The sequence below is a fragment of the Cyrtonyx montezumae genome, unplaced genomic scaffold (genome assembly GCF_038088225.1).
Source record: "Cyrtonyx montezumae isolate F1298 unplaced genomic scaffold, pur_monq_1.0 scaffold_26, whole genome shotgun sequence".
Classification (NCBI taxonomy): Eukaryota; Metazoa; Chordata; class Aves; order Galliformes; family Odontophoridae; genus Cyrtonyx; species Cyrtonyx montezumae.
In genome coordinates, this window is record NW_027072003.1 from 4,029,290 (window position 1) to 4,137,392 (window position 108,103).

Here is a 108,103-nt window from a genome sequence, read left to right on the forward strand (position 1 = left end):
GAGCTCTGCCCTTAAAATGCAGCTCCGCCCCCAAAACGTTGCTCTGTTTGGGGGGATGTGGGGCTGGGAGCACCCTCTCTGCTTGCACACACTGTGCTGTCTCCAGGGTACCGCATCCCTTGAGATGAGAACCGGAGGAGGATGGGAGGGAGCAGCCTCCCTTTCCAGAGCAAACCCTGCATCTCCCGGCACAGCAGATCTCTGTTTCAGCCGCCTCTGCACAGCTGAGAGCCACTTGCTGTCTATTAAGTCTCTTCCTTTGTCCTTAAGGAACCTTTCCCACACAGCCTGATGCTCCCTGCTTTCCCATCCCTGGTTGTTGCGGCGGGACCAGGCCCTGGGCTCTGTGCTGCCTTTGTTCAGCTGGAGCAAGGGGAGGAGGAGCCCGCTGCCTTTGTCTGCCTGCAGCAGCAGCTGGGGGCTGCTCCTTGGCCTTCTCCTTCCAGAGACGCTGCAGAGCGAGGCAGACAAAGCAGCTCCATGGGAATAAACCCACTGCAGGACTTAATGAAGAGATGTCAGGGAGCGGGGATGAGGCGGGGGGGGGGGGGGGGGGGGGAAAGGAGACGGTCAGTAATCAAAGCTGGAGATGTGCCGAGCATGTAGAGAGGGAGAGAAAGAGGAGCTTCAGAAGCAGCAGCACAGCAAGGAGCAGGTCCTGGGTCAGATGCTTTGTAGCAAAGCCCAGCTCTCATTACGGAGCCGACTCCAGAGCTGTGCTGCCTCCAGCTGCTCTGTGGGGCTCAGTGCTTGCCGTGGGGATGCTTTTCCCATGGCTGTGTTCAGGAAGGAGCTGCAGAGCCTTCAGACTCTTCCAGGTGCCTCTGTTGGGCTGTGCTCCCAGCTTGTGCTCGTTTGCAGACCTCTGTACCTGGAGGAACGGTGTTGTCCCCGTTAATAACGTTGTTTTGCTGTTTGTTGATAGACCATAAACGACTTTGCAAATACAGAGAGGTAATTAAGGAGTGGGAAGGGACGCACCCACAATTACCTAGTGGTGAGAGATAGGGTGAGCCATCCGTGTGCTGGGCTCTGCCCCAGTGCAGCATCACAGCTCTGTGTCCAAAGCACAGCATCTGCAGCCTCCTCTGAGAGCAGAGTCCCCTCCCCAGCTGCTCTCAGCTATGGGAAATCCCACATCCCATCCGTGGGCTGAGATTCCCTACAGGAGCAGAGGAAACCCTCCAGGTTTCTCCATCCCTCAGCAGCTCGCTGGTTCCAGCACGCTGCCAGACACGAGTGGGAGGACTCCCTCTCTCCCCGGATGGTTTCCACAGCTGCACCTCGCATCGTGCAGTTCTGCCTTGCTCCTGCTGCAGCAGGAAACAGGAGGCAATAAAACAAGAGGGCTGTGCCAGCCCTGCAGGTGGCAGCGAGCCTGGGCGGGGGAGAAGCGAGGCGACTCAGGTGCACCCTCCACCTTTGGGGTTGGTTTGTGTTTAAGGCGGTGCTGGGCTGCTCTCCTCCCACCTCTGGGTGCTCTCCGAACGGCAGATGGCATCCATGGGCCGAGCCAGCAGTAACCTGCTGCTTGGAGGGACCCTGTCCTGCTGCTGGGGGGCTCCAGTGGGCTGCCCGGGCTGTGCTAACGGCGTCCAGCAAATCTAAGGGAGTTTGCAAGCAACTCAGCCCGAAAAGCTCCAAAGGATCTTGCAAATCTCTTGATGTGAAAAGGACGTTGTGCATCTCCCCCAGCGCTCCCCGTGTCCCACGAGCAGGCGTTGCCTCTGGGTGCCTGCACCCCGCAGCTGCTGTGACAGCTGAACTCTGCTCCCGTGTCCTCTGAGCAGATTGCGATGCTGCTGCACGTGGTGTGTGTGGTTAGGTCCTACTCACACTGCTGAGCTGTGCCATGGATCGTTCTGCCTTGGATAGCTGCACGTTTTCTTTCCCTGGATGCACATTGCACCTTTGCAGGGGGTGATGCTTGTACTTCCACCTCTGGCACAAGTGGATCCCATTGTGCATGGAGGGAAAGGGCACAGCCTTTGAGCAAAGCCCAATGACCCAACTGGGGGTGTTGGATCTTGGGAAGCAGGATGAGCCCTCAGTCCTGCAGAGCAGCCCAGCAGAAGTGTCCCAGCTGCGTTTGTGAACCGCAGGTGTGACAGCAGGATGCTCGAATTCACACCTTGCCCAGCCCCACGAGCAGCAGGTATGCACCAGCCCTGACTGGCATGCTGGGCAGGGAGTCCCGAAGTGGCTTGACAGCAAATTACAGTCAGTGATCATTGTTCGGGGGCAGGGATTCAATGCCTCTCACCTCACCTCACATCGGGAGGAATGCTGCTGTCAGTCCGACACTGACAACCAATTAAGATGCCAGTTCAGTAGCGGGCACGCTCAGGCTTTGGCACAGAAGACCTGCTGATGACAAAGCACATTTGCTGAAGCTGGCCTGCACACTGCTGTGAACGCTGGTGCAAAGGGAATGCTTTAGGAATACCTGGGTTACGGGCCAGCTTCCTTCCTGAGATACACAGATAATTTCACCTGCTTTGGAGAGCCGTTGTCAGCACGGCCCTTGTGGTTTTCCAGCTCCTGACGGCGCTCAGCAGATCACACAGCCGGCTGCTGCCGTGTCCCCATCTGAACTCCCAGCACTTTGTGCTTGCTGAAATCCCAGCTCCTCCACGCCGGCCGAGGGCTGATGCAGCTGATTGCTGGACCGGTGTTGCTGGCAACGAGCATCGCCGCTATTGTCCTCAAGCAGGCTTCGTCTTCACAAACAGTGATGGGGACGGATGACTGGAGGGATGAGCTGGGCTTGGATGGCCTGAGCAGTGGGTGGGGGGATAAGCCCGGCGGCTGCGGTAGGTGCGGGTGCAGAGGTGGGATCCTATAGGTCATAAATTCCCTATTCCAAAAGCTCTCATTGCTGCTTAATGCGTTTCCCTTCCTTCTGATGACGGATGGGGCACCCAGCGGGGAAGATCAGAGCAAAACCCCTTTCTTGGGTGTTTTTGGAGGACGGATGAGTTCCACATCTGCCCGAGCAGGGATGTCGCTAACGAGAGGCGATCATTGCCCTTTTTGTCGCCCTCGGGGGCTTTTCCCTATCGGAATGCTGACTGCTGTACGGTTTTTCACGTCCTGACCACGACACGGGTGTATTTTAGCACAGAGGCAGTGCTGTAGCATCTATTTAGACTTAAGAAACAACAATCCAAACGATAATAATAATAATAACAATAAAAACTAGCAGGCTGGAAGGGAACCAGGCTCCCATCCTTACAGAGCATCGGGTCGATCAGGCTCGCTTTGAGGTTTACCTGACACAGGGCCAAATTCCTGGCTGGCTTTCATGTCTGTGCTGCTGCAGAGAGCGCAGTTGGGACGGGATGGGGTTAGGGATTTTCCGTGGGTTTCCCCACTAAACAGCGGTGATACCGACGGCCACAATAGGGGATCCTTATCGGAGGTTTCCAGCCGACTTAGATCTGTGTCCCTTGACATTTCCATTAAAAAGGGCTTCCTGAGGGAGCCTGGAACAAAAGCATACCTCAGCTGAGTGTCAGCGAGGAGAACCGCGGAGAGGAATTTATCTGCTAGGAACAGAAAGGAGCAACCCAAGTCATTTCCTTTCATCCCGGGGAAAGCCTCTGGAAGGCATCCTTGTAAATCAAGAGGACATTAAACGTGTGCTTAAGGCTAAATCGTGCTCGAGTGCTTCCTGGGCCGCTGGGCAAACCCTAAACGATCCTACAGCTGTCTCTGGGACCGCGGCTGTGTGGGCTGCCGTGTGCAGGAGCTCTCATCTCACAGAATCACAGGATGGCCTCGGTTGGAAGGGACCTCAAGGATCATGAATCTCCAACCCTCCTGCCACAGGCAGGGCCACCAACCTCCCCATTTCATGCTAGACCAGGCTGCCCAGGGCCGCATCCAATCTGGCCTTTAACACCTTCAGGGACGGGGCGTCCGCGACCTCTCTGTGCAGCCCATTCCAGCACCTCACCACTCTCATCGTAAAGAACTTCCCCCTGACATGCAACCTCAATCTTCCCTCTCTCAACTTAAAACAATTTCCCCTTGTCCCGCTGTTATCTACCCTTTCAAAGGGCTGACTCCCCTCCTCTTTGTAGGCTCCTTTAGGTACTGAAAGGCTTCAATGAGGTCACCCCGCAGCCTTCTGTTTTCCAGGCTGCACAAGCCCACCTTCCTCAGCCTGTCTTTGTACAGGAGGTGCTCCAGCCCCCTGATCATTTTTGTGCCCCTCCTCTGGACCCTCTCCCACAGCTTTCTTGGACTGGGAACTCCAGACCCGGACACACTACTCCAGATGAGGCAAGAGCAGAGCAGAGAGGGGATTGTCCCTGCTGACCACCCCTCTCCTGATGGAGCCCAGGATACCATTTGCTTTCCGAGCTGCAGGAGCACACTGCTGGCTCACATGAAGTTTTTCATCCACCAGGACCCTCAGGTCCTTCTCTGCAGTGCTGCTCTCAAGGACTGCTCCTTCCAGTCTGTATCAGTGCCTGGGATTCCTCCGGCCCAAGTGCAAAACCTTGCACTTTGCTGTGTCAAACCTCATTAAGTCTCCACCGGAGACATTCTCTGCTCTATTGCAACAGGGAGCTTTGCTTCTTCCCCTTCCACTCAGCAGCAATCTCTGGGCTGTGCCTGGACAGGATCCTATCTACTTTGACATCGAAATTACAGCAGTTTAGTTAATCTCATCTGTGCTTTGTGTCTCCCCTATGGGCCCCGATGGCTGCCCGCAGATCGAAAAGCAGCTCCTGTTACTGAGCACTAAATAATTCATTGGTGCAACTCAGCTTTGGTTCAGGACGTCCTCAGGACACCCACCCTGCTCCAGCACAGATGGGAGATGGCTGATGTTAAACTGGGGATTGGGGTTTGCCCACGGTGCTCAGCTTGGGGGAGGTTTGTGGTGGAGGGGAGGTGTGGGAATGTGCATAAACTCCTTCTCCCCAATGTCCCGTGATGTTCCACATGTGGAATACTTTGGGCACCGGGGCTGCAGGGACCACCACGGCTGTGTGTCACATCTCGACTTCAGCACCCACTTCTGTGGCTGTGCTATGGGGTGGATGCATTCAACAGCACCTTCGTAACCCAGCATTCTTGTACCCAGCCCAGGAGCCCTGCTTGGCTCTCATCCCAGGATGGCACAGCCAATATCTCCGTGCTCAGAGAGACAAAGCCTGCAGAGAGGGGCTCGAGTTGTGTGCTCATCCCTCACCCCGTCTGCCCCGAGCTGCTGGAAGCGGTGGGAAAACCCAGGTCTGATGAGTAATGCCGCAGCTATCTCTTTCTTCCATCGATACGGTGCGTCCTCACACATGCCAGAAGCGGGCAGGAGCTTTTGTTTGGGCTGCTCTGGGAAATCATCGCATTCTTTTAATATCTCAAAACAAAGGAGTTACCACAGGGGCAAATATATAAAAAAAAACAACAAGGACCACACGGGGAGGTGCTGCCGAGTTAACCAGAGGTGTCCACACAATGAACCCGTGCTGGGGCAGCCCGCAGACGTTTTGTTCCCCCCTCCGCACCCCCTGCACGCAGCACTGAGCACCGGCCTGTGGCTGCGCTCTCCTCTCGCTGATTTTGCCCTCGGGATGCGGCTGTTGGTCGGTTTTTTACTCTCAGAGGGGTCTGACGGCGTCGTGGTTCTGTGCGCGCGGCTGTGGCCGCATCCTTCCCGCACAGCCCTGCATCTCTCTCTCGGCCCGGTGCACCCGGGCGCTTTGTTACGCACCCCCCCACGCCCTGACCCCCTCCTTCCCCGTTCGGATGCAGCTATCTCCCCTTCTCCAAATCCTTCGGCGCACCCCCGCCGCGTGGGACCCCTCTTTTCTCCCTTCCCATCCCACCCATCTCTCTCCATTACACCGCTGCCCCGCGCATCCCCTCGCTCTCGCCCATCTCCACGCCCCCCCCACTTCAACCCCGCGGTTCCGGGGGTCCCCCTGCACCTGCCCAGCCCCATGCTTCCCCCCTCCCTGCACCGGCAGCCGGGCGGGGCGGGCTGTATGGCGGCCAATGGGCTCGGGGAGGCGCGGCCGTCGGGGCCGCCGCATTTAGGAACGGGGCGGGCGGCGGCAGAGACGGGAGGGAGAGCGGCATGGAGCGGGCGGTGGGGCCCGGGAGCATCTCGCTGGTCGAGGGGTTCATCAAATCTCCGCGGCCGCTGATGAAGAAGCAGGCGGTGAAAAGGCACCACCACAAACACAACCTCAAACATCGCTACGAGTTCCTGGAAACGCTGGGGAAAGGCACGTACGGGAAGGTGAAGAAAGCACGGGAGCGCTCCGGGAAGCTGGTAAGAGCGGGTCCTGCGCTTCCCCGGTGTTATTTCGGGGCATCTTTGCTTTCCCCCGGTCCCGTGGTACCCACTCTGACTCTGCCCCGCCGGTATAACCGGGACCGCAGCGGTGCTGTGAAGCCCCGGGTGCAGGGGGAGGGCGGCCCGAGAGGGGCAAGCCCTGGGGGGCTGGGGTGCCCCTCACCCACTTGACCCCATCGGGCTTCCTGGGGTGAGAGGGCTTCGCAGATATCCGATGTGGGAGAGCAAACATCGCGCTCCGGTCTCAAGGATCGCTCCCTTCCTCTCGCCCTGGTGTTGAGTTGGTTTTACATGTTGACTCTCGGCAAAGCTGAGCCCCTCAGAGTCTGAGTGCCTGCTTGAAATCGTGACTCACTGAATCACTGTCTCGGCCCCTTTGGAAGAAAGTGACTGTGTGCAATGCAGAGCTCAGCCCTGAGCAGAGAGATTTGGTGTGGTTCGGGCAGCTCAGCCTCAGGCACCCCGTGGTATATGGATGCATCACAAGCAGAGAGGCTCTGAGCACCAGAGGGGTGCAAGATTGGCTTGCTGGTGTGCTGCTGGAGCGTGTCAAGGGAAACAGCTGTAAATTGGAGAGGTTTCTCTTGTGTAACACCACAGCTCTTCATTAAGTCAGATCTGCCATTTCCATTACCCTACCTGAAGCTGCTGCATAACCAGGGCCTTGCAGTGCAGCTCCCACCCACCGACCCGGGAGGATCCCATCCCTGGGGTGGGTGAGGAGCCCCAGCTTTCCCTTTCTGCACCAAAGCTTGTGCAGGGGATCTTTGAGCTGCCGGGAAGGGCTCCTACCTGTGGAAGCCCCTTAGGACAGAGACTTGTTTGTCTGGTAGCATAAGTCCATTATAATGCAAATCAAATACACACACACCATTGGCTCATCCAGAAGTGCCAAAGATAGTCAAAGGCTGGACTAACTAGTACTGCAGCGAGCTGGCCCTGTGGGAACAGGAGGCTTAACCACAAATCTCTCCTCTTCCCACAAATTCTTTCTTGCACCACTCAGCGTTTCCGGACCTGTTTAATCTTTAGGCTTATCCCGAGCTGGGTCGTTATTTGCTCCTCCTCTCAGTGGCTTTCACTTCCCAAAGGCCAAAGTGTGAGTGGGCACTGCTGCTCCTGGGTTACCCCTCCTGGGCTGTGCAGATCCCACATTAGAGCATCACTGGAGCTGCTCCGTGCACAGCTTTGGCCTCTGGCTGATCAGACCACGCACTGAATATTGAATCATCCTGCTTAGCTGCCTGCCTGTCTTTCTTTTCTTTCCCTACCCCTCTTTTGCCTTTTGTTTTGAAGGTGCATGCTGTGGGGGTGCAGTGTCTCCTGCACCCGCTGGCAGGACAGCCCTGGGGCCTTTCCCTCCCAGTCTGGGTCCCCAGCCCAGGGTGAGTGGGAGCCAGGAGGGCCCTTGTAGGGTCACGAGTGGGTCTGTGGGTTTGTGCAGTGCTGGGGGAAGGCAGCACCTGCAGTGTTTGAAAGCAGCAGAGCCTCCTTTGATCTCCACTCGGAGGTGAACCCCGGTCCCTTCCGGAGTGCGTCGTAATCCATATTTCATGGAGCATGAAACGCTGCACTTGCAATCTGGAACAACTTCTGAAGTGCTGCCTGGGGTTGTAGCTTAATGCATCTTTCAGCAGCTGCTGAAAATACCTGTTCTGTCCCCAAAAAAACTGTTTAATTAAAAAGCCTTTTTGACTTGGAAAGTAGTCCAGAGCTCTCAGGGCTTTGGCAGTGGGGCTGTTTCCTGCAGGAGGCTTCTTCACGTAGCATTGATGGAGGAGGAGGTGTGTTGGGTGTGTTACTGTGTCCCTGAAGCTGCCACCCTTCACCCTTTCACCCCTGAAATGCCACCCTGAAGATGCCTTCCCCTCTCTGAGGAGAGCACCTTGAAGTTAGGTAGGGGATATTCTGGGTCAAAGCAGCTGCTCAGTACCCCTGGGGAAGAATGAGAAGCTCAAGAGGCTGAGGGATCAGGCACTCTGCCCCTGATGGTGGCTTTGGGCCCTGATGAGACCCAAGCAGTGGCTTCTTCTTGCTGTGTGCTGCCCCGTTAGGAGAGCCCTGGGGCTCTGCAAGCACTACATGTGCTAGTGGAGGTCACTAAGTGTGGGTGTTCCCCACTCAGGGCACTCACGGCCCGGGGCATCTCCTGGGGTGTCCCACCCTGTGGCTGCTTTGTCTTTTCTTGGCAGCATGCCTTCCTCTGGTGAGCATCTCCATCTGTGAGCCCCAAAACGCAGTGGGCTGGGTGCTGAGGTGTAGCAGATGAGAAGAGTGGGACAGCAGGGACGTGGGAAGCAGGGGATTCACTGCATAAAGGCTTTGCCCACATTGCACAGGGGTCACGTAATCAGGAGCTGGAACGAAAGTTGTTAAACTTTAACCTGTTAACCCAGCACGAAGGTCCTGGCAAGGAATACCTGGGTTTCGAGAAGCCACGAAGTGCCTTCGGTATTGCTTTCAGTATTGCTTTGCACAACACCTGGTGCCTGGGTTATTGAGTCTGCTCTGCTTGGCTGCTTGCTTTGAGCCCTGGGCTGCTGCAGACTCAGACCTACGCCATGAAGGCAGTGCTGTGGCAGCTGAGATCTCACTGCTATAGCACCTGGTGCCTTCTGAGGCTGCAATGGGCTCTGCTTCAGCTACTGGGGAAAATGTGCAGCAGCCTGGGTCTGGCAGTGGGGTTTCTGACTCTCCCAAACCAGAGGGACCGATGTCAGAGGCCCTGAAAACCACCTGCAGATGGGGCCCCTGCCTGCAGCCCCCCCCCCCCCCCCCCCCGTTGCTGTGAGACCAGGAGTGGGGGTCCCATGGTGGGATTAACTCTGTTCTGCATTCTTGTCTGGTACAAAAAAAGAGGTTCTGTTGGATTCAGTTGTAAATTCAACCCTAGGAGCGCATTGTTTCTCCGCAGCCCCTTTGAAAAAGGATTAGAAGGCATCTATTCTCCAGCACTCACTCTTCTTTCTCCTCCCCTTTCAATTTCCTCATAGAAGAGAACTTGAAAAGCCAATGGAAGCCGGAGCACAGCTCACGTCAGCAGCTGAGTCCTGTGCTCTCAGCCTCTGCAGATCTGCTCCCTTGCACCAAACTTTCTCCTCCTTCCACATAATCAGCTCCTTGAAATAAATACTTGCAAGGGGAACAAAACCTGTTTTTTCATTTCCGTGAGCCCGAGAAGACGTTATCTCTGCAGCCATGTGCAGGTTGCATTCCTCTGGCTGCAACCCAGCCTAGCTGGGACCCAGCTCCTGTAAGGGCTGCAGGTACAGGGAGTGATGCTGAGCCCCCTCCCAAGGGCAGGTGCTCCTTGCTCTGCTGCGGGGTGATACGATGCTCCCGGGTGACCTCAGTGCATCCTCCTTCACAGGTGGCCATCAAGTCCATCCGGAAGGACAGAATCAAAGATGAACAGGACCTTATCCATATCCGGAGGGAGATAGAGATCATGTCGTCCCTCAACCACCCCCACATCATCGCTGTCCATGAAGGTGAGCTTCCCTCCTCACCGCCCCTTTTCCTTTTGGCCAGTTTCCCTGATTTACCCCATAGGAGCTGTGGGGAACGCGTGGTGAGGAAACCAGCAAGCTACAAAGCAGTGGGGCTCTGCAGCTCTATTTCAGCCCGAGGCAGGAGCAGGACTTGCTCTTGCCATCCTTTTCCTTCCCTGGGGCGCAGGAAAACTAAACCACAGCTCAGGGAGAGCTCCTGCTGCTGGTTTCTGCTGTATGGCCAGGACTGGGCTCTGCTCCCAGGCTGTCAGGGCACTGTGGATGGCAGCCGAAGGGCGAATCCTCAGGATCAGATTTGGGTTGCTCCTGTTGGAGACTCGCTCCCTTGGCGACAAACCAGTGTGGCCGTGCCCTTCCTGGTGCCTGGGGTTTGTCGCTCCGTGCCAGGTGCATGTGTGTGTTGTCGCCACCTCTGTGGTGTACGTGAGGTATCCAAAGTCCCTTTGTCCTCCAAACAAAAGCACGCTGGCTGGTGGTTTATAGAAGGTGTTTGCAAGGGCTGAGTCACGCTGCCTGCTGGAATTCAAAAAATACTGAGGCAGCTTTCTGCAAATAGGAGGAGAGCACTCCAGCTGTGCTGCTGGAGCACAGTGGGAGCAATGGGCACGCACAAAGCCTGGCTGTGCCCGGACCTCTGACCCCTTCCCATGGAAGTGGGGTGTGTGAGGCGTGGAAGGTCCACATCTCAGCCTTCCCCTGGAGGATCAGAGCACACCCTTTGGCCAAAAGGAAAAAAAAAAATCCAGTTGTCCCCTTCTGACCTCCAGCTCACAAACCCAACACCTCCCATTCTGCAAACCGCACAGGTCGACAGGCCACGTGTGGGGCTCAGTCAGAACCTCCTCCACTCACAGAAGGTCACGTGTGGACGTCCCCAGCCCTCAGCATCCCTCCTAACACCCCGTGCCTTCCCATCTCCGTTCCCATTCAGTGTTTGAGAACAGCAGCAAGATTGTCATCGTGATGGAGTACGCCAGCAAGGGGGATCTGTACGACTACATCAGCGAGCGGCAGCGGCTGTCGGAGCAGGAGGCTCGCCACTTCTTCCGCCAGGTTGTGTCGGCCGTCTACTACTGCCACAAGGTGAGTGGGGCTCACGATGCTCAGCCCGGGCTGGGAGCTGTGGGTTGCTCAGGGCTGTGGGGTTTTCTTGGGGATCTGAGTTAATCTCGTTATCTGAAGGGTGTGATGCCCTCGGGTCTCTGCGGGGGAAGTGCCCCGACAGCTTTTGGGAAAGCGTTGCTGTGGTGTCAGGCTGACTAACCCTGTCCTGTCCCACCCGTGTCGGGGAAGACGCCCAGGGCTGTCTGTGAGGGTGGTGGCCTCTTCCACTCGGCTGTGGGATGGGCTCTGCCTGCTGGGCAGGCACTGGGGTGCCGTAAGGCTGTGCTGGGGTCATGCTTTGTGCTGGGAACCCCATGCCCGTGGCTAGGTGCCCATTGGGGATCACAGGGACCTCCTGAACCTGATGCAGACTGGGACGTGGTTTAGCAAATCCAGCAAAGCACCGAGCTGTGCTCGCCCTGGGGATGGGTATCAGCTGCTTTTGGGGTGGCTGCAGGAGCCTGGACGTGGCATGGGGTGCTGACTGCAGCACCCAGCTCAGGATGTGGTTTTACAGCCCATCCTCGTGCAAGCACCTGGAGTTATTTGCTGCTATCTCCTCGCTGTCACTGATGTGAACGCCCGTTCTGTCGCCACCGTGCCGGCGCAGTGAACGGCAGTGACCTCCCTGTGCTGCCTTTCCCTTCCTCAAACATCCTTTGAGCTCAACCTGCCTGTCTTTCCCTCTCGCAGAATGGGATCGTTCACAGGGACCTGAAGCTGGAGAACATCCTTCTCGATGCCAACGGGAACATCAAGGTGAGGGACCGATGGCCCGTGGCCATACGCTGGGGTTTGCTCAGCAAAGATCTCAGGGGAGGTGGGGAATGGGGGGTTGTGATGCCCCATTTTCCCCAGGGGACGTGGTCCTTGTGGCTCTGGGAAGGCTCTGTCAGCTTGAAGGCTGCTGCTGCTTGCCTCGGAATGAGAGCAAGGCTGAGAGATGGGGTCCAGAGAGCTGCCCCCATGAGCTGCAGCTGAAAGGGAGAGGCTGCAGAGGCAGAGTTAAAGCCATCGGTGTTTATCTCTCTGCTGATAAGAGGGCAAAGTCTGAAGCAGAGTTCAAAACAAAACACGCTGGGGGAGAAGTGGTTTCCCAGTGAAAGTCCCAGTTCCCATAAACACGGGGCAGTCAGGTGCTGCTTCCCATAGCAGTGCCTCTCTCCTGGGTCAGAGTGGCTGGAGATAAAAGGGATGGGGCTTTATCCGTGCAGAGAGTGATGGTGTCATTGGGACCATGCCTTCTGCTCACGGAGAGGTGGCTGTCCTGAGCATAATGACTGCCCATCCCCCACGGGGCTGATAGGGCAGGTATCAGCCCTGTGGCTACGGGTGAGCCTGAGCCCTGCAGTGCTGCTGCTGTCACCCCTGGACACAGCCCCACAGCTCTGCAGCTTCAGGTGGCAGTGCTGCTCCACCTGCAGACAGCAGCCTTGCTGCCTGCTGAGAGCTGTGAACTTGGAGGTGCTCAAGGCCAGGCTGGACGGGGGCCCTGGGCTGCTTAATGTAGTAACTGGAGATCTTTCCCACTGCATGAGGTTTGCAGCTCGGTGGCCTTCAAGGTCCTTTCCAACCGAAGTCATTCTGTGACTCTCTCCAGATTGCAGACTTTGGCCTGTCCAACGTTTACCAGCAGGACAAATTCCTGCAGACGTACTGCGGGAGTCCCCTCTATGCATCACCTGAAATCATCAACGGACGGCCCTACAAAGGCCCAGAGGTACGTGGTGCCCTGTGGGGTGGCCTCACTGCCTCTCAGCTTGGACATGGGGCAGCTCTGGGTGGGAGCTGGGACGGCAGAGACCTCTATGGGGTGGCAGAGAACTGCATGGCCTGTGTTAGCTGGGGGTTGTGGCTGGATGGAGGCAGCTGGGGGTGATCCTGCCCTGTGCCACATCCTGGGGTGGTGGCCTGATCCTGCTGCCCTCACCCCAGGGTCCCTGTCCCTCCTGCAGGTGGACAGCTGGTCCCTCGGTGTCCTCCTCTACATCCTGGTCCATGGCACAATGCCCTTTGACGGCCACGACTACAAGACCCTGGTCAAGCAGATCACCAGTGGGGACTACCGGGAGCCCACGAAGCTGTCAGGTAGGCAGACCCCCACCACCCCATGCATTCCACCCTCTTCTCCCCCCCCCAGCAACTTATGTCCTCCTGGTTCCTGACCTTCTTCTCCCCCAGATGCCTGCGGGCTGATCCGGTGGATGCTGATGGTGAACCCGGAGCGCCGTGCCACCATCGAGGACATCGCCACGCACTGGTGGGTCAACTGGGGCTACCGTGTGCCCGTCGGTGAGCAGGAGCTGCTGAGGGAGAGCAGTGAGTCCCCTCTGGCCACGGTGGCCGAGTGGCTGCGGCGTTCCTCCCGACCCCTCTTTGAGAACGGCTCCAAGGTGCGGTGCTTCTTCAAGCAGCACATCCCCGGTGTGGCCCTGGAGCGGCAGCGCTCCCTCAAGAAGTCCAAGAAGGAGAACGATGTCTCCCACGTGCTGCAGGAGGGGGGTGCAGCCCTGGAGAACCCCTCCAAGTCCATCCTCAAGAGGCCCAAGGGTATCCTGAAGAAGAGGAATTCCTGTGAGCAGAAGGTGCCCGTCCCTCCGCCGGCAGCTCCTGGGGGAGAGGCGAAGAGTGGGGATGGGGACGTGACTGCTGTGGGGCTGAGCCCAGTGCTGGGGGGCAGCAAGGGCAGCGATGTGGCGCCTATGGCTGTGCCCAAGAAGGGAATCCTAAAGAAGCCCCCGAAGAGAGAATCAGGGTATTACTCATCCCTGGAGTGCTGCGAGTCCGGGGATGTCCTGGATGCAGGGAGCTTGGACCTGGAGGGCAATGTGTTTGCTGACAGCCCCTCTGCCGAGCAGGGCCCCCCCATCCTCCCCAGCAGCCGCAAGGGCATCCTCAAGCACAGCAGTAAATACACCAGCAGTGCTGAGCCCCACAGCCCCCCCAGGCAGAGCTTTGGGTGCTTTGATGAGGTGTCCCTGCCCAAAGCCCCCCTTGCCCCCCGCCCTCGCCCACCCAGCGCTGTGAGCGAGGACAGCATCCTCTCCACGGAGTCCTTTGAGCAGCTCGACCTCCCCCCACGCGTCCCCCCCGGCAGCGGCGGGGCCATGAGGGGCTGTGTCTCTGCTGACAACCTCCTGTGCTTGGAGGAGGAGGAGGAGGTGGATGAAGGGCGCAGGCTGCGCCGTTGGACCGTGACGCGCTGCCCCAGCGCAGTGGGGGAGAGCCGCTTCTCCCTGGAGAGCTGTGACAATGTCACCGAGGTGTACAGGCACAGCGTGGCCGTCGGCATGAAGCTGAGCTGAGGGCACCCTGTGGCTGTAGGGATGGGGCCACTGAGCCCTGGGAGAGCCCCCACTGTGGGGAGAGGGCACAACCTCCCCCCATCGGGGCTCCCTTGTGTCCCCCTCCCCGTTTATTTTGCAGGGTGGGAGGAGGTTGGATGCGCACAGGGATGGGGTTGTGGGGTGGGGAGAGGGATGCCCTGAGGGCACATCTCGGAGGGTGGGGGTCATAGAAGGACCAAAGCCCTAAGCTGTCCCCCTTCCTCACCCCCCAGCTCCTGCTGAGGGGAAGGAGTGCTCTCTGTGGCACTGCACTGTCCCCCCCCTGCTGCCATCCCTCCATGCAAACGGGCTCATCTCATGGGGGGAGGAAGAAATGGGGTGGGTGGGTGGGATTTTCTTTTTCTTTGCACTGTTTTTTGGCTGCACGAGATAACGGATGGGGCAGGAAATATACCTCAAACAACTGGAGATGTAGCAAGGTGTGGGCTGGAGGCTGTCCTGGCTGCGGGCTGGGCTTTTCTGGCCATGGGGTGCAGCCCCGTCCTTCTGCTGCTCTAAGAAACCCAACTGGAATCAAGCACCAACTGGAGGAGCACGTGCACTGCGATGATGGTGGGCTTGGGGCTGCAGGAAACCCACAGCTGCCCCACTCTGCAGTGCAAAAATGTGCTCTGATGCCGATTTTTCATGGTGAAAGGAAAAAAATAAGTGCCTTTTGTAAGGCACTGCTTCTTTATTTATTGCCTCGTGTCTGAGATAATGTAAAACTTCATCAACACTGGATTTGCCTGGCTCAGTGTCAGCCCCCCCCACCCCTGTGGCTGGTTGTGGGGTGGCTGTGCTGCAGTCCCGTTGCACTGCTGTGTGGGCAGTGGCTCTGTTCCTTCAGTGTGGTCCAGAGAAAGACCATTAAATTAAAATTAAAAGGCAGGTGTCGGTTGTTTTCCTGACTGTTCTTTCACCACGGTGTCCAGGGCCCTGGGGGATGCTCTGGGCTGGGGTGTGCTGTCTCTGTTGGGGTCCCATGGCTCTGGTGGTGGTCCTGGGGCTGCTCATGGCTGTGAGGTTTGCTCCAGGATGGGTGAGTGTGGGACGGCTGTGGGTGTGTGTGCACTGCGTGCTCAGCCCTCGTTTGCAGGCTCTGATGTGCCCACCCCATTCCCCATCCGTAGGGACCTTGCAGCGTGCATCCTGCAGGGTCATTCCCCTGTGCCCCCACCCAGGAGGACACAGCTCCCATCTTTTGCTTTCCCAACACTGCTGCTGTGTGGGTTCAGGTCTGTGAGTGGTGTGCAGGCGATGGCAGCAGGAGCTGCGCCCTCGGGTACCTCCTACAGAGGAAAACCCCACTGGAGACACGCAGGAGCCCCCTCTCCACCCCTTCCCCCTCAGTTTCCTTTGTCTGCCCCTCCCGCTGAGGCATTGAAACGGCTTTTATTGCTCTCTAAAGCACCGTAACCATTTCCCGTTTCCACTCGAGTAAATCGGAGACATTTCAGGTCCCCGCCGTGGGAGAGGACCGACGCTGTGGGGCACGGAGCTCTCTGCCCCCCACTGCGCATTCCCTGCGTGCTTCAGCCCCGTGCAGTGATGCTTACAGCTGCTGCGTGGCAGTGTAGGGCAAAGCCTCCAGCTTGGCCAGGAACCCCAGCACAGCCGGGGCAGCAGTGGGGTCAGGTGCTGCTTCCCAGCCCCAAAGTGCATTCCCAGCACCGGGGCTCAGCCAGTGCCCCATAGGGCGCTTGGTGGTTGCGGGGTGTGGGAAGCTCCGGGTAGAGGTCAAGCTGCAGTGGGTTGGGGGGGGGGTTGTCATCCACATCTGGGGCTGATCTGGAAGCCCTGAGGCCTCAAGGGGATCTGTAGGGTCCGTGTGTCCTAAAAGAGGGGCGGAGAAGGGCGTTGGGTGTTGGGGATGGGGCAACTGGAGGGGAACCCAGCCCAGCACTGCTCCCCACGCAGCACACTGACTCAGCCCCCGGCCCCATCCTGCCCAGGCTTGTGCAGGGAGCCCGGATGCACTGAGCCCATATTTGGGGCTGGAGGTGTGGGACGGGGACACGTGTCCTTCGTGGACGTGGGGGCAGCACGCTCATCGCTTTCCCACTCACTTATGCACTGTCACCAGCGGCTGTGACAGAGCCACAGCGCTCGTCTTCCTCACGGAAATCTCCTCTTATTTGGTTTCCTCGCTATGTTTTCTGCTCCAGATCTCCCGTGTCAGTGTGACACGCCACGGGCTGAGGGCCAGCGCTATTTCTGAGACGTTCTGCACGGAATCCAGTGCCAGCCCAATTAACACAACAAAGCTGTGACGTTTTGCATGCGATCTTTTTCAAAGCGGCACTTCTTTTTCTTTGTTGTTGCTGTTGTTCATTATTACCTGTTTGATCGCTGGATTTCTTTGAAGATCTGAAAGGGAGAAATCCCCACATGAAAGCCTTCCCATTCCCAGCCTGGAGAGGCCGAATGAAACAGAAGAAAGGGAGAGAGGGGCAGCCGGAAACATCGCTCCCACTCCCAGGGTGCATGAGGAGTACAATTGTAGGACGAAGGTTGAGAAAGACCACCGAGATCCCCGAGTCCAACCCCAACCCATCCCACTGTGTCCCCACAGTGTCGCCGAGCTGAATCAGGTGGCCCCACCACCCCCTGCCCCACACCTGGAGTGTGGTGTGGGGCTTTTGGGACTGAAGCACAGCACCCGGTGTTGGGGTTTGTTGGATTTCACCCCAGCCCGTGGATCCAGCTGGTCCAGATCCCTCTGTAGGGCCTTCCTAGCTCAAGCAGACCACTTCCCCCCACCTCAGTGACAGAGTTGTGCAGCTCACATCAGCTGAATGCATGGGGGGTGGGGGTGGGAGGAGTGGAAGCATCGGCATCGCCCACGAGGTGCAGCACGGCAACAAAACCCCTCCAACCCTTGAGCAAAGCAGGCAGGGAGCTGGCAGCACTCGTGCAGGGCTGCAGGAAGCCGTGCCCGGTGGGAGTGGGGCTGCAGGGCCATCACAGCCCGCTCTGTCTCCCTGCCAGCTGCAGCCCTGCCCTGCCCGCCCCGTCCGGCTGAGCCGCCTGCTCGGGGCACGGGCTGGGCTCCACTCACGGGGGGGGGGGTGGGAGGCACGAGGCAGGAGCCCGTTTTTCTGGTGGTGCTGCCGGGCGTTGGGGATCACACGTGGAGAGGTTCCCACCCGGGATGCAAATCTAAAGCGATGCGACGTCCCAACCCATGCAAATAAGCCAAGAATGGGGCTCCCGGCAGCGGTGCGGTGAGCGGGAGGGTGGGGAGGGAGCTCTGCGTGGGCTCAGAGGACGTCGGATCCCTCCCAGTCTGGGACCCGCAGCTTCAGCCCCTGCAGAACCCCATCCGGGTGCTCCTTTGCATTCTCAAACGGACACATCGCGTGCAGAGGACACCTCCTCCCACCTCCATCCGACCTGCGGGTCCCAGCAGCCCCCGGGGGATCTGCACCATCAATTATTTCCTAATCTTATCTAAGCTGTCTCTTGCTTCCCCCCCCCCCCATCCAAACCTTTCCCTCCCACCTCCCCCTCCCCCCCGCTGTACTTTGTACCCTCTGACAGCACCGCTTCCCCCCCCTCCAGCCCTTCTCTTTGATCCGAGGAAGAAGCAATTGATCCTCCTTATCTTTATTGTGGTGGAGACATTCCCAGCGCTGCCCTTAATTAAATTCCTCTTCATTTTCATCCCTCGGCCTTTTCTTTCTACCAACCCCAGACACGTATTTCTTTTCAAACGTGCCATTAAATTATTAGATTGGCTGTGAGCAGGAGAGGAGCTCCGTGCAGTGGGGCTGTGCTCCATCCACACCATCCCCATCCCCACGGGGCTCACTGTGGGGCAGACCCATTGCTTTCCTTCTGCTCTCCACCCCTGGGCTGGGTTATGTGAGCTGTGAGATCCACTGGCACTGGGGGACACCCCACGTTGTGGCCAATGGATGCTGGTGTGAATTTGGGGTGGCTGTGGGCAGCAGCACTGGGTGAGAGAAACCTGCAGCCCATTGGGGTTGTGCTCATCCCTCGGAGGAGCAGGACCACCAGAGGACGGTGGGATTCAGTTCCCATTGACCACACAGGGCACCCGGGATGGCCCCAACTCCCTCTCCCAGCAGAGCTGCAGCTGATTTAACTGCAGGGACTCAGAGGAAATGGGGCTTTGCTGGGTGTTTTCAGCTCCCTTCCCTCTGCTGCCCCATTTCCCTCCCCATCTCTGCCCCCTCATCCCCTGTAACACATCCTCATTGCACGGGACTGGCACTGCAGCGCTCTGAAGGTGCTTGAAACAGAAAGCAAAAGGTGGGTGGTGGGAAGGGAACGTCCCACAGCCCCCAGCTTCATCCTTCCTCTGATGCTCCATCCCCTCGCAGGGATGGAAGAGAGGACGAAGCCCACAGACATCACAGGGATGGAGGCAGGAAAGGGACACGGGCGACAGGATGAGGTCGGAGGCTCCTGGTGCTGCCCATGCACTGTCACCAGACATGATGGCATTGTCACCAACCGTGGCAGCAGGTGAGAGCCCAGCTCGGCAGAGCCGCTGGCTGTGGCTCCTCTCTGTGCTGCCCCAAGCCTTTCCGCTCGGAAATTTTTCCTCCAGACACTTTGACCTCGGGGGTAGCGAGTATTTTTCATGTAGATCAGTCGAAATTCCCCTGGAGACAGCGCAGGAATGCAAAGCATGTTATCCTTGGTACCAGCTCTTTCTTTTTACAGCCTAAGCTTGGCCAAGCCGGCAGGCAGGGGGAGGGGATGTCTGGGGTCCCGTTGACTTTCCCATTGCTGGGGCCAGCCACTCCCCCTCCTCCTCCTCTTCAGGAGGAAGGCTGCTGAGCCAGGAGAGCCGAGGACAGGGACTGTGCTGGGCTCTGCAGCAGAACCCATGGCCACGACCCCCACAGTGGGACCATAGGTGGCACTGGCACCAGCACCCCAAAACAGGCACGGCCCCGTGGGTGCTCAGCAGGTCCCAGCATCCAGAGCTCCTCCTGTCCTCGGGCACAGAGGCACTCAGAGCAATGTGACACTGCGTGGACGTTTGGGAACTCCACCAGCTTACGTTTTTTTTTTTGTCCACGACTCGTGCAGCTGTGAACCTGACGGCACAATGAGAGAGAAATCACCGCCCCATCCATCTCCATTAAGTGCAATTACCCCCTTCCATACCAACCCAGCGTTATTGCGATCACTTCTCACTTCTCACTACGCTGACGAGCAGTCCCAGGAGGGGGGAGGCAGCAAACGGGCACCCTGTGCTGCAGGACTGCCCTGGGGCTGCACCCAAAGGAAAAGCTGCTCCCAGTGCTCCCAGTTCCCCGTGCCTGCTGCCTTATCCCGCTCCCAGTAGCGGACTGGCAGCCCAGCTGCGGCGATTACATAAAATGCAATTAGCAAAGAGGGCGAGGGAGGCCTGAATGGCATTAAGGAATTCCTCCTCAGCTGACGTCAAAGCTTCACCTCTCCTCCCTCTGGCACAAAGGGGGCTCTCATGAACCCGTCCGGCCCTGCGTGGCTGTAGGAATTGTCCCTGCAGCCGTTGTCACCGCAGTGCCTGGCTCGACACGCTGGGATTTCTGCCTCCTCCCTCCCCCTCTGCTGGGCACGGTGGTGGGCACCCAGACCTGGGGGCAGGAGGATGCCGGTGGGGCAGCGGGGCACCCAGCCCAGCTCCTCCTGTCCCCACGTTGGGGATGGGGATGGGGTGGTCCAGGAGGGCTCACGGCTTTGTTATGTGGCACGTTGGAAGGACACGAGGTGGTCTCTGGCTGTGAGAGGCGGGAAGGATGATGCCCCCAGCAAGTCCCTAGAGATGCTTTCTAGAGGCTCTGCACCTGCAGAGGGGTCCCTCGATCCGTTCCTAACCAGCACGGCAGCGTTTCGGGGGCTTCTCTCGGAGCTGTGCCCATCCCCGCATGCACCGCAGCTGCTCCGTTCCCCTCGGCCGCCAGGTACAGGGCTAATGGGGCTCCTACCCCAGAACCTCGTCCCCTGCAGCGGGGAGGAAGGGGTTAAGGCGTTAATTAGGGTAAGGGGGCCCCGCCCGGCACTGCGCGTCCCCTCCCCATCTCCGTCTCCGCTCTCTCCGCGGCTGTCGGGGGCCCTCCAGTGGCCATAACCCCAAAGCCTTCGCCGGGTGTGGGGCTCCGAGGGATATAGGGCATTTTTCCCCCCTCCGTATGGGGCTGCTGCTGCTTCCCTGGGCAGGATGAACGGTTAACGGGTCACGGGGTGGATGCAGGAGGGCAGCGGTGCTGGGCGAGCAGAGGTACCGCTGTCTGGGTGTGTGGTGGGGGGCAGCAGCCGGGAAGATGCAACGAGGGGGTGGGGTGAGGAAGGGGAGACCCCCAGTGTGGGGTGTGGAACCTTGGGGGGGCGGGGGGGAAGGTCTGGGGGGCTGCTGAGGTATGTGGGAGGCATAAAGAGGGGGTAAATGGTGACTGAGCCTGAAAGCAGCATCCTTGCCTGGGGGGGAAATGATACCAAGTTTGGGGGATGCATAGGAGTGGGGTCCAACCACCACTCCCACCCTCCTGCCGTGTTGGTTCAGCTGCTGGCTTTGATCAACCCACTGCCTTTGCAGGTCAAAGCGAGCAGCTGAAACCCAACCCCCCCCCCCCCAGCTGCTTTCTCCTCTGCCTCACCCTGATGCATTCGGACCAGTACCCAGAACACTCCCAGCTGTGCCCATGTCAGAAGTGATTCACCTCCCCATCCCAACGAGACCCCGTGCCCCACACCAGCCCTGCACATGGGGCTGGAGAGCAGGACAGATGCTAAAAAACAAATTCTCAGCTGAGGCAAACTGGTCCAGTGCCTCCAAAGTCGGTGGAGTTGCACCCATTTGCACCAGAGGAGGATCTGAGTGCGGACAGATCTTATATATTTATATATATATGTATGTGTGTGTGCGTGTGTAGATATAGTACATAAATCTATACGTATGAAATAATTTAAGAAACATCCAAGACTGCATGCTGTGCTCTTGTGTAGGGCTGGGGAGGCAGCTGCCCGCCTCCCCCGGCGCTACCAGCTTTGATTCACAAATGGAAACAGAGTCTTGAATTAAATTAAAAACCACACACACACACACACACACACACATACACGCACACGACACGTTGCAGAGGCTGGAAAACTTGGAGGCGTGATGCTGGAAAGTCTGGGTGTCCCTGAAGAGATCAGATCAACTGAAGCCAAAGGAGAAGGAAATAAATAAATGAGGGGAAACCAACAGAGGGGGGCTCAGCTGTGCCAGGGCTGATGCTGTCTCTGGAACTGGGGTCTCCCAGGGTCTGCGTGGGGACAGTGCTGCTGCCCTGCTCTGCCCTGGTCCTGGTGGTGGGGTTGACAGAAGCTGGTGAGATGTGTGTCCTGCTGTGAGCTCGCTGGGAGCAGCGACGTTTGCCTTGGACCTGCTTCTTCCTTTGCCACGTGCTTTGCTTCAGCTCCATCTCTTCGCCATCTTTCAGGTTGAAAGGGAAAAGCCAGCCCCGCTAACCCTTCTTCTTTCTGCACACAGAGTTCTCGAGCTGGTTTGCTCCAGCTCCATCCTCTCTCTACCCACAGCCCCAAGGTGGGCTCTGCAGAAGACCTTCCCACTGACATTCAGAACAGAACAACATTAAAAAAAAACCCAACAGCCAAAACCCCCCTAGAAAAACCCAATGCCACTTAAGTTACCCATTTCTTCCCCCTTCTTCCTCCCCCTCCACCCTGAGCATCCCAGAGGACCAACTTCACCGTGCTCCGAGCGACTGCAGCGGGCTGAGGGCCAGGAAAGCAACCGAAGAGTGAGCAAAGAAATAACCTGAAGGCTCCGGAGCACCGTCCCCTCCCGCCCTCTCCTCCATGGGAAATGCAAAGCCCCGGGGCCACGGATCAGCTGGGGAGCAGGACGTGCTCCAGAAAGTAGGTGATGGAGTCCCAGTGTTTCCAGAGGAAGAAGAGGAAGAGGACGAGCAGGGCAGTGCTGAGGATGCGCATGCGGGTCTTCATAAGCGGCGTGATGAAGTTGGCAATGGTGGAGACGAAGACGAGCAGCACGGCCATCAGGGCCAGGATGACATTGATGAATTTGCCCAGCAGTGCCCGGGCGTTGGCGTTCTCCACTCCTTCCAGCTGCACCACTTGCTGCTGCTGCTGCTGCAGCTCCAGCTTGGTCACCCGGGTCAGGCAGGACTCCACTGCTTCCTGCGGGGTGCAGCTGTGTTAGGGCAGTTTGGCTTTGGGGGGATTTGCTCTGTGCTCTGAGATCTTAATGCTGTAAGGTTTTGCTTGTGCAGCTCTGGGCACTGCCCCATTGTGACGGTGATAGGTGGTGGTTTCCCTCTGTGAATCTGTGCTGGGGGATGGCCTCTGTGCTGGGGGGACTTACTGTAGCAGGGGACGTGACTCAAACTGGGATAGCAGGGGTGATGTGTCAGCCCACGTGTAGACTATCCCACTCTGAGCCTTGTGTGGCTGTGAGCAACTGGGGATTTTAGGACAGCAGGGACTTCCTGGGGCACAGGCAGCATTCTGGGGACACAGCTTGCTGAGACAGCATCATAGCAAGGACCCAACCTGAATGGTGCTGACAGCTGGAAGAAGGGGCTCCCCTTTTCCCACCCTCCGTTGCCTCCAGGATCTCTCTCCAGCCCCACTGGTGGAGGGTGTGATGTGGGGCTGAGCCCCAGTGCTCCCCTACCTGGATGTCCCGTGCCCTCTCATAGGACTGGTAGGCCACCTTCTCCTCCATGCTCGCCAGTTCCTGCTTCAAGTTGGTCATTTCATTCTGGTGCAGCTCAGTGAGGTCATTCAGCTGCTCCTCCAGGCGCTCATACCTGTGTGTGTGGGGGCAGAGAGGCACTGGCGTTGGATGGACCCCCCCAGAACCACAACCCTTGGATCCACCTCCCTCCTGCCTGGGGCTGGTGATGGGAATGTCCCTCCTGATCCTCTGTGGTGCAGCTCCCACCAACCCCAGTGTGCAAGGCTTGGTCACAAGCCCAAAAAGATGCCCTCACGGTCCCCCTAGAGCCACCCTGGGTGACACACATTGTCCCCCCACCACTCTCAGCCCTATACCTGTAGCGTTCCTCTTGCAAACACTGCGTCATGTAGGTGTAATCCCGCTGCAGCTGCGCCTTGAGGTCCTCCATGGAGTCCTCCAGATGCGACTGGCTGTCCTTGATCTCCCGCAGCTCCTCCAGGATGGTGTCAAAATTGCTGTGGTGGCCTTCCAACGTGTTGGATCTGGGGCTCCCCAACCCACCAGGGCCAGCCCCGGAGTTACTGCCGCCAGCCGACCCCGAGGTGGCACTGGAGCACTCATCATCACTGCCATATTTGGGGCTGGAGACCAACGTGGCACTACCACTGAGCGCCCGCGAGGCCTCCTCGGGGTGCCCATCATCCAACGTGTCCTTCAGGTGGGCGATGTTGTCGGCGCTGCCGAATTTATTCCGGATCAAACTGGCAAATTCCCGAGGCTTGGACACCACGGCGGTGTGGGTGGCCTGGGACAAACCCGAGAGCCCTCCTTTGACACCTTCCACCACACCGCCTCCGAAACCGCTGATGCTGGAGCGGACGTTGGCCCCCACGTCCTTGAGACCTTGGTGCATGTCCCGGAAGACATCTTTGGGCTGTCGGGATGGGCCGTTCTGCTCGATCTCCTTCAGCTTCTTGTGGTAGTGCTCGAGCTTCTTGTGCAGCTGCGCGATGGTCTGCGCCGATTTCTGGTTCTTCTTCTCGAAGACCTGCTTGATGCGCGACGCCTGCTGCTTGTCCGCGTTGTTGGCCAGCTTCAGGTACTCGGCCACGTTGTCATCACGAGCTTCCTGCTCGATCTTGATCTGCTCGGTGATCTTGAGGATCTTCTGGTGCAGGTGCTCGATGGCCGCCTTGGTCCTGTGGGGGTCGGGAGTGCCATCGGGGACGTCCAAGCAGACGGGGCCGTCGGTGTCACCGTGGCCGGTGGCGGAGGGAAGGCCGAGCGTGGCCACGTCCCCTTTATCCAGCTGTGGGCAGAGGACATTAGGAAAGGCAGGTTGGATGTTAGGAAATGTTTCTACTCAGAAAGAGGTGCTCTGGGAGGTGGGGGAGTCACCGTCCCTGGAGGGGCTGGAGAAAAGGGTGGGTGAGTGATGTGGTGTGCAGGGGGTGGACCTGGGGATCTTAGCAGTCTTTCCAATCTTAGTGATTCTATGAGACATGAGGGCAGGGCTCAGAGGGGTGAAGCCTGGGAGGCCTTGGGTCTGGAGAGCCCCAGGTGATGGGCAGGGAGGAAAGAGCAGAATAGCTAACCAGAAGTTGGATTATTTTTCTGGCTGCTCAAGCATTTTGCAGCCAGAGTCACTCAGGTATGAGAAGACCACTAAGATCATCAAGTCCAGCCATCAATCCAGCTGGTTGGGAACTGGTGGAATCCCAGAGGACACAGGTATAACTGCACTCCGGGGTTGGTTTGGGATACCTGCAGAGCCCGGACCCCAGGCCAGCACTCCCCACCCCCCCATACGCTGCTTCACCACTCAAAAATCACCATTCTTCCCAGCTTCTACGTGCAGATTCCTATGCAAATCTCAGTGGTTGTATAAATGGCTCCTGGCTTCTAATTAAGAGCTGCTTGAAAGTTAAATACTGTTGGCAGACCTGAATAATTTCTCATTTCCATCACACTTTCCCCGAGTGACCCTTTAATAGGGATAACGCCGCAGGATCATTACTTAGGAGTGTTTTATCACTGGGAAATGCCTTGTGCAGGAGGGAGGAATGTTCTCATGGTGCTGCTTATCAATGTTCCTGACTGTGGCAAGTCCCGAGCTGGGCTGGAGGAGCAGGGAAATGCTCCCCTCTTGTTTTTGTGTCCTTCCCTTGCTGTGGGCACAGAGCTGGGGGCTGTGACTGTCTTAGTGCATGGGATTTGTAGGGTTTTATAGAAGGCATGGCTCGTGCTCCCTGGGGACCACCCAGGGGCACTGGTGCACAGTATAAGGGTCTTCTTGCAGTGCTTTCAGCCTTGTGGGAGGAAAACACAGATAACTACAAGCTCTGTGCAGTGCTCAGCCCCTAGGCTGGGCTTTTCTCATCTCTCTGTTACAGGGGAAAAGTGCTCGAGGATGCAAGCAAAGGGAAAAACAAACAGCCCCCTGCCTGCTTCCAGGGCAGAACAGTGTGGGGCTTCATCCCTGTTGGATCAGCATTTCCAGAACCCACCCACCCAACCTGCAGTTTGCAGGAGCTGTGCTCAGTGCTCCCCTTCACCCCATGATCCCAGTCCTGGAAATGGCCCCGATGGGGCCTGACCTCGTGCAGCACTGAGCTCCTGCAAATCCCATCTTTGGGATTTATTGGAGGGAGCCTCTTTGGGAGCACGGGGATGGTGGCACAGCCCTGATGCTGCCCATCATGCTGATGTGGTCAGGGCCAAATCCCTTCCCCAGAGCCACAGCAAGCTCTGCCCCATCTCGAACACAGGGCAGAACTGTATGAGAGCCACATCAGGTTATTGCTTTGAAAGCCACAACAACATCAAAAAGACAATACAGATCCCTGCAGCATTAACAGGCAGTGCCTGCTAAATCCCAGCCAGCCTAAATGACTGTGCAGCAGATTTAGCAGGGGGATTAGCAGCAGCCACACTTTCCCTACGTGCAGCAAAACCTGGTAAGCATGCTGGAATGAAACGGTCCATCTCCCGTGCTCGTTTTCCAGGCAGGCTGGAGGGAGGAGCTGATGTGGGATGCGGGAGGAATGCAGGATGCAGGGAGGAAAATTATTCTTATCAACAAAGTTCAGCCTGGGAGAGCTGAGATATGCAAAAGGCTCAAGCTAATAAGCTGAGCAAACAGTGCTTGGAGGGCCACGGCCGGGCACAATTATGCAACACCAGTTTGTTTGGTGGAGGAAAGCCCAGGTAGCAGGTGAGGAGCTTGGGGCCACAGCTGTGTCCCCAGCAAAGGGCTTTGGGTCACCTGGCACACGCCAGGGCTGGGAGGAATTCAAACCCATTGGAAGAAATTGCACAATGATCACAGAGTTCAGAAGACAGCTCTCGGGACAATTACTCATGCTCCAAACTATTCTGGTTTCCACACGCACTGCAGCCTACTGGGAAGCTCGGGGCGGGGGTGAGCTAATGCAGCGTGGCCGTGGAGAGGTCAATTTTTGGGTAGGCATGAATTAAGTGTAGCTGTCCCTGTGCCCCCTCTCACCCGGGGGGCTCAGAGCAAAGTGAAACTCAGCACACATCCTTCCCCTGAGCTGCTCACTGCCATCAGCCCAGCATTACCCGGGATGTCCCCAACCCCTTCCCGTCCCCATGTAGGTTCCCAGCCCCGTGCTGTGCAGAGCAGAGCTGCTATTCCCACCCCAGGCATTGCAAATAGAAACAGGAGCCCTGACTCACACCTCCCACCCTCCTCCCAAGCCTGCACCAGGTACCAGAGCAGGAGCCCCGTGCCCTCTGTGCCCCATACGGACTGAGGGGACAGCAGCAGCTGCCTCTATTCATTTCCCAGCCTGACAGTATTTTTTCTTACAGAAGCACATTAAGGGTTTCAGCTCCCAGTGGAGCTTCCCACCCTGTCTCTGCCTCTCCAGCACAGATCCCCATGGGCTCTGCACACCGAGGACGTGTGCCTGGATCCCACAGACAGCGCCAGAAATGAGATCTCTTTGCCCACCCCCCCCCCCCAACCCCGACGACCACATTACCTACCTCCATCGCCAGCAGGTTTGATTCCCCCAGGACTACTCGGTGTGGGCTGCCTGGCTGCATCCCCACCACGATGCCATGGCAGGGAGCTGCTCAGGGGGAGGCTCAGGGGCTGCCCGGGGGGAGCTCAGGTGTTGCCCTGGGGGGCTCAGGGGCAGCGTGACCCCCAGGAGTGCCCCCAGCCCGGGTGCAGAGCTGCAGCCCTCGGAGCAGAGCCGTCCCTGCAGCCCCGTGAGCTTCCCAAGCACGCAGGCAGCGAGCGCAGCATCGGGGCTGAGCTGAGCTGTGTGCTGCGGGATTGCCGACTCAGTAAATCCGCCCGAGCTGTTTACAGCTCTCTCTCCGACTGTAGCTTTCAGGGCTGTTAATGCAGAAACAGCCCTCACCCCTCCGACGGGATACACACACCGCCTCCAGCCCTGCACGCTGCCCGTGCCCCACTGCGGGGTGCTGCGACGGCCGTGCTGTCACACGCCAGGATGCTGAGCATGGGAAAAACCGAGCGGAGGCACAAAGTGGAGCTCTGGGTGGGAAACTATGCATGGGAAAATCCCAGCCAAGCCAGCGAGAGCTCTGCAGCCAGGCAGTGGCTCAGCGTGGCTGGGATGCTTTGATCCTCACTGCAACGGGAGCATCTGTGCGGGGTGTTCCTCGTGGGAGTGGTGGCAGTGATATCTCCGTGCTCTCACAGTGCTGGGGTCTCTGCCTGCCTTCAGCTCAGCACACAGCGTGCTCAGGGCTCGCTGTGCATGGCAGTGCAGGCAGTGCAGCTTGCTCCTTCAGGGGGCAAATGGTTCAAGGCAAAATTGCACGATCGCATCTCGGGATAATAAGCCTCAGAGCTGTGCTTTCAGCACGCTGGGAAGAAAGCTTGCAGCTACTCACACAGGGGAACTCATGCCCACGGTGTCACGCTGATGCTGGGGAGCTCTGCTCATGAGGATTTTGCATGGGGGGGGGATGCAATATCACTGCATGCCCCCCACAGATGCCACAACCTCTCACCGAGAAGGATACACAGGGGCAGAAGCTGGGGGGCAGCCACGTGTGCCAGGACCCATCTGGTGCCATGGAGAGCAATGGGGGAGCTTGCACTGAGCACTGCTGCCATGGCACGGAGCAGCCGAGCCGCCTACGTGCCAGCTACAAGTATCTGATACTTCTCTTTGTCTCTTCCCTGTGATTCCCTCATGTGCAATTAAAAAGCTATTAAGTGTCACGACTGCAGAGCGAGCTCAGGTACTGCAGCAGCTGGTGGCAGACTGGAGGCACCAGTCCCTGCATTTTGCTGGAGTCAGAGCTCAGCTTCTGGGAGAGGAACCCAACCTGGGGCTCCAATAAGCTGCTCCCAGTACTGGGCTCTGCTCTGTGCTGGCTGAGCATAAACGTGGCTGGCAGGCTGAAGGGCAGAGGTACGGCTGCAGCTTTCTGGTTTGCTTCTTTTTCAGAAAAGGCTTGAAGACAACAACAGCTTGGGAAGTCTCTCCTGCCACACATTTAATTGTACAGGCCGGAGCAATGAGCTGATCGTGACCTAGATACATGCTTAATGGGGAGGGCTGTGCTGTTCCCACAGCTGAGACACACAGACTGCCCTGAGCACTGCCCAGCATTGCCTCCCATCACCTCTCGGGCTGTCCCCACGTCTGTCCATGCCCTGCAAGCTCAACCCACCAGCTCAGAGCTGCTCTGGGTGCAGACATGAGCTCTGATAGGGCAGTGACAAGGGCGGCTGCAGATGGAGCAAGCAAGGGGACAGGGCATGGAGGCAGCAGCTGCTCTGAGCCAGGGATGCATTTCCTGCAGCCCTGGACCCAACACATCTGCCTACACGGGCACCTAACACCACAGGGCAGCAGATCTGTGATGTGCAGCAGCCAAAGCACAGTTCAACACCTCTAATTAAACCCCAAAGGTGTAAGCAGGATGAGGACCCCGCTGTGACAGCAACACAGTGCATGGCACAGTGCCCAGGGCATCCCCAGCCAGGCTGGAGGGCAAGAAGCAGATGGGCTGAACCCATCCCGACAGCTCTGGGGATGGGAGCAGTGCTGGAGGGGACTGCTCAGCCCCCACACCACAGCCCCACACTGCATGGCTCTGCAGGGTCCCTGTGTGCCATCAACCCCGACGGGTGCTTCCTCCACCAACAGTACACGTATTCCTCAGGTCTGCCCTCCCCAAACTCTGTTGGCAAACCCCTCCTGCCCGCATCGTGCTGTGAGCCTGCACACCAGCAGCAGGTTCCAACCCAACCCACACAGAAGGGCACAAAGCCCTCCAAAAAAGCACCAATCCTCCCATAAGTTAAACTCCCATGGGAACAGAAAGCAGCAGTGCTCATGGTGGCGTGCTGAGCTGCAGTGGGGCAGGGCGAGGAGGAACCTGCCCTCATCAGTACAGGTCCTGCAGCCCGGCCAAGGCACAGGCAGCAGATATCTCATGGCATGACACATCGGAGGCGTTCATCTTTGGCTTTATTATTTCATCACACCGTTTCTTGTTTTAGAGCAGTGGGCAGAGGTCACTTCCCATTGCTCTTCCGCAGCCTCAGAGGGACAGGAAAAGTCCCCCAGCTGCAGGAGGAACTCTGGAAAACACGCTCCCTGCTCTGCTATGCTCTGCATTTTCCATTTCCCCTGTTCAGAGGGATAGGCAGCACCAGGAGCAGAGGGGCTCTCGGGGCTGCCCCGTGCAGAAGTGCAGCATCTCCCCTCCCAAAGGCACAGCATGGATGAGAAGCCCACAGGACCCCACAGCCCTGGCAGCCGTGGCTGTGACCTCACAGGGGATTTTGGCACAGTGAGAGGCAGAGCAGCCCAGCCCTCTCCATGTCAGAAGCAAAGGGGTTTTGCAAGGAAATTGCCCAAGACACCACCAAGACTTGCCCTTCCTCCTTAGCACCAACTCCGTTTAGAAAGTGGGAGCTATGTTTTTCAGGCCTCCCTGCAAGAGGCAAATTTAAGAATAAATAAAACCCAGCTCCCGTGCAAAGGAAATCCCTGAATCACAATAAAACTGCAGCACATTCAGTGCCAGCAGTGCAGAATCCAGCCCTGACTGCCCACAACATCCCCATCCGAGCACCTAAATCAAGGGGCTGGCATCTAGCAGTGAGACACAGACACGTTATCAGGAGAAGACATTTGCAAACTCAACTGTTCCTAATCCTTGCTGTCCCCACTGCATTTGGAGATGCAGTTATGGACCTCAGGAGCCCAACAACCCCACGGGCATCCCAAGCCCTGCACTGGGTACCACCCCGCACCCCTGCACACCCCGAGGTCCTTGCCTGCAGGACAGGATGGGGGTTACTTACAAAGACACCCAGGAGAGAATTTAAGAGCAATATCCTCTTTCCAGGACAGGAGTCGGGAGGATGTGGATCTTGCATGAGGATGCCCTGCTCACTCCTGCTGAGCGTTGGATCCTCTCCCTCTGCCATGGCTGCAGTTAAGGAGTCCGAGGGGCAGAGGAAGGCGCAGTGAGTTTGCAGCAGAGGCACTGCGAGGCTGAGAAGCAGCCGAGAACAGGTGGCACAGGCTGGCAAGCAGGGAGGGAGCCTGGGGGAGAGGCAACAGCCTGGGAATGGGGTGCAGGGAAAAGCAAAGGAGCCACGTGGAAACGTCCCCAGGCTGGTGGCACTGGGGATGTGCTCCTGCCTTGCAGAGAGCTGGGATCCTGGGGTCGTGGGGATGCGTCCTCATCCTGCTCTGAGCATCCCTGTGTGTCCCAACAGTGCAGTCCTGCAGTCCCTGGGCACGTGTCACAGTCTCCCTGGACATCAATCACAGGTGAGGAACACGCTGCCAGGGCAGTTCAGCGACCAACCCCCATGGCTATGTCTATGCTTGGAGAATTTAGGGGAAAATTAGCTTATGGGAGAGAGGAATACTGGGAGCTCTGGAAATGGTGCTGCCAGTGCTAAAGCTGCCTGTACTGCAGGGTTTTGGTGCTGCTGGTGGGTGGGAGAGGTGGAGGCAGCAGGATTCCCAGGGCAGCACCCTGCTTTGCTCACCCTGACTCAGCCCCCAGGGGCCCCATCCTGCTCCCAACCCTCACCCACCACCCGCTGCCCTGGAGGGGGAGGGGGGGGGTCCCTGTGACAGCCAGACCCCACGCAGCATGTGGTTGTCAGCGAGCAGGAGCTGAGGGTGGGTTGGAAACAACAGCCATATGTCAGAGAAGGCTGAGTGAGGAACACGATGTTTTCTGCTAGGGGGTGAATCAGTGCGAGAGCCTGATCATCTTCTCCTGAATTAATTAAATAGCAATCCCGAGTATCTGCGCCTTCAGAGCTGCTCTTCCCAAACTGCTCCACAAAGCACTGACGAGATCCCAAACCCTCAGCAGCCTCCCCACACCCCCTCTACTTGCCCAGGACACCCAGCGCCCCGTGGCACCATGCCCCCCCCCCCCCCAGGAGCAGCAGGGAGAAGGATACTCAACCAGCACTGTGGAGCAAAACCTTCCTACCAGCAAGCTCCTGGCACTGGAGCATCTCCTGCTGGAGCCGGGCTCGAGCTGAGCTGTCCCTGTGTCCCTCTGTCCACCCCAGTTGTTGACTGACACAGGTTCTGGGTAACCAGAGCTGTAAGAGGAGCAAAACCCACCCCCTCCCCGCCCTGAAACCCAATGCGCGTGGATGCCAGCAGTGCTGGGGCAGCCAGGAACGGGCACTGAACTTTGCCTGAGTGCCCCACGGGGCGGGGGCTGAGCTGTCCCTGCTGCTCAAAGCCCCCCAACCCCTCCCCATGTCTCCAGCTCAGAGGTGGCCCTGGGCTGCATGCTCAGTGTCTTCTGATACAGCCACTGGCACGGCAGCAGCTATATTTAGTGGGATGAGCATTCAGTGCCTTTGGGGGACACCAGGGATCGGGCTACAACGACTGACCACCCCAAGGCTGGGGAGCACCTCCAGGACGTGGGGACACCAGCAGGGCTGGAAGCCTATAAATAAGCGAGGCTCACAGCCCTCCAGCAACCATCCCAAGGCTGAGATGCACGATCCCCCACCGCCTCCCATCCCACTGCTGTCTCATGGAAGAAGCATCCGGACTGGGGCAGCGGTGGCAGCTGCTGCTGTCATTTGCTGGGGGACAGCGAGGGCAGCGGGCACAGAGCCCGGCCGTGGGGTGCGGGGGGGGAGTCCGACGTATGCTGAAATGGGGCGAGTGGGGGCTGAGCCCTGCCACTCGTGTCCCTTGCGTCACACTGCCCGGCAGCACTCGCAGCGCTGCGCTTACGCTGCCCTCTAACGGCCGCATCCTGCCCCACGTCCCCTCCGGCTCCTCCCCCCCCACCCAAACTTTGCTTTTTGGGGGCTCACCTGGACGTGCACCATCCCACACGCCCCGCAGGCTTCCACGCAGCTCCCCGGCAGCACCGTGCACAGGGTCCCGCGGCTGCCCCGTCCCGACTCCGTCCGGCGTTGAGGGGATGGGGATGGGGACGGGGACGAGGGTCCCCCTGGGGTGCTCTGCCCCGCCAGTGCTGGCTCTCAGCTGATCCTGCTGCTGGGGGCTGGGGGGGGGGAATCGCGGCCCCAGGGACCTGCACCCACCAGCTCCGTGGCCGTAATCCTCCTGTCTGCCTCTGCCCCGTGCGCTGGCGGGTCACCAGGAGGGGATTAGGGAGATAAGGGGAAAGCTCTGCAGCACTCTCCCATTGCCATGCGCTACAGCCTGCCCGTGCCCACAGCCGTCCCCCTGCCACTGTCCCATGTGCCACCATGTCCACAGGCTGGCACGTCCTCACATTAAACATCGCCCAGCACAGTCAGCTCCGGCATGAGTGTACACCCCAAACTGCTTTGGCTAAGGCAGAGAGCCATGGGAGGCCTGGAAATCCAGCAGTGCTCTCAGATATTTGCACCTGCATCCCCAGGAAGGGGATCCTCCATCCCAAGGGCTCTTTGGTGAGTAAAAATCGCTTAGAGATCAGGCAGTTGGACTACATGATCTTTGATGGTCCCTTCCAACTGAATCCCTTCTTCTTCTCTTCTCTTCTCTTCTCTTCTCTTCTCTTCTCTTCTCTTCTCTTCTCTTCTCTTCTCTTCTCTTCTCTTCTCTTCTCTTCTCTTCTCTTCTCTTCTCTTCTCTTCTCTTCTCTTCTCTTCTCTTCTCTTCTCTTCTCTTCTCTTCTCTTCTCTTCTCTTCTCTTCTCTTTTCGTGTTCACTTTGCTTCACTTCACTTCATTCCCTTCTCCTCCCTCCCATTCCAAATTCCAGTCCATTCAATTTCATCCTGTCCTGTCCTGTCCTGTCCTGTCCTGTCCTATCCTATCCTATCCTATCCTATCCTATCCTATCCTATCCTATCCTATCCTATCCTATCCTATCCTATCCTATCCTATCCTATCCTATCCTATCCATCTCAGCCACAATCCCTGCAGGAGATGAGCTGTCTGTAGGCAGGAGGCTTCCTTTGGGCTATGGAAAAATAATACGATATGAGAATATCACGTAGCTCTTGTCTCTCTAAATAGTTTATTTTTTCCACTGCCCCACAATGGCTCTGGTATTGCCTCTCTTCTTATTACTCTTTGTGTCATATGCAGTTAATTATTCATCCCGTTGTTGCACTCTTTGTGCTGCTCTGCTCTCACCTCCTGGTGCAAATGGTTTTGGCTCCAATCCTTGGCTGCAACCAAAGAGGACTCAGCAGGAATGAGCTCCTTGCACAGCACAAGCCATGTGCCAGATGCAAGAAATTTGGGCTGTGGATGCTTAGATTAATGATCTGCACAGCTCCTGGCCCCAGTCCTGGTGTGGACACTGCTGGGGGGGGGGTCAGTGGCTCCCAGTGTGCACACAGCAGAGCTGCAGGCACAGTGCTGTGCTTCTGCTCTAGGGACAGAGCATCTCAGAGCTGCCCTATCTCTGTGCCACTGTCCCAGGGGAACAGTGCAGGATCTGCCACCGGCACAACTGCAGCTCATGGTGGTGGAGGAGAAAAAGCTGAGTGAAAACAAGAAGAAAAAGGATCTCCGTGATCCTCTTCCCATTACCTCATAGGGCACCACACGTCTGCAGGTCAGGTTTCCCTCTGACCACCTCTTGGTGGGGGGGCACACTGCTCCCATCCTCTGCTGGGTCCTCCTCTGCTCTCCCACCCCCTGGCGATGCCCAGCCACCTTCATCCTATTACAGAGCTATTCCTGGCCGTGCCAAGCACCTTAGCCCTGCGCTGCTGCCTCCCTCCCAGATCTGCCACCCTCTTTTAGAACATCAAAACCTCAAAACCTCAAAGCCCCGTGTCCCCAAGCTCTACAGCTTGGCTAAGGCACTGCTGTACCTTCAGGGAAATCACAGAAAGAGGATGGATGCTCTCACTCCTCATGGCTGCAGCGAGCTGACACTGCTGACCTTCACAAACTAAGAATCCCTGCATACCACTGCCTTTATTTCTGAACTCTTTGCTTGTTATTTTGTGGCCAGAGCCCACCCAGCACAGCTCTGCCACTCACCTCAACCTCGGTGTGCCGTGCCGTCACAGTAATCTCAGCTCTTTCATAATTAACAGGGCTAAACACTGGATGGAAATACCATCCTCCCTATTAGCTATGCACAGAGCAGTTCAAAAATCACTTTAGGGGGGAGAGGGGGTGGGTGATCTGCAACCTCACTGTGCTGTTTCCTTCCCACTGTGCCTCAACTGTGGGCACCAACATTACTCTTCCTTTCTTTCTGCTCGTGTCACTGCATCTTTCTTTTCACTGGGAACACATCAGCCAGTGTCCCTGCTGTATTTCCAAAGTTGGGTTCGTTTTGGCTGCATCCTGCTGCTGGCAGACACCACTTTGCTTCCACATCTGGTGGAGGGGAGTGAAGATCCCATGGAGGAATTGGGATTTTGTCCCCAAACCCAGGTGAGATGCATCCCATGGAGGAAAGGGGATTTCATCCCTAAGCCCAGGTGGGATGTGGCATCTGCAAGGGGCCAGGAGCTGGATGTCCTGCAGTGTACTGGAATGGTTATTGGAGGCGACCTGGTGCTGGGGTTGTTTCCCAGCTCTGGAAGCTCATTCTCTAAATACATCCATGGGCTGAGATGTGGGGCTGAGCATCAGCAACCCTCATCTGTCCTCAGTGCACCATGTTCACCCCACTCTGGGTTATCAGCAGTTCCAGCACCTGATGAGCAGCTAATAAGGTGGGCAAATACCTTCTGACTTGTCCCTTAGAGCAACAGATGATCAGCACAAATGGGAAACTTTCATTTACAGCACAATGAGAAAAATCAGTGTTGCTGCTCCTTACACCCTTCCTGTCACAGCTCTTCCAGGGGAAATCTTGAGCCCAAGAGAGAAAGAGGTGGTGCAGGTAATGTCGGGTGGCATTAAAGCGATCTCAACTCTGCCAGGTCCACTTCTGTGCTCCTCAGCTCAACTCCAAGCTTGGGCACATCCCCACTTCCTCTATCCCCACGAGGAGCACAACCCCCAGCAGCACCACGGAGGGATCTGTAGTCTGCAAACCCACCTCACCGAGGCCAGATCCACTCCCAGCTCCGTGCCCCCCACCGCCCCATAGCATCCCCTACCTTATCAGCCAGGCTCTCGCTGTCCTCAGTGAGCAGATAGACGGCGCCGCTCTCAGCCAGCAGGATGGCAGTGTCAGTGGTGGAGGACGACCTGGGCCGACCCTGGTGCTGATGCAGGATGGCAGTGAGGCTGCTGTCCTGCGGGGCTTTTCGGATGAGGTGGGGGCTGCCCTTCTGGGGGTCCAACGAGCCGCTCTTGGCCCTCCGGCTGCCGCTGTGCAGGCTGGTGCCACGCTTGATGGAGGGACGGGAGCGGATCTGCTGCAGCACCCGGTTGAAGGCGGTGGGACGTGCTGGGAGGTCGTGCAGGGAGACGGCGTAGGAGACGCGGTGCATCTCTGGGGAGCGCTCCTTCTCGTCGGGGGAGTCGTGGTCGGACAGCCCGTAGTGTGGTGGCAGCGAGTCCTGAGAGTTCTGGTGCTCACGCTCCCGAGATCGCCGGCGGCTGTGGAATAGGTGCTTCAATCCGTGGCCGAACATGGAGCCCTCAGACAGCTGCTGGATTTTCTGCGGGGAACGAGAGGAGAGAACGTCCTGTTGTTGGTCGGAAGGATGGCATCAGCTCGCCTCCACCGCCGTGCTTCAGCAGTTTGAGGTTACAGAGACAAGTGACAAACGTCCCTTGGGGATGTCCCCAGACAGTGCCCACGACGGTGCTGCACCAAAGTGTGATGTGTAAGGGCTACGAGCTTCTGGGGAGGGAGGGGGACAGACCCCCACGCTCCAAAGGGACCCGAACAGGGGACTCACCACAGCCACAGGCATCCTGAGTGAGTACTAAACATCAGTGGCATGCAGGGCTGGGGACACGCAGGGTGGCTCGGGATAGCTCAGGGCTGCAGCACCCATACAGGTCTCTGATGGAGCAGCAAAAGAATATAGAAAGCCACACAATCCTCCAAACAGCTCAACCCTAAGGGCAGCATGGTTTTAGTAAGAGAACCCACGGTCCCCCCCTTCAGCTGCACAGCATCAGCCCAAGCGTGCGGCCTCCAGGAGTCAGTGAGGACAGCCACCCCACCCCGGGCTGGGCATGATCTGGGCACTGGGACAGATCACTGATGACTGTGGCCACGTAACCCTGGAGCAGTTCCCCATAGTCACTATGGTGCCTGAACGGTGTCCCCAGGAGATGGGCACTGTGCTTGTCATTTTGCTGCTGATGTAGCACAGTAGGGATTTCTTCTCCCCAGGGATGCTGGTCCCCGTAACTGCAGCACTGTCATTTACTCATGCTTGAAAACAAGCATGCAGGGAGCTACTTACAGCCCCAGCAGCTACTTGGCAAAAGCACTGGTTTCTGAGATACAACCTTGGGGAGCTGTAGATGGCCACGGGGCTTCATGTCCCTACAGGAGGAACCTCATCTCCTAAACCTGCAGACATGAAAGCCTGGTGTCCATCAGGGGCTCGTTCTCATCACACCTGCAGCATGCACAGGGAACCACAGGATCATTAAGGCTGGAAAAGATCTCTTGGATCACCCAGTCCAACCCCAACCCATCCCACTGTGCCCACTGAGCACCGTACTGGAGCACCTCCAGGGCCAATGCACCACCTCCCTGGGTCAATGCTGCCCACTCTTGTTTCCTAATATCCAACCTGAAATGGGGCTGTTACTGACACAGAGCACATCCCGTGTCACTAAACACTGCAGGGAAAACCTTCAACCCTTCTGTTATCTGTTCATAGTGAAAATGCACGTCCTTCTGGTTCTCCCCCAAAAGTCTATAATGAATCCACGACGCCCGACTGCTACTTCAGGAGATTGTGATTTAAATTTTATTCTATTTATAGTGTCTCTATGGAAACAGAGGCAGCATTAAGTGGGTAATAACTACAAAGCCACGGATTTCTGTCACCAAGGGTACGATGTAGCCTCAGATGCAGTTTGCCCTTTAGGAGGTCCAGGTGAAAAGGAGTAAGCAAAGCCTTTCCATGAGGATCAAAGCAACAAAACAAAGGCGAGGGTGCAGTAAAGACATTCTATAGCAGCTGCATTGAGTGGGAGCCAAAAGAAAAAGGGGAAAAGAGGCCAAAAGAGGGGAGCAGGATCCTGGCACTGCTCAGCTGTGGATGTAGGGCTTGCTGAACTATGGACCTGTTGGCAATGAAGAGCAGTCCCCACGAGCACGCTGCTGCTCTGCAACAGTTATTGCAGAAAACGTGCTGATGTAAAATCTCTGTTTCCTTGTGTTGCTCTGGGATGTGAATGCACTTGTACAGCAGAGGCATTTTTCTGGCACAGAGCTGCTCGTGGCTCGGAACAGATTGTCTACACGGGCTATTTTGGAACTGCCATTGCTTAATAACTGATGCAATGGATGCGGAGGTTAATCTCGCTGTGCACACTGCTGTAAACCACCAAGATTATTACCAGCATACACATATACATGTATTTATTAACATGGGTAAGGTCGCCTAGTGGTGCCAGGAACTGGTCTCTGCGGACTGCAGAGGAGCAGCTCCTGCACTGCATCCCTCTGCCAGTGGATCAGACCTGGGGTATCACCAGTTTGAACCTCCTGGTCCTTCCTCAAAGGGTTTCCAGCTCTCGGATGGGCCCAACCCTGTCATCCAAACCCCACTGCTCAGGTTTCAGATGCTCAAGGCAGGGATCTTATCACCATGACTGGATAGCACAGCCACACACGCACCAGGTTCAATTATTACTATTATTACTATTAATTATGCATAACCCTGGAGTGCCCAGAGGCTACAGCCAACATTCTGCAGCCCGTTGGAGGTACTGCACTGAGAGAGTGGAAAACTATCCCACCGCACCCCTCTTCCACCCCATCCCACCCCACCCCATCCCATCCCACAACACTCAGCCCCTTAGTGCACCAGGGGAGGACAGATCCCCTCAGCCACAAATGTATAGATGTTCAAACATGGAAAATAAAGCACTCCTTCCTCTCCCCCCCCCCACGCTTCTCTTCTTGGGGACAGGAGGAGGGAACAAACATGTGACAGACGTTAGTCATGTTGTTCTGTGCACTACCAAAGCACTGCCGTGGCATGCTGAGTGCAAATCTGCACTGCTGGCTGTGGCTGCCAGGTGCTGCTGCAGCTGGGGGGCTCCGGATCCCAAATCTATAGGGCATGGAGTGGAGTAGCTGGGTGATAGCATGGAGAGTATCAGCCCGGAGCTGACGCCTCTGCATTGCTGTCACCAACTGCAGGATGCTGAAAGCATGCTGGGGTCCTCATTGCAGCATGTGAACATCTCCTGCATGGGAAGATGCTCTCCTTTGGGGGGGGGGAGGTAGGGGTTTAGCACACAGCCTCTGTGGGGCAGGGGGGGGCTGCTGTGGTCCTTGCCAGCACTCTGGGAGCTGTGGGTAAGTGATGCCCTGGGGAGGTGATGGATGGAGCTGCTCCTGTGACCAAGCTGCTGCCGGAGCTGCCTGACAGCAGCTCTGCTCTGAGAGCCACAGGGGATCTGGCTCACCTTGGCGGTGTCCTTTTAAGACCAAAATATGCTTGGAAAATTGTTCGTGCAAGGGATTAAATAGAAATGTAGCAGCGGGTTGACAATAGGGGCTGGCGACATTTATGGAGAGGAGCTGTCCTCCATGTCCTGCCTGAGATGTTCATGGCTCAGCCCACTGCAGTCCCACCCCACAGAGCCCCCAGGGGCCCCTCCTCAGATCCAAGGAGCCCCTGGAAGGCTGTTCCCCACTGCATGGGGTTGGATCAGGCCAAGGGAAGGGGAAAGGCTGAGGACAGCACTATGGGGTCACCACCGCTCTCAGCTTTCGGGTTCAAAGGAAGGAAAAGCTGGGGCCACGCAGACCGAGATGGTGAAACTGGAGATGGAAATGCTGTCAGGCTTCAGCTTTCAGCCTGCTGACAGATTGGACCATTTGGGAAAATAGAGAGAAACACACCCAGATTCGAGATGTCTGGGGACACAGGAGTGGGACCTGAGCACTAAGTGTCCCTGTGAAGGCACTGGTGACCCCAGAGTTGCAGCCAGGAGGCCTAGGTGCTCCAGGCTGCAGTGTTTGTTTGGCTCCAGCAGCCACTCTGCTGCAGAGAAAAAATCTCCACCACCCAACATATTTTTAAGCAAAATTATGTGTCATGCATCTGCTCTGCTCCTTGCCAGAACATTTTGATTTTTTTTCTTCTCTTTTTCCCTAATGGAGACTTTGCTCTCAGTGCAGGAGTTGGGGTTGGGGAATGAAAAGCTGTTGGGGATATGTTTGGGGACAGACACAACACAACACAGCCCTTTGTTTCCACGTTCCCAGCTGTCACAGCACGCACTTTACACCTGAGACTCCTTCGTTGCCCACTGGGAGCTGAGTGTGGGACTGACTCTGGGGAATGAGCACCAGCCTGGAGCAGCTCCAGAGAGATTGGAGCAGAAGAATGTCCAGATGATGCTCTGCTTTCTAAAGATGCCACTAATGGCAGCAATAGGAACTGGTGGTGTCAGTGGCAGGGCCAGCAGTGAGCTCCCTGTGGGAGCTGTGGCCAGCTCCACGGTGCAATTTTTCCTGCACAAAGCACATTTGAGGATTGACTCCATACAGGCAATTAATTACTGGGCTACAAACACGTTACAGGGAACATCAAGAGGTAAACCTGCATTTGGGCACTGTGCTTGCATCAATAAAATCAATGGCAGACTGGTCGCTGCCGTGAGCTGGACGTGGTTGAAGATGGGCTGAGCTCCAGCTCAGCACTGGATGAGCAACTGAGGGATGTGGGTGGATTCCTGCGGCTGTTTGGGCAGCGTGGGAAGCTGCTGGGACCACTTCACCCCAGGAGCATCATCACTGCAGCGACACACTCATCCCAGAGGCATCTCCATCCCAAGAGCATTCCCAAACTGAGAGCATTGCCATCGTGGGACCATCCTCAACCCTGGAAGCATCATCATCCCAAGAGCACCTTCACCCCAAGAGCATCCTCAACTCAAGAGTGCTGTCATCTCAAGACTATTCTCATCCCAAAAGCATCCCCATCACAGGACCATCCCCATCATGAGATCGTCCCCACGGTGGGACCATCCTCATCATGGGACCACCCCTATCGTGAGTCCATCCCCACCGTTGGACCGACCCCATCGCAGGGCCACCCCTCAAGGTGACACCTGTTAGCAGCACGGGGACCACGTACCAGTTAGCACCCACCCCACCCACACCCCCACACCCCAACAGCATGCACACCAGGCACTCCCCACCCCGACAACCCAACGGGAGCACCGCATCAACCCTAAGGGACCCTCACCCCAACGTCCCCCTCCCATTGCTCACCTTCAGGTCGGGGGGTTTGGAGCGTGGCAGGAGACCACCACCACCACCCGCCTCCGGGACCACCGCCGCCTCCCCGGCTTTGGCCTCCATAGCGGCAGCCCCGTGCTGCTCCCCCGCGGCCCCGTGCTCCTCCTCGGGCTGCTGCAGCTCGTCCGAGCGGCACCGCTTCATACCGCCGCTCCGCGCCCCCGGGATGCGGGGGCTCCTACGGCCGCGGTGGCGGCGGCGGCGGCGGTGGGCGGCGCCCGGGCGGCCGTTGCGGGGCCCTCGGACTGCGGGCCGCCGCCGCCCCGCCCGCTCCTGCCCCGCCGTGACCGGGCCGGGCGGCGGCACCGCGCCGCGGCGGCTCCGCACCCACCGGCATCGCCGCCGCCACCGCCGCCGACCAGCGGCTCGAGTGGCGGCCGCCCGGACCAATGGCAGGAGGCGGTGGGAGGGTCCGGAGACGTTGATTGGTGGAGGCGCCGCTCCTCGCGGGACTACAGCTCCCGGCATGCACCGCGCGCAGCGTCCGCTGCAACTCCTCCCCGTTTGCCCCGCGGCGCTTCGATAAAGGTTCCGCGGTGCGCGCAGCGCCGTTTTGCTGAGAAGCGAAGAAGAAAGCGGCGGCGGTGGGGGTTGGGGAGGCGGGAGGGTGGGGGGGAGGGGGGGAAGGCGGACAGGAGGCCCGGCCGCCGCGGGGAGCGCGGCGCCCTCCGGGAGGGGCGGACAGGCCGCGGCCTGGAGGGGCCGGAGCGTCCCCCGCGGTGGGGAGGGGATAGCGGAACGGACCCGGAGGAGATGGAGGGCGAAGGAGCCCCTTCGTGGCGGGGTGGGCCCGGGGGGTTGAGCCGTGAGCTGTGCCGCTCGTTTGGTCACTACAACCGGCACCTGGCGCGGCTGCAGCAAAACCTGCGCGAGACCAAGAAGTTCTTCCGCGACGTCAAATACTCCCAGGGGAACCCCTTCGCCTCGGGCGCGGCGATCGGAGAGGGCTCCCCCCCGAGCGGGGCCGGCGGAGCGCGGGATGGCGGTGAGAGGGGACGGGGCGGCGGCGGCGGGGCCTGCGCGGGCGAGGAGGCCTTGGCGTGGGGCCTGCGTGGGGGGGGATGTGGGGCAGAGTGGGGCCTGAGGGGAGGGGGGAGAGGCTGTGGGGCGTAGGGGGCTGTGAGGGGAAGCTGGGCAGTGGGGCTTGAGCGGGGTGGTCTGTGGGGCAGAGTGAGCACTGGTGGGGTGGGATGTGGGCAGTGAAGGGCGGGTCTGTGGAGTAGGACCCTTGTGGAGTGGGCTGTGGGGAGTGTGGGGTCTTTCTGGAGCGGGGTGTGGGATTGGAGAGGTGGTTTGTAGTTTGTTGCTAGGTTGTTGCAGGCTGTGTCATGGTGCTGTTGGAGGGGCTGTGGGGTGTGTGTGCGTGTGGAAAACTGGGCTGATGACGGAGTGATTTGGGAGACCTCATTCTTTTCTATGACTCCTTGAAAAGAGGTTGTAGTGCTGTGGGGATTGGCCTCTTCTTGCAGGTAGCAGCAATTGGACAAGAGGCAGTGGCCTTATGTTGTGCCAGGGGAGGTTCTCTTGGATATTATCAGAAATTTCTTCTCTAAAGGAGTGGTCTGGCATTGGCACGGGCTGTTCAGGGAAGTAGTGGCATTCCTGGAGGGGTTCAGAACCGTGGAGGTGTGGCATTGAATGATACAGCTTATTGGGGATGGGTTGCAGTTGGGCTTAATGGTCTTAGAATCCTTTTCCAAACTTTATAAGCCATTTGAGAAGGCTTCTGGGCTGCAGCAGCCAGGTCAGGTGTGAGTGAGGGCTGAAAGGTGAGCTGGATGGAGCCTGTGTGGGGTTGGAAGCCGTGGGGTGGGGGCCAGCAAGATGAGGCACCCTGAGCTGGTGGCTTGCAAAGCTCCCTGCGTGCCTCATGGTGCATGTATCCCAAATAGCACTCACATCGTTTGCCTGCTTGATCTTCGTCTGTTAGTGTTGACAAACACTTGTGCAGTTTGGAAGACCTCCTGCCTTGAGCAGGACTCCGTATTCCATAAGACTGTCTTGTGAGAAGAGTTCAGCGTGACATTAAATATATATAAAGATCTTCTTTATGCATTTCCAAATAGTTCATGAGTCATCTCTGTTGACTGCTTGTCTGTGCTTGTCTTATGCTTACCGTTCTCATTTGGAAGTGTTGTTGAGCTCTTCTGTTGGTCTGTGTCCAAAAAGAAAGTGTTCTATGTGAACTTTCAGGATAGAAGTGGGTAGCTTGCTAGAAATCTCACCATGTGTGTTTGTTTATCTATCTTTCAGTGACTTTAAGGAAGTAGGAACTAGCTTGCTTTGCTCTTTCTGTTGGTGTCAGTGCTCTTTGGGTGGTAGCATTCAACTGGAGTTGTTCTTGTCTGGTTGCTTCTTGTAAAATGATGCCAGCCAAATATCAATTGTGTATTAAAAGTCTGCTTGTAGAGCTTTGAAGATGTGGGCCTGTTATTAATTGAATGTTCCTGATGTGGGATACAGATTTCACCAGATGTACTGTCTGTTTCTGCCACAGAGTGCTTAAGTCCTGATTTTCCAGCACTAACCTTGACCTGGTTTGACTTTGCTACTGTGTGTGTCACCAGTTGGCCTTCAAGTATTGGGACTGCAAGAAGCACACTCAGCTTTGGGACTTGCTCAAGTGAGCAGCAATGATGGTGTAGGCTCTGGGTTCAGGATTTCAGGTAGCAGAGACATTTACAACCCTTGGAAACCTCGAGCACTGATAGTGTTTATTGCCTTTGTGCCTGAGTGCTCAGCTCTGAACAGAGTTCTTTCTTTCTTGGAAGTCTTAATTGAATCGTGTGTTTCCAGTACTCTCTGAAATGCAATGCTTACTTTCTCTGGTAATAAATGTTTTTTCCTTTCTAATGCAGGGAGATTATTTTAAGTGTTGGTGGAGGTTTGCAGAACTCAGTTTGCACAGGCTCCAGAATCATTTTTTTCCTAGAATTTGCCCCACAAGTGGTTTCAAAATGAAAGTAATGTTGACAGAACAGTTCTAAAGACTTCTTGCAGTGCTGTGCAAAATGTGGGTGTGTGAAATAGGTAGGAAATGGGAAGTGAAATGGACAGGATGCTTGCTGCCTTGCAGCTGAAGCAGGAAAATAAGTGGAGAGAGTAAACTGAGACGTCTTGGAAACCAAACAAATGTGTGGGGTTTGATTTTGAGACACCTGTGCAGCTGGTGTGAGAATGGAGAAAGGTAAGTGCTCGTTGAGTCAGCCGAACCCAACACCCACCTCTGCTGCAGGAGGATGGCAGCAGTGTTTGGCAGTAGTGGATCATAGTGGTGTGTGGTGAGAAACAGCAGCTCTGCTCTGTACTGCTTGTCTGTTCCTTTGTTCTGTGCTCGAAGTATTACCAGCTCTTTAACCAAAGATTTTTTCTGTGTGTATTTTGCCTTATTTCAGAAAGCAAGCTGAACTGCACCTTTTGTACAGATGACCACAGCATCCCCAGCGTTCTGGTTGGCAGCAGTGCTGACATCTTAATGTGTGTGTGTGTCAGGGAAAAGCCCTGAGCTGGGCAGCCCAGCATTCCAGCCCTCACTCATGCCCGACCTGCCTGCTGCAGCCTGGAAGCCTTCTCAAACCACAGAATTATAAAGGTTGGAAAAGGCTTCTGGGATCACCAAGCTCAATTCAGAGCCATATCCCTCAATGCCACACCTCCGCAGTTCTGAACCCCTCCAGGAACTCCAGCAGTGTGTGAGTGTGTTTCAGAGGGGGTGAATGCGTTAACCAAAGGTTTTAGGGAGTGTCTTTATCTGATGCTGTATTGACTGAGGGCATATATGCTGGTTAAAATGTGACTTCTCCCCATGCTGCTGTGATCCTCAGGAGGTTAGGGCTTGTATTGTGCTGCTGGATAGGTAAACATAAGGTGAGCTTTAAGACTAGGTGATGTGTGGAGAGGTAGCAGGGAGGCTGTTTGAGAAGTGGAGTGTGTTAATGGTGAATCTTGTGGCCAGAGCATTCTGCAACACATGGGCTGCCACAGAATGTGAGGCACCGGGAAGAGCATCTGCAAGGAGTGCGAACATGTCATCGGAAACATGGCAAAGTCAATTGAGTGTGGAAATGCAGGAGGGGATGGATAAGCACTGAGGGCTTCTGCAGGTTTGGTAAACTCAACCCAAGCTTGTTTTGCCAAGAGTTGGTCTGAATTCTGTGCTGAGTCCTGGAGAGAGATCTCCTTGTTTGTGGACAGGCTGCCTTTCATCGCAGGACGCTTAATGGGATGCACGCGCTTAGGGACTCCCCTGCAGCCTTATTTTTGAAGTGCTTATCACATGTCTCCGGATGACACAGTTTCTGTCAGGGACAGGAGGGGCTCACATAGAGATGGGAGCATCGCTGCATCTCCTCAGTGTGTCCTAAATCTGCTTTTTGTTAGGTCAGCACCACGCGAGCTTGTTTGTTCCCTGGATTAGTGCACCACCTCCTAGGTACACTATGAATCTCTGTACTGTGTGTCTTGTTTTCATCTGCAGGGACAGCAGTGTGTTCTGTGCATTACAGAATCATGGATGATTGTTCCATGACTGTAACTTGCTCTTAGTTTGACTTTTAAAGTCTCTGAGGATGACATAATGTTAAATATCACACGTTCATTACTGATTCTGGCTGTAGCAAACTCACCTGGAGAATATTATCACAGTGAGTTTGTGTGTGTGAAGAGATCTGCTCTGTGCTGCAGTAATTTCAGCCCAGCCTCTGGACTCCAATCATCTCATTGGCTTTAAGTGCATGTGAATGCAGAGCTGCCCAGAGTATGGAGTGGGTGAAATCTGCCTATGCAAGGAAAACTTCATGGCCTATGCAGTTCCTTCTGGACTGTGTTTTCATGATATCTGAAGAGCGAACTCAAGTCCCAGCTGAAATTTCAGTAGATGTAACTGGATCAAAGGAATCCTTACCTTGTAGATGAAGGCATAAATGTGCTGCATGTGGGTTTTTCCTGGCTTATCTTTTATGCACTGCTAGATTCTGCCCTCCGGTCTCTTGATGTGGTCACTGTGCTCTGGTTGTGTGTATCAAAAGGCTTGTTGAGCAGAGTTACTGAAGAGTCAGACTTCAGCAAGTGATGCCTCCATAACCTGCTGTAGGATTTCCTTGTGATTTCACAGCTCCCCCTGTAAGGCAGCTGTGCTCATTTAGTCTCCAGGCTCTTGGTTTGTGGGGCTGTCCTGATTTGAACTCTTTCTACGGAGTGGAAAGGCTTCAAAATGAGCCCCAGAAAAACCATTGCCTTTCGTTTGGTTGAGGAAGTGTCTTGGTACATCCAAGTGTCTTGTTTTCTTGGGCTGGAGATGCTGAAACAACGTTGGGTGCCGGAACATGACTCACAGCAGTTCTTTTAATAGCCCTGGTGAAACAGGACCTTCCCCTACAAAATCCCCCTCTGCCGTGCTGTGTGAGGCACTTCACACTGTTCTTGTCACTTTGTCTGATCTCAGGGCAGTCAGTCATCCTTGTTGGTAGCTCTCAGATTTGGCTCTTGTGTTCAGGACTGTCTTAAATGCGGTGTTTTGTTTTTGGGTGCCATCTGCCTTCAGGTCTGGGAGAAATGGGGCCAGCTCTTTGTCTGGGTGGAGCATCAGCTGATTCGAACTCATGGGACTGAAGGACAGCAGATGGGCCATTTGTTTGCATCCATTTTTTTGGTGCAACCAGAATAGTTCTGTTGCCACGTGTAAGGTAACACAAAGCTGCTTAAACTTCTGCTCGGATGACTGAGCATGGGAAAAGCTGTATTTATTGCTTCTAAACGAATCCAGAAGCTGATTTCAGTAGTGAGACTGTTTCCTCCAGCATTAATTTAGTAAGGCAAATGCGAGGAGTTGCACCACAATGGGCTAAGAATTCAAACAGCTTGGTTAGTGGGCTGTTGTAGGGATGCTTCCAATGGCAGATGGGGAAGGAGAGTGATTCTGGGGAGTTCTGGCTGCTCTGCAGGAGATGTTCAGCAGTTTCCCTTCGCAGCAAAAATGTGAAACTGGTAAGGATGTCTGGCAAGCTCTGCTGATTTAGTTCAGCTATCTAGGTGGCTCCCTTTGGATGGAAAGATGTGTATTGTTAGGTGCAGTCAGAGGAACAAATCTGTTGCTTGATGTGTTGTAGATGGCAGTGTTCTGCATCACAGATGAGGTTAGCCCTCTGGTTGTCTCAGCCTTGATGACTGTTTCCCATTTGCTTTTAGGATCTACTAATCAGCTTCCACCACCCTGTTCAAGACAGCTCTGTAAATGCTTCTAGGGCCATAGTTGGGGAGAGCATAGCAAACCTGTTTCATGACTTGCTGTAAGTCAAGCTGCTGTGGACCTCTGTAGTGACACAGTGAAAGTGCCAAATTGCTGATGATAGCTCCAGGAGACAAAAGCAAATGCTTGGTGCTCTGTGGGTTGGCTGTGGGGCAGTGATGTCTGAATGTCAGTGTTCAGCTGGCTCAGAGGTGTGGGACTCACTGTTCAGTCAACCCATTCTAACGCGGTCCATCCTTAATTTCAGGGCAGAACTTCATTTCCTTCCCTCGCCATGAGGAAGAGCACCTCCAGCAGACTGTGAGCTGGCACCCTTGCCTCCTGATTCTTGGCCAGAACTGCAATGCCAAGTGCCAGTTACTCAACCTACTGCTGGGTGAGAAGCTGCTGCCTACCACCAAAATCAGCAGTGAGGAGAACTGTAAGCGGCGGCGGATCCGTTTCACGCACGGGACGCAAACACGGGTTAGTCTGGCACTTCCTGAGCAATACGAACTGGTCCATATGATGGCAGCCCACCGAGGGCACTGGGACACCATCCCTGAGGAGGACTTAGAAATCCGTGGGGACAGTGAAGATCCTGCTCACCGCATAGCAGAGCTGGAGGTCGTGCTGCCGTACTCACTGCTGAAGGTAACCACGTGTCTGTGCACTCACTCCCAGTGAGCTTAAGAAGCAGTAACATGTAGTCTGTAATAAAACCAGCAGTGGAAGTCAGAGATGTCAGTGGAAGCTGGAGGTGTTAGGAACAAGGAGGTGGGAGCTGGTTTGCAGTGCTGTGTCTGCTATTGCTTGTAGCTCTCCTTGTCACCTACCTTTCACTTACCCACAAGACATGCTCCTGTGCTGGATGTGTTGTAGTCTGGTGTTTAGCAAAAAGCTTTCAAGTTGGGTGTCACACCTTTTTATAGCTTCCATGAGCTTTCTTTGAATTGCAAATCTTATGTTAAGCTGTTTTTATTGCAGTGTAATATACGTGGAGCATCATGTTCTGGCCATCAAACATCCATAGCAGATGGATGTAAAGTGCAAAGAATCTGATCTGTATTTGTGCAAGAGTATGAATTTTGTTGTTGAACAATGAAGTATCAAGGTAACTTTTCTTCTGAGGTATCTGAATTAAGGCATGATTTCAGGTAGGCATAAGAAGACTCAGCCAGTTTTCCTCAGGCTGAAATGTTTTACAAACCCAGTGCTGCAAAAGTGAAGCCTACCCTAATGATGCCAGCCAAGGCAGTGCTGTGTTGTGAGCTGTTTGTGGCCTCCCATAGCCACTGAAAGAACAGAAGTGATATTGTAATGAGGCATCAGCACCTTCCTGGAAAGCACCAGATCAGCTGCTGCAAAGTTCTGGATCTGCATGTAGGATCCTGCCTTGCTGTTGCATACAGAGTATCTACCTTTACATTTATTTTACTCGTGTATGTTTTTGTGTCAGTTTAGCCACGCTGCAGTTTACAACCCTCTCTACATTTATATTGTGTGAGTGACAAAGATCCCTCTGTCTGGCTTTGGTTATATTTAGGACTCTTAGATGAAAACAGCTACTCAGATTAATTTGAAAAGGATTGGTGAAATAAAACCCTCTTCCAAGAGAAGAAGGAGGGAGGGTGAATCACAGCTAGCCTCAAAACTGAGTCAAAGGATTCCTTACATAAGTTTGAGGGGCTGAAAAAAAGAACAAAAATATTTTTAAGGCTGATAAGAGGAAGTAGGTGTTTTAGCAGTGAATTGGGCTGGGTATAGCTCCCTGTTAACTTGCTGGGCTCTTGTGTCCCGGAGAGAGGCTTGCCTTTTTCAGCCCTCTAGCTAATGTGTATTTTTCAGGTCTGCTTAGCGTGCACTAAGACAACTATGCTTAAGAAACAAAGCCAGCAACCAACACAAGAACAACTACTTGAGGGCGCTGCTTCTGGAATTAGTGGATTTGATGTCTGGAATAGTAATGGATGAGGCTTTTTGGGTGTTATCCAAAACTGTGTCTGCAGAACTATTCTGAGACAACTTCTGCTTTTTATTAGCTGTGAAATAAGCCCAGTAGCCTAATAACATTGGCATGCTTGACAATAACATGATATCCAGTGCAGATCTTAAGGATTTAGCTTTGCACAGAGATGGGAATTTGGTGGATCTTGCTGCCTTTTGGGCAAAGAGTAGGGAAATCATTCTCAGTTTTACTCCCACATGTTACCTAGAGTTCCTGGTTTATCATTTGTTGTTTTTTTCCTTTTGACAGCAGAATGCTTATGCGTTTCATGATAGCCTTACATAATTGGTATTTGGATGCTAAGAGAGCTTGCTGGTGTTTCAGGAAGTTTGCAGACCTGCTGTGGGCTCATACAGTTTCAGGAGATGAGGATGTCATTTGTGTACTGTTGGATTTTTGGCATTTGAAATCTCATTCGTTCTGCATAATGGGGGCACTTAATCCACCAGGAAAATACCACCAGGACCTGGAGAATGCTGTGCAGCTCCTCAGGCCTCAACATCTCTTATGAAAAGACTTAATTGCACAAGCTGGATTTGGCACCTAGATTACATGCTGCAGCTTTGTGCATCCACGTAGTGCTGAATCATGGTGCAGATGCTTGCTAAATCAAATCTCATTAACCATTGCTCTGCTAAAGAAAGGTTAAGTTATTTGTAAGTTGAGTGTCCAAATATATATATAGTCCTTTGTGACAAATGAAACATGAATTGTGCTACTAAATACTACTGTGCTGTGAATGTAGCACCTTCAGTTTATTCTGCTTTATAACATCTTGACACCCAGATGCTCTTCTGTGTCACTGAAGGATGTCTTTGTCAAATCACAGAAAAAAAAGGCTGAGGAGGAAGGAGCCAAAAACTTTCTTGTGTTGTCTTCTGTGCAAATGCTGTGCTATGCTAATAGGTTTGTGAACGTGGGTTTTCTGTAAGTGATCAGGGAAGGAAAGCGTGGGAAAGGTGCTCTGTTCCTCAGGGACTGCTGTATTTGGGAATGCATTTAGGTCATGGGGAATAATCCATCAGGCCAGACAGATTATTAGATTTACAGTGGAAGGAAACAGTTGGCTCTTTCCCTAAATCTTATCAGTTGTGCCTTGAAGCCCAAACAGACTTCTCTGAAGTATTGGTTTTCATCTGGATGGTACGGCTGAATGAGAGGAGGGTAGCCAAGTTGAAAGCTTCTTTCTTATGCCTTCGTTTTGCTTTGTGCTTCGTTCTACTTTCAGCCTTAGCTTTAACCAGGGCTCGAAGGGAGAGAGGAAATTTCAGCTGTTCTGACAAAGCTGGAAAATGAATTAAAGAGGACAGTTTTGTGAACTGCAGCAGAAGACTTGAATTTCTGAGTTTCTGTTGCATTTCTTCAGGTACTGTGGCAGTGATTCAGGCTGTACTAATTGATAGCTGTTAAAGCAGGAAAGAATGTGGTTACATAGCTATGAGGCTGTAATTTTAGAGCACATCCTGCTTAAAATTTGGAAGAATGTGCCCTGATCTCCTCCTCAGAGCATTTTTAATGTGTTGGGCTGTGGCATTAATACAGAAACATGAAAGGCTTCTGTGTTGGCTGAGTTCCTTCCAGACAGTTTTGGATTACTTTGGGGTGTGCTGAGATGCTCCTGCTGTGTGCCAGCATCAAGTTCCTGAAGTCATCTTCCTCTGTACGTTTCCAGTGGAATAACCGAGGGCAGAAGATCCTGAACACACCAGCAGCATGAAATTATTATTCTTTCTTGTGGGATTTGTTCTCTGTTTCTAGTTTTGCTGGCTTAGCTCTGTATCTTTTGTAGGGGAAGATGCTGTGGCCAGAAACAGAACACTGCTGCTCAGACTTGTTGCCTGTGTTTGTCTTGCAGATTTTCTTGGGTTGGCTTTTCCAGCAAGGTTTAAAGCAAAACAAAAAGAAACCTGAATCCGAAGTAGAATTTGGTTAATAGAGAGGCTGAGATTACCTCTCATGTGTAATAAATGTGATAACTGTCAGGCTGCAGTGATTCCCTGACTCCTCTCAGAAGGCACAGCATTCAGATTGGCACAGAGTGAGGCCATCCCTCATCATCTGTTTGGTACAGGAGCTGGGGTGAAGATCTGACTAAATTGGTTAGGCTTCTCAGCACCTTGGCTAACCAAATAAGCAGTGTTTAAACTGCCTGCAGCTGAGCAAAGCAGGATGACATCCTCTTGGGGTATAGCAGATAAATTCTTAAGAGGTTTGGAAATGAAGAACGATCTGCTGTCTTCAGCTTAGTGCATTGGCACACTTCAGTGGTCCTTCAGTGCACTGTGAGACCCAACCTGTCCCAGTGTAGGTCAAGCATTCTGGTTTTTATTTTTCTTTCTGGGACATAGGGGTGGTGGTCATCCCAGTCACACCTGTAATGCTGTAGATGTGCACATGAGCTGTCTGTGACGTTTTTCTGAAGCTGCTTTTTTGCCACTGTTCTTGACACCTGTGCCTATTGAATTGTGCACTGCATGAAGTGGAAGAGCTGCAACTCTGTGTACACAGAGTGCTGAGTGGGAAGCTGATGTTTAAAGAAGAGCCTTTCAGTTAAGAGAAATGGGAACAGAGTTACTTGACAGCAATCTCATGCCTACAGCTCTGTTAGAAGCCTTCACAAATGCGACCCTGTGAGAACCTGCTGAGGAATTTCAGGAATCCAATGTGAGTCACAGGTTGTCCCATGTGGAAGAGTTGATCCCCAGTGGTACGAGGCTGCATGGGCACTGTCTAAGCTTCTGTAGGGCATTAATTTAATAATAATAATAATAATAATAATAATAAAATGTTGCTAACGATCCTCGGAAAAGCCCGTGATGCCTCTGTGGAAACAGAAGGCCCAGTTGCTCAGGCTGTGCTCTGCACTGTGTTGGTTTTCTCCCTGTCTCCTAGAGACAGCACTGGCTTCCTCCTTTGTTTGTGGCTGGCTGAGTCACGTCCTGGTGAGCATGGCTGTGTCGCCTCCAGCCCTGTGCTAGGCAGGTGTGAGCATAGATGCTCCCAGAGTTCCATCACCATAATGACTTCCTGTTATCACTGGGAGTAAGGGGTAGATGTGGTCAGGTCGTTCCTGTTGGTAACTGTGGTGGAGGAAAAAAAAACGATGGAAGAATTCTTAATTAGAAGCTGTTGTCGTGAGCTGGGAAGATGGCACTTCAATTTGTCTTCAATTCAAAGCCTTAGACACTTCTTTCCTTAGAAGTCAAGTCACACACACAAAATTCTAACACGATTCTCAAATGCTTGCAGGTGTATAAGTTCTTCCTCTGTAAGGGAAGGAAGTGGGCTTTAAAAATGGCCTTTTTTGGATGAAATCAGTAAGAATGAGTGTCAGCAGCAGCATGTGGCCGAAGCAATAGAACTCCAGGCTGTCAAGAAACAAACAAATAAAATCTCGTAGGTGTTGGATAGATTTCAAGGATGTTATAAGCAAACTTATCACAACCATCTGTTCTTCCTCCCCATCCTCTGGCTGCAAGCTCTCTGCAATAAGTTGTTGTGCTGCCCTAGTCTTGGCAGCAGTGGGTAGTGTAGTGCTTCCTGCTGCTGGAAGCTACACTGAAAGCTGACAGCACGAATATCTCCTGAAAGAGCTTCAGATCACATAAACATCAGTGGGAGGCTGAGAGTGTATTAACTGGGGGAGGATGTTGCAAAATGGAAGAGGCACACATTGGAGAATAACTGCTGTTCTGTGATAGCAGCTCCATGGGAAGCTTGTTGTATGTTTTGTTCTGGATCGGGCTGAAACACAGACACTTGGTGCTCAATTAGAGTTTTGGAGCCAGTGGGCATTGATTGATTCCTGGCTGCATCCCTGCTGCTGTGCAGTCATTGCATTACAGGTGGGCTCGATGCTGTGTAAGTGTTTTAAAGGGCACAAATGTTTCTGTTTTGCACTCTGCTTGTATTATGCTGCATTCTTGCCTCATCCCTGCTAAAAAGGACCTGTACGCAACTGTCTTCTTTTAACCTTCTTACTTGTTAGGAGGTGGATGTTGTGGTAGCGCCGTGTCGTGGATTTCAGTCTGCTGAAGCCACCCTGGGAGAGTACATGAACCAGGTCTTGCTCGTTGTCATCTTTGCCATCAGCGAGGCTGAACTTTCTTCATCAGATGAGAACGAACTGCGTGAAATCAAAGAGAAATTCTCCTTGCCCATTTTCTTCTTCAAGGTGCCAGAGTCAGGAGTTGAGCTGATCTCTCCCAAAAAAACTGATAATGAAAAGTCCTCTCTTTACTGCCAGCTGATGGACTTGGAGTACCTGAGTACCAACCACTGCAGCTGCGGGGCGCCCAGCCCTGATGCTGATGCCCAAAGCATGCTGGTGGAGCAGCTGGAGAAGCTCCGTCTCCTGAGCACGTTTTCCAGGCAGGTGCTGCAGAAGCATCTCGTGGAAGCAGCCACCAGTTTAAATGAGGTTCACTGCCGTTGCCTCAACATCTTCATCAACCAGGCTTTCGACATGCAGCGGGACCTGCAGATCACCCCCAAGAGGCTGGAGTATACCCGCAGGAAGGAGAACGAGCTCTATGAGTCTCTGATGAACATTGCCAACCGCAAACAAGAGGAGATGAAGGACATGATCGTAGAGACTCTTAGCAATATGAAGGAGGAGCTCTTGGAAGATGCTGCTAATATGGAATTCAAAGGTAACTACTGGCAGGATTGGAGCGAAGTGGTTGGGGTTGTTGGTCAAAGGTGATGGAATAACAGTTGCTGTCTGCTATGAGATAGCTGATAAGAGTCCAGACTTTGCGAGTCAATTCAGACCTGGGACATGCAGGATTTATTTCTTTAGTGTCCTGAATAGAAAGCACTGAGGCTTGAAAATATTTCTTATGAATCAGACCCTTTTTTCCATTTTAGCATGCTGGGTAGGACATCTTATTTGCTTTAATTCCCTGTTCTGCAGAAGAAGAAGGTGTCTCAACTTCGCTTCAGAAAGTGCATTGGGACCTGGGAAAAGGTCTGTCCTAAGATAAAAAATTGAATATTAACCCTGAAGACTTGATTTTTGTTGTTGTTTTTGCTTGGCTTCTTTGAGAGGGATCTGCATTAGACCTGTGTAGAACCTCCTAAAATGAAACCCTTTCAAATAGGTAAAGTTTTTCTTCAAAAAATTCAATGTGTTGTTCTCCTGAGGCTGTACTTGGCCTTTGGTGTGTGCTTTTGGGAAGCACGTGAGTTCTCACTGCATCTTTTGAGACCAGAGTCTCCAGGAAAGCAAAAGCTGGGAGAGCACAGATGTGTGCGAGCTGTGTGAGGGGTGAGGTGCTATCCAAATCTCATCTGCAGGAATACAGGGCTTGTCATAAACTTCAAAGGGACAATTTGTAGAATGATGCTCTACAGCTTTTTTTTTCTCTTCTGCTTACCGAGCAGAGGCTTAATATAACAATCATTTCTCTTCAAAGGAAAAGCAGTTCACTGGGCTGATAGGGAAAGAGATCAAGTCAAAAAGATCCAAGTCAAAAATAACTCTAGGCTATTGATGTAGAATTTGAGTGATCTGATGAGGTGTGAGAGGCCAGAATTCTAGATAACTTTGTTTTGACTTTTCTCTGAATTTCAAACGGGAATGCTATGACCCAGGAGGAAGAGGAGAAATGAAGAATTGTTTATCCTGCAGGTTATAGGATGTGGGTATTTGTGCTTCTGGAGGTGGGGAATGGATAAGATCTTCCCTGTTTCTTCAAATGTTTGCTTTGCAGCGCTCGTGTGAAAATGCCTTCTCAAAGAGCTTGTTCTGACTGCAGCATGAAGTTATTTGCATTCTAGAAGGGGAAAAAAAAGCATATGCTAAATGTACAGTGTGTTAATTCTATCCATTTAATGATGTTATTACTCCACGGATAGGCAGTAATCATTTCTGGTGTTCTGTTTGTGTCCCATTAGAAGAGTTACCCACCTGTACAGAATTGAAGCACAGCACAAGCTAAAGCACTGGCTTCCTTGTTTATATACACGAATAACAATGGTCATCACTTAAGGGTGTAGCATCTTGTTGGCTCTCAGTATCTGCAGTGATATCTTAGAAGGAGGACGGTGTTACTTTGAGGAGCTAATGCCATCTGCTGATCAGTGATTGGTTTTGAGTCTGAGCTGTTGGCCACAATCCAGAGACAAATCTTCTACTCCTAATAGTAATATAATTCTGTTCAGCCTGGTGCATGGATGGTGATTGCTCTGTGTTTGCTTAAAAACACCAAGTGCTGATCAATCTTTTCAAGGTTAGAGGGGAAAAATGCCATCACATAACCACCATTACTTTCATTCTAACATCTAACAACCAGCAGTGTTTATTGCTTGCTGGGTGGCTTGGAAGAGTTATCTGACTTGTATTTCTGTTGTTTCTTTGTGTAACCTAAAATGCTACTGGCTTCAGGTTACTTTATCTGGGTCTGAAGCAAATGATGTGCCTCTGAAGGAGTAGAACAGTGAAAGTGCCTTTGGAGCAGAAGCTGTCTGGAGTGGTGTTGTGCTGTAGCTCTTCTGCAAAGCATTTTCAGCAGCTCTCTATAGCATCCGTCGCAATGGTGATATGTTGAGTACAGCAGATGCCTCTTTCTTTTCTTCCATGCAGATATCATAATTCCTGAGAATGGGGAACCTGTTAGCTCCAAGGACATCAAGTGTTGTATTAAACAGATTCAGGAACTGATTATTTCTCGGTTAAACCAAGCAGTTGCCAACAAGTTAATTAGTTCAGTGGACTATCTGCGAGAGAGCTTTGTAGGGACCCTGGAGAGATGCCTGAAGAGCCTGGAGGAGTCTTGGGAGGTTTCAGTACACCCCACAAGGACTTTGGAGAAGTCAAAGGATGTTTCTGTACACATCACAAGCAATTATCTCAAGCAGGTACAGTGGCTCAGATGGCATCTGGAACACTGGGATTTTCTAATTTCTTTGACACAGCAAGGGTGGGAGGAAATGGAGAGATTAGAGGAACACAGCTCTGTGGTGTGTGGTGGGGTCTGGTGTTATTAAGGGAGATGCTAAGACATCTTTCCCCTGCTTTCCAGATACTGAATGCAGCCTATCACGTCGAAGTCACATTCCACTCTGGCTCAACAGTAACCAGGATGCTATGGGAACAGATCAAACAGGTATGGGCATCTGTTATTCCTCGTAGGCATCACTGTGTAGTGAAATGTTTTTTTGGAGAGAAATACTTGAGTGCATCTGGCTGCCATCTAAGTTTAGACTTTGAGCATGTGCCTCAGAAAGCTATTGCTTTCCCTCTGCACTGTATGTATAGTTTATTCCTGGGAATGCTAATATTTAACTTAAAGAAAATGCCTCTTTAATATTGTTTCCTTCCCTTCTGAAACAGCAAAGGGATGAAGAGTATTTTGGAACTTTTACTGCTCATGTTCTGGATAAGTGCTTTGATTTTGTTTTGTAATGTCTTGATTCAGTTCCATTTGCTCTTCTCCCTCTAAGTAGACTTAGACTGCCCTGGGACTTTGTTTTTGGATGATTGAAGAGGGATGTGAACTTTTCCCAAATAGTTGCAATGTGGACTTGAGTGGTAAGAAACCTTCAGGTTGCTTATTTCTGTTTCCTTTTCTTTTTTTCCACTAGATAATCCAGCGGATTACATGGGTCAGCCCACCTGCCATCACCAGTGACTGGAAGAGGAAAGTTGCTCAGGATGCTATTGAGAGCCTCAGTGCATCCAAGTTAGCCAAGAGCATTTGTAGCCAGTTCCGGACCAGGCTAAACAGTTCCCATGAGGCTTTTGCAGCTTCCCTGAGGCAGGTGAGTGAGAGGAGCTGTTAAGGAGAGCTTTCCAAGGGGGGGCAATGCACAGAACAAGAACATTTTTAATTGCTGTAAGAGTTCATGCAGTTAACACTGCTGTTCTGTAGGTGAAGGTGGTAGAGCTGGTATGAGTGTCCTAACACCAGATCCTATTTTTAGAGTTGCTTTAAGGAGGATCCTCGACCCTGTTACACTAGGGATTTAGACCAGGCAAGGTGGCAGTGTACGTGTGATGTCTCTTACAGTTAGAAGATGGCCATTCTGGCAGGCTGGAGAAAACAGAAGACCTGTGGCTGAAGGTGCGGAAGGATCATGCCCCTCGGCTGGCACGGCTCTCACTGGAGAGCAGGTCCCTCCAGGATGTGCTGTTACATGGTGAGCAATGTGCATGATGTTCTGTTCTGTGCTTTCCTACTTCTGAAGCAGTCAGTGGGTGTAAAGGGGTGGGAGGCATGTTTTGCTTTGCACTGAACTACTTCAGTGAGCCTCCATCTGACACGTACTGAGTAGCTTGGATTGTGCAGCTCCTAGTTCTGGACTGCCAGCCTGAGAGCATGCCTTGCTGTAGTAGGAAGGAGTAAACGTGCTCTGATTTCTGATTAAAAGGATATTATGCCTTACAGGCAAACCAAAGTTGGGCCGTGAGCTGGGCCGAGGACAGTATGGCGTGGTCTATCTGTGTGACAGCTGGGGAGGGCATTTCCCCTGTGCACTGAAATCTGTTGTTCCTCCAGATGAGAAGCACTGGAATGACCTTGCACTTGAGTTTCACTATATGAGGTATGTTTCACAATGTTTCTCATTCCGTATGGATGTCCTTAAATTCACTGCTGCAAACCACCAGTTTTTGTAGGCAAAATCTTGTTTGCTGTTTTTCTGCTTTGCACTCAATGCACTGACCTCGTGAAATGCTAAGCTGCAGTTTCTAGCACATGCAAGGCAGCTTTTCAGTGTCTATGCAAAAGTGTGGCTGGCACAGAATGGTGGGCTCCTTCCTGTCTTAATCTGATTCCCTGGTATCTGCACTGTTCAAGTGCTTGCTGGTTTTCAGAGTTAATTAGAATTAACAGAGTATGATAGCAAACAGTTCTTCCTCCCCTCATTTCTGGTGTTGAATCAGTCCTTCTTTTCCAGTCTTTGTCCTCTCTGAAGTAACTGACCTGCTCTTCAGTTATTAGCTACAGGCAGGTGCTGCAGTAGAGATGGCAGAAATCCTGTAGCATTTCTTTGGTGCTGTATGTGTTAATAGTCTTTCTTGAATTTAATTGGATCACATGGCAGTGCCCTGTCCTCAGAACTGTGAGGTACTGTGAACATCTATACACGTGGCACGCAAATTGCATCTGTAGGAACTGTCTTACTTCTGTAGTACTGAAGCTGCAGCTGTTGGTCCCTTTTCCTTTAGCCGGTGAGGCTTGGCCCGGGGTGGAGGGAAGGATGTAAGAATGATCACCTTTCCATGCTCCACTTCCTCTAGGTCTCTACAGACACACGAGCGGCTCGTGCATCTCCACGGCTCTGTGATAGATTATGGCTATGGAGGAGGTTCCAGCATTGCTGTCCTTCTGATAATGGAACGATTGCACAGAGACCTCTATACAGGACTAAAGGTAACACCAGTCTGTCCATGTGCATGTCTTTACATGTATACATTAATAAAAGCATGATGTGGCTACAGCAGCATGCTTACTGCTGTTCAGGAGTGGTAAACAGGACAGCTGGTTCTCAGCCTGGTAAAAGTATTTCATTGGGGAGGTACTAAGAGTAGCTCCTGCTGCTTCTGTTGCTTGGTGATATTTTTTTTCAAGAGGATGGTCTTGCAACAGTTGAAAGAATTAGAGTTCAGTATTTTCTTAGTTACCAAGGGTAAGCTTAACTTCCTCTTGAAGGAATTAAGTGTGTGTGTGTTTATTCTGCAGGCTGGGCTAGAATTAGAAACACGATTACAGATTGCCTTGGATGTGGTTGAAGGAATCCGTTATCTTCACAGTCAGGGACTTGTGCACCGGGATATCAAACTTAAGAATGTCTTGGTAAGGAAAGCTTTTGTGTCTGACTAATTCAAAGTCTTTTTAGTCTCCCTTTAAGTGTGAGGGAAGCATGCTATAAATGCTATAGCTTACTTCACACAGAATCCTTTAACTTGTGATATGGTTAACAACAACTGGCCTTGCAGTGGGGTTTCCCTAGCTCAATTTCAGTTGGTACAGGGGGAAGGGAGCAGTGAAGTCTCATCTCCTGAAGTTACACAGCATGAGCTAGCAGTAGGATTTCCATTTCTTAGCCTTAATAAACCCAAACCACACCTGTTAGAAGACAAGTGAAGGCATGTTTCCTTGCTGAGCTTACATAGGTACTGTTTATGAGCAGCCAAGCAATCAGGGGAGCTTACTTAATAGCAAATCCTCAATCCTTCAAACACCAATTAAAACCATGATATTAAAAAGCAGTAACAAAACTGAGAATTGTGACTGTCAGCTGTCTGTGTGTGAATTCCTCTGCAGCTTGACAAAAAGAATCGAGCCAAAATCACTGACTTGGGGTTCTGCAAACCAGAAGCCATGATGTCTGGCAGTATTGTAGGCACACCCATTCATATGGCTCCCGAGCTTTTTACAGGTATGCTTGCTGACTGAATCCACTACTTTCTCACTCTGGTTTGAATTTCAAGGGCCATTATGCTAAACTAATATATCAACTTTCTCATGAAGGGAAAAATAATAGCTAAAATGATCAGACTGCATGCTTGCACAGAAAACAATATGTATTATTATGTACTGTATCTCACATCATTGCTTATGTGAAGTAGGGGAGAGCTGTCTGATTCAGAAGCTTTACTGAAGTGGCTGAAACTCCTGCAATTGGAAATTTAAGTTGCATTTAACTTGTAAAATATCATTCTGGTGATTCTCACTACTGACACTGAAATCCTTGTTTGCCCTGATGATGAAATGTGGTTTTTTTGTTACAGGAAAATATGATAACTCGGTAGATGTTTATGCATTTGGCATTCTGTTTTGGTACATTTGTTCGGGACATGTGAAGTTGCCAGAGGCTTTTGAGAGATGTGCAAGCAAAGATCACCTTTGGAACAACGTTAGGAGAGGTACAAATGGTTTTTGTTGAACTCTGTTGGGTGATGCTTTGTGCTTGTGTCAAATTTGAGAGGAGATTTTTATCCTCTTGTAAGCAACAGGTAAGAATGTCAGTGATGCCACTGACATTTGTTTAATTAAACTAGGACATATTCTCATGAAAAAATCATGAAATCAGCATGGATAAAATGAACAGACTTTCAGTTAGCTCCTATCACATTGTGGCAAGAAGGTGGTTGTGCTAACTAACAACCCACATAAACCCTGTACAATATTATGATGTGAGCTGGATCCCATGATCCCCTAAAGAATGCTTAATCTCTTGCAATTTCTGGAGGCCTTGGTGATCTGTAAATTCACATGTAATGTGCAGCATGCTGGGAAAGCTGTCACAGGGCTGGATGTTAAGTGAAAGATTGGAAATTGTTCCCCAAAATCTAAACTTACTCTCACGTATGCTTCTGTAGGTTTAGCACAGCACTGTATTTTGTGGTAGCTTCACCCTTAATGCTGTGTCACAATATCAGAATGCTGTACTCCTTTGTGTCCTGTGTTGCTGTCAATATAATCTCTCCCCTTCTCATGTGAAAAAGATTAATGCAGATGAGTTTTGTATTTGATCAAAAAGCTATGCTCACTGCTGCTTCTCAAGAACTTCCTCCCCAAAATACCACCATGAGTGTATTTGGGAGGGAGAAGGAATTTATTTTTACTGGGGAAGGTACTCATTTTGATCCCAAATAATCACAGAGAGGAGGCTTCAGTGAAACTGAACACATCAGCCATCCTCTGGAAGGGTGTGGGCTCCTGACTGACTTCAGCAACGCTCCCAAAGCTGACTTGGGGTGTTGTAAACCTTTGTCAGCACTAAACTCTAATCAATCCAACCTGCACCTAAATAATGGGCATCAGACAGAGCTGCTGTCCTATCTGATGGTGACTGTGTCCCTCTCTGTTTCCCAGGAGTTCGCCCAGAGCGCCTTCCTGTGTTTGATGAGGAATGCTGGCAGCTGATGGAAGCCTGCTGGGATGGGGACTCCTCCCAGCGCCCTCTCTTGGGGATTGTCCAACCTATGCTGCAGGGGATCATGGACAGGCTCTGCAAGTCGAGCTCTGAGCACCCAAATAAAGGGTTGGACGACTCTACTTGAAAAGGAAGCACAGGAGGATTTTTAATGGTGGGAGAATTCTGAACCCCTAACTGCAGATGGCTTCATCAGATGCAGCTCTTTGTGGCTAACATGAGTGGGACAGGTAACAGCAACCAGAAGGTTGCTCGTAGAGGTGAGACCTTGAGGATGTTCCATCTTGAGCAGCAGCCAGAGACATCTCCCCAGTGCACCCCACTGATGCTAGTTACCCTGCTGCACCTTTTATTATGAATGGAGTTGTGAAAGTACAGTGGAAAAAAATAATACAGCCCCTGAACTGAAAGGGACTTTTGCCAATACCACACAAACTCCAAAATGTAAGAGAAGCATCTTGTGGCATCTGTGTTGCTAGGAATTGTGACAGTCTTTACTGAGTAAAGTTACAGCTCTCTTCCCATTAACTGGTGGTCCTCGGTGGCCTTCAGTCCACACATAACTCTATCCCACTCACTTAGAGATTGGCACCAAGTACAGTGTGGTCAGGGGAAGGAGTAAGTAGAGGCTTTAGGCTAGAAGGTGTTCAGAAGCTGAGAGGATCTGTACCTGTATTAGCTTCGTGCAACACTCAAAATGTTTACATTGACAGGAGCAAAGCTTCCATGTTTTACATAAGGGGGATTGTCTACTGTTCCACTGCAGTTATAAGACCCCAGGTTATAAGCTATTTATCTCTTATGTACCCTTCACCTCTTACTTCTCTAAACAACCTCTTTTCTGGTACTTTTGGTTCCTAATAGTTATCTGAATGTCTGAAGAAACCTGACCTTTCTTTGCAGTCTGGTGGTAAAATGGAGGACTGCTCAGATTGTGTACCACAGAAACATGAAGTCATTACGTGTAATGACTGTCCATGGGGAAAATGCTAATTCATTTTAATTACATTTGGAGTTTGAATTAGTCGTGATGGCCAAGACACTTTTAAATTGTACTAACAGACTTTTTAAAACAAAACCAAGCAAGGTTTCTTCAGCTTTTTTTTTCTTTTAATTTCACGTGCTTGGTGAGAACATAGTCAAGGGAAAACAGGTCATGCATTCTTCCTCAGTAGCTTGTGTGTTGTGTCCATTCATCCGATTGCTTCACTCTGGGATCTCTAATTTGGCTCTGTTGGTGCCCTTATGGAAGAGGGTTACTCTTGAATGTTCCTGCCCCATGTCCTTTGCATTTCTGGGCAGCAAACCTTTGGGGTGGAGTCTGGGATAGAAAATGCACCCTGTTTACTACGTGAGGAAATAGAGTGGGCAAGTTCTCCCTAGGTTTCTTGTTCTCCCCAGCTGCAGGGGGACAGGCACCTGATGGTTTTGTTTCCCAGGGAAGCTGGCATAGTGCATCCAGAACTGTAGGCATGTGGAATTACTGCACCTTGTTGCTGGAACTTATTGGCTAGTACACAATGACTGATCCATCTGCCTGTTAAACAGCTTGAGCAAAGGAAAGGGATACATAATCCTGCAGTAGTAGTTTAGCTAAAATCTTCCTTTCTTTGTGCAATGAACAGACTTAATGCTTTTTTTATATTAAAAGCTTTTTTTTTTTTTTACTTGCCTGCACATAAGTGTTTTCCAGTCTGTGATGGCATTAACAGTACAGCTCTACAGACACATCTATGGCTGCTCCAGCTGAAGGGGCAGCATCCAAAACCACATGTGCAGAGTTCTACTTACCCAAAGTAGCACTGCTGGGCACCATGCTGCCCTGGTTCATGTTCATGCCACCCATGACACTAATAGTATTAACTCCTTTACTGTGCGTGGTGGTTATAACCTTATTTAAAACAAGGAGAGTCAAGGTCAGTCTCTTGCAATTAATAGATAACTTGTGTAAATAAATGTATGAATAAAACTTAAATCTCTGTAGATGCAATTCCAGAAACTTCTTGTGTAACTTTCCCCTTGTAGCCATTTCCAGACACTTCCCTGCTGCCTTTCCTTGTTTGCAGCTCCTTTGTTTTGTTTCCACTCCATTTGTTTTCTTGCACATGCAGCATCACAGCTCAGCAGGTTTTCCCAAGCTTTGCACTGCTTTCTCTGCACTTTTTTTTTCCCTTTGAGTATAAATCTCTTCCTCAGAGGTTTCACATAGTTTATCTTTGAAGTGTCTCTCCCTCCCTCTTTTTTTTTTTTTTTTTTAAGAGCAAGGTGAACAAGACTAATAGGAACTGTATTAAGAGATTCCCCTCCCTGTACCCATAGCCACTGGTGTGGGGTGGCATGCCCAGCTCAGAAAGCCCACACCACCACAGCCCTTCTGCTCCAAGGGGAGCTCAGCCCTAAGAGGCTTTGTTTGCACAGGTCACCGAGGAGTTTATGTGCTCATAGGAAGCAGCAGTGTGAGAGCGGAGGGTCAGGTGCTGAGCCTCATTCTGTTGGCTCTCAGCCTTCACTTGCAAACACTACGGGGGAGAGGGGGAAAGGAGCTGGAGTGGGTGCTGAGGACCAACCCCCTTTGCCCTCCTGACACTAAAACGGTTGTGGATCTGCTTCCCCTCCCAGGACAGTCCATGCCCTTCAGCAGCAAGAAAACAGGAACTGTACAGCCCGTGTATTTTTTTGTATCACTTTTCTGTGTTACAGTCCCATGTATAACCACGTTATAACAAAATGTAACGAGCTTACCGTGTGTAGAGCAGAGAAAAAAAAAACAAAACAGTGCAATAACCGGATCGTTGTATTTTTACTTTCGTTTTTGTACTAACCCGCCGCTCCTCGTGCTCTAAAGAGACGCACAGTGAGTTCAGTCCTTCCCCCGCTCCGCTGTGCGGGCACCGCTGTCAATAAAGCGCTGAGACCGCAGTGTGGCTGTTCCTTCCGCGCCCCGGAACCTTCGCGCTGCGGCCGCGGCGCCCGCCCGGACCCTCCGTGTGCGCACGCGCCGGGCTGCCCGCCGCACCGCCTGAGCGCCTTCGCGCCGCCCGCCCCGCCGTTCCCGGGGACGGAGAGCTCCGGGCGCTGCCGCTGCGGGTTGAGGAGAACGTGGGCCACGCCGCAGCGCCCCGCTCGCGGGACCGGCGGAGGGAAAAGAGAAGGGATCCGTCAGGCGGGTGTCGCGGGCGGCGCGGCGCGCGGCTAAGGCCCCCGGAGGGGTCCTTCGCTGACGGAGACGGAGGGAGCGGAGCCGCGGGCGCGATGAACCTGGAGCTGCTCGGTGGGGCCGGGAGCGGGGCGGGGGGGGAGGGGAGCACCGCTGCGCGGTGAGCCCGGGTTGGGGGGGGGGGTGGGTGGCCCTCGGGGTCCGCCTCGCTCAAACGCTGCCTTTGCGTTCCGTTGCAGAGTCCTTCGGCCAGAACTACCCCGAGGTAAGGGCCCTCCCGCCCCGCGGGGCTGCCCCCGGCCCGCAGCGGCACTGCGCGGCGCCTTGACCGCCCCCCATTCCCCGCAGGAAGCCGATGGCACGCTGGACTGCATCAGCATGGCCCTGACCTGCACCTTCAACCGCTGGGGCACGCTGCTCGCCGTGGGCTGCAACGACGGCCGCATCGTCATCTGGGACTTCCTCACCAGGGGCATCGCCAAGATCATCAGCGCCCACATCCACCCTGTCTGCTCCCTGTGGTGAGAGAGGGCTTTGTATTTCCTGCGATGCTATAACTTGGTGTCACACCCACTCAGGTTGCCCAGGGCTCATCCAGCCTGACCCTGAGTGCCTCCAGGGATTGGGCACCTGCCCTTGTCCAGGCAGTAGTGCCAGGGCTTCACTGCCCTCTGAATGAAAGATCTCTGCCCAGCGTCTTATCTAAATCTCCCCTTTTAGTTTAATGCCATCCCCCATTGTCCTGTCCCTTTCAGGCTATATAAAAAGATGCTCTCTTTTAGGATAGTTCCCTTTAAGAGGGCGTGAAAATGTGACACACCTGTGAAATTTTGTTGGTACTAGAGTTCCAAAGTTGGTTTTCAGGCCAACGGATTCACAGCCTTTAATCCTTAATATGAGACCTGCTAACTTAACACGCCCATCAGTGGACACGTTTTGTGTATTTAAGGAATAGCTTTCACCTGAACTGTCCCTTCCCTCTGTAGTTGGAGTCGGGATGGCCACAAACTGGTGAGTGCTTCGACTGATAACATCGTGTCGCAGTGGGATGTGCTGTCTGGAGACTGTGACCAGAGGTTTCGATTTCCTTCACCTATCCTGAAAGTTCAGTATCACCCCCGAGACCAGTAAGTCCTGTGAAAAAAGGGCTGGATACTCTTGTTTTGGTAGAATTAATGATGATGAGAACATTTTTGCTGGAGTTTGAAGGGTGTTTCCCAAATGTGGTAGATCCTTTCAGAATGTTTTCTTCGTTGGGTCAGGGCCCCGACTTGGATTGGTTGTGGCTCTTTTCCTTTTGAAAGGAAGGGAGGAGAGTAAACGTGGGAATGATCTTTAGAATTGGGTATAAAAATGTCTTGTTGAGTTTAGAAGTTACTGCACAGACATAGAGAAGCCTTCAGAAAAAGAAAGGAAATGAAAGCAGACACTGGCTTCACGTCACTTTGTAGTGTAAGAAGGAAAGACTGGATAAAAGACAGCATCACTGCCTTTTTCTACATAGGTTGCCTTTTTTTTTCTACCCCTAAATGCAGAAGCTTCTTTTCTGGAGAAGAAGCTGTGAACTCTTCTGCCTTTGCTTTGCAGAAACAGAGTTCTGGTTTGTCCCATGAAGTCTGCACCCGTGATGCTAACGCTGTCAGACTCCAAACACGTTGTGCTTCCTGTGGATGATGATTCTGATCTCAACGTTGTGGCCTCCTTTGACAGGCGAGGGGAATACATTTATACAGGCAATGCCAAAGGGAAGGTGAGACTGTAGCAGGAGCCCTGGGTGCAGTAGCTTAGATTACTTGCTGTCTTCATCAAGATGTTTGATGTTTCTGGGTTGCATTCTTTGTTTTAATCTAGCAGTAAGGCTTCCTGAATGTCTTCTGAATAATTGATGTTGTGTTGTTGCGACCGTGTTTCATCTTTGAAGATCTGTAGCATATAGATCTTTGTCTGAGTGAGGTCTTTGTGTTGCTCTTGTCTTTGACTATATTTGTTGGATCCTTTTCCAGTGTAAATAAACCAATGTTTATGTCGCAGAAGTGTCGCAGAAACTGTAGTAGAAACTACAGTAGCAGAGTTCCAACTATTCCTGTGTAGATTGCTGAGGCTTCTGTTGTCAGGGTTAGTAGTTATGTGAAAGGTGCTAAAAGGGGAGCGAGGGATAATGAGATGCTGATTGCCTTCTGTTTCCTTAATCTTCAGATCTTGGTGTTAAAAACAGAAACTCAGGATCTTGTTGCTTCCTTCAGAGTGACAACTGGAACCAGCAACACCACAGCTATTAAATCCATTGAATTTGCTCGGAAGGGGAGGTGAGCTTCTTCATTTCTCAAGTGGTATTTTTAAAGGTGAACTGAAAGCTACGGGCTGTACGAGGCCTTAAATAATACAGCCTCACACAATGCATCCTGGTCCTTTTTACTTTGTTTTAATGAATGCAATGCATGTTCTGTGGTGTTCTTCCCACAGCTGCTTTTTGATAAACACAGCTGACCGGATAATCAGGGTGTATGATGGCCGTGAAATTTTGACCTGTGGGCGAGATGGGGAGCCTGAACCCATGCAGAAACTGCAGGATTTAGTGAACAGGTGAGAGGTGGTAGAATGAGTGGTCAGCCTGCCTTGAAATAGTTGAGATTTGTGTGTTCTGTGCCTGTGGGATTCTGCGTGGAGCATAGCTCAGTGACCTACTCAGTGGATGAATGTTTTCATTTGTAACATGAGTCACAGTTTGATTAGAAACGTAAATGTTATTTGTGCATGGGAAGATGTAAGGTTAGGGTCTGAAGTGCAGCCTCATTGTCCTCCATCTTCCACCTGTAACACTCTTTTATGATTTCTTTTTTCTCTGCATGCAGGACACCGTGGAAGAAGTGCTGTTTCTCTGGTGATGGTGAATATATCGTGGCAGGTTCTGCACGGCAGCATGCTCTCTACATATGGGAGAAGAGTATTGGAAACCTGGTGAAAATCCTCCATGGGACCAGAGGAGAGCTGCTCTTGGATGTAGCAGTAAGAACACTGCCAGCTACTGCTCAGTTTCTTCTTTAGAAGTCTAAGCTTTCTTAATTGCATTTACCAGTTAAGCTTCTCCTCTTTTCTCTTTCAAATAAACCCAGTGGCATCCTGTCCGACCCATCATAGCTTCTATTTCCAGTGGTGTTGTGTCCATATGGGCTCAGAATCAAGTGGTAAGTGTTTCACATTGTTTCTCTAAGAGGATTCCCTGGTGCTCTCCTAACAGCCTGAACAGTTGCACGTTGAAGTCCTGCATTAAATCCAACTCAGCAAGCTCTCTAGCCTCACCTGCCTAACTCAAAAGACGTTTGCCATCTTGTTGATGTGAGCAGGGTACTTTTATTTCCTCTGCTGAACTTGTGTTAAGTCCTGAATGTGATCTTGGGGTCGTTTGATGTGGGAATGGTGTCATTCTGAATGTGTAGCTGAAGCACTGGAAATCTGAACGAGCCCAAACTACTGTGGCTAAATATTAGTAATTTCTAATTAGCCATGAGACTGCAGAGATGATTTAGGCTTGATTTCTGAGGTCTTGCACGTGGCTTGGGGGGGTTTAACACAGAATGAGATTGCAATTGCATGGATCCTCACTGTGGCAGCTGCACTGTGTTAAAGCTCATCGTGAATTTGTGATTTAGGAAAACTGGAGTGCCTTTGCACCTGATTTCAAAGAGCTGGATGAAAACGTGGAGTATGAAGAGAGAGAGTCAGAGTTTGACATTGAAGATGAAGATAAGAGTGAACCAGAACAGACAGGTACTGTGTAAACTGCTTTGTTGTGTAGTCAGCAGTTCAGGTGTTACCAAAGAATTGTTAATCCAAATTTGTATGAGCATAATAATAATTCAAACTGGTGGTGGTGGGAGTGTATGAGCAGTGAATGTGGATCGGTAGTGGCACAATTTGACCACTTGGTGGTGCCAAAAAGTTGTGCACTGGGGAAGGCTGTAGTTGGTGTAGAAAGAGGAGATTTCTTCCAGGTCTCATTACCAGCACTTCTCATATTGAAAGTGTTTTTCTCTTAAAATGTAGGAGCAAAGCATTGAAACCACTTTTATCACAGAGCTCTTTTAATGAGAACAATGCAGCATCTGATACTAAAAACCTGATAGTGGTGAGGGGAAATGCCTCACGTGTGTCTGCTGCAGTTCTCATTCCTGCACGCTTAGGCATAGATGAGCACTCCCATTCCTTCTGAACTATTTGCTTTTTTTCCTTTCTTTCATTAATTCTTTTTTTCCCTGCTCCTCAGGGGCTGATGCTGCAGAAGATGAAGAAGTGGATGTAACTAGCGTGGATCCCATTGCTGCCTTTTGTAGCAGGTAAAAGAATAATGTTGTTTGAAGTGTGAATACAAAATGCATCACTAACGTTCCCCTGTAACAGCTCTCTCCATACCCTTAGGTTTTTTGTGTCAGATAAAAAGTGTTACTTGTGTAAAAAACCATTTGCAGAGACTGTGGTCTGGGTTTATAAATGAGGAGAAACAAGATATTGAGGCCTCCTAGTTTGAAATGAAAGCGTGCCTTCTTGTTTTATAGTGATGAAGAGCTGGAGGACTCCAAGGCACTGCTTTACTTACCCATTGCTCCTGAAGTGGAGGATCCAGAAGAAAACCCCTACGGGCCTCCACCTGATGCTGTTCAGAGTTCCTTAACCGATGAGGGTATAGGATCTGAGAAGAAGAGGCAGTCCTCCTCCGATGGACCTCAGGCACCAAAGAAGAAGCCCAAAACCACCAACATAGAGCTACAAGGAGTACCTAATGATGGTGTGTAGAAGCTGCCACTGTTTCAGCACCAGTTCTGCATCTGGTTCTGCATTTCTTAGCTTGGCTCAGTCCAAAGGCAAGAAGTGCAGGAGGTTGCTCCTTAATTCTCATTCCTATAAAGTTATTTACTATAACAATTATTCGTGGCCACCCACTCTGCAAAGTTTGCAGGTGTTTTGCAGACTAGAAATGAGAGCAGCCATCCTGAAGCTGTAATTTTCAACACTGTTTGTATTTAACCCCTGATGTAAGCATCCAAAGGGCTAACTCAGTGTGGTAACACGTTGTTTTCCTACAGAAGTCCATCCGCTGCTGGGTGTGAAGGGAGATGGTAAATCCAAGAAGAAGCAAGCAGGCAGGCCTAAAGGATCAAAAGGTAAAGACAAAGATTCTCCATTTAAACCGAAACTCTACAAAGGGGACAGAGGTGCTTTACCTCTGGAAGGAGCAGCGAAGGGTAAAGTGCAGGCGGAGCTGGGACAGCCTTTGACAGGTAAGGACCCACTGTGAGCGTCGTTGCTTGCTTGGTGGCCTTGCAGAGTCATAGCACTTTGTCTTCCCAAATGGCACTTGCTCACTGGATGTTTAGCTGCTGTTGAGGACAGGCAGACGTTTGCTTCTCTTGTTTTCAAAGTGGAAGTGCTTTCAGTGTCTGTAATAAAAGCAATATCCGTGCATGTGTCGATGCGTGTGAGGAGCACGCTGGGGTTTTATAGGGTTGGCATGCTGGTTCAAATGGAGCATTTCTAACAGTTTGTTTGACAAATGGAGCCCGGGATAAAATTCTGGAGCTGCATTTTGTAATCCTGGCTGCATAGTGAGTCAAATTCCAGCAAGTGCAACGGCTGTAAAAGAAGACAGATTTTTCTTGGATCATTATTCTGCGTTGTTTCCTTTATGACCACGCTTTGTTGGTTATTTATTAGAACAGGACGTGCTGTCACCTTTGTTAGGACCCAGACTTTGAGTCTCGGAGTGGGACTGGCTCTCAGCTGGTGGCTGTTTCCCATCTGTCTCATTTACTGCTCGAGCCTGGTTGGGAAATGCTCATCCAAGTGTAGTAAAGTACACGTTTGCATTAAATGGTGTGCATTCTGGTTTTGAGTGAGAGCCCATGGTTGATACAGAAACAGATTCAAAGATGTGATGTCACTGGTATATCAAGCTTTGCATTTCCTTGAACTCAGCAGCTGCTGCTATGGATTTTAGACTGCACAGAACTGTTTGGGGTTTTTTTGCTTTTACCCCCCCCCCTCCTTCTCTCCCTGCTGGTCCTGTGTTACCCCCCGTGTTTTTGCTTATCATTTCCTGTGCAGTTGTTATAGACCTTTTTGTTTCTATGAGACAACTGTGGAATTTAATTTGCTATTTCTACTGAGCTTGGGGTGTGCATCCTACCAGCAGACTTAGCATTGGGTTTTTGGGCAGCATGGAGACAAAATTCTCTTTTCCTATGACCAAATGGCTTGAGTTTAGACCCCCAGTTCCCTGCTTTCTTTCCCCACCCATTGGAGTTAGTAGAGCTTTTTCAAACGTCAGCATGTAAGGGTGTTTTCACACTGTGGTGGTGTTCAGCTTGATTGAGCTAGAGACAACTGATGTCCCTTTGATGCAGTTCTGTCTCAGTGGGATCTGTTACTGTGCTCCCTCATATAGTGCTGTTGATTTGAAAGGATCTAACAGATCCATGCAGTAGATCCCATCACTTAGTGCTGGAAGTGTCTACGTGAGTCACACAGTGAGTCACAGGTTGCCCTCTGGAGGAGCCCTTCCTTGGCTCTCAGCACTCACATCAATCTTCTAGTCCGTGGACTTCACGTCTGCCTTTTGTTCTCTTCATGACTTGCACTTGCAATGTCTATTTTGAACAGCCAGTTTTCCTTTGGGCCCATCCACGTGCAGATTGCAGTGACCCTCTGCCTGCACCACTGGAGCTGGGCACACTTCTCTGTCTCTGTTGCACGAAGCTGTTAGCTCTGCTCATTCTGGAACCGATCACTCACAAGCATTTATTCTCTGGGAGCTGTGTGGCTGGGGCCTGGCACGTCACGTTGTCAAAGCAGCCATGTCAGAATTGGTTTTCAGTGACAACAAACTGGGAAGCTTGATCTGTTGTGCAGTTTTAGAGCAAAGCCTTTGCAGCAGTCTTGTTTGACTCGAATGTGGGTGGAGCGTGTTCCTCTCTGTTATGGTTTTGCTTTGAGGTTTTGGGTTTGGGCAATGCAAACTTTTTCCAGCAGGTAAGTGTGCTCGTGCCACTGCAGGATAAAAGCTCAGAGACCCTGAACCACCTTGTCTGTGCCCGTGGTCTCAGATACAAAGGTCTTAACTTGTCATAGGTGGTGTCTTGTTGATTGTGTCTCATTGTGGAAGGAATCTAGGACACCACGTTCCTTTTTATCATTTATTTCAGAGGATGCTTGCACCACGTGCTTTCTGATAATGTCTGGTGGAGTTGGATGATTTATTCTTCACCTGTCTTTGATCTCTTTAGCAGGTGGTGCCATCTCAGAACTGTTATGAAGACCCTCTTCTTTATCTTCCTCTGTTCTTTCCTGTATTGGCGCCATAATGTGGAAAATAGATGAAGCAGTCAGAACGGACTGACTTTAATACAGCAGCCTGATTGTTCATGGATTCAGGGAATGACTTTTGTAAGAAATGAGTATTGAAGGGGAAACGGCCTTCGTTCTTCCTTTAATTGCCTCTTCATTGAACAGTGTGAGATGCTGACTCTCAGGTCATGCAGTTTGCAAAGAGACTGGACTGCCTTCGTGTTGGCACGTGTGGCGTTCTGCACTGAGCTGGTACCCGACACTCTGCCACTCCAGAGCTAATTACCATTGTCTTTTAAGTAATATTTTTTGTTCCTGGATTGAAGAATCCCCAGAGTGTGTGTTTTTATTCCTGATACCAATGACTGTGTATCCTACCAACTTCCCTTTCTTTGCTTTAAATTCCCATCTCGGCGAGTTGTAGGCCCTTCTGTGCCAGCTGCATTGCCTTGCAGCTTTCGTTAGCTCAGTGTGATGTCTTCTGTGCTGACATGCTTAGTGAAACTGCTGCTGATTATGTGCCAGGTTTGATTTCATCTCAAGTGGATAGAGACCTAATGTGAAGAATCAAGACACCCTCTGAAGTCTGCGAAGAATGAATTCTCACGTTAATATTCTGGACATGAAGGATGACTGCTTATGGGAAGAGGAGCACGTGGAAGTAGCTCGAGATAAAATACAGTCTGGACAAGTGCGTATAAAAGGAGTGATGTGAGGAGGAGTGTTGGCAGTGTCCTTCTGTCCTCACAAGTGTGTTTATTCTGTTTCCATTGAAGATGCCCCACCAGGAGCACTGTTTCCTCCTTAGCTGGTATACACTGTTAGTTAGAGAAGGAGCAGCCAATATTCATCCTAACTGAAATGCTCTTTTTCCAGCTGTCCTTCCAGGACTTAAAGGTGAAATGAATAATGCTGTGATTGTAGAAGACAAACATACAAATCATGAATTTTTTTGAAGTGCTCTTTTTTTTCCCCCTGTTTCTGAATTGAGAAGAGAAGGTGAATGCTCACAGCTTAACCTTTCACTTGTAACATTTTCCTTGTGGGAATGGGAAAGAGACCCTTGTCTCTGTCTGGTGCCTGCAGCTGGATCTTCCTGTACCAGATCAGCATCTTGCTGCAAGAAACTTTTCATTCCCAGTGCCCCTTGTTTTGTAGAGGCCTTCAGAGTTCCTATGTAATTACCTTCAGGTTTTCCCCAGGTGTAATTATTGAGGTTACCACCGAGTATTCAGATTTTCCAAGTATCCTGCAGACATGAAAAGCTGAGGAGTCATGAGGAGAGGCATTAATTTGCAGTGGGAGGTGTGCAGTGGAAACGTGATACGGAAGCAGGGGAGGAGAGGAGTTAAATCAGGAGGATTTCCAAAACTGCTGTTTTCATTTCCCGCTTTGGTACAGTGATCTGCTTAGTGACATTTGTTCCCACGTGTGTGGCATTGGTTTCCTTTGTTCTTTCTGCTTATAGGATGACTTGCATCTCCTCTGGAACACTGTTCTGTCAAACCTGCCCGTACGTGGTGTGGCTGAGTGCAAAGGCTTTACAAGATACACAGGCAATGGCTCTCCTGGTTGCTTTAAAGACAATTGTTTGCTGCAGACTCCAGCCTTTGTTTCTGTTAAAACCTCTCTGTACAGTGTGTATGCCCTTGGTTTGTCCTCTTCTCTCTTTTATTTTATTTTTTGTACAATACTGATCGGATCCTGGCTTGGTGGTAGCATATAGCACTGGTGTTAGGTTTGTGTCTGTAAATAAAGAGCTCTGTTTTATTTCCTGAAGTCATGGCTACGTCTTGGCTTCTCCACACTTAAGGATGGCTCACGTTGTGATGTTGCCAAGGAACCCTGTGGTACAGCTCTGGTGCAAACATTAACGTACTGTGCCTTCAGCACAGCCCATGTGTTACGTTTGGTTTTATTATTATTACTACTTCTGTGGTGTGGCATTCTGTTGGTGGTGTCTTTTCGACACCATATCCCCCATAGGAGGAATACCTGAGTGCAGTGCAGGAGCTCTGAGATGTGCTGGAAGGGGACTGAACACGGAGCATGCTGGGTGCACAGAGCATCTCCACGGGAACAGACTGTGTGAGACAAATGTGCTCCATCTCAGAAGGAGTTTTGTTTTGTTCTTAATAAATCAAGGGATATTAGAGAAGGAAATCCTTTCTGCATTCCGTAATTGGCTCTGATTATTGAACTGGTTTGACCATGGTTTTAACACCATCAGAAAGAAGCAACTTTATTCCAGAGAGCTTTTCTCAGTGCTTCTTTCTTGCAGGATGCCCTGAGGTTGGTGCTGTTGAATCCCATCCGCTTTCCCACCAGGCAGAGCCCCAGCTCTGCTCACCTCTCCTCTGATCTCTGGATCCATGTCAAAGTCTCTTTCTCCTTGTCTTGGTCCTCCTCTGGGAAGGACTTCAGATTTTGGGATAAGTGCATGTAGAGCAGAGCTGTACAGGAGCTATGTGAGTCACTGCCATTTCCTTGTGCTGAACGACATCGTTTTAGAGGTTGCAGTAATTAAGAGGTATTGTTCTGGAGTTTGTTGGGAAGATGAAACTGGAACAGTACTGTGGAAATTCATCTGAAATAGCATGGAAATGTCAGGGAGTAGAAGGGAGGACTCAATAAGTCAAGCAGATCCCAGTTGCTGGGATACAGTGGATTCTGCTGCCTAGGAGCTGGAACTCCTCGTTGGCATTCTGACCCACGCAGGGATGTGTTGCTCCTTCCCTTCCTAATCTGATCCCTGCCATGAACACCCTCAGGAGCAGCTGCATCCTTGGCCTCCTGCTTTATTCTTCCTGCCTCCCGTTGGCAGCTTCCTTTCCAAAAGTGACCATCCCAGCAGAGCTGCAGTCCATGGTGGCTAAAATCTCGGTGAACTCCACGTCGTGCAGCGTCACCTGCGGGCTGGGCTTCCAAGAGGAGGAGATGTGTGAGGTCACACCGGCGGGTGAACGCAAGAACTGCACCACACTCCGCTCCCACTGCACCACCACGTGGGGCTGTGGGTTAATTCACTTCACCATCCCCGAGGGCAAACCCTTGGTGCTCAGCTGCCTGACCTCAGACGTCATCGATTTAGGCATCAGAGGGTACAGCTGGACATGGAAGATCGCCCGGGGCCTCATCACCATGAACGATGTTCTGTTTGTCCCTTTCAGGAACCCTGGCTTTGCTGTCACCTTTTCCCCGACCAAAGAGTCCAACGCGGGGACGTATCGCTGCGACGTGCACTTGTTGAAGACATTCAAGATCATTAAAAGGATCTACTTCGGGGTCAGGGTGATCCGGAGTGACTTGATGGACCTGGACTTTGCCAAATCCTTGACTTGGGAGCAGAAGCTGGCAGCCAGAAAGGAGGAAGGGATCGAAGCCAACAGCACCCTCGTGGACGTGGAGGAGAAGCTGCACTTCTGGCAAAGAAAATCATTTCTTCAATCCCTGATAGGAATTGGAAGTGGACTGGTAGGAGTTGTCATAGTGAGCGTAGCTATCCACCGCTTGCAGAAGATGTTGAGAAGCAAAGGTGCAGAGAATCAGACTCAAATCTAACACCATTTCTTACCTCTGTCTCTCATTTTAACGAGCAGAGCATCATCAGTGTGGGTGCAGTATGTCACCGTGAGCTCTGCAGTTGTTTTCCAGCTGTTGGGTTGGAGAGTTCGGGGTTTTATTTTGTAGCTAATACCTTGGGACCCTACTTCTCCTTCATTCCCTTGAATTTCTTCTCCCTCGCTCAGGTTTGTGACGCAGATCCCTGGGGTTGGTAGCTGGCACTCTGCAGCAAGAGGTGCAAAGAAGTGAAGACCTCAGCAGAGCCCAAGGTCTGTTTTGGGGAGCGAGGAGTGCTGGGAGGAGGCGAGCCACTGCTCCCTGCTGCCTCTGTTTGTTTGTCTCCTGCTTCAGAAAGCTGAAGCATCATCAAGCAGTGGTTGGGAGCTTCCACTCTTCCCTTTGTAGTTCAGAACAGCGAGGCAGGGAGCATTAGGCAGCGCCAGCACATCTTCAATTTGAGCACTGCAGCTCAAGGAGCATAACGCGGTGGTTTTAATCACGACTCAGAGCTGAGCTCACTCTTAAAATCTTTAAAGAAGGAGGAGAGGGAAGAGTTCAGTGGGCTTGTGGCTCGCTCGTTTTCCTGGTGACTAATAAGTACAAAGCATGCAGCAGCACTGTAGGGAGCATTGTTTCCCCATTGGTAGCAGAATCCGCAGAGGGACCCATTAAGTGCCTTCTCTTTCTGCTTCCTGTCTTTATTTTACAGTAAACAACTCTATTTACTCGTTCTGTTTCCCTTTTTTTTCCCTTTCCTTTTCCACGAACTGAAGTACAGGAATGCACCACACATCCAATTCTGGGGGAAGTAATGATAGGGCTCTGCTATTTAAGATCAAAGCATGCCATTATTTTTTTGCTTTGGACCAGGATGCTTTAATGGAGGAAGAGCCAGATATACAAGGAGACACCTTATTTGCAGAACATCCTATTTAAGAAAACAACAACATCAGGCTGGAACATAGCAAGCCATGTCCAATTAAGTGGGTAATAGGTATATCTGGGTAATGATCCTCAGCCTGTGGGGTTGTCTGTATCTGAGTGGGGAAGTGAAGCTGTTAGCAGCCTTGGATTCTCAGTGGGTTGTTTGCTGGGTTCTGTGGGAAGACTTCAGCGGGCACAGCCGTGGGCAGAGGTGTGTGGATGTTAGGGGAGCTGTCCTGCAGTGCCAGAAGGTGCCCCTGCTGCACGTGGCAGGCTGCCTACAGGCAGGGTGAGGGGGGTCAGCTCAGCCTTCTGCCCACCCCTACTCCACCCCTGAGCGAACCCCATGCGAGGCAGACCCAGGCTTTGGTTCCTCCTTGTCCTCTCACCCGCAGGGAATCTCCACTTTCCAAAGCAGCAGCACTGACACGGAGCAGTGCACACCCACGTGTAGGACACCTCGAGGAGCCCGCTGCGTGCTGGCTGCCTTCATCCCACCCAGATCTTTCCTGTCCTTGGCTTTCTCGGCGTGCATCCTGGGATATGCACGCACCAGATCTGCAGGGCTCGTTTTGCTTCTGAATGTAAAGAAGCAGACAAGTGAGCTCTGTAAGCTACAGATACCCACCACGGGGTCGAGGAGGCTCTGGTTCTGCGTGGGGTGAGACCTCCTCGGGTCCTGTCTGGGGCTGGAGTACCCTCTGCATAGCAGGAGCAGGCAGATGCTTCGTTGGGAGCTAGTGGTAAAAACCCACAAAGAAGCCGTCCCATCTGGAGGAGTCCCCTCGCACTTTGTCATGCAAATATAGGGCTTGCTTCCCGTGGGCAGCTGGGTTTTAGAAATGCAGAAAGATGACATAAAAGATCCGGGACCATCCGTTTGCTCAGTGCTGATGAGGAGGTCAAAGTGGGAGCCGAAGAGTCCTTCATCTTTTGATTGTACGCTCCCTCTTTTCACCAAGGGGAGGCAGTTGCCCGGGGCAGGGAAGCTGAATATGTTTTTGTAATATTTTATGTGATGGACAGCACAGCTCCAGCACCAGGAAGGGCAGGACAGGGCCTTTTGCTGCCGTTTGAAATGATGCTTTCCCCTCCATGCTTCGACTTTGCCTCTTCCCCCCCCCCCCCAAGTAACCGTCTGAAGTGGAGAAAAACGCATTTATTTTCTGCTGTGAATTTTGTAGTGCGGTGCCTCGGCTGTTTTCTCCTCTGTACCTGCAGTTGTTCCTCTGCCCCACCTGGAGGAGGGGGCTGCCTGCACACCCCTCCCCACACCAGGCTTTCTGTGCCACAAACTTCTGCCTCCTGCCGATGGGCCCAGGTATTAGGAAGCAATTAGAATTGCACATGCTAAAGCCAAACAGATTGTGTGAGGGAGGAAGTCAATTTGCTAATGGCATTAGCACTTGGAAAGAAGGAGGCAATAACAGAATGGTGAGGCACAGGCAGCTGTTTAAATTGCTGTTAGCTACTGAAGCTTATCTAAATTGAATAACTAGATTGCCTTAACTGCTGGAATTTGAATGGTAGCTAAGAGGAAAACAACCCCCATATGCTTCTTTTACACCGAGCCCGGCTCCTCCATCCTCTGCACGCTGATCTGTGTTAATTCTTTTGCTTGGTCTTGCAGATCTGCTGGGGTGCACTGAGCAGTACGGCTCTGTTGCCTTCTTGTTCCCCTTTTCCCAGCACTCCTCCTTCACTGCTGCTCTCCCCTCCTTGGCTCATTTGTTAATATCTCATTTGCTGCACACCTCCCCTCAGCCTCACTCAGGATGGAGGCAGTGACAGAAAATGTGGCAGTTTGCTTCAGTGACCGTCGGTTTCTTAGGACAGCTTTCCTGGCTGGGTGTTTCAGAGTGTTTTACAGCATAACAGAGGCTGTGGTTGGGTGGGAGCAACAAGTGGGCTCACAAATGCAGCAGCACGGTGCAGTGCTCAGCGTGGGGCCCAGCTCAGGTGCCTGCATACCTCCTGGAGAGGCTTTTAGGAGGTGAAGTGTAAAAAGCATTGCTTGTGGCTAAGACGTGCATGTGAATGCACTGTAACCACCTGCAAAACAGCCCCCCCCCCCCCCCCCCTCCTTCCCCACCCAAGGAAGGATGCTTTTGTAAACCAGGGAAATTCAGATTGCTCTCCCTTTTCTTTTTGCTGCCTCTCTCCCAGCACGTGTGCACTGAAGGCTGTTGATGTTTTGCTCTCCCCCCCACCCCCTGCGTTCCTCCTGCAGCTTTTTGGCAGTGGCTTCTGCCCTGACATCCTGCAGACATTTGTTCACTTGTTGCCTGTCTCCAGTGATAGCAGCGTGGAGCTTTGGAGCGTGTGAACAAAGCAGTGTCTTTTGCTGAAGCGTGCTGAACACTGATGGGATTTTTGGGTCCGTGTATTATCTCAGGTGAAAGAGAGAAAAACAAATCCACTGTTGCAACACTAATCCCAAGCAGGGCCGTGTGGGTTAGAAGATGTTGAGTCAGGTGTACGTGAGAAGGAGGGGTTTCGGTGCTTAGCTCTGTTCCCGTGGTTTGAACCTTCACCAGTTCACAGAAGGGGAATGCTGAAACACCACAGCAAGGGCTGTGCTCACAGTGCCTGTGTTTGGAAGCCACGCATGGATCTCACTGTTAGCTGCTAGATGTCACTGAGCTCCGCTGGGGTCACAGTATGAGGCTCTCCTGGCTGTCTCTGTGGGATCTGTGGTTGGGGTGGGTGGAAGCAGTGCTCGTAGCATCCCCCATCCGTGCAGCACGGGTCACTGGTGTGCTTTCAGCAGGACCCCTCTGTGCCCGAGATGACACATTTGCCCGTTTCATCTCACGATGTGCAGTGGTATTTAATGATGGCACTTGAGAAAACAGAAGTGCACTGGGGGCCATTTGTCTCCGTCCTGGCCGCTCCCTGCTGCGTGCTTTAATGATGCTTCCCCCACCTTACAAAGCCCCTCTGCTGCCACAGTCCCTGAGCTCATTACGGGGCTGCAGGGAGGAGCAGACTCACCTGCGGCCCCACACAGTGTGGGGCAGAGGGGCCACAGCCTGACGTGGACTGAACGCAGCTGAGCCAGCATCTGGGACCTCATCCTGCCCTCAAGCCAGGGCTGAGTGTGTTGTATGGCCAGATATACTCATCCCCTCAACCCCTGGGAGCTCCTCAGGAAAGGAGCTCCATCCTTCCCCCTCCGCCCTTCCCCCTCCACCCTTCCCCCTCCATCCTTCCCCCACTGGTGCTCACCCTCACACTGCACCATTCAGACTCGTTGGAGCTGGAAGCAGCAGTTCCCTACGGTTGCTGATGCTCAGCCCCCATCTTGCTGCCCACTCTGACTCCAGCACAACCACAGAGCTGTGCCACGCACCACTGCTCCGTCCTTTGGCGTCCGTCCCGCAGGTGAACGGGTTTTATTTAAGGCCAGAAAGAAGGGGAGAGATGAATTAATCTGACAGAGCGTAGAGCGGGTGATTTCATGCTGCGCTTCCTGCCACGGTGGAAATGATTTTGTGTAATGTAAGTGAACCTTTGCGAGCCTGCTGGGCTCAGGGATATCCTTCCTGGAAGAACTCCAGTCGGGGTTTAAACACTGCGATGGGTGATGAAGGTTTTTTGGCAAGCTACCCCCAAAATCAATTACCTTTTCTGATAATGAGCCACGTGAAATTTCTGACTTGACTTTTCTAGCATTCCTCGCTTGCCGTCGTGAAAAGCACGTTGAATGAACGGATCTAAGCAGACCCCCAACACCTGCAATTCCTTGCCCCCAGGGCAGCCTCTCTTCCCACCAGACATCACTGTCTGTGGGATAGAATCAGAGTTTACTGTGTCTTAACTGCAGGGGTCTCCTGTCTGTGGGGTCCCATTGGTGGTCAGGGAAGGAAAGCAGTGCAGGGCTGGGGGGATCCTGAGAGCTCCCATTATTAATCGCCCTTCCAGAAGGACTCCAGGCTCCAGCAGTTGTCTAAAGACTCTGTAGATCTTTATTTAAGAACTGCGTGCTACTGTAGCCAATAAATAAGCATAATTACAGTAAATACAGTATGCTTACAATGTTCCCCATTTGTCTTCCTTCAAAAAAATAGTCTACGAGCAAGTTGTTGAGAGGAAAGCTGCCTGGGTGCAGTGAGGCTGGGTGAAAATATTCCTAGCATAGGGTTGGTGTGGTGGGGGACAGCTTTGCAGGATTGGAGCAGGCAGGATTCAGAGCACCTGGCTTTATGAACGGGATGCCATCCCATTCTTGAATGGGATTCGTTGCCCAGCTCCTTCCTCAGCTGAAGGGTGGGAACATCTCCCATTTGGGAACAGTGCTGAATCGCTCCTGCTGTAGCTGGGCCATTCCTCACCCAAACCCACCTGGAAGAGTGCCGAGTTCAGCCCAGACCACCTAAAACCAGAAATGCAATGTCCCATCTGTACCTTCAGTATTACCAGGTGGATTATTGCACGTGGCTTAACAAATAAATCACAGATGCTCATCTGGGAGCCCCACAGCACTCCGCCCTCATTGCTTATCCCTTCCAGTGTCCTCGTGACATCAGTGGCACTACTGAGAAGTAAGAAGGACCCTGTGAAATTGGATGACTTCCCTCGCTGAGCCATTACAGCACTGGAACAAAAACCGGGCGCTTAACTCGTCCCTGTAAGTCAATTCCTAAAGTAAATGCTCAGAGCGATTACACGTGAGGGATTGTTAATGAGACAGGAAATTGATTTGCAGCTTAATGCAACAGTGCAAATCCAGCGACCTCTGTTCAGATGCTGAAATGTGTGTTCTCCCCCGGCTCGGGTCACACTGCAAGGGGAAAACGAGCTGCCCCAGAGAAGGCAGCCCCTGCTGTCCCACAGCCACTGCCCCTGGGAGCACTCTGCTCCACCTTTGGGTGCTGCACATGGGGAATCCTCACCCTGCCCCCACCCCAGCCTGCGTCCTTGTGAGTGCCTGCAATGCTTCTTCGTGCTGATGCTTTGGGGAGCTGTGTGAGCGGGGCTGGCTGCGCTGGGTGACAGCACTGGGATGGGTTTGCTCCAGGGCTGGGGGTGGGAAGGGGGACAGCCTTGCTGAAACCTGTGCTGCTCTGAGCTGGGTGGCCTGAATCAGCCCCAAGAGCCTTCATAGCAGCAGCAGAGGGGAAACTGGAGTGACTGCTGGGGGCTGCAGTCCATGCAGAGCTGGGGTTAGAGCAGCGGTGACAGCCATCTCTGGGTCATACTTCTTTGCTTCTGTGTGTAGTCCTTAAAACGTTGCAAAAACAGAGCAGCATTTTGGTTAAATGCATGCTGATGAAGCTGTGTGTGAGTGTTCATGATTTACCTTTTCAAAAAGGAGGCATAACTTGAATTCAAATAGCCAACATTCAGCTACCAAGGGGACCTACTTGTCACTTAAGGGCTTTGGGAAATACTGCCCCATGAATTTTACATACCAGAATATATTCAGGCCATTTGCAATGTGGAGCAGTGCCAGCCAGAACATTTGAAATCCAACCATGAAGTTTTTCACTGATATCAAATGTGTCTGTGATCAACTTCAACCCATAAATACACGGAGAACGTACGGACCTTCCCGGGGAATGCTGCAGGTGGCAGCTATTGAGCCCCCAGTGGCACTGCAGCATTTAATGCTGCTTTAGCTGTGCTGTATATCATTATCCTGGGAAGTTAATTCAAGTGTTCACAGCCACTGTTATTGCTGGACACGTGTGGAAGCATCTGCTGAGGGTGTTAGTGCTGGGGACAGGCTGGTGCAGAGCCTCAGCTCCTGCACGTCGCGGGGGTTTAGCTTTGCTTTGCTTTGCTTTGCTCCCTCATCAGAGTTCATCCAGCACGTGGTCGGTCTCATCCAAGCACATTTGTTTGCTCTGCAGCTGTGCACGCATCTCCTGGAGGCACAGAGCTGTCCCTGTGCAGAACAGCTGCTTCAGCTCTGCTGGATGGGGTCTCATGTGGCATCTGTGCCCAGTGCTGGGACAGACCTCGGGGTCACAGCCAATCCGTGCTGCTTTTCCCCCCAAGGAGCTCAATGGTGTCTTCAGGACGAGGATTTCAGCTCTGTCCCACGCTGCAGAGCACAGCAGGATCCGACCTGGGCTCTTGAGCTGCTGTACCTCAGTGCAGCGGGGTCCCCTTTGGGCACTTCATTTCTTCCTTCTCCCATTTTCTCCTCTCCCAAACTCAGCAGAGCTCAGTGGGTCTGGCCACACTTTGCCTCCTCCACCGCCGGTGCCATCCATTGCTCAGACTGCCCGTGTCCAAGCCCTGATCTTCCTCACTTCGAGCTGACACCAAATTCCTCTTTCACCTTTCATCCTTTCGTGGGAGGAAGGCCCGGGGAGGTGGTGACACTGATGTAACGACAGAAAGCATTTTGCCAAAAAAAAAAAAAAAAAAAGGAAAGAAAAAGGCTTCCAGACATTGCTAGAAATATTTAAAAGTCTTCAGGAACGTATCGTATAAAAATAGAGGTTTATATTTAGACACTGCCATGCTCCTGAATGAACTGCTGGAGGGATGGAGGGGGTAATCCGTGGAGAGCTGCAGAGTGAGGGGGGGTCCCTCCATCACCGCGGGGATCCTGCATTGCTTTGTAGTGTTTAATTTTTACTTCATTTAAGGGAAAACGAAGACCCCTTTCTTATTTTGCTTTCCCTGCCCTCTGAATTTTGCTTATTTCCTTATGTTTGTTTTCCCCTGTCTGTTCCCTAAAGCATTTCTCTCGCTCCCTGAGCACTGAGGGACCCGTTACCTTCTCGCTTCCAGATGTGACACAGTGGTAATGGGAAGCTGTGGATGTGTGAAGAAGGCCTCACTCCCCCGGGAAGGCAGGGATTTATGTGTGTAATCTCTTTAATGCTCACTAAGGCCAAGGACACGTTAGTTTTAAAACGATTAGCTGAGCCAAGAAATTGGCATCTAGTGTAGGAGCTGCGTGCCAGTCCCTTCCCATTGCACCAGCAAGGAAGGTGAATCATTTGATTGCTTTACTGGGAGATGCAGAACTTTTAATAGGCAGCAGCTCTTCCCAACCATTCCAATTCAGTGGGCCACCTTGACATTGGCTATGTGAAGATTGGGATGAGTGCCCCATTCCAGATCCTCCTTGTTGCCTCAGCACTGGCTTCATGAAGTCTCCAGGTCTTGGTTAATTTGTGCCACGTTCCTTTCTCTTCCTTCTTCACAGTGCAGTGACGGAGCACTGGGGCTGCACAGAGAGGTGGTGGAGTCTCCTTCTCTGGAGATGTTCAAGACCTGCCTGGATGCCTACCTGTGCAACCTGGGCTGGGAGCTGCTTTGGCATGGGGGTTGGACTCGTTGATCTCTAGAGGTCCCCTCCAACCCCTACAGATTTGTGATTCTGGATCCTCTCTGTCTTGAACTGAACTACCTCGGAAGTCCTCTGCATCAGGAGGATCTCTCTCCAAACGAGTGGATTTTCACTTACCCCTCCTCCTCCCCAGCCAAAAAGGAAAGAAGCAAACAACATAACAAGAACAGCCCGGACCAGGTGGGATATGGATAACATCAAACATTGCACCTCACAGCATGGCAGCTGATACAAACACGAGGCTGGGGCTGCGAGTTAACACCAGTGTCATAAAAAAGAAGATGTTCACAAACTAAACTCTTGTGTTCACCCATCTCCTTCAGGATGAAGCAGTGAGGGGTGTCTCTCGTGGCTTTGTCTCCTTGGGCTCGCTGCTGCTGCTGCAGAATTTGGCTCTTATTATGGGGAAGTGAATCGTGGCCCATCGTTCCTTAGAGATGGCTGTGGCTGGGGTCGGTGTGAACCATGTCCATCACTCGGAAGTCCTCAGTCCCCGATCTCCCTTCCCCCTCCCCCAATTACACTGTACATATTTAAAAAAAAAAAAGTCCAGTTTAGCAGTCTGGTAATTGTAGTACATGGCTTCGTAAGGCAGAAAACCTACTCAATACAGTGTACAGGGCAGTTGGCTGTTGGGATTTGGGTAGAATTCTTCTCTGTTTTACTTATTATTAAAAAAAAAAAAGACTTTGATTGGTGGCAGACCCATGTCCTGTATGAAACCTCATACTCTTCCAAAGGAACAACAACAAAAAAAGGCTGTTTCTTTCTTCCTCCCTTCAGACAACGTTATCAAATCCCTCTCTGTGACGCTGCTGCGGTACAAACGCGGAGGTGCAGCACCAGACACCGAGCAGTTCCCGCTGCCCTGGGAGGAGGCACGTCCCACATCCCAGCTGTGCTGGCCCCATCAGAGCTCCAGGTAGCGGATCAGGGCCACCATGGCCAGGGAGTTGGTGGCAATGATGGCAGCGTGAGGCACCGGCCTGGTCACGGAGTCTTCCACCATCATACTGGTCCCTGGAAGAAAGGGAGCAGGGAAGGGGCAGCTGTGGTAACGCATGGGTGCAAAGGTTTCTTGCAGAGAGGTCATTGGTGCAGCGTTGGCTGAGGGGTTCTGTGTGCTCCTGTTGTGTTTTGGCCCAGGTGGACCTACCAGAAATGGTTGTGTTTGACACAAGAATTGCGAGGTGGGCTCTGAGCTGGGGTTGGGGCACACATCAGGGGCCCTAAATGAAGTCACACAGTGAATGTAATTTGGACGGGAGTCGGGGGACCAAGGGCTTTAGCTGCAGATGATAAACTAGGCTCAGTGTAGGCTGAATGGTTACTCAGAGGGGCTGGGGAGAGGTTGGTGACCAAGTCAAAGAACATGACAGCAAGTAGTCCTGGAAATGGACTTCTTGTTTTGCAGCGGTCTGGGAAACACCCCGAAAATGAGCATTAGTAGCCAGGGTACATGTAAATACCTACCACTGTTTCGGAGAATGTGGACTTCTGCTGGGATCCCATCCCCCCCAGGCCCCGTCACCCGGATCTGTACGAAGGCATGTGTGAAGTCCTCAGGGACTGGGATGTCAATCCGGCTCTTGCTCGCCAGGTACAGCGTGGGAGCAGAGTGGGAATCCTGCCTGTAAAGCATCTGTTGGAAGAAGCAAGTTTGAGTTCACGTTCCCAGCAGTTTCCTTAGGGCCACGTGTAACAGAAGGCTCTCTACGTGCTTACCTTGTACCCTGTAACTGTGGACTCATCTGCCTGTGCCACCACTGGGTCCCACTTGATGGTGACAGTAGAACCAGTCAGAGTCCAGGAGATGTTGCCGGGTGGTCTCCTTGGTGCTAAGAGGTACAAAAGGAGACAGAGATTAAGTGAGCCAGGGCCTGATGCAGGGCTGCACTGGTTGCACCCATCTCTTGAGCCTCTCTGACTTGTGAGCAGAGCTGTGGGACCACCTTGTTGGTTTAATGGAAGGCATCCCAGCCAACATTACAACATTTTTTTGCAGGAGAGAAGGAAAAACACTATTTATTTTCCCCTGGTGCTATTGGTAACGAATGACATTCCCCTCGCAGGGCTGGGAGTATTTCTTTGTGAAGTGTGGGACTTGGGGACATGGCTAGTGGGCATGGTGGGGATGGGTTGACAGTTGGACTTGGTAATCTCAGAGATCTTTCCCAACTTTTATGATTCTGTGATTGTTTGGTAAGCAGTGTGCAGACCACAGGTCTGATCTGAGGAAGTGCAGGGGGCTGTTTTATCGACTACTTGGGGTGGCTTTAGGGCACTGAGAGGTGCAAGCTGATCAGACACCTGCTCACTAGGGATGCACAGGAGGCAGCACCATAATGGAGGAGGTCAGGGCTCACTCACGTGGCTTTGTGGTTGTGATGTTGGTGGAGGGGCTGGGGGGCCCGGTTCCGGCACGGTTGTAGGCTCGCACTGAGACGTGGTATTTCGTGTTGGGATTTAGGCCTGTGACATGAGCTGATGTGACCAGCCCAGCTGTTCTCACTCTGTCTGCTGCCTCCTCTTTATCACCGTCCTTCCAGTACCGGATCTGAATAGAAAAGGGATCAGTAAGGAAAGAAGTATCGGCAGATCTCCATTCAAGAGCGGTGCTGGGCACACATTGGCACTGGGGACCGTGGTTTGGTGAGCAAGGTGAGGATGGGTTGGTGGTTGGACTTGGGGATCCTGGAGGTTTTTTCCAGTGTGAATGATTCCCTTGTTCCCATGGTGGACTCGTACCTCGTAGCCCAGCAGCACACCCGTCATGTCTCCCTGCTCCACTGGCTCCCAGGACACATCCATTTCTGAGGACAGAACAGCTTTGGCCGTAACTCTGAATGGAGCCACTTTTGGTTCTGAAAAAGACAAGAAAAGGGATAAAATACTTTTCCGAGCTCTGGGCAGTGCATTCACTGTACTAAAAGGAGGGGCTCCCCTAAGCACCATTACCATGCAGCTCGACAGCTGGTATTGTGTGCACAGAGCAAAGAAAGGGGAAGGGATTGAGGGACTTAGCAGGTCAAGGAGACCAACAGCTGCATGCTGTGAGGATCTGTCTGCTCTGTGCTTAGGGAAACCTCTATCTGTGTGCTGAAGTGGAAGATAAATCCTACGCTCAAATCACTATCAGCTGCCCTTAGAATGAAAGAAACCTCTCCTATCAGCGAGCCCCCAGACAGCAAGAGCCCATGCAGCCCCCTTCACCTTCTTCCGCAGAGTACACGATGGCAGTGAGGCTCTCTGGTCCCTCTCCTTTCCTGTTGTATGCTTTAATCTTCACCTCGAAGGGGGTGTAGGGCCCGATGCTGTCGTTGCGGTACACGTAGTGCAGGGATTCTGCGTGAGGCACACGCACGGTGAGCCAGCCCTGAGTGCCCTTCTTGCGGAAGGACAGGATGTAGCCGAAGCCGTCTCCGTTCTGGTAGTCCCGCAGTGTTGGCTGTGAGGGAAAAGCCTTGGGTAGGGCCTTTCCAGATGGGGTTTTTCAAGAGAAGGGTCGCCCTGAGTGGTGTGGTTTAGCGGCACGGTGGTGGCGGGTTGATGGTTGGAACGGATGGTTGGAATCTTAGTGGTCTTTCCAACCTTAACCATTCTAGGATTTCCTGATCTCTGCCGTGAGTAAAATTGCTCCTGCTGTCCCAATCCCGCTGTGGCAAGAGGGGTGATACTTAAGGTCCCTTCCAATCTAACCCTTTCCATTCAATTGAGCAAGACTTCGGGAATGCCACTGAGCACAGCGTTTGGCTCCACTGCATATCACAGTTGCACTGCACCACTGCTTTGCTGCCCCCTGCCCTCCCTCAGCCCTCCTGCCCATGCTGTGCTGCTGACTCACCGTCCAGTTGATGATGAGCTCGTTGGGAGCCCCGCCGCCTCCGCCCAGCCCGGATGGTGCCACCGTGGGTGCTGTCGGGTCCCCAGGCAACAGCAGACAGCGCAGATTGGGTGAAAGCAACAACAGTGGTGAGGATGAGCTCAAAGACAGGCCCTGGCAGCTGCCTGTCAGCCGTAAGTGTTTCAGATGTTTGTGAAAATCAGGTCTCGAACACTGGCTAGTCCCTGACATGCTTATTTACCAGCAGCATTTCTCTGAAGGGATGAGAATCAATCTCAAAAGCAGGAATTTGTGGGAGAGCTTAAATTAGAAAGGAGTTAATATACACTTGGTGCGCTGAGAGTGTTTCTCCTGCTGATCCCACATCCCTTCTGCTTGCGTGTTCGAGCTGCACAAGATAGAATCAACATTTACAGCTGGGAAATTTATCTTGTGTTTGCACAGTTGTGCTCTCTAATATAATAGGGCTCTTTCACCTTTCTAAGTATTACTACCCAGAATGTACCGTATTTGAAGCTAGGATTTGTAGTCCTTTAATATATTGTTACTTGTGCTGGTGAGGCTGGCTGCCAGTTCTGGTAATTCTTTATCTTTGATGTGTAAATGGGCAAAAAGGCAGAAAAATTTGCGGTGGATTCACCTCTAGGAGCACTCAAGGAGAAGACTAATTGCCCGGGCCAGGGCTTGCTGCAAGCCAGCCTTCTCTTTCTGCATGTAGGTGCCTCTGATTCCCCACTTCACCTCTGAACATGTCTGCACGTACCTGCTTCTTTGGTACGGATTTTGCTGGAGGGTAAACTTGGCTCCCCAACTCCAAGGATGTTACTCGCTAAGACCCGAAACTCGTAATCCATCCAAGGGATGAGGTTCACCACCTGGGCTGTCTCGGCATTGCCTTCGATGTTTACAGGATCTATATAATCCAATAACACGAGAGGAGAACAAATAGAGCGAGTGGCGGCCAGCGTGTGAGCACAGAGCATCAGCTCAGCAGGGAGCTGGTGACCCCAGACTGGGACTTCAGGGACCACACCACAGCCCCGAGGGCACTTACTGGTGCGCATCTGCTTCCATTTGTTGGAGAGCAGTGTCCGGGCCTCGATGCTGTACCTGGCGATGGGGCTGTGGTTGTCAAAGCCACGGCTCCAGCTCAGCTGGACAGTGGTGTCACCGATGTCTCTCACCACCACACCCCCAGGGGGCCCAGGGGGTCCTGGGGTGAAGGAGAGAGGTGGACATGTTACTGAGGCGTCAAAGACTTGGGGACTTACTGCTCTTTATGTTCTGCAAGCCATAAATGAAGATCAAACCTTTCTTTTCCAGAGGCGAGGACACCTCACCACACACTTTGCTCCTTTTAGTGCTCACAGCTCCGAGTGGAATGTGAGATTGCAAGGTGGTTGCACAGGAACTCAAGGAGCCTGCTGTTGCCTCAGGCTCATAAGGATCAGGGAATTACCTCTGACAGTCAGCGTGGCCGACTCCGAAGCGCTGTCCACGACGGTTTGTGCCGTGCACGTGTACTGCCCCGAGTGCTTCAGCTGGGCGTTGAGGATGGCAAGGTCCCCAATGGTTTCTTTCTGTGTAGGGAGAAAGGACAGCGGGAAAACACAGCTTGATCACATCTCATGCAAACAAAGGGGCTGGTGTGGCTTTTCTGCCCTCATTTCTGGTGCGTAGTTCCCCGTGGTGCTCACCACGCTGGCTCGCCGGTAGTGCCCCTCTGAGTTGTCCAAGTCAATGGGGAAGTCATCTAGCGACCAGGTGAAGGTTAGGTCCATGGTTGGATCGTGGGACGCGTGGCACTGCAGAGTGAGGTTTTCACCCACGTTGATATCAGCACTGGATGGTGCCAGTGTGATTTTGGTGGCATCTGTAGAGGGAGATGAAGGAGGGCTCCTTAGTGCAAAGGCAGAATGAAGTAACACTTCCTAACCTGGCGTCATCCTTCTCTAGCAGGATTTTAGCTGTAGGCTTTTCTTAAGACGAAGCTAAGAGATTAAAGGAGATAGGAAACAGAAATGCTTTTCTCAAGGAGCAGACGTTGGCGGGTAAGGTTTGGTGGGTCTGGCAGAAGGCTGAGATGCCTCTGATTCCCTGAGTACCCTACTGCTTTCTGGGGGTATCCAGAGAAGAGAAATGTTCCAGTTCACATCGTGGCATTATTAGGCTTGATTGACCCCAAGTCAGGACAAACATCTCTACCTCGAACGGAGAGGATCCCCGTGCTGTTGGCTTTGCCCATGTAATTCTCAGCAAAGCAGGTATACTTTCCCTCATCAGATTTGCTTATGTTCTGGAGGATCAAAGTGCCATCGGCGGTAATGGTCACCCTGGAAATGAAGAACCATAGAAAGAAAGAAGTTTAACATGTCTGCTCACTGTGTGCACCTACCAAACAGTTTCCTGCTCTTGCTGATTTTAGAGAAAAAGCTGAAAAACACGGGACTGCAAAATACAACATAAGAGGTTGGGTTTTTCTTCAAAGGAGAAATGAGAGGAATAACAAAGCGTGTGTGTTTAGGGACGCAGCAGCACACGTGGGTCACCAAGTCCCGTCCTCTGGTAAGAAGAAATGTCATTTTAGCAGTGGGTTTTCGGCCGAAGCTGTCTGTGCTGCTACCTGCTACTGTTGGTGAGCAGTTCGGTCCCTTTGGTCCAGAGCACAGTGGCTTTTGGTGCTGCTCTTGGTTGGCATGGGATGATGACCTTCCCGCTCCGGGCTGCAGGTATCAGTCGTTTCACCGGGTTTAGTCTAAAATCTGGTGCTAAGGCTATATGGAGGGAAAAGAAGAGGATTAGCAAAGCCTGCTGTGTCAGCTTTTTAAGTGCAGGGGCACTAGGTGCTGCCTTCTTGTTGGATGGCTTGGTAACAAAGCATGGCAATATCTGGCGAGCGGGATGCAGGAGTGGTTCCTCTGCTGCCGGGTGTCCAACGCCTGCCAGGCAGGTGCGAGGTGACACGCGTCGTACGTAGCGATGGCAGCATGACCCTAACAAGTGCAAGGTCTTGGAGAGACACAAGAACAGCTGCTTTTGAAAATGTAGAGGATATTCCCTACAGCATCAGCCCGGTTCCAGCTGCCATCTCTGAGCTGGCTGGCTGGGTACGGAGCTTGCTTCTTGGGCATCTTTCCTCCCAAGCAGGGGAAGGCGGTGCAATGGAAGGAGTTGTGCTGCTGCTGACTGTCCTGTACACTTTCTGTAGCTAAACAGATGTCCTTGTGCTCTTTCAGCATTACTGAACTTACACCAGATTCAAATTTTAGAGGGTTGTAGAGTGTTGTGCTGAACCAGCAGTTATATTTCAGTGGTGAGCGAAGCAGTTTTGTCTGCTCTGATCTTGCAAAGGCATAGGTATGTCAGGAAGAGATCTAAAACGCTTCAGTGTCCCATTGAAACCCAGAGCACTGGGAAATGAGAAATTACCTTGCACTGTTAATTCAGCACTTGCATATACTGTGCCATGCTTGTTCTCAGCCACACACTGATACATGCCAGAGTCCTCCAGGACTAGCTTGGAAAATCTCAGCTCTCCACCGCTCACTTCAATGCGGTTCTGTGCAAACAAGAGGACGAACCCATTAGATGAGGAGAACAGAAGCGGAACTCAGGCCTTGTGTTCAAGGCTGAGATTCCTTGCAGGTTGAAGCCAGCCTGGTTTTCTGGGGGAGAAAGCACAGGCCATTTCGACCGCGTCCAGCCACCACCCCACATGGTTGAGCTCTGTTTGCTGAGACTGCTGAGTGCCTGAGCAGCAACTTGCAGCTCATACAAAGGCAGGAACAAGGTGATCCTTATCTACCCTGACAACTGGCTCCGAGTTCCTGCAGTTGCATGAATCAATGCCTGCGATGGCAGTGACGGGAGAAGGACCTCGCTGGAGGTAAGGACCGCGCCGTTGCTTTGCAGCCTCATGGGGGCACATGGAAGGGGAAGGCGGGTGATAAACGGGGGCTGAGATGGATTTGCAGCGAGGCTGTGAGCTGGGAGGTACCTGGGAGGCCAACGGTTGTCCGTCCCGCAGCCACCGCACCGCGGGCCGGGGTTTGCCGGATGCCACGCAGCTCCAGCGCAGGCTGGACCCGATGTCGGCTTCCGTGTCCGTGATCACCTTCAGCCACTCCGGCTGAGCTGCAAAGGAGCAAGAGAGGTGGCAGAGCCAAGAGGATCAGATGAGAGGTTTGCTGTGCCAGGCAGGCAGAAGGATGCTCGTTGTGTCATCTCTGCTGGCAGATTTATTTATCACGGCGTGTTTCACCATAGTAACAGCCTTTGCCTTTTGTGCAGTGATGCAGGACTGGGTCCTCTCTGACTTACTGCTGTGCACGTGGACTGCACAAAATCACGGCATAAACCAGATCTGGAGAAGAATATTGTTATTTCTGTTCCTAAGAAGAAATGCAGTCATTCCTGACCTTCAGAAAAGATTGAATTCAGGATGGGAGAACCGGGCTAAGTTTGCAGCTTGACTAGATCTGATGAATAGCTCCAAGCATTAACCCTTGTGAAAGGACCCAGGCTCGGAGAAGAATTTGATGGAGAGACAAATCTGATTTATTTATTTCTTTTTACCTCTATGCTTTCATCTGTAGTTACCTCATTTTTTGCTAGAATTATTGAAGGGCAAGAGAGGAGATCTCTCTGTCCTTGCCATAGCCTAAATATATCCACGAAGGAAAGATCAGCAGCCTGTGCTGCCTTTGTAATAGGTTGGACTGGGGGGGAGGGGGGGATGTCTGTTGGCTGGGACACCTCACCATGCTCTGCACAGACACACGTGGAACTGCCTTACCATGAATGATGATGCGGCCCTGGTAGGTGTCTCTCCCTTTGATGTTTTCAGCCTCGCACTCGTAAGTGCCTTCATCCTCAAAGTCAACCTCTTGGATCTGCAGGAGGGGTTCACTGGAGATCCACTTGGAGGTCTGCGAGCCATCCAGCTTCCTCCACTTGATTCGAGGAACGGGGCTATGTAGAAGGAGATCTTTTTAGCCATAGGGTCTAACACAGCAGATACTCAAAGTGACAACCCAGCCCCGATTCAGTCATATCCCATCCCAGCTGGGCCCTGGCCAGCAAGACAGATTGGCCTTGCCTCTCCATCCCTTCCCTCTATTCCCCCTCCTGTCTTCAGCAGATCCATCACTGGGCCTGCAATTCTCTCCCCTCCCCAAGCAACACAGTGCTGCACTCACTTCCCAAAGGCGAAACACTCCAGAGTCACCATCTGCCCGGTCAGAGCGTAGGTGTCTGCAGGGAACCTGGCTTTTATGCTGGGTGCATACTGCCTGGTGTCTGTTAAGAGAAAAGCACTGGTGAGGAGTTCCGGATGACTTTAAAATTGCATACTTGAGGTCTTAAAGTGCAAAGGCGCCTGCGAGGTTCCACTTCTCTGCAAAACCTTCACGAGTTTGGAAAATTTACAGCTGGGCAGAGGCTACGTTTCATTTTCCTTTTAAAGGAGCTCTGAGCGGGGTCTCTATAAACCTCTCCTTTACAACGCCTCAGGACTATTTGTCCCTGATTCCCTACCAGCTTCACTCCCATCTCCCTGCCAAATCAATATATTCGGCTGCACCTCCCAAGGTCACCAAAGGCAGATTTGGAGTAGATGAGCCCGTCCTGGTGCCATTTTTATTTTACAAACAAACAGAGAAACCCCACTGATGGCAGCAGTGCCAGTGAAGCATGAAGATAGGGCTGCTTCCCCCAGGCTCCGGCCAATTAATGCTTTCATCAGCTCTTAAGCTCCCTCGAGAGGCTGCTGGGTAATCTGTGCAGGTGCTGGAGCCTTCAGTAGCCCATGTGCTTTGTTAATTTTGCATTTTCCCCAGTCCCTTTATGATAATTGGAGAGCACCGACCCTCGGCAGCCAGGCTGAGCTGGGAGAACTTGCTGAAAACGCTCTTGGTGATGAAGTCGATGTGGCTGGTGGCAAAGCACGAGTAGTTGCCGAGGTCAGAAGCCTCTGTCTTGGCAATGTAGAGGTTTCCTGTGGTCTGAGAGACGAAACGCCTTCCGTCGGCTGGGATGAAGTTGGGAAACTCGTTCAGAAGCCATCGGTAAGACAAGCCTGCAGGGAGCAGAAGAAGGAATGGACCGAGCAGATTGCTGGCAGCCTCAGCTGGGATTTAACCAAGCAGGTCATTTTCTGGACCCGTCAAAGCTTAAATTGCTCCTTGGATGGTGCCTATTTTCTCCACGTGCTAAGTTATGCCTCTGCTTTGTGGCCTTACGGAGTGAATCCCAACCAGCTCTGCTGCCCCGATGTTCCCACTCAAATCAAGAAGTGATTCACACAGTTGGAAATTGCCTCCGCCTCCTGCTGCTGGGGTGATGCTGGGATGTGAGCCCTTACCTGGGTAATGGGGAGGGGGACTGCATGCAAACATCACTCCCCAACCTTCGGTGATCTTCACGGGGTCTCGCTCTTCCGCAGAGAATTCCTGCAAAACTAAAGACACACGGTGAAACTCGCCCGTGGGGGGGGGGGAGCAGCTGGACGAGCTGCTGTGGCACCCCGTGGGGTGGGATTTCCAGGGGCTTTGCAGGGAGGTACAGAAACATCTGATGCTGTTATCTGACCACTGACTCTGTCCTGCATCAAACTGCTGCTGCACCGACACGGCAGTGGGATTTCAGCACCACCTTCACAACTTCTCCCTGAGCTTCTCTTCACTAGTGGGGATACAGGGCTCGGTTCCTCCCCCCCAGCATTATTGTGGCTGCATTTCATTTGCTTTATGCAGACAAAGAAAGGACTTACAGCCAAAGCGGAGGGATGCCTCCCTGCTGACCACCGTGCCACGGGCGTTGGTCGCCACGCACTGGTAGGAGCCTGCATCCTTGGCTTTCACTGGGTTGCTTATCACCAGGTCCCCAGCAACCAGCCGGTACCGGGAACCTGGCTCCATCTTCAGCTCCGTGCCATTCATCTTCCACCTGCCAAGAAGTGGGAAGGGAGAATACGTATTGTGGATGGTGCCACGTAGATCCACATTCTGACATCCCATTCTCGCAGTGTTTGGCCACCACGGGGCTCACCTGTATGTTGCAGGGGGGCTGGCTCTGGCTCGGCATGTCAACGTCACTTTCTCTTCTGCTGAGCCTTCAGGGAACAGGGTATGTGCGGGCTGCTCCTCGAACACCGGCCCGTAGCTCCTTGTGCTGCTCTGTGCTTGGGACCAGACTGCAAGAGAGGGGAAACCTGCTCAGCAAAATGTGGATTCTTCTAAAAATTCTCCTCCTTTTGCTTTTGTAGGGTGTCCCTGGTGGTGACAGAGCTATATCTGGAATAAAACGAGGAGCAATGTGAGAATCGCAGCCCATCTGTCACCCAGCCCCGAGCAGAGCTTCGGGCAGATTGTGCGCGTTCCCCACCGAGCATCTCACACCGACTCTGCTGTGCCACAGGAGCAGACGTGCTTAGAGATGGGCACGAGAAGGAGCCCTCCTGGCACAGCCTCTTGTGAAACACAGATGGGGTGGGAGCTGGGAATGCCATGGTGCTCTCACTGTCCTGGAAGCGAGGATACGCCGCTGCCTCTTTGTTCTTCCTATGTCCTATCCAGGACAAAGGAGGAGAGCAGAGTCTGAGGGTTCGTAGCTCGATCTCAGCTCCGCTGCTGTCCTCCTGCACACACCTATCCGCTCCCTCCGTCCCTGCAGCTGCAGCATCCTCAGCTCTCTCTTTGAGTCACGCCTGCTGCTTGCAGCTGGGTGCAAAGCGGTGCTGCAGATAGTCGAAATTGCAATGCAAATAGGCAAGAACAAAGCAGAAAGCTGCCTGGAAACCTCTAACCCAAAAGCAGCCAGTGAGGTAATCACTGCCAGCACTTATCCCCAGCACCTCAAGCCATGCCCCTTAGCAGGGATGGGACTCGAGGCAGCATTGCCTTCTCTGCAGTGATAAGCGAGGAGATGCCTAGCTGCCCCCAGCATCCTTCCGTGCTTTGTAATTGAATTAATAACCGTCTTAAAGCTGCCATGCCAACCTGCAATCTGCTTCCTTCCCCGCAGTACGCAGCATGGTCACCGGTTAAATGAAGTGACTCCCGTAAGTGTGATGTTTTATGCAAGAGTAACTTCCAACAGGGATGGGCTCTCCGGGCTGAGGGGAAGCAGCCCTTCACCTGCAGCTCCCGGGGTTCCCCTCGTGTTCATGGCATGCAGAGACCAGAGTGAAATGAGAGAGGGGCTGAGCTAATTGGCTCTGTGGGCTCGGAGCAGCTGTTCGCTCCCCGTGTCTGGTCCTCACATCCAGGCACTGCCCAATTAGTGGGGGCTCAGCTCCTTCCAGCGTGCCTGTCCCTAAAGCCTCGATGTGAGTGGTTTTGTGAAGGTCGTATTGCCTCCAGATCTGTGGAAGTGCTTTCATTTTTTAACTTCTGGGGTAGTTACTTTCACCAAGGAGAAGCTTCCCTGTGCTGGAAATCACCTCCATCGGTTCTGCTTCTGCTGGGCTGCTCTCAGCTGGAAATAGCTCCTCGCTGGCCAGCACTTAACATAATCATGAGTTAATGGAGGATTAAGAAGGACGTGGTGTATTCGTTGTGTTCTGAGCGATGGCAGTCAATGGATTAAGGATGAGCAGATTTGCATTCGGAGATTAATAGGTAGCACGTGGTAAATAACTTCTGATTACTTAACAAACATTGTGTTATAGTCAGCCCCATACATGCCTCCCTCTCATGGGAATTCTTTCCCAAGGAGGTTTGGCCCGTCGTGCCTCCCGTCCCACCCGGAGCCCCACATCCCCTCCCCGTCCCCTTTTCTCTGCCAAGGTGATGGGCTACCACAGTCAGGCATTGATTTTCTCATATGCAATCAATGCCAGAAGTTGAGGCAGATTTTACGTACAGTTCCAAGGTGCCTGGTTGGTGTTGGAGGTGAAAACCCTGCATCTCACTCATTAAGCAAAACGACCGTTAGATTAAAGCGATAATTGAACTGTTACAAGTTCAGGCAGTGGTTGGAGCTGGGAACTGAGATCAAAGCAGAGCAGCAGATCTGGGTACCTCTGAGACCGACCATCTCAGCTGCTGCTGTCACCATACAGCTCTCCTTTTTAATGTTACCACAACAAGACCTTCCCAGGGCTCTCTCATTCGGGCAGCGGGGAGAAAGAGAACACAACATAACATCTTGGAGCCTGCAAGCTGCGTGTGCAAGAGGCACAGGGATCCCTCCAGAGCTGGGCATGCCATATGCAGCCCTACTTCTGCGCTGAGATCTGGCTAGGAGCAGAAATTATTCTCAATGTGCTGCTGGAACAACATTCGTTTTGAAGGAAAATCAGTCTTAACAGCAAAATAAATAGGGAGAGGTGGAAATGGGGTATTGGAACATTAAGATTTGGAGGAATAGCTGCAGAAATATTTGAGCATTTCAGCGCTCCGAGAGTGATTTGTGCTGATGTCAGGGAGAGAAAAATACCATATAATGAAATACACTGGCAAGGTTGTAATCTTTGAGTGTAAAAACCATCCCAGACCTTATATGAGAATAGACAGAACTCAAAGGGTGGTTCTGTGTTCTTATTACCAGCACCTGGAATGTATTGGCAGCCAGAGCTGGAAAGCCCCAGTGTCTGGGAGGCTGCACACTGTGCTGAGCCCCACTTCAGCTTTGGAGCCCAGGAAATCATGGATGCCTCCACTGAAGGTTTTCCAAGATGCATTGCAGTTGATGAGTGCATCAGCAGCAATCCCATTACTGAGCACTGGCAGCGCATCCTCAACTCTGGAGTGCTGGCTGCACGAGCTATTAATTGGTTTCATAGGAAATCTGAATGCAATCAAAGCAGTTATTTCTCATACCCTCGGGAACTCGTTGCTGGGTGACGTTACTGACCCTAACTCCAAACCTGGAGCCATCGGGTCCATCTTCACCCCTCCCCAGAGTGTTTCCTTCAGCCTTATCTGGAGCTGCCATCATTTGGTCCCTGCTCCTGGCTCATATTTCCAGTGAGGACTTCTCCCCATCCCAGATGGCTCCTGAGATCCATTGCATCAGCAGCCAGAGGTCGAGAGAAAATAACCCTCGTAGGGTTTGGTGGTGACTCATTTGTTGTGGGCTCAGCTTGGATGGGAGTGAGTTGGACAAACTCAGCTGGTTAATGGGAGAGCCCAGCTCTGTCCTGGGACTTCTACCAGATTTGGGGCAGAGTGATTTCCAAACAGGCTAATTGCCTCCCAATCTAGGGCAGCAGCCCCTCCCCTCCTCCTCTCCCGGGACCTGCAGAACACTAAAAGGTAATTAGATATTTATAAGACAGCCGAGCAGCCTCTTCGTGGGATGATGAATTAGCTTGAAGACATCATCTAATTCTCAGCTGTCTGATATGAAGCATCTCCCTGCTGAAAAGGGACCTTCAGTGTATCCTGACACTCCCTGAGATCCAGCAGTGATCCCCAGTGGATGGCAAATGGGGGAATCTTTGCAGCCAGGGTGCAGCAGAAAGGCATTCATCCCTAGAAAGACTTCAGGCTCTTACCCACGCAGACGACGACGGCCAGGGAGGTGCAGATGAATCTGGTGGAGCTTCCCATCCTTCACTCTGGCTGTTATGGCCACGGCTCTATGGGTGAGTGGGGACAGCAGCCCTGCAAGAGAAGCACTGCACTTACCTGCTGCTCCATGGGCCCCAGGGCAACTCACATCCCTGTGGGCCTGACACCAGGAACAGCCAGAGAGGAGCATGCAGAGGTCTGAAGGAGCTCTTCTCCTTTCCCCTTTCCTCCTTTCCCCTTTTTCCTCCTCACCCTTTCTTCCTCAACCTGTTTCCTTTCCCTTTTCCTTCTCTTTTTCCTATTTATTTTTCCCTTTCCTATTTCCTTTTCCTCTTCATTTCCCTTTTCCCCTTCCCCTTTCCCTTTTCCTTTTCCCTCCTTTTCCTTTTCCTTTTCCCTCCTTTTCCTTTTCCTTTTCCCTCCTTTTCCTTTTCCTTTTCCCTCCTTTTCCTTTTCCTTTTCCCTCCTTTTCCTTTTCCTTTTCCCTCCTTTTCCTTTTCCTTTTCCCTCCTTTTCCTTTTCCTTTTCCTTTTCCCTCCTTTTCCTTTTCCTTTTCCCTCCTTTTCCTTTTCCTTTTCCCTCCTTTTCCTTTTCCTTTTCCCTCCTTTTCCTTTTCCTTTTCCCTCCTTTTCCTTTTCCTTTTCCCTCCTTTTCCTTTTCCTTTTCCCTCCTTTTCCTTTTCCTTTTCCCTCCTTTTCCTTTTCCTTTTCCCTCCTTTTCCTTTTCCTTTTCCCTCCTTTTCCTTTTCCTTTTCCTTTTCCTTTTCCTTTTCCTTTTCCTTTTCCTTTTCCTTTTCCTTTTCCTTTTCCTTTTCCTTTTCCTTTTCCCATTCTCTCCTTTTTTCCCCTTTCTCTTCCCCTTTCCCTTTTTCCTTTTCCCTTCTCCATCTCCCTCTCCTTCAGAAATTATTCCCCCTCCCCACTCCACAGCTCTTCTTCTTCCCTCCTCCAACAATAATGCTCTCCAGCAGGCAGTGGCTGCCTGTGGGCATCCTACTGCTCTGCCCCAGTCCTGCTGCTCAGGAGATGTCCAAGGAGGACACCCAGTTTTGTTTTCCTTCCCCCTCTTTGTGAACGATGACTTGGGAAACAACGCATCCCACCTCTCACAAGCTGAAGGCACTGCCAAGCCCAGCCCCAGCTGGTCCTGCTGTCCTCACTCCCAGCCCATCTGGCTGCCCCAGTGAGCATCGGCTCCATCCCATGCACCACAGCCCCCGGTGCATTGCTCCTTGGAAGGCACAGCCCCTGCTCATTAAGTGCTGCTGTTATGGTGCACCTGAGCAAACAGGGATCGTCCTGAGTGTGCTTCGTGTCATGTGTCTGGGGAATCTGGGACTGGGAAAGCCACCTGCCCTCTGCATCCTCACCCGAAATAGAAGGTTTTCCTACTATAAAGGAAAGACCACACCCCAGATCCTTGCTTTCACCTTGCTGTACTCGGGGGCCGGATGACAGCCTCCCCAAGCAGCACTGAGAGCAGAGCCCAGCCAGATCCTCAGGTTAAATGCTCCTATGGCAGAGCCCTAAATGAGGCTGGGGGAGGAGGACTTGCCCTAAAGCAGTGACATTCACCGAGTGACAGAGAGGGACAGAGCAGAGATGGGCATGAGGTCCTTTCCCCAAGCGCTGCCCCACACCGTGTGTTCCATCCAGCAGCTCTGGGGTGAGTCAGGCCGATGAAGTCACTCGATGTCAATCAGCATCATGCCCCAAACAGTGTCCTGAACCCACGGCCTTCCAGCAAACACTGCTGCATTGTTCACTCACTGCCTGCTTCTCCCTCATGCTTCCAAGCATAAGCACTTTGGGACAAGGAGCAGCTTTTTGCTCGCTCTGTTTTGCACGCGGTGCTGTGCTGGAGGAGGAGCTGATTGCATCCTGCATCTGCGGGTGCATCACCCCAAAGCAGCTCAGAGCTCACAAGGAGGGGGCGCAGGGTGCCCTGCTGCCCAGCCCCTTCAGTTCCTTCCCCACAGCCCGGCAAAGCTGTTGGTTGTAAGAATTAAGCCAGTTTGAATTATTCAATTAGTTATCAATTCATGATTTATTATGCAAACCACAGCTTTGATCCCCAGCTCTGCAGCTGGCTCTGCAGCTCGCCTCTTTCATCCCAGACCCCACTCTGCTCTCGTTTCCTATGCCCACACATCGTTTTCTTTCCTTGCTTCCTGGCACCCACCAGTTTCTCCCAGGTCCCTCCCCATGTCTGAGCTGGGACACCTGGCAGGGCTCCTAAAGAGGTGACAGGGAGAGCTGCTCCACTTGCCCAACCTCAGCATGGTCTGCACTTCAACTCCTCCGTAGAAATGGGGAAAGTGTTATCCAGGGGGAGCTCCAGGCAAGGCTCACATGCAAGAGAATAACAGAGTAATTCCTACATGCGCTGAGGTTGGGTTTGTTCACTAGAAGGGATGATCACATCATCCTCTTGCACGCTGCTTGGCACATTCCTCGCTGTTGTATTGCTTAAGGGATGTGATGCTGGGAGCACACCTGGGGCTGTGCTGCTCCCTCCGTGCTGTGCACCACGGGTCGTCCCCAGGCAGTGCTTTGAGCTGTGTTTTCTGCACCTGACTCCGAACTTCTCCCAGGCACAGCCATGCACTCTGCATCCGATCCGTCGCCTGTGCTGTGCCCTTCATTAGGAGAGGGCCCTCGGGGAGCTGTTCTTTCCCCTCTTCATGGGGTATTTTGACAGTCACTCGAGAGCCTTCTGTTGTACCGAAAGGGGATCTGTCATCCCCGCTAATGGATGCTGTCATTAATACCTCCAGCAGCATGGGCACGCTTGGAAACATGCACATGGGTTGCATTAGCACTGTGCTGAAGCCCCTGGGAGCAGGGAGCAATCCACTGTCACCGAGACAGTGTTCTTGGAAAAGAGCTGTGGAGAAGTTTGGGATCCTCCTCAGCCTCAGGGACAGGAGGTGCTGCCTCATCCCGGGACAGCATCCCTGGGAGGTGGTGGCCCTGGGAGGGATGGAGTGCAGTGGGAGGACAAGGAATGGATGGTGGGCTCTGAATCCAGGCAGCTGGTGACACAGGGCAGGGGACAGCACCAAGCTGGCCCTGCCACCTCCCAGCTCGTGGTGAGACATGGCCTGTAGGGAGAGCTGTCACGGCCAGCACAACCTACCACTAGATCAATGAGTGTGATTCAATCCCCCAGGGCTAGTTATACAATGAGAAACTGGGTTTCTGCTGCTGCAACATTCCTCAGTGAAACGGAGCTGCCGAGGGTGGGTGACACAGTGTGCCCTGTGCTGTGTGTTCCTTTCATTAAGGAGCATCTCTGAGGCTGAACGGGCACACTTCTGATCTTTGCTGGATTCTTCTTGCGGATCTGTTCAATGTCAGGTACGTTTTGTCCACTTCCAGAACAGCACGTCTCAGTGAGTTGAAAGAGATTTTATTGTAATGTGTCTGTCCTCTTGCAAAGCTGTCTGTGCTCAGGAGAAATGCAGACTCTAATTGTGCCCTTCCTGAGCTTCTCTGAGTTGAGAATCTGCTGGCAGCCCCAAGACATGCAGCAGCAGTGGGGCAGCAGAACCACCCCAAACCAACACTAAGCAGTGAAATCTCCAAGATCCAATGGCCACTGCACCCAGAGGGGGGTTCAGCTCTTCCTGGGCTCATCGACCACCCCATGCAGATCCCAGAACCATTCCTGCACTGCTGGGAGCCCCTGCTCCCACCTGCTCTCTGCTGCAGAGGGGTGTTGGGATGCATTTTGCCACTTGGCTTCATCCTGCCCTGTCCTCCACGTAGGGCTGCACTGCAGGCACATCCTCACCCTGGGCTCCATGCCTGGGCTGTGGGGAGCAGATGGTGCTCACAGACACCCCCTCCCTACCCACAGCACCCTGCAGGGCACTGAGCTGCCACCTGCAGAGCAAGGGCTGTGCCTGCCCAATATGTTTGTTACTGCTCAATGGGATGCAGTGGTAGCACAAAAGGCAAAGCTTTGGGGCCGGGCTGAAGGTGGCACCGGCAGGCAGCAGCTCACAGCAGGTGGAGCAGATCGAGGGCAGGTGCTTTGGGTCTGGACTCAGCCAGGGCACTGCACCAGCACTGCGGGCAAGGAGGTGAGGGGCACAGCTCTGGGCATGGCTGCAGTGCTCAGCAGCATGGCATAAGGACAGGGAGGTGATGTGAGGCACAGGGACTGAGTACTAGGATGGGAGCAGAGCTACCACGTAGGCAGTAAGGCACTCTTCAGGTCATACTGCTCCTGAGCCCCCGAGGCCCCCAGGTCAGCCCCATGCCCCAGGTGTGAGCAATTGCAATCAGCCCTCGTTAGTTAAATTGCCTGCAGGGCTGAGCTCTGCTCTCCCAGTTCAGTGCAGAGAGTGGAGAACGTGCTGGAAGGAGGTAAGGGGGAAAAGAAGATCAAGTCATCTTTGGAGGGGGGTGTTTGGGCTTCTAGAGGAGGAGATGGGGGGGCTGCAGTGTGGCAGGGCTCTGTTGGGAGCAGGGGGGTGCAGGGGATTGCTACTGTTTGCTGCTGGTCTGGGATGTGTTGTTAGTGGCTGTGCTGTGCTGCTAACCCCTGCCCTGGCCTCTGTATCCCGTGTGTTGTGCCTTTGGGAATGGAGTCAAGCAGTAAAAACCTAACCTGGGGTAGTGCACCACGCAAAGCAGCTTTGTTTGCAGCTGGGAGGAAAAGTTGGTATTGTTTGCTGGATCTCTGGACTGTGGCACTTCCAAAACTTGGGGATGAGCTTTGGTTTTGTTTGGATCTGTCCCTGTTGCTCCGTGGGAGCTGTGCTTCTCGTGCAGTGCTGCAGGTCTCTGAGCAGTGTGCTGTGAACCCATCTACATCTGGAGTAATTCTGAATCACCATATCCATGGAAACTAATGCACTTTCCTTGACACGAGCATCCGAATAGATGCTGTTCCCCGTGCAGAGCAGGGCTCTTGGAAGCCCATACTCTGTTTTTGGGTAAATGCTGGAGGATTTGGGCTGTGAAATAGGAGGAGGAAAGAGCCTCAGGTGTGGGTGATGGTGCCTAAAGCAATCTGTGTGGGTGAGTCAAGTGGCTGTGTGTTCCTCACCTGGGCTGGGTGCACACACCCTGCCCTTGGTCTGTGCTTTATTCATCATGGATTGATTTAATTGAGCCAGAACTGGATTGGTCAGAATCAGTGTCTTATCAGCACTTCTGAGAGGCATGGAGTGGTTAAACACCTTGAAAAGCTGGCAGAAAAGTCTGGGAGGGGGAAAGCCCCACTCTGCTGGTAGAGGATGCCGCAGTGTGGCATAAGAATGAGTGCACGGTGTGCTGCCTTGATGTCCCATGCAGCTCTTGCTAACACAGGGCAGCTTTATTATTTTCACCAGGAGAGGCTCGTGGAGCCCCATGCAAGGAGCAGGCAGGGCTTGCTGATGTGCACCCAGCAGGACGGCTGCATTAAGGCACCGTGCTCAAGCTGTCTCTGTTGTCTCTGTGTCTTTTAAGTGCTTTTTTTTCCCCTTAATAATTGGACAACACATTCATGTACATCACAGGTCACGGCACTTCTTTGTGAGAGGGGCTCAGTGGGAGTTCTCCTTTAGTCACTGAGATCTCCCCAGCCAAGCAAACCCCAGTGCTGGTGCACAGCCCATCAATTCTTTGTGCAGAGGACAAAGCAGGGATCTGCTTTTGGTCAGGAGACATTGATTGGGAGCACATGGAGACACAGGCACGTGTGTGCACAGCACTGAAGGGCGGCGTGTTTGGGGTTGGAGTTGGTGGTGTGGCGTGGCCTTGATTATATTAAAGCAGGCAACTGTATGGGAACTGTTGAATCATGGCCTGAACCACTGATAAATCACCTGAGGTGAGCCCTGAGTCAGCTGTGGGAGCACAGATGAAGGCAGTGCATCTGTGTGATCAGGAGTGGAGTCTGACTCCACCTCTCCCAGACCCCATTTAAGGGCTGACCACCACTGGGGAAGGATCTCTTTCTAGAGTTTTCTACTGCGAGCCTAGGAGCACTTTCCTTATATTTTGATTGTCTCTTTCCATCATGATAATCTGTCCAACTATACCATCTGTAAAATAGCTAGGCTGTGATACTATTTAGCATTATTCATTCTGTTAACCATATACCTTACAATGACATTATGGAGTCAAGCAGCCTCCTTCACCAGCATCAGACAAAAGCCAGGACTGTGGAGGAGAAAATCCTGCAGGATTTCCCCCTGATCTGGATGCGAACACGGTGCTCAGCCCATGCTGCCAGCACGTGGCTCTCCCTGAAGGCCGTGTTTCAGTCAATGGCAGCTGGAAGGATGCTCAGAGTCTTTGCAAACAAGGCCTCGAGTGCCTCCAGCTTAGTGTGCGGGCGTTGGAGAGATGATGTCTGCCTGAAATCCTCATTAACACCCGGATTACATCTCCTCAAGATCAAAATATCTGGTGCTGCTGATAGACACCCCTATGTAAATTCAGTATTGCAAACCACTGAGCATCACCTGCAGCTTCTCCGTTGGGGAAATGGGGGGTGTTGAACTGAGGGAACTGAGAGATGCTAAAAGTTGGATGTTGGTGAGGGCAGGAGAGGTGGGATGGGGATGCTGCTATTGCCTCCCCAAAATGCAACTTCTCCAAAACAAAGGTTCTCCTTTCCTGTGTGCCTGTGGGGAACTTCAGCCTCCCCGAACTCGCCCACTTTCTGCTGTCGGTGCTGCTCTCAGTGGCAGAGCTCTTTGAAGTGTCATGGGTATAAATAGCTCCTACCTGCTGCCGAGCCTGTCTGCCTGCTCCTACATCACTTGGCAGGAGCAGGGCTCCAAGAGAGGCTGGAGCAAGGCAAAGCAAGCCCAGGACCTGGGAAATCTGCCCCAGAGAGAGGGGTGGCATGGGGAAGCCCTGACCTCGGGCACCCATCAGCCCTCTGCTGGTGTGTGTGCCAGCAGGTAGGAGTTATCAGTGCGGGGGATCCTGTATGGCCCTGTGCTCCCATCCCTGCCCCATGGAGAGTCTTGGTTCTGTGATGGGGATGCAGTGGTAATATCCTCTCCCTTCTCCCAGGGGAAGCTTGGGATATCCCCTGTAATGACAACGTAATTCGTTTTGCTCCTTTGAAGGCATCACCCTTCTGTTCAACCTGCTCATCGTCTCTCTGCTAAAGCGTTAGCATTGCATCTTCAGCCAGTGCCAGGCTGCTCTGTGCCTGATAAAAACAAGCAGGAACCTGTGCACAGCACAGATCCCACTTCTCCTGCTCTGCAGCTCTGCTGTGGGGCTGCCAGCTGTACAGTAACAGCTACACACAGTGACTGAGCTCTGAACTGCTGGGGGGGGATCCTCTCGTGCCCACCAATGCCTCTGGGCATTACCACTGGGTTTGTGTTGAACATCCCTCTGGTGAACCCTACAGCTGTAGTAATGGGGCTAAGGATGTGCCACGAGTAGGAAGGGTGTGTTTTGGGTTCAAGGAAGCAGTTTATTAATTGGGATCTGACAGTTTCCGTGACTGTAGCCCTTATCTACAGCCCCTCAAGTGCCTGAAGATGTCAAGTTGGGGGAGGAAACAGAATTGGGTTAGATTTAGTTCTCTATTCTAGAAAGAGCCTGATAGAGCTCATTAGAGCAAGTTTCTGTTTTTTCTCTTCTGTTGCTGTTGTTTGACCCTTAAAGGACTCTCAAATGATGCCTCTCTTACCTCTTCCATGTGTCTGTGCTTTAATGCCATCTCTGACAGCCCCTGAGCAGTGCTGGGTTTCTTGCACGGTGCTCTGGTTTATAGGGCAGGGAGGGACAGATGTGCCTCCAGCTGTGTAGGGAGATGACAGCAGTGCTGTGCCACGCCTGAGCCCATGAAATGGAACAAAACCATCCTTGTTCCGAGCAGGGCATGGCTGAGCAGCCAGCACAGTGGTTCTCAAGCACATCCTAAAGATGAGAATACGTTTGCAAGGAGCATGCTTAAAGCGTACAAAACCATATGGACTTGGGGGTTCTGCTAAAGAAAGGGAGGGGCGCTGAGAAATGAGTTATCTACCCCTCATCCAGGCTCGGCATCCTTTCACGGCCACTTTGGGGGCTGAGCAGCCGGAAAATTGTGTTGGAAATTCCTCCCTATGGCCCCGCTGGGCTCCCGCTGCTGTGATTCGCGTGCGATGCGTCTGCAGAGGCACTGACTGTTAAACGCTCTGCGCATCCAGAGCGACAAAAGTCGTGGTTACTCTGTCGGATCGTAATTGATCGGGTGCTGGAGAAGAGCGTTACGGTTTCTTTGTCTCTCAATGCGTCGTCGCTGCGCTGCGTGGGCTGAACGTAACCCCATCACCTTCCCTTCTCACCTGTCCCTACAAAGTACGTTTATTTCTAGAAAGTTTGGGAGCCGTGTTGGCACCGTAAGCAGCTTTTGGTGTTGTGGGTGTGTTCAGACCCCCAGGGCAGAACCGACCGCTGCTTTCCTCGCTGCCCCAAACAGGGCACGGTCCCACCCAGCTCTACGATTTCCCCCCTGCCCTGCAGACCCCGAGCTGCCCTGGAGGTTGGAAAGGTGTATTTCTGGATGTGCTGAGACTGTTTAACGTGGATTGCTGCCAGATACACAGCACCGAGAGGTTAATCCACGGGTGCAGACCTGCCCCTAAAACCTTGTGCCTCTGCTTTGTGCCCTGAGCTGCATGGGGACGTGCATAGGGGAGGCAGAGCCGTGCTGGGCTTTGGTCAGAGCCTCCAGGAGTGCTCGGGTTGTTCCCAGCTCTCAGGCTGCTGCCTCCCACCCGAAAAGCAACTAGTGTTTCTTCGGAGGGATCGAGGATCTCGTGGATACCCCGAGGAACAATAACGTCGGGGCTGTGGGAGAGGTGAGAGCCTTTGGAGGAGAGGGTGGGTGAGATGCGGAGGGAAGGAGAGCTCGGGAAGTTTACAGCGAGGGAGAGGAGCTCCGCTGAGCAGCTCAGAGCCGCCGGAGAAAAGGAGCAGAGCCAAACGCGAGGTTTTGTCTGTGATATCACACCAAGAGCCCCCCCCCAAACACACACACCTTCCTGCTGCAAAACGCCGGCCAGCCTCAAACGCAGCAATACCCCCATCGCAGACCTCCCACCCTGCCGAGAGCACCTGGGTTGGGGGGGGGGGGGAGATGGGGGTCACAGGGCACTGCTGTCCTCCTCCCTCTGTGAACGGGGACCTGGGCTCCGGCTGCGCTCCCTCCCGAGCTGGGGGTGCTGAGCAGAGCTGTGCAGCCCCCCCCACCCCTCCAGTCCGAGCTCTGCAAAGTGCAACCAGCCGGGATGCCAAGCCGAGGCGTAACCGTAGCAATTAACAACAAATAACTTCTCACTTGGTCCGTAAGAGCCGTTTCTGCTTACGACCGTGACACCGCTGTGTCGTCCCCCCCCCTTCCTCCCAACTCCACCCCCGGCAGAGCTGAGTTGTGCCCGCAGATCCATCGCCCCGAGCGGTGCCCAAACCCACTCCGTGCCCTCGCGTCCCCGACCCCGCCGGATTCGGTTTCTCCCTATAGGGAGAGTTGGCTGTGCTGGAAATGGTGCCCCGAAATCTGCAGCCTCATCTTTTTTTCTGTTGATTTGTCGGGTTTTTTTTTGTTGTTGTTGTTGTTCCCCCCCTCCCCCCCCCCACGTTACTTTCTGGAGAGCAGGCGCTTACCTGGGGTAGGGTCTGGGGCTGAGCATGAGGTGGGGGAGTGCGGGGCCGCGCTGCTGAGCCCGGCTGATGCCTGCCCGAGTGGGGATGTGTGTGCCCAGAGCCACTGCAGCATCTCTGCATTAGGATGTGCTCCTCCCTCTCCTCCCTCCTTGCGTGCGCGTTCCCTCGCTCGCTGCCAACCACCACGCCGGTCCCTGGAGAGGGGATTTTTTTTTTTCCCTCTGCCTTTACCTCACTTGCCACAGTGCAAGGACCAGTCAGAGCCGCTTGCAGCGTGATGCATAATGCATGCCTCAGCCTCCGGGCTGCTGCGCCCACCCGGCTCCTGCAGGAGCCCCGAACCGCGTCCCCGTAGGGCTGGAGCAGGTGTGGGGCTGGGGGGCAAAATCCCTGCTCTGTAGGGTGGGAGCAGCCCCAGCTGCGTGGCCTCGCCAGGGACGCCCACCCCTGTGCAGTGTTGCTATATATATATATATATATATATATATGCACTCCCCCACGCCTGAATGTGTGAGTGTGTAACTGTAGGTGTACGTAACCGGGTTTGTGAGCGGGCTGCAGAAATTGCTTTACAGCAACGTTTTTGGGGAAGTTCCGTTGAGACAAATGCATCTGTCATAAGTGGGACCCCACGCATGCATTACGGGGAGGGGGGGTCGGGTCTGTCCGGGTGGGTGATGCTATGGGATGTGACAGGGGCACTCTGAGCGAGCTGAGGTGCCAGCAGCTCCTGGGCTGAGCTTTGATGGGGGTGGAAAGCAGGAGCAGAGCAGTGGGAACAGCGGTCGCCCCGTGCTTCCCCTCCTTCCCAGCTCCACGCAGACCCGTTTATGATGGAGGGAGATCAATGGGCACTTGGGCTGTCCGCAGGTTAATGGCCTGCAATTACAGAGGAGTAATTAAGGCATCGGTATCTCTATTGATTGGCTAAGCTCCAG

The 108,103-nt window shown here is 52.5% G+C and overlaps 6 protein-coding genes across 9 annotated transcripts; 4 read left to right on the top strand and 2 right to left on the bottom strand.

Annotated features, from left to right (window-relative positions):
• The first annotated feature begins 6,082 nt into the window (after positions 1–6,082).
• On the top strand, positions 6,083–14,271 carry NUAK2 (NUAK family kinase 2). The gene is made up of 7 exons (XM_065740215.1): positions 6,083–6,289; positions 9,684–9,804; positions 10,757–10,908; positions 11,623–11,688; positions 12,530–12,649; positions 12,885–13,017; positions 13,111–14,271. The coding sequence occupies exons 1-7, from the start codon at positions 6,092–6,094 to the stop codon at positions 14,232–14,234; spliced, it is 1,914 nt and encodes a 637-aa protein (XP_065596287.1). The 5' UTR covers positions 6,083–6,091; the 3' UTR covers positions 14,235–14,271.
• Positions 14,272–21,536: 7,265 nt separating this feature from the next.
• TMCC2 (transmembrane and coiled-coil domain family 2) lies at positions 21,537–41,050 on the bottom strand. The gene is made up of 5 exons (XM_065740472.1): positions 40,749–41,050; positions 35,479–35,985; positions 23,301–24,235; positions 22,921–23,056; positions 21,537–22,424 (listed from the first exon to the last, which is right to left on the bottom strand). The coding sequence occupies exons 1-5, from the start codon at positions 40,917–40,919 to the stop codon at positions 22,113–22,115; spliced, it is 2,061 nt and encodes a 686-aa protein (XP_065596544.1). The 5' UTR covers positions 40,920–41,050; the 3' UTR covers positions 21,537–22,112.
• A 382-nt stretch (positions 41,051–41,432) lies between these two features.
• On the top strand, positions 41,433–63,417 carry DSTYK (dual serine/threonine and tyrosine protein kinase). The gene is made up of 13 exons (XM_065740471.1): positions 41,433–41,760; positions 47,270–47,655; positions 52,998–53,661; positions 55,596–55,870; positions 56,035–56,118; positions 56,597–56,773; positions 57,022–57,151; positions 57,400–57,556; positions 58,254–58,386; positions 58,696–58,809; positions 59,281–59,395; positions 59,748–59,882; positions 60,835–63,417. The coding sequence occupies exons 1-13, from the start codon at positions 41,529–41,531 to the stop codon at positions 61,020–61,022; spliced, it is 2,790 nt and encodes a 929-aa protein (XP_065596543.1). The 5' UTR covers positions 41,433–41,528; the 3' UTR covers positions 61,023–63,417.
• A 689-nt stretch (positions 63,418–64,106) lies between these two features.
• RBBP5 (RB binding protein 5, histone lysine methyltransferase complex subunit) lies at positions 64,107–71,811 on the top strand. 4 transcript variants are annotated; one of them, XM_065740434.1, is made up of 14 exons: positions 64,107–64,166; positions 64,292–64,317; positions 64,401–64,573; positions 65,039–65,179; positions 65,640–65,802; positions 66,249–66,358; positions 66,516–66,635; positions 66,905–67,058; positions 67,166–67,237; positions 67,703–67,820; positions 68,317–68,386; positions 68,606–68,835; positions 69,134–69,328; positions 71,330–71,811. In XM_065740434.1, the coding sequence occupies exons 1-14, from the start codon at positions 64,148–64,150 to the stop codon at positions 71,356–71,358; spliced, it is 1,620 nt and encodes a 539-aa protein (XP_065596506.1). In that variant the 5' UTR covers positions 64,107–64,147; the 3' UTR covers positions 71,359–71,811. The 4 variants fall into 4 exon arrangements, with proteins under 4 accessions (XP_065596506.1, XP_065596507.1, XP_065596508.1 ...); XM_065740435.1 differs by having other exon boundaries at positions 71,333–71,811; XM_065740436.1 differs by having other exon boundaries at positions 69,134–69,211.
• A 2,245-nt stretch (positions 71,812–74,056) lies between these two features.
• Positions 74,057–75,623, top strand: TMEM81 (transmembrane protein 81). Its single transcript, XM_065740438.1, has one exon. It carries the CDS (start codon positions 74,148–74,150, stop codon positions 74,949–74,951), a length of 804 nt encoding a protein of 267 aa, XP_065596510.1. The 5' UTR covers positions 74,057–74,147; the 3' UTR covers positions 74,952–75,623.
• Positions 75,624–83,743: 8,120 nt separating this feature from the next.
• CNTN2 (contactin 2) lies at positions 83,744–97,699 on the bottom strand. Its single transcript, XM_065740502.1, has 22 exons — positions 97,533–97,699; positions 94,082–94,226; positions 93,804–93,979; positions 93,396–93,491; positions 92,901–93,110; positions 92,233–92,332; positions 91,830–92,005; positions 91,032–91,168; positions 90,464–90,593; positions 89,658–89,808; positions 89,240–89,367; positions 88,732–88,907; positions 88,494–88,614; positions 88,089–88,247; positions 87,798–87,947; positions 87,035–87,105; positions 86,404–86,638; positions 85,939–86,054; positions 85,561–85,747; positions 84,916–85,028; positions 84,664–84,832; positions 83,744–84,210 (listed from the first exon to the last, which is right to left on the bottom strand). Exons 1-22 carry the CDS (start codon positions 97,585–97,587, stop codon positions 84,101–84,103), a joined length of 3,111 nt encoding a protein of 1,036 aa, XP_065596574.1. The 5' UTR covers positions 97,588–97,699; the 3' UTR covers positions 83,744–84,100.
• Positions 97,700–108,103: the final 10,404 nt, after the last annotated feature.

Coding starts and splice junctions, on each gene's coding strand:
- TMCC2 (XM_065740472.1), bottom strand. CDS start 40,919: ATGAAGCGGTGCCGCTCGGACGAGCTGCAGCAGCCCGAGGAGGAGCAC. Junction 35,986..40,748: donor CCAAACCCCCCGACCTGAAG/GTGAGCAATGGG, acceptor CGTTCCCCGCAG/AAAATCCAGCAGCTGTCTGA. Junction 22,425..22,920: donor AGAGGGCACGGGACATCCAG/GTAGGGGAGCAC, acceptor TGCACCCCGCAG/GAAGCAGTGGAGTCCTGCCT.
- RBBP5 (XM_065740434.1), top strand. Junction 64,574..65,038: donor CACCCTGTCTGCTCCCTGTG/GTGAGAGAGGGC, acceptor TTCCCTCTGTAG/TTGGAGTCGGGATGGCCACA. Junction 68,387..68,605: donor ATTGCTGCCTTTTGTAGCAG/GTAAAAGAATAA, acceptor CTTGTTTTATAG/TGATGAAGAGCTGGAGGACT.
- CNTN2 (XM_065740502.1), bottom strand. CDS start 97,587: ATGGGAAGCTCCACCAGATTCATCTGCACCTCCCTGGCCGTCGTCGTC. Junction 93,492..93,803: donor GGCATCCCTCCGCTTTGGCT/GTAAGTCCTTTC, acceptor GTGTGTCTTTAG/TTTTGCAGGAATTCTCTGCG. Junction 86,639..87,034: donor AGCTCATCATCAACTGGACG/GTGAGTCAGCAG, acceptor TTTCCCTCACAG/CCAACACTGCGGGACTACCA.
- DSTYK (XM_065740471.1), top strand. CDS start 41,529: ATGGAGGGCGAAGGAGCCCCTTCGTGGCGGGGTGGGCCCGGGGGGTTG. Junction 57,152..57,399: donor CCAGGATGTGCTGTTACATG/GTGAGCAATGTG, acceptor TATGCCTTACAG/GCAAACCAAAGTTGGGCCGT. Junction 58,387..58,695: donor ACCTCTATACAGGACTAAAG/GTAACACCAGTC, acceptor TTTATTCTGCAG/GCTGGGCTAGAATTAGAAAC.
- NUAK2 (XM_065740215.1), top strand. CDS start 6,092: ATGGAGCGGGCGGTGGGGCCCGGGAGCATCTCGCTGGTCGAGGGGTTC. Junction 10,909..11,622: donor CCGTCTACTACTGCCACAAG/GTGAGTGGGGCT, acceptor TCCCTCTCGCAG/AATGGGATCGTTCACAGGGA. Junction 11,689..12,529: donor ATGCCAACGGGAACATCAAG/GTGAGGGACCGA, acceptor GACTCTCTCCAG/ATTGCAGACTTTGGCCTGTC.
- TMEM81 (XM_065740438.1), top strand. CDS start 74,148: ATGAACACCCTCAGGAGCAGCTGCATCCTTGGCCTCCTGCTTTATTCT.